We start from the raw sequence: 119188 nt of genomic DNA, 5'->3' as shown, positions 1-119188 counted from the left end.
CTCGCCTGGATATACTAGGCCCACTGATCAAAACGTACATATATTTATATGTACATATTCATATTCGTTGGGAGTCCAGTCGAGATTTCCTCTTAAGGTTATCTGGGGTAATTTTTACTCAGTAAAATACACTAATTAGGCAGGCCTGGGGCTGTGGGTAAGAATAGGCCCGGGTCGACTACAAACAGTAGGGATCTTTCTGGTGTGATTTTAATGCTCCAAAACTGGATGTGCTGATGGCACATCATCGTGCGCTTAAAACAGGTGAATTTTGCAGTATGTAACTTATCTCAATAAAGCTGTTTAAAAATATTAGGCAAAGCCTCTCTGTCTTCCTTTTTCAACCGAAGTTTAACGCTGAGGTGTGGCCCTAACTACCTTTCTCCATTTAAGGCTGCCCAAACAACAGACCAAAATTAAGCCTTTGTCCAATGGCAGAACTGTAGTTCTCAATGATTTTACGCCCTCTGTGGAGCCCAGCATAGCATACTGTAACTTATGCCATAGTTCCTTTCAAATACATACCCATCTATTTTAAGTAGTTCACACTTGCCGGAGGCCAACTCTACAAATATTTCCCCCTCACAGGATTGTAAGTTATATGGAATCTTGGGTGTAATATATTGAAAAAACTAACAGATGTCAGGTTCCTCATCTATTAAAAATTAAAACTAAGATTTTAAAAGTTCCTTCAAGTGGTTCTCTCTCTATTCAGCAGGTAGAGTCAATGGTTTCCCATTGTTCCTAGGATGAAGACCAAAATCTTAGTCCTATCGTGGCCTGAAAGGACTGCTATGAGTTACCCTGGCTTCTTTTTTCTTTTTTAACATCTTTATTGGAGTATAACTGCTTTACAATGGTGTGTTAGTTTCTGCTTTATAACAAAGTGAATCAGTTATACATATGTTCCCATATCCCCTCCCTCTTGCGTCTCCCTCCCGCCCTCCCTATCCCACCCCTCTACGTGGTCACAAAACACCGAGCTGATCTCCCTGTGCTATGTGGCTGCTTCCCACTAGCTATCTTACTTTTGGTAGTGTATATATGTCCATGCCACTCTCTCACTTTGTCCCAGCTTACCCTTCCCCCTCCCCGTGTCCTCAAGTCCATTCTCTAGTAGGTCTGCATCTTTATTGCCGTCCTGCCCCTAGGTTCTGGCCCTCTTCTTTAACGTCATCAACTTGACCCTTTCATTCTGTCAGAATTGCCAAGCTCTCTTCTACTCCAGGCCCTTTACATATAATCCCATCTGTCTGGTATGTGCCCTCTAGCCTTTGCAGGACCAGCTCCAACTCGTTCAGCACTCCATAAACTTGTGGTGATTGTTATCAGGGTTCAAGCCCCAGGTTTCATGACTCCTAGGTATTGTATGACCTTAGGCAAGTGCGTAACCTCTCTCTGCATCTCCGTTTAATCTATAATAGTAAAGTAGCAATGATAGGATTGCTGTAAAATAATGCATGTAAGTGCTATAGATTAATATCTGGCTGTTATGGGATGAGTTGTGCCCTCAAATTCATATTGTTGACAGAAATAAGCAATAAAAAGTCTGTAATGGGACTAGAAAAGAATTTTATTCGAGCCAAACTGAGGACTATAGCCAAGGAGACAGTCTCTCAGATAGCTCTGAGGCACTGTTCCAAAGAAGCATGGTTTTTAGCACAGCTTTGTATCTTGTCAGAGCAAAGAACATCAAACATTACAGGGTACATTCCTTCAAAATTTCAAAGAAGATAGATGAGCACGTACACAGCAAATCAGCCTGGTCTTGGCGCCTGCAAAGAGAGTCTTATCATCAAAGAAGTGTAGCGTTGATGTTCCAGGAAGGGAGGTATTTATCTCTATCTTCAAAAGAGACATTCTTTACTTCTGGACAATGTACCCTTTTCTTTAATGGTTAGAGCAGATGTACAGTGTATGCTTAATATGCCACAAAACAGGCTATTCTAGTTAGCATAAAGTTTAAAGTTAAATCATGTATAAGCCAGGATGACTTCCCCACACCTCAATATGAAAAAATTTCTTCCATCCAAATACCCAGGATCCCAGAGAATGACCATATTTGTAGATAGGGTCTTTTTTTTTTTTTAATCTTTTTTTCTTTAGCCGCACCACACGGCTTGCGGGATCTTAGTTCCATAACCAGGGATGGAACCTGTGACCCCTGCAATGGAAGCGAGAGTCCTAACCACTGGACCACCAGGGAATTCCCTGTAGATAGGGTCTTTAAAGAGATAACTAAGTTAAAATGAGGTCATTAGAGTGGGCCCTAGTCCAATATGATGGTTGTCTTTATAAGAAGAGGAAATATGGACAGAGGTACAGAGAGAAGACACAGGGAGAAGATGGCCATCTATAAGCCAAGGAGGAAGGTCTCAGAACAAATCAGCCCTGCTGACACCATGATCTCAGACTTCTAGCTTCAAAAATTGTGAGAAAATTGGGGTCTTCCCTGGTGGCGCAGTGGTTGAGAGTCCGCCTGCAGATGCAGGGGACACGGGTTTGTGCCCCGGACCGGGAAGATCCCACATGCCATGGAGCAGCTGGGCCCGTGAGCCATGGCCGCTGAGCCTGCGCGTCCGGAGCCTGTGCTCCACAACCGGAGAGGCCACAACAGTGAGAGGCCCGCATACCGCAAAAAAAAAACAAGAAAAAGAAAAAAAATTGTGAGAAAATAAATTTCTGTTGTTCATGCCACCCAGTTGTGGTACTTTGTTATGGCAGCCCTAGCAAGCTAATACACTGGCATATGGTGACTATTCAATAAATGTCAGGTATTATTTCTCAAGGAAGGTCTCTCTGAACTAGCTCAGGACCCGTTTCATAAATTCTTACAGCCCCCAGCATTTTGCTTCATAGAACCTATCACAATTTGTAATTATGTATTTGTGCTTTTTTCTTTCTAATTACTGGCTCTCTCTAGTGTTAGATTGTAAGGTCCCTGAGAACAGGGACCAAACCTATTTTATCCATTACTATTCCTGTCACCAGCTCAGTTCCCTGCTCATGCACATAAAAGCTGCAATAAAGACTTTGGGATACATAGTTGAAAGTTGCTAAAAGAGTAGATTTTAAAAGTCCTCACCACAAGAAAAAAAATTTTGTAACTAAGTATGGTGATGGATGTCAATTAGACTTACAGTAGTGATCACTTCACAATACATACAAATATTGAATCATTATGTTGTACACCTGAAACTTATATAATATTTTATGTCAATTTACCTCAATTTGAAAAAGGAAAAGGTCTACCATTTAAAAAAAACAAGAAAGCATTTTTTGGGGAATTCCCTGGCGGCCCAGTGGTTAGGAGCCGGGCCCTGGGTTCAATCCCTGGTTGGGGAACTAAGATTCCGCAAGCTGCATGGCATGGCCAAAAAACCCCCACATATTTGGCCAAATGAAAGCCCTCAATATTCAATATCATAATAGCTGATTTAATCATAAGTGCCTGTAGTAAGGCACTTGTTCCTATTTTATAGATGGAAAAACTGAGGTTTGAAGAGATGAAATAACTGGGCTAATATTGTACAACTGGTTAATAAGAGAACCAAGACTTAAATCTGGGAGAGACTGGCCACCATGCTAGACTGCCTCTTTATATTTCAATTAATCCATGAACAGGTATAAACATATACACGTGAAATTATAGATAATCTAAGAGAGCTTGGATTAGATAACTAATATATGGTTACTCAGAATCACCAAGAACAATTGCTGAATGTGGGAGTGAGGTAAGGAATAAGAGGAAAGGAGCAATTTTCCTGCACCCAAAGAAAATTTGTATCACTGAATTCGGCAAATATTTCCTGAGAAACTGCTGTGTGCCCAGCGCTATGTACAATACAAAGACCCAGCTCTTGCCTGGCCAGGGCTTTAGTTCTTGTATGAACACTAGTAACAATGATGTCAGACAAAGTGTTAACTGCATTAGGGGTACAAAGTACTGGGGGTTGGGTGGCCAGATTTAGCAAATAAGATATTTATCTGAATTTCAGATAAACACTAAAAACAATTTGTTGTTTATCTGAAATTCAAATTTAACTGAGTGTCCTGTATTTTATCTGGCAACCCTAACAGTGATGGAGTTCCACTTAGAACATGAGCAAAGACAGAGAAGCAAGAAAGCATATATGTGTTCAGAAAACAAGTAGATGTGTTTAGAAGAGAATAAGGTCAGAGAAGTAGGTGAACCCATGTTGAGAAGGTCATGAGAGCCACGGCAGGAGAGAAGGAGGAAGAGGAACCAGTAACAAAGAATAGTCAGGGGCTTCCCTGGTGGCGCAGTGGTTAAGAATCCACCTGCCTATGCAGGGGACACGGGTTTGAGCCCTGGTCCGGGAAGATCCCACATGCCGCGGAGCAACGAAGCCCGTGCGCCACAACTACTGAAGCCCGCATGCCTAAAGCCCATGCTCCGCAACAAGAGAAGCCACCGCAATAAGAAACCCTCACACCGCAACGAAGAGTAGCCCCCACTCACCGCAACTAGAGAAAGCCCGCACGCAGCAACGAAGACCCAATGCAGCCAAAAATAAATAAATAAATAAGACCAGTCAGAGAGGCAGGAGAAGAACCCCAGGAGTAGAGTGCAGTGTTCCAGCAGGCCCTGGAGAAGACTTGTTCAGGAGAGGACAATCTAATAGGTCTAGGCTTCAAATGTCATATGCTACCAAGAGGTCAGTAGGAATAAGACTCAGAAGGTCACTGAATTCAGCAATTGAGTTTTTATATGAAAATTAAAATCATATGGTATCAGTTATATGGGGAATCTAAAAAAAGATGTTAATGAACTTATTTACAAAACAAAAATAGACTCACAGACATAGAAAACAAAGGGGCCAGCAGGGGTGGGGGAGATAAATTAAGAGTTTGGGATTAACATATACACACTACTACGTATAAAATAGATAAACATCAAGGACCTACTGTATAGCACAAGGAAGTATATTCAATGTCTTGTAATAATTTATAATGGAAAAAAATCTGTAATATATATATCTGAATTATTTTGCTGTACATTTGAAACTAACACAACATTGTAAATTAACTATACTTCAATTTTTTTAAATACCCAAAAAATAAATTTAAAAATAGAAAAGGAGGGGCTTCCCTGGTGGCGCAGTGGATGCAGGGGACACGAGTTCGTGCCCCAGTCCTGGAGGATCCCACATGCCGCGGAGTGGCTGGGCCCGTGAGCCATGGCTGCTGAGCCTGTGCGTCCTGAGCCTGTGCTCCGCAACGGGAGAGGCCACAACAGTGAGAGGCCCGTGTACCGCAAAAAAAAAAAAAAAGGAAATTAAAATAATAATGAGATATGCTTTTCACCCATCAGATTGACCAAGTTCAAAAGTTTGAAAATGAGCAATGTTGGTGAGGGTCAGGGAAATAAGACACTATGGTGGGAATATGTTACTTTAACCTCTTGAAGGCAATGTGACAAAGTAAGAAAATAATATCATATAATAAAGGCTAATGCTATGTGTTTATTGCATACCAGGCGCTATTCTAAGCAGTTTCCTTTGTATATTAACTCATTGAATTTTCACAGCAACCCTGTGGGGGAGGTCCTATTAGAGATGGGGAAACTCTGGCATTAGAGATGAGGAGGTTAAGGGACTTGTCCAAGTTCATCCAACTGGTAAGAGGACGAGACAGCACGTGGCTCCAGTCTGTGCTCTACTACAATATCCTGGCCCTATCAGTCAAAAATCTAAAAGGCAACTACTCTGACACAGAAATATCCCTTCTAGGAAAATGGTCTACCAGAATATTCACACATGTGTGCAAAGACAATTGAACGACATTATTTATTGCAGCATGGTTTGAAAAACAATCTCAATGTCCATTAGCAGGAGACTAATTAAACACATTTTGGTACAGGCTTAGAGTGGAAAACTATGCAGCCCTTAGAAAGAATGAGGCAGATCTATAAGTATGCATATGGAATGATCTCTGAGCCATAGTGTTGGGTGAAAAGAGCAAGACATAGAAGTGTGCCCCTACTGGGGTAAAAAAAAAAAAAAAGCGAATATAGATGTGATACACACATACACTTGTATATACAAAGATTATCTCTGAAGGGATGGTTGCCAAGAAAATGAGCTAGAAAATGATTGCTTCTGTGGAGGAGAGAACTCAGTCACAGGTGGGAGGGAGGAAGGTTTACTCTCCATCTCATTCTCTTTGGTGCTGTTTGAATGTTTTTCCTTGTGCATGTACTGCTTTTTCAAAATACACCATTTTTTTTCAGGCTTTAAAAAAGAGATTATAATAGCCAATGGTTTTGTAGCGCTCTCCATTTTATAATGTGCACTCATACGCATGAGTTTCTTTGATGCTCAAGTGATCTTAGAGGAAAGCCTTATTGACCCCTTTCTGGAGAGCCATGTTATAGACATGAGATACTCTATCAGAGACCGCCATTTGGAATGGATTCTCTAGAGTGCTGAGCTACAGCAGTGGTGCTTTTATTGTCATTCGTGAGAGGCAGAGGCCTGAGCAGTGCAGGCCTGTGTGTTTAGCTGTCTCAGCACACAGAGTTCCTCCAGTAATTATACAAATCCAACCTGACAGCAGGGCTTTGATAAGCAGTTTCATCTATATGACCTGAGGGGAACAGAGTGACCAGGGCTTAATGAGTGGGAGGAAGAATGGGTGAATTTGGGAGGTGAAGACATTTGGTGATGAAGAAAAGGTGAGATACATGCAGGAATGAGGCGGGGAGGGTGGGGGCTACTGGGAGAAAGGAAAGTCAGAAAGGTTGTGTGAGCAGGGAATAATGGAACGAGCTGTCTTTGCCAATCGCAGGTCTAGGCTGTCATCTTAGCTCTGCCTTGGAAGGGCTATGTGTCCTTAGGACAGTTATTTTTTAAATGTGTGTATTGCACAGTATTTTTTTTAACATCTTTATTGGAGTATAATTGCTTTATAATGTTGTGTTAGTTTCTGCTGTACAACAAAGTGAATCAGCTATACATATACACATATCCCCATATCTCCTCCCTCTTGCGTCTCCCTCCCACCCTCCCTATCCCACCCCTCTAGGTGGTCACAAAGCACCCAGCTGATCTCCCTGTGCTATGCGGCTGCTTCCCACTAGCTATCTGTTTTACATTTGGCAGTGTATGTATGTCCATGCCACTCTCTCACTTCGTCCCAGCTTACCCTTCCCCCTCTCCGTGTCCTCAAGTCCATTCTCTACGTCTTCATCTTTATTCCTGTCCTGCCACTAGGTTCATCAGTACCGTTTTTTTTAGATTCCATATATATGCGTTACCACACGGTATTTGTTTTTGCCTTTCTGACTTACTTCACTCTGTATGACAGACTCTAGGTCCATCTACCTCATTACAAATAACTCAATTTCATTCCTTTTTATGGCTGAGAAATATTCCATTGTATATATGTGTTGCACAGTATTTGAACACAGTGCTTGATGTAAAAACATTTCGAACCATATAAATAACATAAAAGCCCCCATCTGCCCCACTTAATTTCACCCCCCTTACCAGAGGAAAGTACCATATCATGCTACTGGGGTTTTTCTGAGGTGTTTTGATATGCACCATTATGCGTAAGGTACAATATATAGGTTATATACATATATAGGATACAATATAGATTTCTATTGATACATAGAATATATAATATTTTATATTAATACAAATAGAGAATAGGTATATTTGGAAACATAATTTGGTTTGTTTACAGAAATGAGATCATTCTATGTGTGAATATATGTATATGTAAATTTTTTTTCAGTTTAAAATACATTGTGGAGCTCTTTTCATGTCAGTACTGTTAAAAACCAATATTCATCCGAATAAGTTTGAAGATCTAATTAGCTTTAATCAATGATTCACGCATCAGGCAGCAACCCATCTTGTAAATAGACGGGAGCTCTAAGGGGGCGTTGTATAAACTGGAAGATTTTTATAGGAAGAAATGTGGGGCAAGGGAGCTATTAGCAAATGAAAATAAAAGGTTTTTTAAGGCCAAGATGTCTTCTTTTGGGGTGGGAAACGGGCAAGGTCTTTATCATGCAAACTATCTCTACTTCGGGGAGGAGGATGGGAAGGAAGAGGGCACAGATGACAGATCACCTCTGTGTGCTGACCAGAAAATTCCAGAGACGGTTAAGATTTCATTTCTGGTGAAGGTTGAAACTACAATTAGGTTAGGTATTAAATCTAGATTTAGTATCACAGGAACGAATGGCGCCATTTTGGGTTTTTCTCCTTAACAGGACATATTGATCTACTTTATTTTTTATGGATGCTACATCATATTCCATAGTATGTATTTAGCAGAGTTTATTTAACCACACTACTATTGATGAATTGTAAGGCTTTTTATAAATTTTTACTATCACAAACAATGCTGCAATGAATATCCTTTTACGTGCTTTACTTTTTGTTTTTGGCCCTGCCGCACGGCTTGCGGGACCATAGTTCCCCGACCAGGGATCGAACCTGTGCCCCCTGCAGTGGAAATTCGGAGTCCTAACCCCTGGACTGCCAGGGAATTTCCTCCTTGTACATATTTTAATGTGCAAATATTCCTCATGTTTTCCTGTGTTTGATTTTTTGTTGTTGTTAAATTTTATTTATTTATTTTTGGCTGCATTGGGTCTTCGTTGCTACCCACAGGCTTTCTCTAGTTGCAGTGCGTGGGCTTCTCGATGCAGTGGCTTCTTTTGTTGCGGAGCACGGGCTCTAGGTGCGTGGGCTTTGGTAGTCGCGGCACGCGGGCTCAGTAGTTGTGGCTCCCGGGCTTAGTTGCTCCTCAGCATGTGGGATCTTCCTGGACCACGGCTCGAACCCATGTCCTCTGCATTGGCAGGTGGATCCTTAACCACTGTGCCACCAGGGAAGCCCCCTGTGTTAGATATTTAGGTACCTAGAAACTGGATTGCTGGGGTGAAGTGTATGCACAATTAAAATTTTGATAGCTACTATTTAATTGTTTTCCCTACTATTTAATTGTACGTACCAATTTAGATTCCCATCAATAATATACTGAAGCACACTTTTCTCTATACATCAGCTCTGGATATTGTCAAACCTAAATTTTTGCCAATTTAGTGGTTTAAAAATATTTCATTGTTGTCTTATTTTTCCTATGCTCAATTACTAGCCGGCATCTTTCATATGCTAATTGATCATTTGTTTTTCTTCTTCTGTAAATTGTTCACATTTGCAGTGGATATTTTGATTATTTTGCTGGCATCCAGTCCACTCCCTCTCCCAGAGTATAAGAGAAATTCCATCTGGGTGTGACCCTACTCTCAGCTCTACTGAGTGCCACAATCAGCATAATCTCACCCTTGTTTTCCAAGTGATTAAATTAAAAGGCCTAAATCAATCAGGCAGGAATGCGTATTCCTCCGGTATAGTAGGTACAGTGCCTAGGGCCCACAGTCTTTTCATGAGCACATGAAAACATCTTAATTTCTTCTAAAATCAAAAGAAAAGAAATGAACTTTTAGGTTAAAGAAGATGACTTTATAAATGTTATGGACTGAATTGTGTCCCCCCAGAATTCATCCCCAATCTCTAATGTGATTGTATTTGGTGATAGAGCCTTTAAGGAGGTAATTGTAATTAAGGTTAAGTGAAGTTGTAAGAGTGGGGCCCTAATCCCATAGGACTGGTGCCCTTATAAGGAGAGGTTGAGACACCAAACTGTTCTGTCGCTCCATGTCTACATAGAAGAAAGGCCATGTATTTTGTCATGGCCCCTGAACAGAAGAATATAATACGTAATATTTGTGTATCCATCTTTACTATCAGTGCAGTCATAAAATGTAATAAAAAAACCCTGTTTTAATGGGGGAAGGGAACCATGAAGGCAAAAGTGTCTGAGGCCCATAAAAGCCATAATGTGGCCCTGCAATCAGGCCCTAACATTCTCTTGGTGCAAGCCTTTAGAATAATGGTAAGGAAAGAAGACTGCTTTGGATGGTTAGGTGTGCTGATATGAGGCCTGGAACGGCTGCAGCTACTTTGCTATTACAAGGGAAGCTAATACCCTAAAGAAAACAGAGAAAAACAGACTAAAAAATTACAGAAATATGCAATCAGAGCTATGAGCCCTTATGCCTCTCTGCTTAAAAAAACAACAAAAATAATTTTTTTAACCAAGTAATGCATGCATGCATTTGTTTTGTTTGTGGTATACGGGCCTCTCACTGTTGTGGCCTCTCCCGTTGCGGAGCACAGCCTCCAGACGCGCAGGCCCAGCGGCCATGGCTCACAGGCCTAGCCGCTCCACGGCATGTGGGATCTTCCTGGACGGGGGCACGAACCCGTGTCCCCTGCATCGGCAAGCAGACTCTCAACCACTGCGCCACCAGGGAAGCCCTGGGTTTTCTTTCTTTTTTTTTTTTTAATGAATTTATTTATTTATTTTTGGCTGCGTTGGTTCTTCGTTGTTGCACGTGGGGTGGGCTTTCTCTAGTTGTGGCGAGCTGGAGGCCACTCTTCGTTGCCTTGCATGGTCTTCTCATTGTGGTGGCTTCTCTTGTTGCAGAACACAGGCTCTAGGCGCGCAGGCTCAGTAGTTGTGGCACACAGGCTTAGTTGCTCCACAGCATGTGGGATCTTCCCAGACCAGGGCTCGAACCTGTGCCCCCTGCAATTGCAGGCAGATTCCTAACCACTGTGCCGCCAGGGAAGCCCCATACATTTGGTTTTAAAAGTTAAATAGTAAAATTATTATTTTTTTAAAAATTAATTAATTAATTAATTTTGGCTGCATTGGGTCTTTGTTGCTTTGCACGGGCTTTCTCTAATTGTGGTGAGTGGGGGCTGCTCTTCGTTGTGGTGCGTGGGCTTCTCATTGCAGTGGCTTCTCTTGTTGTGGAGCATGGGCTCTAGGCATGCAGGTTTCAGTCGTTGTGGCACGTGGGCTCAGTAGTTGTGGCGCATGGGCTTAGTTGCTCTGCGGCATGTGGGATCTTCCCATACCAGGGCTCAAACCCATGTCCTCTGCATTGGCAGGTGGATTCTTAACCACTGTGCCACCAGGGAAGTCCCAGTAAAATTATTTTTAATAAGACTAGTATTTTATACCACTCCTCTCCATAGTCCCCAGGATGCCCCCCCGCAATGGCCACCACCCTCAATTCTTCTGGATGCCTCCCTAGTATTTAACTTTTGTATGTCTAAAAAGTTTCTTTTTATTTTATTTTTTATGTATTTGGCTGCACCGGGTCTTAGTTGCGGCACATGGGATCTTTTTAGTTGCAGCATGGGGGCTCTTAGTTGCGGTATGTGGGACCTAGTCCCCTGACCAGGGATCAAATCTGGGCCCCCTGCATTGGGAGTGCAAAGTCTTAACCGCTGGACCACCAGGGAAGTCCCATAAACAATATCTTTATAATTTCTTTTTTACTCTAATAATGATAACAGGAATGGACACACGTAAAGTGTTTAGTGCTCAACAAATGGTAGCTTTAATGCTATAAATCATCAAAGTAACGCAATGAGTAAAATATTATTTTTACCCTTCTGATGAAGAAACAGAGGCGCCAGAGAGGATGTTACTCTCATGAGCTTTCACACCTTGTAAGGGGCTGGAACTAGGATTCTAAATCCAGAGCCACAGTAATTCACATATCACCTGAAACCACCATCTTGAAAACCGCTGGGGTGGAACGTGATACAACAGAACTTGCTGAGAATAAAGAGGGTAAGGCATGGTGGGGCTGCGGACCTGGATTTAGTGAAGCCCTGGAATAGGGTTGCCGGATAAATTACACAACACCTAAATTTGGATTTCAGATAAACCCTGAGTAATTTTTTAGTACAAGTATGTACCAGCTAAAAAGTTATTTGTTGTTTATCTGATATTCATATTAACTGGAGGCCTTGCATTTTAATTTGCTTAAAGAGGTACCTAGGAAGCAAGGGCATCATTTCAGCGCAGGGAGTTAGCCCCAGCCAGGAGCCCGCACTTAGAGCGTCCGTGAGGGCCAGTGATAAATCCAACCCCTGCCACTAGGCGGCAGTAGAGGACTGAGCAGGACAGGGGGAGGGGCTGATGGTGGCTGCAGAGCAGGCCGAGGAATGGGCTTTGGGACTGCTGTCCATCATGGCTAGAATTTCAAATCAAATCACAAAGGAAAGAACAGGCAGCTCACAGAAAAAGAACAGCTTATTCATGACTAATAAACATGAAAAGAAGCTCAGCTCCATTCATAATTAAATGAATAAACCTGAATTAAAATGAGATATTTTCCAACTCTCAAATTGGCAAAAATAAAAATATCAAAAGGATTAATAATACTCAATGTTCTGAAAGTGTGAGGAAATACTGTGTGGGTGGAGACTAGCAGATCACCTTTGGATTAATATAAAAATTTAAATTGCATGTAGCCTTTAACCAGTGATTTAACTTTTAGGGATCTATCAAACAAATTTGCTTTCACATATATGTGGAAACATGAAGAAGTTCATTGTTGTACTAGCCATATACACACTAACAAACGTAAGGTAGATAGATAGCTAGTGGGAAGCAGTCGCATGGCACAGGGATATCGGCTCGGTGCTATGTGACCGCCTGGAGGGGTGGGATAGGGAGGGTGGGAGGGAGGGAGATGCAAGAGGGAAGAGATATGGGAACATATGTATATGTATAACTGATTCACTTTGTTATAAAGCAGAAACTAACACACCATTGTAAAGCAATTATACTCCAATAAAGAGGTTTAAAAAAATAAAAATAAAACAAACAGCCTAAACGTCCACGCAAAGGGACGTAATTAATAAATGGTAACATATCCAGATAATGGAATACTATGCAGCCATTTAAAGAATGCTGTAGATCTATATGTTGATCAGTAAAAAATTCCAGGGTATTTTGCCAAGTGAACAAATCAATGTGCAGACAAGTCTCGCAATGTGCAGACCTTCCCTCTCTGTTACACACGAATTTGTTAATTTGTGTGTAACAGAGAGGGAATGAGATGTATTTATGAATTCATAAACCAGTTCTAAGGGGTACCCAAGAAACCGTCCACACTAGTTCCATGATGGAGGGAGGCAGGGGTCCGGGATGGGAAGGAAGTTTACTACCCATTGCATGGGTTTTACCTGTTAATTTTTTTTTTAATAAATTTATTTATTTATTATTTATTTTTGGCTGCGCTGGGTCTTCGTTGCTGCGCCTGGGCTTTCTCTAGTTGTGTCGAGCGGAGGCCACTCTTTGTTGTGGTGCGTGGGCTTCTCATTGCAGTGGCTTCTCTTGTTGCAGAGCATGGGCTCTAGGCATGCGGGCTTCAGTAGTTGTGGCATACGGGCTCAGTAGTTGTGGCTCGCGGGCTCTAGAGCACAGGCTCAGTAGCTGTGGTGTATGGGCTTAGTTGCTCCGCGGCATGTGGGATCTTCCCGGACCAGGGCTCGAACCCGTGTCCCCTGCATCGGCAGGCGGATTCTTAACCACTGCGCCACCAGGGAAGCCCACCTGTTAATTTTTTTAAACCACGTGTCGATATTACCTTTACCAATTTAAAATAAAGTAGAAGTTAGAAGAAACAAAGAATGTCGAAGTCAGACTAAGAGGTAGAAGGTAATGTGTCCAAAAATGAGATGGGAAAAGGGAAATGGGTCCAGTCCCTGGGCAACTGAGAGTGTCATGAGGCAGCAGCAAGCTGGGCAGTTCTGTCCAGAACACATGGAAAAACCTATGGTTCCTAGAATGCCTGGCCTCCCTTGGTGTGAGCTAGAAAAGTGCCCACAACCTCTGTACTCAAGGAGCTGCTGTGGAGGGACCCTGACCACTGGCCGCTTCTCAGGCAGCCGGAGCATAAGATGACATTCATACAAACTGTGGATGAGAAAGACCAGCACAGGGCAGGGCCTGAAGCCTCTCCTCACCTGGGTACTTTACTTCAAGTAAGACAGTCTGAGACATCACTTTTTTGGTTTGAAAGAGCCTGTGGTCATGTTAGTCATTGCGGTTTTTGATGCTACTGATAGGAGAGGCCTAGAATATTAACAGTAGCAAGAAGAGAAAGTCAAAGAGGCCAGAAGTAGGGGCAGATGCTAAACGGGAAAAACAAGAAGTTTAGTCCAGGAGAGAGAATTTAGAATGAGAACAGTGGCTCTCAAAGTGTGTACTCCAGACAAGGCCCTAAACATTGAAAAACACTGACTCCACCTCCTAACACATATGTAATTAAAAAATAAAAAAGGTATGGATGTCTCTAAGCTCTGAATTTTCCCACTGTGACTGTTTTGATCTTTTAAATACCAAACATAAAATCCTTTCCTCATCTTTCTGCTTCCCTTATTTGCTAATACATGGAACTTGTGATTTAGATGGCTGGAGTTTTTTGGTTTTTGGTTTTTTTTTTGTGGTACGCGGGCCCCTCACTGCTGTGGCCTTTCCCGTTGCGGAGCACAGGCTCCGGACGCGCAGGCTCAGCGGCCATGGCTCACGGGCCTAACGGCTCCGCGGCATGTGGGATCTTCGCGGACCGGGGCACGAACCCATGTCCCCTGCATCGGCAGGCGGACTCTCAACCACTGCGCCACCAGGGAAGCCCCCAGTTGCCCGGCTTTTTGATGGCTACTTCAGTGCTACTACATGGGAAGCTCTAGAGGTGGGGAAATTGAATTTTAACCAGATGAATAATAATAAATACTATAGTAGCCAGCCTCCAAGATGGCCCCATTGCTTCCCGCCTTGTGATAGTCACACCCGTGGTAGTTTCTTCCCACATGGTACTTGGGTTAGCATCTGGCAGAAGTGAAGCGATTTCACTTCCGAGATTAGGTTACAAATGTTTTCGGCATCCACCTTGGGGGCCCGCTTTCCCTGTCTTTCTTCAATCTGTCACCCTGGAGAAGCAAGCTTCTACGTTGTGAACAGCTCTTTGGAGAGACCTGTGAGGCAAGGAATAGCCTCTGTGCAGCTGAGAACTGAAGCTTGTCAACAACCTTGTGAGTGAGGTTGGAAGAGGATTCTTCAGCCCCATTTGAGCCCCGAGATAATTGCAGCCCTAGGCCAGCAGCTGACAACTTGAATGCAACCTCTTGAGAGGCTGAGTCAGACCATCTCTGCTAAGCTACTTCTGCATTCCTGGCCGTTGGAAACCATGAGATAAGAAATGCCTGTTGTGTGAAGTTTAGGGTTAATGTGTTGAAAAAGAAAACTAACAGAAGGACCATTTGTTGAAAGCTTACTATGTATCACACTCTCTTCCAAGTGTTCAACACACATTATTCCATGTGAATTTCTTAACATATTTGTGAGGTAGGGATTATTGTCCCCTTTTTACAAGGGAAGAGACTAAAATTCAAGGAAAGTGCTGAAATACCACCATTTTGCATATAAAGGTTATAAGAGAAGATCTAAAATGTTAAGTGAAAATATTACAAAGCCAGTTACTTTAACAAAGAATAAAAATTTTTACTAAAACTGAGCCTTGGTGTAATTATCAGAAAAAATCATTTTATATCTCTTCCCAAAAATGTACTCTCAAAGGTACCCAGAGTAGCAAATTAGTTGGCCATTCAGCATATATTTTTGACTTAAATTTTGGAGAATTCCTGCCAAATACAGCATTTTAAAATTTAGGCATAATTAATGCTAAGGCAGCCTTTCTGACAATTAATTGGTACTAAAGTACGTTCCCTTTCTGGTGAATTTGTTTATTAATTTGTGTCAATAAAATCATGTCATCAGCACAAATGAAAAAAAGGAAGAGGAAAGGTTAAGAGAGTTTAAGCGGAGTGTTCTCAGGAATTCCCTGGTGGTCCAGTGGTTAGGGCTCTGCGCTTTCACTGCAGAGGGCTTGGGTTTGATTCCTGGTTGGGGAACTAAGACCCCTCAAGCTGCATGGTATGGCCAAAAAATTTATAATAATAATTATTAATTAATTAAATAAAAAGAGAAAGTGATAGAAATTCTATGGTAGAATATCTCAATAAATCTCATTTTCAGGGATAGCTGACTACAGGGATAATAAATCTGTCATTGATAAACAAGACAAGTAACAGTCACTCATCTTAGCCGAGAGAGGCATGTGTAGCTTTTAAAGATTCTGCAAGCCTCACGGCGCAGGCCAAAAAAAAACTGGCATGTTACTTCAATGGGTAGTTGACTTGCTAAACTGGGATTGTAGCCTTGGCCTCTGGACTCCTGAACTGGGGCCATTCCTATACTTGAGGCTTTCTCTCTGTGAAATCCCAGACATTCCTCTCATAGATGCAAGGTGGAGCTGGGTCATAAGTCCTGAAGGCACCCTGGATGTCAACATGGACTTTACTAGCTGTGAAGTGTGACTTGACCAGTGGGAGGAGACAGGGGAAGCTCTGACTTAGGGAGCTGAATGTTATCTAACTCTCTCCCCCTGACTTCTTCCTCCAGCTGCGCTCATCTCTGCTGCTCTGGGGAGCAACAGAGACAGTATGGATTTTTAGAACCATCTAGACCTGATGTCAAATCCTGGCTCTGCCACTTACTTGCTATGTGACCGTGGCCTAGCAACTTTGCCTCTCTGTGCCTGAGCTCCTTACTTTCATTCATTCATTCACTCAATCATACATTTATTCAAAAATATTTATTGAGAACTTACTAGGTACTAGAATTTCATGGTGAACAAGATAAAGTCCCTTATCTCCAAGAGCTTTCATTTTAGCAGGTGTGAAGGGGTGCTGGGGAGACAGACAACAGGCAAGAAAACTAATAGATAATGTCGTGTGGGAATGGTAGTAGATGCTATAAAAACAATAAAATAGGGTAGAGGGATAGAGTGGGCAGGGGTGCTGCTTACGTGAAGAAGGAGATGGTAATCCCTACTTCACAGGATTGATATAAAGATTACGTAAGATACAACATGTGAAGCACTTAGCACTGTGCCTGGGACAGAGTAGTAATAATGGTAACAATTACTGAGTCTTTCCTATGTGCTAGATAACATTCCAAGTACTAAAGATTTATTAACTCATGTAATCACCTCATTTTATAGATGAGCTAACTGAGGCACAGGTAGGTTGGATTACCTGCCTAAGGTCAGGAAGTTAACATGGCAGAATTTGGACTTGAACCCTAACATTCTGGCCTCAGAGCCTATGTTTTTAATTGATTTGCTAAATGTTAGTGGCTCTCTCTGCCTTCCATATTTTGATTAATAGAGGAGGGAGAACCCAGAAGAGGGCATATTCAATTTTGTTGGAGTTGGCAGGGACAGAGGCCAGGTGGGACCTAGGGTAGCTTGTGGAGCAAATGCAAAGGCATCTGGAAGGTGAGTAATCATGTAACTTGGTGATACAACTAGATGGCAAAGAAGGAGAGAGTTGAGGATAATGGAGTCATGAGATAATGCGGTAAACAGGGTGTCTTAATCAGCTTAGGCTACTGTAACAAAATGCCATAGACTGTGGGGCTTAAACAGTAGACACTTATTTTCTCATAGCTCTAGAGGCTAAAAGTCTGAGATCAGGGTGCCAGCATGGTCAGGTTCTGGTGAGAAGTCTCTTCCTGGATTGCAGACTGCTGTCTTCTAGCTGTGATATCAATGGTGGGGAGAAAGAGAGAGACAGGGAGAAGGTGAGGCCGAAGGCACACTCTCTGGTGTCTCTTCTTATAGGGGCACTAATCCCATCAAGAGAGCCTCACCCACAGTGACCTCCTCTAACCCTAATTACCTCCCCAAAGCCCTATCTCCAAATACCATCATATTGGGGGTTAGGGCTTTTATATTTGAGAAGGGGCACAATTCAGTCCACAGCAGAGAGGATGGACAGGACCTATGGAGCTTACTGCCAGAATCTGGATCCACAAAGCTGCCACGGACAAGAATCAACAGAGATAAAACATAATAGGAAAAATACCAAGTCCTAAACTTAGATGCAAAAAATTACAAAGTCAAAGGATGGAAGAAAATATTTTGGATTTAATTAACTAGAAGCTTAGCCCAGGCTGGTGGGACAAGATGGTCACCAAAAGAGCTGGCTTTTCTCCTCTGGTCAGGTGCAGACATTACCGGGACAACATTATATCTGGGCAACCTCCCCAACTAAGGTGCCTTGAAGCTTTAGTGTGGGGTCTCCCAGACCCTGCTACCTCAAAACAAATCCTGCCATCTGCAACCCTTTTCTCCAGGTATTTTCAAATAGGCTGTCATCTTATTTGTGGACTTTATGAAGCATTTTATATTAAATTTTTGCTGACTATATGTTATATAACATGCCACAATACACTAGGTCTTCATATAGATAAGGGACAGCAGGTATCAAAAAATTAAGAAAAATACATGAAGTTAAAACTGAAGGTTGAGAAAATTAAAATTGAGAACAAGCCTAGGATTATTTTTTTTAAGTGGTACAAAGCCATGTTCAGGGCAGCTCCCAGAACATTAAGGAACCACTGAAGTTCTGCAGGAATACGGTTTGAGAGCCATTGCTTTACTGTATAATCATCTCCATTCTTGTTAGCCCTTTAACTGCCTCATTACCAGTGGACTTTTTTTTCCTGTGGCCACAATATCCGGTCCTTCTTGTTCTCCCTCTTCATCATTTCTAGCTCTCCTCCCTACAGGCTATATGGCATGTTTAATCAGACATTCATTCATTTGCCAAATATGTATTGAGCATCTACTATGTGTCAGGCTCTGTGTTAAACACTGGTGATACAATAATGGCCAGAAACAGGCATGGTCTCATCTCTTATGGAACTTCTAATCTGGTAGGGGAAAAAAAAATCAAATAGTCTCATTAATTGTGCTCATAATTGTAAATCGAGGTGACATCTCTAAAAGAACAAATATCAAAGGCGGTGGTCACGGTGTTGTCCAACAAAGTTCAGTCACCTTTGCTAGTAAATTTACTTAAGTCAAGGAAGTCATAGGGAGTTAATTATCACAAGTTGACAAACGAGGACAGTGTCTTATGATAAGCCCGGTATACAATCTTGAGTAAACAATCCAATTTCATACAAAAACCATTTAAACAGAAGTAATTTCCTATAAAAAATATTTATGGTCTCAAGGTTGTTAGCCAGCAATCCCTGGAAACCGTGAAAACCAATGTGTCATATCACAAGGAAGTTCTTTGCCTCTTAGTAAACAAACTTAGAAGCTCAACTTTATAATGACAGGCTATAAGTAAATATAGATTTAACGTAAATTTTATAACTGATATGTAAATATTCTCTATTCTTTTTATTATCTATCCAAGATGTAAGGCCAGCTAAAAACTTTGTCTCCAAGCACCTGTGTCAACAGTCAACTTATGCTTTTCAAGATTCCTCATTAAATGGGGAACTAAGGCTTGTGGCTTCTGGCTTCAGATATAATTCCTGGCCAATGCTGATTAAAGAATTTTGGGGGGTTTATCATTTCTGTTTCCTCATATGTGACCTAGGTCAAGTCCCTTAGCCTCTCTGAGCCTCAAGTTCCTCATGGAGACAATAATAGTGCCTGTATCATAAAGATATTGTAAGAATTAAAAAATATATAGGGAGGAAATTCCCTGGCGGTCCAGTGGTTAGGACTCCACGCTTCCACTGCAACGGGCATGGGTTCCAACTCTCGTTGGGGAACTAAGACCCCACAAGCCATGCGGGGCAGCCAAAAAAAAAAACCAACAACAAATAAATAAATAATCTGAATTATTTAAAAAAAAAATATATATATATATTTATATATACACACAGCACCCAGTACAGCGTCTGGTATATAGCAAACACAAGAAAACAGTTGTTATTATTAATACAGGAAGTAGAGCTTCTAGGAAGTTAATAGAAACAGATCTTTATATCATGCTTAAGTAAAGAATTTACAAGTTTATTTCCCAGATGAACTAATGTGGTTCATAGCTATCACAAAAGCAAAAGCTGTTTTGGAGAGTAATTTGGCAATTAATCTGGAATGATGTTTGTGAATCATAAATATAATAATTTCCTTTGGTTTAATCATCCTACTTCTAAAATTCTTTCCTAAGAAAATAATCAAAGATGTGGGCAAAGATTTATGTGGAGCATGTTCATTATAGCATTATTTATAGTAGGGAAAAAATGTACATATTCAACAATACGGGAAAATTAAATTATGGTGAATTTATATTTTAAAACTTGAAATATGCATGTAAAACAATTGGAAGGAAATATACCAAAACACTCAGCTGTGATTATCTCTGGACTGTGGCATTATAGGTGATTCCTATTATTTATGCTTTTCTATATTTTCCAAATTTTTTGTAATGAATATGTGTTACTCTCACAATCAAAGAAGGTTCTTTTTAATAGCCTCATAGACAGATTTTCTCCCTAACCTTTGTAAAAGACCACAATGGGATGACAGAATTCCAATATGGGAAAGGACTACATAAAAAGCCTCTACACTCTAATGTCACCTCTACAGTTTGGATCTTTTCCGGATTTCTCACGGACTACTGCAACAGCTTCCTAACCACTCTCCTTGCCTCCAGTATTGACTGTGCCATCCTGTACTCCATACTGATGACTGCTAATATGAGCTTCCTACAGTGAAAACCTGTTTGTTCACCCCCATCACCTGCATGACTCCCCAGCGTCCTAAAGCTGAAACTCCCTAGTAGGGCAGATCCATCACAGTCTAGTCTCCAAATACACATCTCTTCCTGCTTCATTTCCCAGCACTCCCCCTGGTACTTATGCTCCAGACATACCTAGTCATGCTCTTTGCACACAGCCACTAATCTGGCTGGTAAACCCAGATTATTCTTCAAGCTGTCAGATGCCCTTCCCCTAGGAAGCCTTTTCAGACACCTCCCTCTGCAGACAGCATTAGTTACTCTTTGGCTACCCTTTCTTTGGTGCCCGCTTTCCTTACAAGTTCTTGTGGCTACTAACTGATTTATTTGCTCATATCCCCAATAGGATGCACCTCCTTGAAGACTTTCATTTGATAACTATTTAATAAGTGCTCATCAGTGCCAGGTCTGTGCTAGGCACTAGCCTTTCAAAAAATACATTGTTTTCTTCTTCGTTTCTGCCTGGCATCTAGCTCATACTTATTGAATGAAGGGTTATCTAGTACAGAAGTTCTCAAACTTCAATGTGCATATGAATCACTTGGTGAGCTTGTTAAAATAAATGCCAGGGCCACACTCTAAAGCTACTGAGACAGAATGACCTGGGCTAACACCTGTATGCTTAGCAAGCTTCCCAAATGATTTCGATGCGCTCCAAAATCCCACTTATCTTCAGAAAAGACTCTGCCTAAGTCATACCAGGCAGATAAATGCCCACTCTGAATTTAAGTTTCCTCAAAGGAAAGCACTATTTACTGAGTACTTTATAAGTATCAGCTGCCTTATATGTTGAATCCCCACAAAAACTCTCTACGAAGACTACTGGTTTCCTCCCTTCAAAGGAAATTGAAGTTCAGAAAGATCCAATTGATTCAGGAGGGAAGCAGGCAGGGCACAACCATTAAAAGAGTGACACAGCCATTGAGGATACAACATAAACTGGTTAGAACCAAGTAGGCCCAAGATGGCAGAAGATTTGACTTCCAGTAGACCTTGAACCTCATTATAAGCTCATTGTAATGCATTAGCATGCTAAATAACTCACCCACAGGTGCCCGTGAGAGTTCCGAGACTGACCATAAAAGGCCAAAAAGTGGGCAGTGGCCCAGTTCCTGGAAATCCCTGCCCCTTCCCCCAAATAGCTGGAATAATCCTCCCACTTGTTAGCCTATGACATTATCCAGCCCATAAAAACTTACCACCCCATGTTACGGGGCGGCTCTCACCTTCTGAGATGGACCACGTTCTGCCTATGGAATGTGTATCTATGCTTTCATTTTACTATGGCTTAATTCTTTCCTATGCAAAGCCAAGTACCCTTGAAACAGGAGGGAAGGGGACAGTGTACAACTTTTAAAAGAATGACACAGCGGGACTTCCCTGGTGGTCCAGTGGTAAAGAATCCACCTTACAATTCAGGGGACGCGGGTTTGATCCCTGGTCAGGGAAATAAGATCCCACACGCCGCAGGGCAACTAAGCCCGAGCGCCACAAGTACTGAGCTTGCACGCCTCAACTAGGGAGCCTGCGTGCCACACACTACAGAGCCCACGTGCCCTGGAGCCAGAGCGCCACAACTAGAGAAGAGAAAACCCACACACCACAACTAGAGAGAAGCCTGCGCGCCACAACGAAGAGCCCGCATGCCGCAATGAAAAATCCCACATGCCTCAACGAAGATCCCGTGTGCCACAGCTAAGACCCGACGCAGCCAAAAATAAATTAATTAAATAAATAAATAAATAATAAATCTTAAAAAAAAAAAAGAATGACATAGCCATGGGACATGACAAAAACTGGTTAGAACCAACTGGGTCCAAGATGGCAGAAGATTAGACTTCCAGTAGACCTTGAGCCTCATTATACACTCCCTGTAATACATCAGCATGCTAAATGACACAGCCATAGACCATGACAGTTCTGAGGCTAACCACAAAAGGCCAGAAAGTGGGCAGTGGCCCAATTCCAGGAAATCCCCACCCCTTCCCGGAAATAATTGGAATAATCTTCCCACTCATTAGCCTTTGAAATTACCCAGCCCATAAAAACTAACCACACCATATTTTATGGCTCTCTTGCCTTCTGAGATGGCCCACACTCTGTCTGTGGAGTGTGTTCCTCTCTAAATAAATCCACTTCTTACCTATCACTTTGTCTCTCACTGAATTCTTTCTGTGCCGAGACATCAAGAACCTCAGATTCACCGGGAACACCCTTACTTGGTGGTCTGTCCCAGGAACTCGCCCGAGACCTGGCACGTGACCATCCTCTCATGCCCCATTTTCCTGCAGCCTCTTTACAAAGGATATTAATAAATCTACTTCTTACCTTTCACTTTGCTTCTCGCTGAATTCCTTCTGCACCGAGACATGAAGAACCTGAGCTTCATTAAGTCCTGAGACCAGGTGTGTGGTTTTAGCTGGGAGATTGTGGGTTTGAGTCCCCTCCTAAGCCAGAGATTGTGGGTTCAAGTCCCATATGAGGTGTGCAGTTTCACAATCACTTGCCCAAGAGAAGTTGGTGGTTCTGGGACTCTAACCAGGAACTGCTGGCTTCCAAAGCTGTTTCTGAAACCAGGCCGGACCACATGAGGTCCTCCTGGGCACAAAAGCCTTTCCGGGTCCACCTCCTAGACCTTCCCTGGGTTCCAAAGTGCAGATTCAAACAGCTACTAATCAGGGAAACAGGGAATGCAGGAACAAAGGAGGAACAATCAAGAAACTATAGCACAGGATCCTGGTTCCTCCTCAAGGGATGTACATAACAATATCTATTCCGGGAGCTGAGGCCCCCACCCAGGTGGAGGATGGCAACTTCAGGCTGAGCACAAGACTCCTGGAGCATCACCCTGTTACTCCACCAACAACCAATCAGAAGAAAGTCACACACCCTACAGCCCTCACTCTAAATTTTGCCTATAAAAACTTCTCCCTGAGGGACTTCCCTGGTGGCCCAGTGGTTGGGACTCCACGCTTCCAATGCAGCAGGCGCTGGTACGATCCCTGGTTGGGGAACTAAGATCCCACATGCCACGTGGCACAGACAAAAACAAAAAACAAACAAAAAGCTTCTGCCTGAAAACCACTGGGAAGTTCAGGGTTTTTGAGCACAAGTCACCCGTTCTCCTTGCTTGGTCCTGCAATAAACATTTCTCTGCTCCAAACTCTGATGTTTTGGTTTGCTTGGCCTCACTGTGTGTCAGGCACACAAACTTATATTCAATAACATTTACTTCACACGATAAAAAATAGGCAACTCGGGAGGGAGGGAGACGCAAGAGGGAAGAGATATGGGGACATATGTATATGTATAACTGATTCACTTTGTTATAAAGCAGAAACTAACACACCATTGTAAAGCAATTATACTCCAGTGAAGATGTTAAAAAAAATAGGCAACTCTAGCTTGATGTCTAATATATATATTTTTTTAAGTAGACTAGTTCTGGAAATCCACAAATGTGGTTACTGCTGATTTAAATGCAATCCCCCTTCTATCTCCTGAGCCTGTTTCCTTGGCTCTCACTGCAGCAAGTGGAGATGGCTTGTAACACTTCCCTGTACCACAGTGATTTAGGACACTTGTTGCAGAGTGGTGTGTGTGTGTGTGTGTGTGTGTGTAGGAATGGGGGAACTGCTCAGCATCTCCACTTGACTGCTGCCTTCCCCTCCTCTGACCCCCACCTCTGAGCCTGGCCAGGGCAGGAGCCGGGAGAGGAGTATGGTCACAATTCCAACTGTTTTAATTTGCAGCTTAAATCTCATTGTAATACAAAGCAGAAATAGAAACACAGACATGGATACCAAGGGGGAAGCGGGGGTGGGATGAATTGGGAGATTGGGATTGACATATATACACAATTGATATTATGTATAAAATAGATAACTAATGAGAATCTACTGTATAGCACAGGGAACCCTACTCAATGCTTTGTGGTGACCTAAATGGGAAGGAAATCCAAAAAAGAGGAGATATATGTATACATATAGCTGATTCACCTTGCTGTACAGTAGGAACTAACACAACATTGTAAAGCAACTATACTCCAATAAAAATTTTTTTAAAAATCCTATTGTAATACATGCATATAACGCATTACCAAAGCCCACTCTTCTCTGGATGGGAGCCAGGAAGCGGAGCTGGAATAGGAAAGCGTTTGGAGAGGGCTGAGGTAACACAAATAACTCTCCCGACCCCTGCACAGGGTGCTGCAGCCTCACTGGCTTTGCTCCACTTCCCTTCCAGTTAGGAGGAAGCTTTTGGAAGGTCCAGCCAGGACCGGGCAGGCCCAGCCAGCCCTCGATGTCCCTGCCTAATTTTCTGGTCTTGGAGATCTGAGGACAGAGGGGTGGGGTGGAGGTGGGAAGCTGAGGCTGTGGTCATTGTATCAGCCTCTCCTGCTGGACCATGAGCTCCACAAGGACAGGGAAGGTCTGTTTTGTTCATGTCTGTGGTCCAGATCCAGCCTGGCCTACTGTAAGTGGTTAATAAATACCAGTTACATGAATGAATGCTTATATCTGAGTGAGGTAACTAGAGGAAGAGTCTGGTCAGGGGAGTTCATCTGTCAAGATGGGGTCTTTGAGAGGAAGAAATAGGAGGATCTGGTCTGGCCTGTTATCCTAAGACTGGTCCTTAAGGAGCTGATATTGAGGAGAGAATTACTCATTCAGGGTCCTGGGGCTTGATGAGTGGGATCTTCTAGGTGTTTTTATATTTGTTTGTTTCTCAAAAACCATCCTCCTGCTTAACCCCCAGACTCTTCTCTTTTATTGTTTCTACTTCCTCATACTAACTTCCCAACGCTGAGGAAGGAACCACCCAAATGCACAACACAGAGAGCTCAGGGTCTGGGTGGAGGTGGGGAGGGGGGAGACTGAGGTTGTTGCTGAGACAGCTGAACTTGGATGACCCCAATACAAGGACTAACTAAAACACTTGGACTTCACAGAGTTTGGAAGTCTAGAATCTTGGGTGTTGGAGGTCATCTAATCCCATACACCCCACCAAAATTATGAATCCCTCCTGAGGCATCCCTGTTATTGAACTCCATTAGGAGACCCTTGATTTGGCAGTATTACAGTTAGAGAAATCCACTCGTGTCTAAGGTCTAATGATGCCCCTGTCAGTAAACAAAGGAAACAAAGGAAAGGAAAGAGGAGTAAGAACCCATGTGTGTCGGCCCCAAGCCCAGAAGCCAAACAAAGAGCCCAGAATGTCCTTAGGGACACTGACCCACAAATTATCTCAAGACAGCATTAAAATTTAGCCCTTGGGGCTTCCCTGGTGGCGCAGTGGTTGAGAATCTGCCTGCCAATGCAGGGGACACGGGTTCGAGCCCTGGTCTGGGAAGATCCCACATGCCACGGAGCAACTAGGCCTGTGCGCCACAACTACTGAGCCTGCGCGTCTGGAGCCTGTGCTCCGCAACAACAGAGGCCGCGACAGTGAGAGGCCCGCGCACCGCGATGAAAAGTGGCCCCCGCTCGCCGCAACTAGAGAAAGCCCTCGCACAGAAACGAAGACCCAACACAGCCAAAAATAAATTAATTAATTTAAAAAATTAGCCCGAATGGAGGGTCTGGAGAGTTTTGTTAAAATCTTTGTCGTTTTCCTAAAGGCTCCAGGAGCAGACCCTGCATCCCAGGCTACATCAGCTACTCTAGGGCTCACCTGCCTGGCCCAGGAGGGGTCCAGCAGGACAGAGGCATTCTGGAACCAATGTCTTCAGAAGATGGATTACACTGGGATTTGGTACCCCTAAGTGGACTCCTGTAAGCAGAGAGAGCAGGAGAGACCTGCAGGAATGCCCTGGGCTGGGGTTGGGAGAATGGACCCTCAAAGCAGACCATAAACTGTTGGAGCACACAGTCAGGAGTGAAGGTGTGTCATTGTCCTGTGCCCTCAAAGCTTCTGACCTACTGCAATAAGGAAGCAGAACCACCATCTGTCACCTGTTCTGGAAGGAGGGAGCCAAATCACAAATACCATAGATCATTTGTGTAAACATATGCTTCTCTGGGTGTGTCTGTCGCCTCCCCTGTGAGTGGACTGGAGGTGTCAGAAATATCCTTGACATATCTGTTTACCTGTTTACCTGTTTCCCAGTTCTCCTTCTTTACCCTTAAATGTCATGACCCCCAGGGCTTGGTCTGGTCCCTCTTCTCTACTCCCTCAAGACCTCCCTGGTTAACTGCATCCATATAGCCTTCAGAATGGCAATGGCTTCCAAATCTATACCCTCTCTTCACCTTGGTCCTGAGCTCCAGATGTGTATCCAGCTCCTCCCAAACGCCTCCACTTGGCACACACATTCAGCTCACTTCTAACAACTCACCAACTCACTCCCCCTGCATTGCTATCAGAACATCTAAACTTGTCACACCCTCCTTAGTATTTATTCACCATTGTCTGATTTTCCTCCCCAGATCTCCAAGTGGGGCAGGGGTGGGATGGGGTGGGGTGGCCCTGAGGGCTGGTTAGAAGTGTTCTGGGGATCTGGAACAGACATGTAGAAATTAGCTGAGATTCAGCAGCAGGTCAGGAATCAGGTAAACAATGGATTACGATGCCAAGTGGGGCAAACCAAGTGAGCAGAATATATCCCAGGGCAAAATCACAGCGGTCAGAGGGAGCAGGCTACTGGTGAGAAAAAGCCCCACAAGAGGAAGCAAGGCAAGCCCAGAATGATGGTTGGTCACCATTTCTGTGTATCCTCCATGTGTCTGGTGTGTAAGAACTGAAAACAATCAGAGAAACTGATTTCTTTTTTTTTTTTTAAGGAACAGAAGGCAACTGGCTTCCAGTCATCTACTATGTTAAGTCCAAACTCCCTAGCAGAACATTCAGATCCTTTCTGACCTGGCACATTCTTACGTCTCCAGGTTCACCTTTTTCACCCCCCAGCTCACTCCAGTACTACAGGCATTTCCCTGTATTCAGTGTGTCTCTTGTGCTTCTATGTACGTACGCAATTCCCTCCGTCCTATGCTGACTGAAAAAAAATGCACAACGTGAGAGTTGTGAGTTGAGTTATATGTGGGGAAAATGAGGAATATAGCCTGGGAGACAGCGTCTCAGATAGCTCTGAGGAACTGCTCCGAAGATATTGGGGGGGGGGTCAGTATTATATACGATTTTAGTGAAGGGACATACGTGTAATCAAGCACACATTTGGGCAGAGGGTTTCTGCGAGTCACGAGAAAGTTGTTGCTAGTCACAAGGAGCAGATGTCTCTGTTAATGATTTTAGTGCTTTTCTAGATATGAGGGATGCAAGAAATTGGGCTCATAAAATCTTCTGAAAATATCTAACTATCTGAAGGCCTGTTCTGCCAGTTTTTCCCAGAGCACAGAGGGCCTCATTCCTGATCTCCACCCTGAACTCCTTTCACGGTGTGTGGAAGGTCAGTGACTGCAGTGGCTAGTGACTTTGTAGAGGCAGAAGGCAAGTGACAATTTTGAGTTGGCACCTAGAACATCATTTTCATTAGTGTCTACTCAGTGAAGACGAACTCATCTTTGTAGATTTAGCCCCAGCTTTCTCAGCTCTTCCAGGCATGCTGAATGATTCTGACATCTTTTTGATGTCACAGGAGACATATCTTCATGCCTCAATTATTTCAGTTGCCACACTCCATAATTACTGTTTACTTGCCTGCCTGAACTGAACCCTGTGAGGACAGAACCTACGTATATTTTTTTCTTTTGGCTGCACCACGCGGCCTGTGGGATCTTAGTTCCCTGAACTAAGCCTGAACTTGGCCACTGTCTGAGAAGTATCTCTTAGGTGACAGTAAAGGGTTTGGCTAGAAAACTGACACATTTGCACATATCTTCTTGCCCAATTCCTCCATTTTACTGATGAAAAAACTGAGGCTCCGAAAATGGAGTGATGTGCGCAGTTATATATAGCTAGTAAGTCACAGAGGAGGAAGGACTAGTACTAAGTACAGTATTTTAACTTTTAATCCAGTGTTCTTTCCAGGCAGCACACTTTGTAGGAGTGTATGTGTGTGTGTGTGTGTGTGTGTGTGTGTGAGACAAAGCACTTGGGGCAGCAATTCTAGTCTCCCATTCTGGTAAGGTGAATCTCCCCACAGTAGAACACGCATAGTTCAACCTTGGCCACTGGGACTCTGTGTAGGAAGAGCCTGGAGGGGATGAGGGAAGGCTGGGGGTGAGCCTCAGTCCCAAGCCTTGGCTCTCACCCTTATTGCTCCTGGCTCTGAATCTCTGTTTTTCAATTCTGTCACTAGAAGAGGGCTGCTCCCTCCTCTGAGAGGGTGTCAGGTGGACAACACAGGCTTTAGGGAAAGTAGGCAGAGCCCAAAAGAAAAAAGAAGAGGCCCATTGTGGGAGGGGATCTCAGTCTGTGGGCTTCTCCCCAGCCAGCACAAGGAGGGGTCCAGCACTAGGGTCTCAGTGTCATCATGATGCTAAAATTCCTTTATGGCTGCTAATTAGAACTAAGTAGGGCTGGTTACTCCACCCCAATTCCCAAAGCCTGACACACAGCTACTTCCCTTCTATGGCAGATCAAAGACCACCGGGCCATCCTTTAAGATGTATCTGAAATCTCCATCTCCAGGAAGACCCCTCTAGACTTAAATTTCCTGAAAGCAGCAGCCCTTGCCCTTCCCAATCCTACACATGTTGGGCTTGGGAGGAACCTTGGAGAACATCCACTCATCTTATATATGAAGAAATCAAGGCCAGAGAGGGGAAGCATGGAAGTGGCAAACCTGGGACGAAGTCCCAGTCTATTTGACTGCCTACCATTTCTCTCATGTAATTCCCATGATTCTGAACATGCTTGGTTCCAAATGTGCCTGTGTACTTTAAGTCTGTGTGACATCAACATTAATCTGCTTAAGTTGCATTTTTGGTGGAGTTAGTTCACACTCCTTTGGGTCCTTAAGTATGCTCAGGTCTGCCTGCCTATCATTCCTGGTGTGTTCTTGTGTGTGTTACAGCTGTCTCTGAGTTGTGAGAAGTGTGTGCCTAAGGGCAATTGAGTAACTGGGTTTATCATGGGTCTATAGGATGCTGCATGCCTACATATGTGTCTCTTTTTACCTTGAAGGATGTGTGTCCATCTGTGGTTGTTCGTTTTGTGTCCATGTACTTGTTTGATGCCTAAGAGTAATTGTGATCCTGTGTGTGTTTGTGCATATATGTTTGTGCATATGTGTTTGTGCATACATATGTATGGGTCTATGGGCTGCTACATGTCTCTTTTCATGTAGAAAGTTGTACGTCTGCTGACCATCGTGGGTCCATTTGGATGTGGGTTTGTACACAGTGAAGGCTGTGGGTCTAATTGTAACTGTCCGTGCGGACTGCATGTTTAAAGGCTGAAGGGAATCTGTCTTTGCCTTTTATCCCCGGGTTATGAGAAAAATGTGTGTAGCCGTGTGACCAGAGCAAGAATGTGTTTGTCTCTCGGCCAATCTCCGTCCTCACCCAGGGCCTGCGGTCACGGTTACTTTCCAGGATGCCTTGGCACTGATTCCCAGATGGGCGGGACCTGCAGGGCCCCGCCTCCAGCCACCAGGGATAGGCAAGCCTCTCTACCCTGGGCAGTAGCGGCCGGGTGTGTGGGTGTGAGGGTGTGGGAGTGTGGGTGGGTGGTGGGCGGGGTCTAGCCCGCAGCACCAGCCATCCTCACTCCTCCCGCCCCCCACCCCCGCAGCCGACTCCAGCCTGCTCATTGGCCGTGTCTGCAGTGACGTCGTGGGGATCGCAGACAGAACCCTCAGCGCCCGGCGCGCGGGAGGTGTTGTCCATCACTGGGGCTTTGTTACGTCGTCGCCTCCTCACCTGGCTGCGGGCGCGTCCTGGCAGCTGCAGCCTGGAGCCGGGTGCCAGCTGCTGCGGCCGCCGCCTCCGCCATGGTGTCCCCGGTCACTGTGGTGAGTGTGTGAGCGAGCGAGCCAGTGTCCGGCGCGGCCACAGCCCACCGGCCTGGGGACTGGGCTGCGGGAGGCCAAGCAGCCGGGGACTGAGGAAGGGCAGGGATCCCGCGGCGGCCCGCGTCCCCAGGCGGGAGTCGGCGCTGTCACGGTCCGCCGCATCCCAAACCTCTGCACCCTTCCTCCGCGCGCCCCCCGCCGGTCGGAGGGAGGGAGGAAAACAGTGGGCACGTGACTCGGAAGCGTGACTTTGTTGATCGCTGTGTGTCTGGCGCGGGTCGGCTGGATCGCTGCCTGGGAGAGGAAGGGGACGGTAGCGGACCGCAGGCTTCTGCGTGGGCAGACCAGAGCGAGGCGTGGGAGAGGGCGGGGGAGAGCAGGAGGGTGACTGGGACCTCCTGGGAATCCTGTTCCAAATTTGTTTCCTCCCTTTCCTCATCTTATAGAGAAGTCTGGGGCGGTGCAGGGCACGCCTGTGAGTCTAAACAGCCTTGATAACGCGCTGGAGGAGAAGAGGTCGTTCTCTATTGACACCCCTTGTTCAGACTTTCTCACCTGAACCTTTGTCTCTCCCCCGCCCCCCTCCTCCTTCTAGTGCTGGGTTCTCTGTGACTATCAACACCTCCCCAGCTGCTACTGCTGTTTCTCCTTCTAGGAAACATGGGGCTGGGGGAGGGGTGTGGAGTAGATGCTTCCAAGGGCTGGCAGGTGGAGGCTGGGGAGATCTGGGGACTGTGAGGATAAGCCGTCCCCTCCTCTGCCCGTGTCCCTGCCCTGACCAGCCTGCATGGGGGAATCTCCATAGGAAGGAACTTAGTCATCTCTTCTCACTGTTCTCACCCCTGGCAGAGCCAGGGCAGGCTTAGACCCTGGACCCACCATCTGCCTCTTCCCAGCCTCCTTCATCACAGCCTGTTCAGTCCCAGGTAACCAGGGACTGAAGGTCTGAGAGTCTGAGTGTGTACCCAGAGCCCTGGGCTAGGCGGTTCACCCAGCCAGAGGCCTGTCACTTGGGGCAGAGCATGAGTATACCGGAAACCTCAGCTGCTCTGAATCACTCTCAGAGCCCCAGTACCAGAGGCCCAAGAAAAAGAGCTTCAGGGGATCACAGATTCAGAATATCTGCAGCAGCCCCCTGGTGCCTGCATGGCCTTGGACACAACCTTTCTTTAGCTGCCCTCCCCCCTAATCCGGCTGAGACCAAGTCAGCTGCTCTAACTTCCCCATCTCAGTTCCTCATCTCCTCCCAGCCTGACTGCTGGCTTCTGATCAAAAGCTGGGAAGAGAACCTCTCCCTCCCCTTCCTGCCTCTCTTTCTGATGGGCCTCGAGTTGCTGTTATTCTCTGGGAAATGAGGCTGACTGACACCCTCTCCAACCCCCCAATTCCTGAGATTGCTGGTATTTCAGGGACAGTTTTCTTGCTCCTAACTCATGGGTCCATATATCTAGGCAGCATCCCTGTCTCCTCTCCTTGCCCTTGATGGTACCTTGAGGCTGGGGCAGCTGGAGTGGAGGCTGAGTTTGCAGACTGGCCAGGGAGAGAGCCTGTGGGGGCTGAGATGGTTGACGGTGCCCACACATTCCTGGCGCTCACCTGGTGTCGCTGGGCCTGTGTCCTGGCCCTACTGCTGAGGATCACGAGTTGGCCAGTTGTGGCGTCTCTGTGATTTCCTGCTGTCTCCACTCTATTCCAGACAGCTGGGGGCTGATGCTGGCAGAGAGAGGCCAAAGGGGCTTTGGGGAAGGAGAGGGAGGGGGCAGGAAGGGAGAAGCATTGGGCTGCAGGATGGGACACTATTGCAAAGTCTGTTTTCTGTGCAGTGAGTGACTATTCTGGTCCTGCCCCGGGGCCAAGAATGGATGCAACTAGCAGGGACAGGGGAGCCCTTTCTCTTCCTAATCAATTAAGCCTCAGGGTAATGATGGGCTTGTTCACACTCTGCTGGCTGCTTGGGGCAGGCCAAACTGGGTTTCTGTGTGTCAATCCTCTCTGCTTGGGCGGTGGGCCTGTCTTTGGGGTGGATGCCTGGGCTGAGGGTGCTGGCTCTGAGCCCCGCTTTGGGCTTCTGAGCTCCCACGCTCTGAGTGCTGCCCTTGTCCTATGTCCTCCAGGTGAAGAGTGAGGGACCCAAGCTAGTGCCCTTCTTCAAAGCCACTTGTGTGTATTTTGTGCTCTGGCTGCCCTCGTCCAGCCCGTCGTGGGTCAGCGCCCTCGTCAAGTGCCTGCCCATCTTCTGCCTCTGGCTCTTCCTTCTGGCCCACGGCCTGGGATTCCTGCTGGCCCACCCCAGTGCCACCCGCATCTTTGTGGGGCTCATCTTCTCTGCTCTAGGTGACGCCTTCCTCATCTGGCAGGACCAGGGCTACTTTGTGCACGGTCAGTCATCACAGTAGCTACCTGGGAGGAATCCTGGGGTTGGGGGCTAGAGGACCCTGGGGGGCCAAGGATTTGGGAAAGGGAGGTTTTTTTTAAAAACAAGAATATGGGGAATTTGAGGGGTTCTGTGGCCAAAGACTGTTGGGGCCCCTGTCGGAGGATGACCCTGCCGGTGATACAGTGATCAGTTCTGGAGTGCCACAGGAGAGTCGGGGAGGGTATCTTTGCCTTCATGGATTTCTTCCCACCCCTGTTACTCTCAGAAGAAAGCTCCTGGGTTATCCCGAGCACTCTACTCCTACCCCCGCCTCCTGTCACTCGTTATTCGCCTGAGCTTGCCTTCAACATCCCATCATCCCCTCTCACTTTTAGGTCTGCTGATGTTTGCTGTGACCCACATGTTCTATGCCTCGGCCTTTGGCATGCGGCCACTGGCTCTTCGGACAGGTCTGGTGATGGCAGTACTGTCGGGCCTGTGCTATGCCCTCCTCTACCCATGCCTCACGGGTGCCTTCACCTACCTGGTGGGGGTCTATATGGCCCTTATCAGCTTCATGGGCTGGCGGGCTGTGGCAGGGCTACAGCTGGTTGGGACTGCCTGGCGCTGGACTGAGCTGGCGGCGGGCAGCGGTGCACTGCTCTTTATTGTCTCAGACCTGACCATCGCCCTCAACAAGTTCTGCTTTCCTGTGCCCTACTCACGGGCCCTCATCATGTCCACCTACTACGCCGCCCAGATGCTCATCGCCCTGTCAGCTGTCGAGAGCCGGGAGCCAGTGGAAAACTACAGACTGAGCAAGGCCAAATGAGGGGCCAGGTGCTCGTCACCCCTCTCTGCTCCTGGCGCTGGGGTCCAGAACCTGGGAACCTGCAAGAGCTGGATCAGGATGGCTGAAGTACCAGCCTGGGGCAGCAGGTACCACCTGTGAAATGTACAAGTTTGAGGGGATAAGCAGCAAAAAGGATCTTTCTAGCAAAGCTAGTGGTCCAGGACAATGCTGAGAACTAAAAAGAGCCAGCTTGATGCTCCTTGCTGGAGCCAGAAGAAGATATCTCCCCACCTGTACCACCCCATCCAGACTGTCAGAGCCCCTCTGGAGGGCCATGGTGCTCATCCTCTCAACCTCCCCTACTTCTACTAGGTGGAAGAGTCTAACTTGCCCACTTCCAGTCTTTCTGATTTGCACAGAGTTGAGGGAGGAGGGGAGGAGTCTGTGCTGAGATGACCCACGTCCAGGGCTTGAAGCCCCTTTCACAGGCCGCTAGTTGGGAAGATTGGATGGGGTGGAGTCTCCCTTTCCCACATCTATCCTTGTTACTTGAACAATCTTAATCTCTAAGTGTTGGGTGGGAAGGTGAAGGGGTGTCTATCCAGGTAGGCAAGACTGGGGACTACTTTGGCCTGGGAGTTTGGGGTACCAAGGGTTCAAGTTGGTCCCATCTCTCAAAGGCCGTCCCAGAACTCAGGCCCCACACCACCACCCTCAGACCCTATCCCCAGGGCTAGGGTGAACCACGCCAAAGGAAGGGGCCAGCCTGTGTGTGCATCTGTATGTGAGTGTTTTGTGTGTAGTCTGTCTCCCAGCCTATCTATATCTTACTCTGCCAGCTGTCTCTGACCTGCTGTGTGTCAAAGTCTTTTAGGGAGAGGGCCTCAGGGAGCTGCTGAGGGGTTGCTGAGCCTGGCTCAGAGAGCTGGGACGCCCCCCACATACACACCCACTCTCAGGTCTTTCCTCCTTGCCCCTTCTGCACTGGGAGTGAGAGGAGGGGGCTCCAGTGACACTCTAGGGTCATAAGACCCGAGGCACATTCAATGCAAGGGGAGCAAGGATGGGACAACTCCATCCTATTGCTTGTGTGAAAAAAAATAAAAAATACCCAAGGGCCATTGGCTGCTCTGCTTGTCTGCCTGTGTGGCACGTGCCTGTCTTGCAGAGGTGGGGGTGTGGGGCATGGCACCAGGGGCCCTGGATGTCCTCACAGCCTGGGTCACAGTCCTGGCCGGTGCATCTTGGCGCCAGGCTGGCTCCCTGGCTCTGTTGACACTGCTGGTTGGAGCTTGTCTCACTTGCTGGTCACGTGTGTGGGTGAGGATGTAGATCAAGAGGATGGGGGTTGGGTAGTATTTGCCACCGTCCAAACTTGACCTTGATGCACTCCCCTGTGCACAGGTGCCCAGCACCTTTGGTGACTCCTAGTTACCCAGTGTCCTCTACTGCTACCCAACTCCTCCCCTCCCCACCCCAGACCTGCCAGCTGCTCCAAGATTCCCTTCAAGCATCTCCTTTCTTCCTGGACTCTGGGCTCAGTTGAACAGCTGGGAGGAATGAGATTAGATTGTCTGGTTCATACTTTAGATGTGAAGCCCTGGCAGAATAATGTGTCAGCCCACTCCAGGGGCATTTGCATCTTAATGGGCAGTGCCCTCACCCAGAAGTAAAAAGGGAAGCCTTGGGTGGTGGTGAATACGCCATCAGTAGAGGGGTTGTACAGTTGTGGGGATGTGATAAAGACACTCAAGCCCCATATGGGTGTTGAATGAATCAGTGATTTTCAAACTGGGGTTTTTACAGAGATCCCTGCTAGTGGGAGCTAGCAAAAGAATAAAGTAGAGGAGGGAGGCTCAAAGACCCCCTATCCTTGTTTCAAGTCCAGTAGGTTCTTAAGAATTTTTTTTTTTCAAGGAAGGATTTTCTGCTGCAAAACATAAGTTTGAAAGCCGGCAAGCAGGATGACCAATCCGTTCTAGCTTTCAGATGCTCTAATTCTCAAATAGTGGGAACCCCAGACACTGAAGAGGCAAGGTCCTGATCCCTTCCAACCCCTGAACTCTGAAGACATACCTACCTGGAGTGAAGAAATGGGAAGGGCAGGATGGGGAGAAAGATGCAGACTGCCCTCTATGCCCGGAGGGAGAGCAGGGTGCAGTGTGGCTGTGGAGGAGGGGAAGGCAAGGCGAGGCCCAGTCAGAAGGGGGCTGGTCGTTCCCCATGTGGGTGGGTTTGGACCGAGCAGGGGTCGTGGTTCTGTGTATCCCCATCCTACGCCCACGTCTATCTCCTTGGTCCCTGCTGCACACCATGGTTAGGAACAGGCACAGGCGCACTCACTCAGTTTATTGTCCCATGCCTTCACTGAATGTTTACATTGACAAGCACCACAGAGGGAACCAGGTCTCTCTCGCTGGGACCACACAGAGGATGGGCCAAGAAGCCCCACGCACATCACAGCATCCTCCTGATGCCTGGTCTGGGCTGGAGCTCACATAAGGTACTTTGATTTCTTCTGCAGACTCTCAGTGACGGAGGCTAGAATTGCCTTGTCATCTTTGTCTGAAAGAGCAAAGCAAGTATTTGTTAGTATGAATGATGCTGGGGTAAGGGAAACTCCAAATTGCCGGACTTGCAGTCGCTATGCAGGAACCAGGGGCTGGACCCTGCCCGGAATCCTCAGTCCTTGCCAGCCCCAGTCTCCCAAGGTCAGCTGGGTGTGTGGGGCCAAGAGCTGCCAGTTATTCGGCATTTCGTATTTGCCACGCATTGTGCCAGGAACTTCTGTGCACTATCTCATTTAATCCTCATGACAGCCCTAAGCAGTACATGGGGAAACAAGCTCAGAGTGGCTTGCCAAGGTCACATGGCTGGTGAGTGTTGGAGCCAGGGCCCTGTGCCCATGTGCTTACAACCAGAATTAAGTTGTCAGGGATCTCTCTAGCTGTGGAATGAGAGCTGGATGACTCCCACAGGGCCTTCCCTGGCCTAGTTCTGTTACACAGTTCAGCAGCCACTGTGGAGGCATCATCTCAATGCCAGACACTTAGCTGAGTACTTGAGAGACAGAGCAACAGGACCAGGTCCTTTCCCCAGAGAAAGGCATCTATAACAGGATGAAAAAAAAGGCATCTGTAACATGGAAACCATGGACACCAATAGTGTGCCATGGAGACTTCAGAGAGTGGCAGAGGATAAGGCTGGAGAGGTAGATGGTGGGGGGGGGGCTTGTTGATTGTGATTTTTATCTAAAGGATCATGGGAAAGCTAGGAGGGAGTTTAAACAAAGAGGAGCAAAACAGGTCATCTTTGCATTTAGACAGTTCATGCAACTGGCTGTTTAGCTGTGAAGACAGTAGAGTGTGTAGGAAGAAACAGAATACTTCCCCTATATGTGCACCCATGAGCAGAAACATAGCACACGTATGTGCAGAGGGAGGGCCTCCCTCCACTAGGTTCCCTTCAGTGCCTCCCATCTATCCTTATCTCAGACCAGTAGTCTTCAATTTTGGTTGCGCATCAGAACCACTTGCAAAATTTGTAAACATAAAGATTCCTTCCAGAACCCTGCCAGGGAGATTGCGATTGGTAAGTCTGGTTTAGGCCTGATCACTGGCGTCTTTTTCAAATGCAAGTCTAGGCCCACCAAGGGTTGCAAACTACAGACTACTGAGGGATTGCCAACTCCCAAGTGTGCAGGGGCCAGGCACATAACAAATGACATCGAGAAGATGGGACAGTGGTACGAACTATGGCCGGTTGGAGAATGTTTACACCACCCCATGTCAGATTAAATAAAACCCTGCGCCAGCCATAGGAAAAGAGCTGATCAACGGCTCAGGAGGCCGCCATTTTGCGCCTCCGCCCCACGCGGGACACAGCCAGGCACCCTCACCGTCCCGGGCCGGCCGGCGCTGCACCCTCACCGTAGACGGTGAGCGTGCAGCTGCTGCGGTCCTTGCCCAGCTCGTTCTCCACCACTACGCTGTACTCTCCGCTGTCCTTGAGTGTGCAGGTGGGGATGACGATGGTGCACACGCCGCTGGTGGAGTTGTACCAGAACTTGGAGTTGGCCGTGATGTTGACGTCGCCCTTGTAGAGGGTCACGGTGGGCCGTGGGTTCCCAAGGAAGGCGCAGGTCATGGTGCAGTCCTGGCCGCGCAGCACGGTGTGCGGCTTGAGCGGGGTCAGGAAGCGCGGCGCGTGGCGCCAGTCTTTCTGCTGATACGGCTTCAGCTTGGCGCTCTGGTCCTCGGCTGCGCCCGGATGGGACACGAAGGGCGGTGAGCGCACACCAAGGCCCCCATCCATCGCGCGCCGGCTTAGTGCTCCTAAGACGCCCCGGAGACCCAGCTCACGGAACCCCGAGGACCTGGGTTAGATTCCCACGCGCTATCAACTCTGGGGCCCCGACTTTATACTGGTTCCTAAGGTTCCCCTTCCGCCACCCCCCCACCCCCATGGGTTCCAAGACCTAAACCAGGTCCGCGGGGTTTTACGCTTTTCCAGACCCGGGCGTCCTAGACTTCTTTCCAGCCGCCAGCCTCCGGACCCGAGCTGTTATCTGGCCTTTAACTCCCCATCCAAGCTTTCCCCAACGCCTTCGCAGCCTCCACGGTCTCTGCTTTCTCCAATTTAGGCCCTCATTTCAAGATTCCCGCAGCTATCCTTACCCTTAATGCCCTCCCTCCAGGGTTTCTGGATGTCATCCCTGCTCCCTGGACTCTCCCTGAGTCCTCAGTCAGGACCTCAGTCAGCCTCTCAGCTCCATAACCCCTCCTCACCCTCCGGCACCCCACTGTCATCCCCGCCCCCAAGGGGACCTCCCCACCCCACCTCCGCGTTAGTCCCACCCCTCAGTGTACCCCCAAGGAATCTCCTCCCCTAGGCTTCCAGACCTCTGCTTTTCTCCCCAGGGTCCCCGATGTTAATTAACCCTCTCACCTCAGTGCTCCTCAGATTTTACCTCAAATCTTGGGTACCCCTTGCAACCCTTATTTCATTCCCGCCATCAGGGATCCCAGACGTTACCTGAACCCCCAAGTCCCCAGACTCACTCTTGTCCTTGTTGACGAGCCAGGTATCCCTGGAGTCCAGCGGGTCGCTGTCACCGATTTCGTTCCGGGCCAGCACCCGGAAGTAGTACTTCCTGCCGGGGAGCAGCCCGGTCACCGTGTACTTGTTGCTGAAGACGTGCTCGGCCACAGTGAACCAGGTGGCGGTGCTGGCATCCCGCTTCATGATGACGTAGTGGGCCTCGCTGTCCTCCTGCACGTCGGGGCTGTGGTTCCAGGTCAGAGTCACCGTGTTGGGGACCTCCTCGAACAGCTGCAGGTTTGTGGGTGGCTGCGGAAAATCTGGAAGGGTCCGAAGGTCCATCAGCCACCCTGGGGGCTGAAGTATCGTGCCCCCACCCCCGCTACCTGCCAAGCCCTAAGGAGGATGGGATGGGGCACCTTACCTTCTTCTCTCAGGCAGCTGGGGGTCTTGGAGTCAGAAAGAACTATTTATGAAGTGTAGCTCTGCCATTTACTAGCCCTGTGAACTTTGGCAAGTTACTTATCTTTTCTGAGACCCATTTCCTCATTTGCAAAATGAGGCTAACAATAACTATCATGGAAATGTTGCGTAAAGTGCCTGGCATGTAGGATCTGTTCAATAAAAGTTCACCCGTTCTTCTCTTGGGGGTTTAGGGCTTTATTGTAAAGCTTCCAGCCGTCTCTAAGAGGCCACCCAATTTGGGGGGGCTGTTATGATTTTAATGGAGAGGGGTACAAAATGCATCAATGCAGAAGAATGTGTCACATACTCTTTGGCATAGTGACTAATGTAAATTTAATAATACACAATGTGTTAAACCTCAAAACCTACAAAGTTTCCTGCAACCTAAGATAATGAAAAGGCTCTTTCCAAAGTGTTTACTCACCACCTTTATTATTAAAATTCTAAATATCTGGGGGGACGGAAAAATAACAGAAGGCTCATTTCAGCTGTGGTTCAAGAATTCTAATGAAGCTGGATGGCAATGACAATGTGGGACTGTGAAGCTCCCCCCAAAAGGCTTTCTCGGTGACCACATCACAAACTTTAAAAGTATTTCCAATAACATATAGGCAAATTACCCCAAGTTTTAATGGATTCCTCTCCATCTGTCCCTCCTGCCTCTTACCCATTTTCTGCTCTCTCTATGCTCACAGACCCTACTCTGCGTATGCCCCGAAGCTCTCCACATATGACTGAGACTGAAACAAGGGCTGGGTCCTAGTTCAATGCCTCTGGGGCTTCAAGACACTGAGAACAAGTGAAAACAACCCTCCGCATTAAGGCAAAGGCTGATAAAGTCTTGCTTTGTGGTGCCAAAGAAGCCTTGACTACCTTAAGGCATGACCTTACAGTGGTAGGGACTCAAGCAGCCCTAGGGAGCGTGTGCAGCGATGCCTCCCCAGGCCTCTACCTGTTGTCATACCTGCCACACGCACGTGGATGTCATGGTATGCCTCTCCGAACTCATTCTGGAGCAAGATGCGGTACACCCCTGAGTCGGAGCGCTTGGTGCTGCTGATGAGGAACTGGGAGTGGTTTTTGCTCTTGGTGATGGCTTCCCTGCCCTTGGTGGGCACGCCATCCTTCAGCCAGATCACGTTGGGTGGTGGTGAGCCCTGGGTGGTGACAGGAGATGGCACCAGGGGTCACCTGGGTGGTATTTGGGGGCAGGCCCTATCCCACTGTCCAGGAGTCTCCTGCCAGGCTCTGAGGCCAGGGGTCTGGCGAGGGGCAGAGGCAGAGACTATGAGAGCTGTAGCAGCCAACTTGGTTAAGTGGTGGGCGTCTGGGGGCCAGGGTAGGACTCACAGAGAAGGCGGCATGGATGCAGAGGGCTATCCCAGCGCGAACCACCATGTGACTTTTCAGCCGGGCACTGAGGTCAAACTTGGGAGCAGCTGAGATGGAGGAGACAGAGATGGGAGCATGGAACACTCTTTCCAGAAGACTTAGCTTTAAGCCTCCCCTCCAAAGCTTTTCCCAACCCCTTCTCCTTCATGCTCTCACTACAGGCCATACAGACATCTAGCAACCCTGCGATGCTGTGAAGCATTTATTTATTTTTTCTCATCTGTCTCCCTCTATTATTACATAAGACTCTTTAGGGCAGGTCCTGTGTTTTATTTTTTTCTAAATCCCTAACACCTCCCTTGGCACACAGTAGATACTATTCGGCACACAATGAGTGGGGTTTTGGTTTTTGTTTTGTTTGTTTGTTTGTTTGTTTTTGGCAGGGAAGGCCCTGGGGTTATCCCTAGCTCTGTCCAGGCACAAGCATGGACGACTCTTTCTTGATCACAGCATTGCCCAGTTTTCTCCTGTGGGATGAGGTCCCAGAGAGGAAGGTGTGGAGCTAGGATGTTGGGGCCTACACTCCAGCCCTGTCTGCATCCCTCACCTGGTGGTGGCATGGCACGGACCCCCTCGTCCAGCTCCACAGGCTCCCCACACCCAGCCTCGTTCACAGCCCGGATTCGGAAGAAGTATTTCTGCCTCTCGGTGAGGCCTCCTACTGTGTAGCAGGTGCCCGAGACGGGGATCTTTGTGCACTTGGACCACTCCTTGGTGTCTTCGGCCCGCATCTCAAGGATGTAGCCGGAGGGTGGGTCTCCCTCGGCAGGCTCCAGCCAGGCCAGGGAGATGCTGGAGTTGGAGGAATCCGACACATGCAGGCCCTGCACCAGGCCCGGGGGTTCTGCGTGACACAGACAACTAGTCAGCCCCCAGATTCTTCTCCACTCAACGCCATGCCCAATTCCTGCACTCAATACCCCTGAAACTTAACTTTCAACACCTCTACCTTCAACACTCACAGTTAAAACGCTCAATACCCAGGCTTTCACCTTCAACAACCTCTAAATTTAATTCTCTCAGTCTCAATACTTTCACCCTTGAAGTCAAAACCCTCCAAATTCAATATACACTATACACTCAACCCCTCTGTATTCAAAACTCTAGCCTTTAGCTCAGCCCTCTGCACCACACCCATTCATGCGTGATATCCCCATCTCACCACCTAAGCTCAGCACCCACCCAACCACGTACCCAACACCCCTGCTCAATCCTCAAACATGCTTCTACTACCTCACCTAACCAGACATACTCAACATTTGATAAAAACTTTTTTCCACCCAGCTCCTCGCTGTCCCTGACTCTCAATCCTTATTTGCTGGCTTTCTCTTGTGCGTGAATCTTGTCCCTCTATCAGGCTGGCGGCTCCCAGAGAGTGGAGACTGTGTGATCCACTCCTGTTAGACTTTCCCGGGAAGAAATCCTCTTTCTACCTCCAATGGCTAATTCCACTATGTGTTGGGGCCTGGCAGCACCATACTCACTGACAGGGTCCTTGGCTACCACTGAGCTGGATGGCATACTAGGCTGTCCAGGGCCTGCCTTATTCACAGCTACAACTCGGAATTCATATTCTGTGTCCTCCAGGAGACCATCCACAGTGTACTTGGTGCCTGAAATGGGAATTTGAGGGGTAATGAGGCCAGGGGTGGTCCACGTGGTAGGAGACCATAGAGTGAGTAGATGTGGAAGAGGGGGTCATGAGATGCTATGAAAACCCACAAAGGAGTTGGAGGAGGGAGTATGTTCAGAGCAGCACGGGTACATGGGTCCACCCAACAAAGTCTCCCTTGGTCCCTCCTGGGCCTTTGTCCCTCGACCTCACCCTGGATGGGGTCCTTGTTGACTGGCACCCACAGGTTACTGCCTTTCTTCCTCCACTCCACAATGTAGCCGAGCACTGGGGCTCCCCCATCTTGGGTGGGGGCGTTCCATGTGATGGTCACAGCCTCTTTGGTCACGTCAGTCACTTGGGGCTGGGAGGCAAGACCAGGGGGCTCTGTGGGAGAGAGAGAGAGGGCAGAGGTTAGGTGGGGGAGCATGTAGACAGTTGCCCACCCCATGCTGAGCTCTGGTTCCTTCCTTAAAAAAACTTAAGCCAATGATTAACTCTGGTTGCACATTAATGTCATGTGGGAAGTAAAAAAAAAACCCCAAAATACCACCAAAAACTAGTGTCTGGGTCCTGTGTCCTGATATTCTAATTCAGCTGGCCTAGGGTGGAGACCAGGAATCAGCATTTTTTAAGAGACCTCAAGTGATTCTAATGTGTAGCCAAGATAGAGAGCCGCCAACTTGAATTTTCCAACCTGTGGCATCCCCAGTGGCACAGTTTTTAATGTACTGTCTTGACACACAGAAACATGGAGATCAGTTGGGAGGAGTGTAGCAAGTAATTAACTAGTGATCATAATTAAAATGCCAATGTTGTCAAGGGTTTTCTTTGGAAAAAAAATTAGAGTGGATTCAAGGCTATCCCTAAAGTAACATTACTCTCCCTTGGATATGGGATGATTTCTGGAATGGAGAAACAAGTGGAGTTATCTCCCTGGAACTGTGCACAGTTCTGGAGGTACCCACGGGAGTGTGTTGTGCATGTGATCTGACTGGAAAAAGTTGACAATTCCCGTCCAAAACGATCTTCTGCTCTTACTCTAGAAGCCATCTGTCTCGTGGGGCAGCTAGAGATGACCCTGCGGAATCTCCCACAGACCAGCACTCCTCACCGGCTGAAGGTCCCCACGGTGGCCCCTGAGGTCCCCATTGAGCACGGGGCTATCTCACTGACCAATAGGATTTCCTGCAAACACTTCCTCTGTCTCCAGCGGGTCGCTCACTCCTTCCGAATTGACGGCCAGGATACGAAACTGGTAGGCCTTCCCCTCTTCCACCTTGTTGGTGGAGAATTTGGTGACTTTGCTGTCCACCTCACCAATCTTAATCCAGGACTTCTTGCCGACTGCCTTCCGTTCCACTATGAACTGTGTTATAGGCCGCCCGCCGTTGTCCTTCGGGGCCTTCCACTTCATGTGCACACAATTACCCGAGAGCTCCAGGAACTCCACCCGGCCTTGGGGAGGCTTGGGACGGTCTAAGGACAGAAGAGAGCATCAGAATGTCTTCGGAGCAAAGGGCCAGAAGGGCTTCATCCCAATGGTTGGAGGTCCACCAGACTGAGACATAGCTAGATTCTGAGCTTTGCGGATCCCTTGCCCTTCCCTCTGTCACTGTTTTCCTAAGACTTGCCCAAATGTCTTGATCCCTGCCCCCCCGAGATTCCTGTCCGCCTAGGAATGAGTGAACTGGACCTGAGGGACCCCCGTCTCAGCTAATTCCCACTTACCTCTTCCAGACAAGGTCTCCCCTCCTCTCAGCTTCCAGAACTCCAGTACTTTCTTTTATTACAGTTTATTTTATAATTACATGTCTGCCGGTTTTTATCCCTTTTGGGTTGAGGGACTGCTGGGGATAACTCATCCCTGTGTCCTCAGTACTGAGAACACAGAGGAGGTGCTCAGTCATACTGCCAAACTGAATTGGAACCCAACCCATCCAAACCCACAGCTTGATGGAGATGCAGGTGGAGGAGGTGATGCTGGTGTGTGTGTGTGTGTGTGTGTGTGTGTTGCATGTGGAATATGAGTTCACTAAGGCCAGCTCCTCATGTCTTTCCTTAACTTTATGTTCAGACCCATCCCAAATACCATTTCCACCCTCATTCCATCTTTCTCTCCAATTTCATTCTATCCTCAACCCTATCTCACCTCCCCTCACTCCATTTCACTTCCAACTCCAATATTCTTCGCAATGAACCTCACTTTCATCCTAAATGCCACCTCTCTTTTACCTCATTTCCACCTTACTTCCAACCACATCCTCATCTCCAACTCAGTTACAATACTTCAGCAACATCTGAAGGTCAAGTACGTGCTGTGCACTCTGCAATAGTCTTTAAATTCACTTGAAATAGGCACTTTAAAAAAACCACCCTGAGAAGCTGAGGCTCAGGAAAGATGAGAAGCTGAGGCTCAGGAAAGTTAATGGACTTGCCCAAGGCCACCTAGTTAGGAAGTTAGGAAATGGGCTTCTTCTGGCTGCAAAGCCAGCACTTCATTCCCATTCTCAACCCGAACTCCAGCTCTCTCCTCAGCCTGCGTGGCGCCCCCAGCCCAGCCGAGCCAGGGTCTTGGCCTCACCCAGCGCGCTGAGGTGCAGCGTGGCTGTGGCGGAGCCATGGTCATTCTTGAGCTTGAGCATAATGATGCCACTGTCCTCCCGCGCGCAGTTCGAAATGGTGAGCAGCGCCTGGTCTTCCCCACGCTCCATCGACACGCGTTCCTCCTCCGTCACCTCCATGCCGTCCTTGTACCACGTCACTTTGGGCAGCGGCTTTGCCCGGAAGGGCACTTTGATGTTCGCGGTGTGGCCCACCTTCACGGTCACCGGGTGCGCGGCCAGTGCCTCCAGTACCGATGGGTCGATGGTTGGAGGATCTGCAGGGAGGGGCGGCAGGGAAGGCTCGAAGAGCAGGGACGCGGGAGGAGCCGAGGGGTGGAGGAGGAGCCCATGGGGGATGGGGGAGGAGCTAGGAGTAGGTGGGCGGGCCAGGCGTGGTCTAGCTTTGTCCATAGTGGGCGGCGACCTTACCTGCAATAAATACCGAGGCTTCGCTCTCTGCACCCTTGGCCCTGAATGTGTACTTGCCCTCGTGCTCTGGCCCCATATTGGGGAAGATGAGCTTGTGTACCGCACCCTGCTTCACGATCTGCGCGCCGGTCAAGTCCGTGATCTGCGGGGCGAGGGGCGGTCATGACTGCGAGTGTATGCCCGGTCGACCCCTTCATCCTTCATTCCCTTCCCTGGCCCCTGCCTCGGACCTCCTCGGCATCCTTCAGCCACACGCCATCCACCTTTTCGTCGTTCAGCACTACGCACAGCTCAGCCGGGCTCCCGGTGGCCGCGTGCACGTCGGACGTCCCGCTCTTCACGGTGGCCAGCCGCTCTCGAGAGAAAGGGGGCAGGGGTTGGGTTAGGGTATCGGGGTGGAAGGGACTTACGGAAAAAGGGCTGGTGGCATCTATCAAAATCATTTATGATGAGCAAGATGTTTGGAAATGGGCAAGTGGGTGATGGTCGGTGGGGGCATTAGAGCAGGTAGGTGGGGGGCGGTTGGGGAAAAGTCAATGGCATTGGGAAATGGCAACTGGGAATTCTGGGAGATGGCTAATGGGGGGCTGATCATCGGAGGATGGTCAGTGGGGACATAGGATGCTCAGGTGAAGAAGGGGACTAGATGGTGGGATGCAGGTGGTTAATGGAGTTGGGATATTTAGCTGGTTATGCTGTTCTGTGGGATGCCCAGCGTTTATTGGGAGTTGAGGGTGGTCAGAGTCAGTGAGGAGTGGTCAGGGATAGTGAGTAGGGGCTGGTCAGGGTCTAGGGGTGTGGGGTGACCAGGTTTGCTGGGGATGGTCAGAGTCTGGAAGTAAAGGATGGATGAAGTCAAGGGACTGGGGATAGAGTTCAAAAGATGAGGGATGGTCAGTGTCTAGGAGGTAGAGATGGTCAGAATTTGGGAGATGGGGGTGGTCAGAGTGGGGAGGTAGAATTAGATCATGGTCTGGAGGAGCATTGAAGTCAGTCAGGGGACTGATGGGTGTCCACAGTAGGAAACTGTTAGGGCTGGGGGCTTGGTCAGTGGGGACTGACAGGGTGGGCGTATACCTTCCACAGTGACTACAGCAGTACTGCAGTATTCCATGGGGTCCCCATCCTGCATGGCCACCACAGTGTACTCGCCACTGTCACTGAGCTGTGCATCCTCGATGACCAGCTCCGCTCGCTTGCCCTCATGGTTCATGCTGTATTTGGAGCTACGCTCCAGCAGCTGTCCGTCCTTCTTCCAGCGTAGGGTCACATTCTTGGATGTCAGCTCACATTCAAGGCACGCACAACTCCTCTCTTTCACACGCACGTTCTTGAGGGTGCTCACAAACTTTATAGGGATGCCTATGGACAGACAAACAAACACTTGGTCCTGCTCCCAACCTCCTTCTCTGCATCTAGATGCTGCCCTGATCCTCTTTTTGACCCTAGAAACCACAGGGCCTTGTGACATGAAGTGTGTACCCGACTCACAGAGGTACCCGGCAGGGAGGGTCCCAGCTCTGCCTCTTGCTTGCCAGTGACTGTATGCAGTGCATTCACTCCCTAAGTCTCACTTTCCTCATATGTAAAATGGGACAACAGCTTTTACCTCCTCACAGCACTGCAGGCAGTATCTCTAATGTCCCCTTGGAGCTCCAGCCATAATTGCATTGTCTCTCTGGTGTCTGGGCCTTTACACATGCTATTCCCTCTCCTGAGAATGTCCTCTTCTCTTGCCCCTTCCCTGAAAACTGAATTCCTTTTTGTTTTACTTGGTAAAGCTTTGCCGTCATCTCATCATATCCTTTTTGACATTGCCACGTGGTACCTCTTCTCTGGGTTCTCACAGCCTCCATGTCTCCCTCAATCACAGCAATGATTGTTCCATGTCACTTGTGTCAAGAGTGGTTCACATGTATGACCCACCATCATGTGCAACTCTCCAAACTAGGTATAATATAAGAATGTAAGTAGTCAAGAGTGATGTGCTATAATATATGATATTAGAGCCATAAAGGCTAATAATTTCTTGACCTGTGATCTCCCAGCCGATAGTAAGATCCTAGAGTGTCTTGACTCCTTGCTTAAGAACTTTTGTTCTAATTCCATTTCCACACCTGCTTCTCCCACTAGACTAGGAATTAGCAGAGAGAACTCTCTATCTTTCTAGTAGCCATCAAAGGGCCTTGCAAGGAGGAGATGGACAGATACATGGATGGATGGATAGATGCTTACATGGAGGTTGCTGTGGCATGAAGCCCACCCCTCAAGCTCTGGCCCAAACACTCACGGTCAATAGTGAGCTGGGCCTTCTGAACCAGGTCCCCCACCTCGGCAGAGAACTCGCCACTGTCACTGAGTCTGGCATCCTTAATCTTAAGCGTGTGGGTCAAACCATCCTCAGACACAGTGATTTCATACTTTTCATCCCTCTTCAGCTCCTTTCCATTGAACTTCCACACAAAGTTGGGCACTTTCTTGGAGAGGTGGATCTCAAATACAGCTGTCTGGCGCTCCATCACCTTCATTGGCTTCATCTCTCCCAAGAACTTCAGAGGCTCATCTGCAGCAAAGAGTAGGAGGGGCATTCATTGGGCTGTATCCCTGATCCCTCCTGAGGGGCAGGATGGTGAAGGGGGGGCATAAAGACTCAGGTGTCATCGGCGTTCTGTAGCCCACAGTTGGGGAAAGCATCCTTCTTTCCTTCTGCTTGTGAATCCTAGAGTCTCCTCCCATAATGTTCATATGGTCTCCTCCCCAGTAATGTTAACAGCAATTTTAGAAAGAATATTTCTCTATGTGATTTTAGATATGCACCAGGCACTATTCTAGCCATTTTGCACATATTAAAGCATTCAGGTAGACTCTACCATTATTTCCCATTTTACAGATGGGAAAACTGAGGCAAGGAGAAGTTAAATCACTTGCCCCAAATACACAGCTCATAAGTGACAGAAGCTGGGCTTTGAACTCCAGTAGTTCAACTCCAGAAGCTGTACTCTTAACCACTATGCTACACTGCCCCACAGCACTTTATCTCATAGTCCTCTCCCTTATACCCCATGTCTCTCTCCGCCATTAACTCCCATTCTCATGCAATCTGTGCACAGCCCCATGGTCCTTCCTCCCATGTCCCCATGGACCCCATCCTTGGATATTCCTCTGCCCTGACCCTGACTGTGTCCTCCTTGTGCTGCCTGGTGCCCACACTCTTACCCAGCACTGTGAGCTTTGCACTTATCCTCTTGTTGTCCACGGACAGGCTGTAGGTGCCTGCATCGTTCATGTTCACGTTGGTAATGACCAGCATGTACTTGGTGCCCACCTGCTTCACGTCATACTTGCCCAGGGAGTACTGGATCCTCAGTGGCTCATTATCCTGCCTCATGGAATAGGTAGAAAAGCTGATGAAGGGGTTTAGGAGGAGATTTCTAGAGGTCTCCATTCCCCAAAGCCAGCCTGAGCTGGAAGGTGCCGTATCTACCTCTCTAAGATCCTCAAACACACTCAGAGGCCCCTAAGATCTCTCTAGCCTCATCATCTGGCTCGGTGGGATCCAGGGTCTCTGCCTCTCCCGAGGCCCGAACTCTTAATATGCGTGAGTTCACTAGATACTTTCTCTTAGAGGCCCATCTTCAGTGACCTGCAGGACTAATCCAGCCTTTTCAGATGGGTAGACTGAGGTATAGAGAAAGGGAAGTAACTGTCTCAAATCAAACAGCAAACTGGTGGAACATCTAAGAATAAAGCCCAGCTCTCATCCAGTTTCAACCATACCACATGGCATCCTTTTGATGGGATGGAGGAGAGGAAAGGGCTTATGGGTAATGAGAGGGTCTTGGAAGGAAAGGGGTGCAGAGAAAAAATGATATTCCAGGGTGGGCCCTTCCTAGGTGCTCTCCCCACCTTGATCCATGTCATTTTGACATTGGGGTCCTTCAGCTCCATTATGCAGTCAAAGACCACCGTGGTATCCACCTTGGTCTCTCTGTCTTCCAGGGGCTTCAGAATCTGGATGGTCTGAGAGATTGTGGTAACAAAAAGGCAGGTGTCAGAGGCATCTGGAATCTGGAATCTGCCCAGACTGTGTCTCCAGTGCTGGAGGAGCCCCCTGAAGGTCTGGGGAGAAATGACTAGGCTGATTAGATAACTGTGCTCCCCGCCACCCCCCTCCCCCTACAACGAACAACTTGAAGATTTAGGGGGAAACGGGTACGATAAGGGAAGAGAAAGGAACCACCATTTGCGGAATAGTCACTATGTACCTGGGCCCATTACATAGGCCTTCTAATTCCAGTGTAGATGCTTAACAGTTATGAGTTGTTGAGTGACTAAATGAGAACACCACCACAAAAACAAATGAAAAAGGAAAGTATAATTTTCATTTTGCAGATGAAGAAACAGGATCAGAGAGACCCCCAAGTTCACTCAGTTAATAAGGCAGTAGAACCAGACTTTGAACCCAGGTCTGTCTGACTCCAAAGTCCATGCAAATACATTAGGGAGCAGTGAAGAGAAAAGAGGTAGAAGGAGGGTGACCTGAGTTCCTTGCCTGCCCTTGCAGTAGAGAATGCCCTTGAGTACGCACGTGCGTGGTGGGGAGACCTTGCCACCGGGAGTCACACAGGCACTAGCACTTTCGGTAAGGCCCAGCCCCTGGCCTGCAGCTCCCTGCTCCCTGATGGGCACTGACCTCTACTTCCACTTTCTTCATCCCTTTGAGTTTCTTGAGCAGTCCCCGGAAGTCTGTGAAACCATACTCCATGCAGGTCTTCTCAAAGTCCTTCTTGGGCACCTGGGACAAAATCTCCAGCATCTCTTTCTCATCCGTCACCTTCTTCTGCTGCTTCTTGGGGGGAGGGGGTCCCCTGGAAGGAAGTGGGTGCCAAACTTGGACTTAGTGCCTTTCTCTGAAGACAGAGGGGGCCTCTCCCAACCATGAGATGCTCCTCCCTACTCCATGGATTCTTGGAGGCTGGGCCATTAACTCAGGGGGCTGTTGAAAGGCCTTCCAGAAGCTCTAGCCTGGAGGGTGGGGGGACCACACCCTAGGCAGAGGAGCCTCCCAGCCTCACCTCTTCCTCAACATCTTTCTGAAATCCAATTTTTCTTCACCTGAGGACAGAGAGAGGGACAGGGTCAGACAGAGGGAGTTTGGTCTCTAAGAGGAAAGGCCAGGAGAACGGGGCTGGCTCACCCTCGGTCACAAGCAAGGACACGGTGTAGATGGCGTCTGCATGGTCATTGCTTGCAATGCACTTGTAGTTGTCAGAGTCATCCGAGGTCAGTGGCTCCAGCTGGATCAGAGTCAGGCCATTAGCAGGGGAGGTGGGGAGGGAACCACAGGGGGACTGTCTGTGAGATGGGAAAGGAGGGTGTTTCTTTCGGGCTGGGGGAGGAGCTGAGTGCTGGATGTGTGTGTGGAGGATTGAGCAGCCTCTGTGATTAGGAGGTGCCAGGTAGCAGTCAGTGTGCGTGTGTCTGTTTGGAGCCTGATTCTGCATTGGATTCTCCCCCTTGGCTGTGAGCTCCTGGATGACAGGGACTTCCTCTGATAGGCAGCTTTATCTGCAGTTTCTGACACTGGGCTGAGTACGCTTTTATTCAACATGGATTTACTCCTCTGTACCAGGTATTGGCCTGAGCCCCTGAGGAAATGGGGGTGAACAAGGCTGCTCTGGCACCTGTAGAAAGGCACTTAGGTACCAGTGGGTTCCTGGAAAGTGCTTGCCGAATGAATGACATTGTGTAAGGAGTGGCCAGTGGCGGGGGCGGGGGGGGGGGCGCTCTGGGGCAGCTTGTGTGTGCTGTAGGGGCTAAGGGTCCTAGAATGCGCCTTCGGGAGGAGAAGGAAGCAACCAGCGTCTGTGGGGAGAAGGGAGGCTCTTCGCCTTTCACAGTGGGAAGTCCGGGCAGGATGAGGAACAGGAGTAATTATAGGTCTAGGTCTCCCAGGGACCCATCCCTCCCTCTCCTCAAAGGGTCTGGAGCCAGAGGCTGCATGCAGAAGATAGCTAGACCCTAGGATGATCGGCCCTTGGCATTGCTCTTCTGGAAGGTTCCCCTGAAGAGCCCAGGAACCCTCACCCTCACCTACACTCTAGGACCAGCCCCTCCCTCCGTGCCGGTCCGCTCCAGCTCAGCCTGGCTCCGCCCACCGTGGTCTTAGCCCCTTCTAGCCACGCCCATAGCTTTGGTTTCACGTTCCTTTTGGGCTCACTCACCTTCTGGAACCTCTCTTTCTCTTCCATTTGGTCTTGCCCCCTCCTTGTTCTGGCATTGTCCTAGCTCTGCCTTACCCCGCCCCTAATTTTGGTCCCCTGCTCACTCTGGCAACCCCCCAGCTCCTGACATGGTTTCTCTTATCCTGCCCCTCCTCTAGGGCAATGACAGCCCCTTTTCCCATCTCCCAGTTCTTGGGTCTCCATTGTGGATCTCTTGTTTGTGACAGGACCTGCAGCCCATGCCAGGGGTCCCCGCCTCCGACCTTATGGGTAACTGGACCTCGCACCTTCAGCACGTGCTCCTTGTTAACGCTGTCGTAGAATATCTTGGCGGACTCCTTGATGGGGGTGCCGCTCTCTCTCTTCCAGGAGATGTTGGGTTTGGGGTTCCCCTGCACCCGGACTCGGAACATGGCTTTATCCCCTGCAGTGGGCACAGGACCTATTTTTTCCCTCTTAGCCTCCAAGCTGCACCTTCTACCTGCTCCCAGCCCTGGGCAGGGCAGGGACCCTCGGCCCGACCCAGCCAGTGATTGTGTATTGAGAGGACAATGGTGGTGGTGGTGGAGGCTGGGGCACTGGGGAGGAAAGGGAAGCACCCAGGGGCCTGGGGAGACGCGGGGAGGGACGCACCCTCGGGCGCGGTGACCGGCTGAGGCTTATCCACGAACTCCGGGATGCTCTCGCCAGCAGGGATGTTGGAACTCCGGGTCACCAAGCTGAAGAACTCTGTGGTGCTGGAGGACTTCCTCGTCACGATTTCCTCTGTGGCGGCGGGCGAGAGGTCAGAATGGGCCACAGGCGGAGCCTAGCCTGGGATTGGAGGGCTGACCTTTTCTTGAGGGGACGGTGGAGCATTTTAGGTTAGCGGGGGGGCAGGACCAGCACTGGCCGAGAAACAAGGACCTTAAAGAGTCGGTGGGTCATTGTGTTATGGCAAATTTCAACCACTAGGGGAGCCAACGCCTCATCCACTCCCTGGTCAATCTTTATTGGGTCAAAGCCTTGAGTTCTACTTTTTTCTCTCTTAGACGGAAACTTGTCTTTGGGATTTTATGGGTGTCTTGGGCTTCTCTTCTGGAAGTTCTGGTCCCCCAGTAGCATTAAATAGTGACCAGAGTTCTAAAGGCTGCACCTGGTCTACACATGTTTTTTTATTTGACCTTTACAATGTTTAAACAAAAAATAGCCCTACATCTAAAAACAGATTTCACATAAAAATGCAGATTTCTGGATCCTCAGCACTGGACTCACATTCCCATATGGTAACAGAACAGTCAGTGGGAGGGAGGTGAAGAGTGACTGTCCCTTTAGATGGACTACATCCTGTCCAGTTCACCTCAGTCTTTTTTTCTGCATTTATGTTCCCTGCCTGGACACTATCGGCCAGTGGTTTTCAATGCTGGCTGAACGTCAGAATCCCCGGAGATCTTAAAAAAACAAAAAACAAAAAACCACCAGATTTAACCCTCTGACTCACATATCGCTGTTTTTTTTCACTCCCCTCTCCCCCCACTCCTACACTAAGATGACTCTGATGCGCAGTCAGGGCTGAGAATCGCTACTATAGTCAGTTGAGTTTGCAACTTCTGGTCTTGAGTCCCGGCTATTCCACTAGCTCTGCCTCACTGGCCAGGAGGAATTGGTGTACAGTGTTTATCTGGTCTTCACCTCTGTGCACAGAGGACTCTGAAGGAGGGGGCAATGACTGGGAGGACAGGAATTCAATATCCTGGTCCCTGGCCATCTTTTAATCACTTTCCTCTAGAGACATGACTAAAACAGTCTGTTCTGCTCTGAGACCATTTCTCAGCTTTCCCTTGGATCTGCCCTCCCCCAAGTCTGGTCCCCAAGGGCTGAGTGCCTGGAAGCTCAAGTCAGTTGTTTATGTGTTCATCTTCTCCCCACTGGCAGCTCCAGGTCTTCTCTTTCTTAAGTGAGGCAGGGCCAGCATTATTATTCATAGGTAGATAAGGTTGCTACCTCCCTAACTTCCTCCATGCCTGAAATTCTACCATCAGAGATGGTATTTGCCTATGGCTCTGATCTTAAGCAATTGAGAGTTCATCAATCACTCACACACATCCATGTGACTGATTTTTCCTAAGCTTTTTTTCTGGAGGTTGGATCTGTGGGTGAGCATCTGGCTGGCTAAGCTTTATCAAAGCACAGATTAGAAACACAGGTTGGGAAGGGTTGCTGGTGGTATCTTGGGCTCTCGAGGGGCCCAGCAGTCGCAAATACTGGAGGAAGAAAGGCTGCCCCTACCTGATTACTGACCCCCTCCTCCAGCCATCCCACTCTACTTGCCTCCCACGATCTTGGTTGTCTGGGAGAAGGTCTGCATGTCGGTGGTGGAACTGGAGAACTCCATGGACACGTGCTCCTGAAGCATCTCCTTGTGGTGAATGGTCGTCATGGTGACAGAAGGCATGGGCACTCACCTGGGAGGACCAGGGAGAGGATGAGGCCATGAAGGACAAGGAAGGGAGCAAGAGGGAGACTCAGAGATGTTCTTATGTGTGTGTGTGGTGGGGGGAAGGGATGGGACAGGTGGACACAGAGGGAAATGGCTGTGCACAGGAGAGGGTGAGGAGAGGTTGGGCAGCAAGCCTCTTCTCTCTGGCCTCTCTTCTCTTCCCTTAGTGTCTCCCTTTCCCTGGTTGGCTACAAGGACCAATGGGCCTGTCCCCCACTGACTAGTGCCAAACTATTCCAAGTACTTGGAGGGAGAGGAGGTAGGATTTAGACTTACCCAGCATACCCAGTAAGGCCCAGAGGGAGTTGAGGATAACTGCTGATAGCTACATGGCACTAGGGGGGCACTGCTGGAGGTTTTATCAGGAGAGGATGAAGTCAGACCTGAGAAGGAACTTCCTGACTAAGCCACACTGGAGCAGGCCTTGAAAGGAAACTGCGGATCTTCTTGCTGGGCCCTGGGGAACCCTGGCATTGGGGGAATGCTAAGACAGGTGACAAAGCACTGCTACAGCTCTGCTTTCGTTTGCGACATGGTAAAGATAGAGATTGAGTTTTTATTTCTTATACTCTTTTTTTGAATTGGTAATTCAATCATATAGTTAAAAAGTAAAACAATATAAACATCTATGTGAAGAGGCTCCCTCCGGCTCCCAAGCCCCTCCGTCTCCCAGCCCTCCCCAGCAGGTAACCACTTGTGGTCTCTGGGCTCCTTCTGGAGCTCCTTCATGCAAATATGAATATGTTTTTGTCTCTACTCTTTTTTAACACATAAGGTAGCCTATTATACACGCTATTCAGCCCTCTTTTCACTTTCTTCATCTTTCAGATCTTTCCATCCCAGTTTGTAAAGTTTCCCCATCCTTGTTAATAGCTACACAGTATTCCAACGAATGGGTATACATACCATCTTTTATTTAACCAGAGTGGAGGTTTTTAAACCTCTATTTTGTTTATGAGAAACTGATGTCAGAGAAATAACCTGTCCAAGGTCACCCGGACTAGAATCCTGGCCTCTTGACTCCCAGTCCAGTGTCCTTCCAGGGGACCCCAAAGCCTTCTTCCAAATTAGAAGGTTTGGGGCTAAAGTTAACCCCCTCATCCCATGATATCTCTCTGCCTGGCCTGCTTCTCCCTCCGGGTTCTGAGACCACTCCCCTGTCCCAGCTCCTGCTGTCCCACTCTGGGCTCAGAAGTTAGCAGATTCTGCCCCTTTCCTGAGGGAAGATGCAAGCCTTACCTTCGTGTCACCAATCCCTTGTAACCCTCGAAGGCTGTGTCCACCGCAGCTTTGGAGGTGCAGCTGGTGCCTGGGCTGTAGACTGACCAGTTTCCTTCCTCCTTTGCCCCAGCAATGGGGCCACCAGGAGTCACTGGTTCCTTAAGTATCTGGCCCCCTGGGGGCGATCCCTTACTCAGGCTCTGCAGCTGTCCCAGCGAGCTGGCACACTGCGTTGGGGGGTGGGGGGACTGAGGCCAGGGCTGGAGGAAACGTGGGGCAGGCAGGTGGCTGAGGGTGGTGGTCCTGGGGTACTTCTTCTGTTCCCTTGTGCAGAGCTTTTTGTTCTCACTGCTGCCGGGTGGGACCTTCTGAGCTGAATGGCAGTGTGTGTGTGTGTGTGTGCGCGCGCGCGTGTGCGTGTGCGTGTGTGTGTGTGTGTGTGTGTGTGTGGGGCCAACAGGGCTTGGGGAACAAAGCGACAGGTCTGTGTTTTCCAGGGACCAGGAGGGGGTGAGTTAGGGAGAGTCTGGCACGTCTGTCATTTTGCACAAATCCAGGGGGCACCGTTCATGTTGTGCTCTACACGTGGTGCCTGCAGAGGCTGAGTGGCCTCATAGGGCCACCCCAGGAAAAGACGGGGAGTTGTTAGCTCTTTTCCCCGCTCCCGTTTCTACCGCCCAACCCCCCTATTCTGGGCAGAAGGGTAGAAGAGCCCACCCTCTTGTTGCAGGGTGGCTGGAGAGCAGGCCCCCCTACTCTGGGCCCTCCGTCCCAGCTGCCCAAGAACTCCCTGTTCTTTCCTCATTGTCTGTAGTATACCCTCGACCAGCCCACTCAAGCCTACCTTGTAAGGACCTGCTGGTTAGCAGCCCTGCCCTGGACTCCCTCCTGCCCTGGGCTGACCCACACCTGTCATCAAGGGCATGACAACTACTTTCGCTGCATCCCTGGGGGCTGGGATAAGAATAGAGCAGGAACGTCTAGGAGGCACAGCGTCTTTGCCTAGGGGCAGATTCCCCAGGCTCCTTGGGTGGGGCTTCCTCTCAGCCCAGGCCTTACAGGGGAAATTGCTGGCTTGCAGCTGCTCTTGGGACCCGCAGGGCTAACAAGGGATAAGTGGTCTGGCCAACAGGGAGGGGCCTGAGTGAGCTGAAGGTCTCCCTGCTCCAGCCTTGGCCTCTCTGGCCCATCTGTCGAAGCTGGTGGCCTGCCAGACACTTTTCCTTCTCTGGAAACCTCCAACACCTGTCCCTGTGGCTCCCCATGGCCCCTGGCTCCTGGCTGGGTGAGACGGTGGGGGTGTGTGAGGATCCTGCTGGATGGACTTTGGCTTTTCAAATCTGGATTCAAGCCACACTCCCAGCATCCACAAGGGGGTCCCACGGATCTTGAGGGCCAGGTGTGTGTGTGTGTGTGTGTGTGTGTGTGTGTGTGTGTGTGTGTGTGTGTGTGTGTGTGTGTGTGTGTGTGTGTGTATACAAAGACGGGGATACAGGGAGTGGAGGGGAGAGGCAATCACACAGACCCAGTTTTGCTCAAAATGCTCCATTTATTGCTCTATTCAATGACCATGAGCAAATTATAAAAAGACACCAAATGTCTCTGTCTGCCGTGGAATAAGTACTTAAAGGCAGCAATAAAAACACGTGGCTCCAAGATAACACATGTTGCCAAAGAGTCATGCATGCCCTGCTGACGGGCTCTCAACACACGCATGGACATGGGACACACGCAGAGCTACACGCGGTGAGACTTCTGGGAGGGATTTCCCACAGTGACACCGAAAAATGTTTCACACATATCTGGGGCCGAGTCCCCACCCCACCCTCGGAGCTCCCCCTCTCCCATCGTGGCCCAGGTTCTCTAGGTTCACTGTCCCCATCTGTCCCCTTCCTCCCTGATGCCTCGCGGGTTGCTCACTGCCTCCTGCGGGCATCTGACACCCAGAGGCCACCCTGGCTGCGATACTCCTCCCACCACCACCACCCAGAGACCTCTCCCCCAGCTGAGATCTTTCTGCCACCCCCTCAGGAGCTCCCTGTGCCTGACCTCCAGGTCCTCAGGCCCCCCGTCCTTATCCTGGTCCCAGTAACTAGGAGCAAAGTGCAATCTGCCTGTTGGGAGAAGTGGGGCTGGGGGCCGGGGGCAGGCACCTCTGCCGGGGCCACTTGGGGGCTGGAGCTCGTTACCCTTCTCCTGGGCTGAGGAGACACAGTGTCCGGTACAGACAGCAGAGATGGATGGACAGACAGAACACGCTGCAGCAGGACACGTGGAGTGCGGCACGGAAATGTTTTGGATCAAGTAGCAATGAAACCATCATTAAAAACCGAGGCCCCAGGTCGCACAGCGTGGGTCAGGCCCTGGGGCCCCAGGCCTGGCCTGGCACACCCCTCCCCCACCCTCCCCCACTCCCCAATATGTACAGTAGGAAGAGCTACGTTGTGGGGGGAGGCAGGGGCCAGGCCCAGGCTGGGGAGCAGACTGAGGAGAAGGAAGCGGGAGGGACAGGGGGCAGGCTGGACCCGAGGCAGGGCCCTGGGTGTGGCCGGGATGAGGGCCCAGACTCAGGCTGGGTGGTACCCAGAGGACCTCGGGGAGGAGTGTGGTCACTCGGGGGACTGGCGGGACAGCTGCTTCTCGTAGAGGCTCATGACGTGGTGCACGAACTGGTACTGCTCACACGTCTGGATCATGCCGCCCCTGCCCGGCAGACGCACAGTGGGGACGGGGTCATGGAGGGACCTGCCCCCAGATCCACAGAGTGCCAGTCATCTGAGGCACATCAGGGACTCTGTGCAGCTTAGAGAAGCCAACCCTGGCCAGCCACTCCCCCTGCCCCTTCCTGTCCCTCCCAGCTCTGGCACAGACAGCAGGGACACAGGTGACATGTCCCCCCCCACTCAGCCCCTGCCCCTCTGTCCACCAGCTCTGTTTCTCTCCCCTCTTCATCCAGACACCAACTGCCTGGATCCGGTTCCTTTACCCATCTGTCCTCCCTACTTCCTGTCTGCTGGTCAGTCCCCACGGAGTGTGTCCCCCTAACCCTCACCCTGTGCACACGTCAGTCTCTCTCTGCTGCCCCCAGGGTTCTAGCTCCCCACGTGCTCAGACCCTGCCCATGGGCTGACCTGTCCTGACGGAGCTGGCACGTGGTCTTCAGGATGTCCACCACGCCCTGGTGCCGCAGCTGCTGGCAGCAGATGCTAGTGGCGATGAAGCAGCCCGTCCTCCCAATCCCTGCACTGAGGGCCGAGGGCGTGGGTGGGTGAGGGGCAGGGCAGCCTAGGGCTGGGGGAAGTTGCCCTGCCCTCGTGGGTGTCTGGGAGGACCCACCTGCAGTGGACGACGATGGGGGCGCAGCGGGGCCCCTCCTGCTGGGCTGCCTCCTCCACCTCCTGCACCAGGTGCAGGAGTGGGGGGGCCCGGTCTGGGGTCTTCTGGTCAGGCCAGGATGTGAACCAGTAATGCTTCAGGCCTCGCTCTTCTGTGCCACTCTGTCCAGGACACAGAGGCCCACCCCAGATACACGTGAACTCTTTGAGCCCACAGATCAGCCCAGAGATGGAGATGGAGGGAAGGAGGAAACACACAGGAGGGAGGCCACAGGGAGTGGGGCCTCGGGCCTCTGCCAGCTATACCACATCACCCAGCGGCACCAGACAGAGACCCGAAGCCAGGTGGGCAGCAGGGGCTGGTCAGCAGCGTCAGCACTGGTCTTCACGTGGGTTCTGCCCCAGCAACTCCAAGATCATCCAAGAGAGGCGAAAAGTCCCTTCTCCAATTCACTCCTGTCTCCTGGTCACCCCTTAACAGCCCAGTCACCCCCCAAGAGCCCTGGGACCCTTCCTCTTGCCTCAGTATACTTCCCTGCCCACCTCCAACCCCAGCAAGTGTTCCCCCCTCCGTGCTATCCTCTCCACCACCACCGCCTCCACTTTGGTCTTTATCATCTCTCGACTGTGTGAGACCCTCCCATCTCCTCCCTGACAGCCTCAGCTCCACAGTGGTCAAAACGGTCTGTCTACAGCACAGGCTGCTCTGCTGCTCAGAACCCTTTGATGGCTGTCATTGCTCTTAGAATCAAACCCACCGTCCCCGGTCTTCAGCCAGGCAAATAAGACACATGGTTCAGTATCTAGCCTCCAGGCCCAACTCCTGCTCCTGTGAACTTGCACTTGATTCTCTTGCACTCCAAATGGTTTGCAGATCAAACCTCTGCTTTCCCCACCTCCTCCACGTATACACACATAGAGCTATTCTATCTTCCACGCCCTTACTTTTACTTTCTCTCTGCCTGGAATGCTCTCTCGACTTCTTTGCTCCCTAGCCAACTCTTACTCAACCTTCAGAACCCCATTCAGCACCACCATTTCCAGGAAGCCCTCCCTAAGCACCCTAGCTGACAAAGGGTCCTTCTTCTGTGCTCTTACCTATTTCTATGTCAGTACTTACCATTTTATAGGTGCTCCTTGAGGAGAGAGTCCAGGCTTTGGACAGCTCTGTGTTCCCAGTACCCAACCCAGAACCAGGCTCAGAGCAGGTGCTTGTAAAGGTTTATGGACAGAAGTAAATACCCCCAAGCCCCAAGTTGTCCCAATTCTTCCCTAACCAGTCTGGCAGCACTGAGAAGATGAGACAGCCCCAGCATATCTTTCGGGGGGGAAAAGGAAGCTGGTTCCTTGCACCCCTGTGTTACCTGGCTGTGGCAGCTACCACGGCCTCTGCCCTCTACCTCCTGGCCCTTTCCGCCCGCAAGCAAGCCTGTATCTTGGAGATGCTTAGTTGGCACCAGTCCTCCAGGGGCTGAGCTCTCCTTGACACCCCCTCTTTCACCTTCTCCAGTGGGAGGGGGCAGCTCAGAGGAACAAGTCTCAGGCCCTTGATATCCTATCCAGACCCTGTGGCTGCCAGCATCAGTGGACCTCCTAGGCTGTTTCTGGATAGGATGTCAGCTTACTGGCGTCTAAGCTCATCTTCCAGACTTTGGGTTATTACAGTGGCACCACTTTCCCCAAACATGGGTCATAAGATTTCTCAAAAACAGAACGCACTGATTCTCCTGACTCCAAAGGAACAATCTCCTCTAATGCTGAGCCTGGAAGAGGCTCAACCTCAGGGTGGGAGGATGCCTCCCCCCACTCTTTTGGGCTGTTCTGTAATTGTTCGTATTTCGTATGTCTTCTTCTCTTTTTTTTTTTTTTTCCTTTTTCTGTGCAACCACAACCTCCCTGTGCAGCCCAAATGCAGCAAGGAGTGCCTGCCCTCTGGTGGACGGTGTCATACTACAGGCTGGAAGCTCAGGTAAAGGAATGTTTCTAGGCAGGATCTCAAAGCTCAGTTATAAGGACAGTGCTGGAAACTGCTGAAGCCCCCTTTTCCAGACAGTCCTGGCCTTGGGTACATTTGAAGCAGAGCTGGAAGACATTATGAATGACAGTGTGGATGGAGAGAACCTAACGATATGAAATGCACTGAGGGTTTGGTCCTTCTTCTGGCCTCCAAGTCTATTCACCACACTCTCCCTTGTCCCTGCTTATCAGTAAATCCTGGGAGTGACACACGCCTTAATTTCAGCTATCATGGCCTCTGGGACCCTGTTGGCTGTGGAGTCCCCCATCTGCCCAGCCCAGTCCAACCCCAGGCCTCACCCTGAGAGCAATGAGTCGGAGCCGGTAATCCTCAGTGTGGATGACTTTCCGCACAGTGATCTCCACGCCGTCGTACACCACCTGCTCCTCCGGCCAATACTCGGTGCACTTCTGCAGGGGCCCAGATCAGGCTGTGATACCCCCAGCACCCCAGCCATACTCTCCCCAATACCCCTCCCAGGCCAGCGGGAAGAGAGGTAACAGGGCAGTAGGTTTGCAGTTAGAGAGTTCAAATCTCAGCTTCCTAACCTGTAAGTTACTTCCCTTTTCTGAGCCTGAGTTTCCTCATCTGGAACATGGAAATAATACCCATTTTGAAGGACTTTTATGGGAGTTCGATTAAATGGGCCGTGATGCGTACAGAAGTAGCCAGCATCAGCCCTGGCAGGCTGAGCAGCAGCAGAGCATCGTGTTTAAGATCCTGAGCCCTGGAGGTGGAGAGGCCACAGCTCCAGGCTCTGCCTCTGACTCTCTGTGTGGCTCTGAGCAACTGACTTAACTTCGCTGAGCCTCACATTTCCTCCCCCTGGCAGGCAGTGAGGTGAACATACCAACCTCACAAAACTGCTGTGAGGATTAATACGGAAACAAGATGCTTAGCTCAGGGCACAAAGCAGCAGACACCTGGTAAGGTACAGGGGTGCCTACCTCGTTCATCTCCTCGATGTTGGTGATCATGACAATGATGGGCGTGTGCTCCTGCCACACCATGCGCCAGAAGTCGCCAACTGTGCTGACGATGGGTCCCTGAGTGGCGATATACACCTTCTCTTCCCCACCGTAGCCCTGCGGCCAGCCAAGGCCAGGCCATCAGGGTCAGAGGCCGTGCTCCTGGGGCCCAGTCCCCACACTCAGGCTCTTCCGGGGGGCTGGCAGGAGCCACATGGGCTTAGGGACAAGCCTAGAGGACGGATCCCATTGTCTCGGGCCTCCCTTTCAGGGAGAGGCCATTGGGATGGGGCTACATACCCGGATGTAGTTGGCGTTGATGTAGGAACTCAGAGGGTCGTCAGGGTCTGGTGAGGTCAGACACACTCTGCTGTGAGGGTCTGGGGTGAGGGAGACAGGTGAGGCTGGGATTTAACATATGCAGTCCCCCTGGTGCAGAGCCCACTTTGCCCCATTTCAGGGCACCCACATTTCTTCTGGAACTTGAAGTTCCTTCTTCCCTTGCCCAGAAGCAAAACACTGACCCATCCCTGTGGCCCACTCAGGCAGGTGAGGCCCAGGCTGAAGAGGACAGTACAGAGAGAGGCCTTAGGTCTCTCCCTCTGTAGGATCCATGCCGCCCCTTGCCATGTGTCCCTTAAGCTTCCCTGTCCTCACTGTGCCTCATGTTCTGGGGAGGAGAAAGCTAAATCAGTAAGAAATTCCCTAGAGGATGAATCCTGGACAGCAGGGCTGAGTTCGAGTATACACTGTCCCCAACGTGCCGTGTAAGCTTGTAAAGCACATGGCCTTTCTAAGCCTCAGTTTTCTGATCTGTAATATGGGGGCAAAGATGCCTACTTCCTAGGACTGTTGGGAAGATAAATAAGAAAACAGATGGGAAAGTGCAATGTTAAACTGTAAAGCACTTTATAGCTAAGATTTGGGTAGGACGCTGAGGGAGAATATTACCATGAAAGGAGTAAAGTCTTCCACGTCTGCGATGAGATGGCACACACGTGCACAGGGTTCCCCCCTACCCCCATCTATTCACATGTCAAATCCCACAGCAGCAGATTCTCACAACGTCCTGCCCTTCTTCCTGGGTTTGTTTTGTTCCAGCTACAGCCTCCCTGTATTGACTAGTCTGCTCTGTGAGCCTGCAGAAGCTGGGCTTGAGCCGGCAGATTGTGGGGTGGGCAGGAAGCTGGGGCCTGGGGCCCAGGGCCCGGGGCTCCGGTCTGGCTTTGTCACCAATTGGCTGTCTTCTCCCTTCTCTGGGCCCCAGGGTCTCTTCTGTGGAGGGAGGGCTGGACTAAAGGCCCTGCCAGTGTGCCGCATATGGGGCTCTCAAAGGCCGTGTGAGGAGTGGTCAAGAGCCTACACCACTGACCAGTAAGGCTGGGTTCAAGTCCTGGCAGTGTCAGTGTAGGCCATTTACTTAGTCCCCCTGTGCCTTCTCTGTAAACTAGGGACATTCCTTCCATCACAACCTCACTCATCTTGTAAACGTTCAAGAGTAGATGTTAGTGAGTCCTCAGACCCGTAACTCGGCCCAGCATATGGTGAACACTATAGGGCACGTGTCTGCTGTTATTACTACCATCATTACCAGTTCCACTATAAGCTAACAGGTTAAAAGAAGGATCCCACGAAGTGAGGGAGCGGCATGGACATATATACACTACCAAATGTAAAATAGCTAGCTAGTGGGAAGCAGCCGCATAGCACAGGGAGATCAGCTCGGTGCTTTGTGACCACCTAGAGGGGTGGGGTAGGGAGGGTGGGAGGGAAGGAGACGCAAGAGGAAAGAGATATGGGAACATATGCATATGTATAACTGATTCACTTTGTTATTAAACAGAAACTAACACACCATGGTAAAGCAATTATACTCCAATAAAGACGTAAAAAAAAAAAAAAAAAAAAGAAGGATCCCAAACCCGGTAGATGGAATGGGACATGACACCCAGGAAGCCTCCCCTCTCTGGCCCTTTCATGCCCTGGCCCCAGTGCTTGAGGTTTGGGCAGGTGATGGTGGGGGAGGTGGGGACAGGGCAGCTCCTGTGGAGGAGGGAGTGGAGGGGCGTCAGGTATGGGGAAGAGCGAGGGTAAATGGAAGGAGGCTTGGGGCGACCAGCGGGAGAGAGGAGGGGCAGCACTGTGTGGGCCACCTCCCTTCTCCTCGTGGTGTCTGCCCAGATTAGGACTCAGAAGTGGGCACTAGACCCCCTGGCCAGACACCAGGGCCTTTGATATTAAAGAACCACCGTGAGAATGGTGATGGTTCTATTGACCCTACCGAGCGTGGACTCTGAGCCTGACACTGTGCCTGAGCACGGGGGCTCCTAGATCAGCCAGGCCCGGTCCCTGTCCCCTACTGCTGGGCAGGCGGTCGAGCAATGTATGGCCTGTGAGCACTGGGGACGAGGGAACAGAGGGGACTTGACTTGGCTCAGATGGAAGAGGGGGCACCTGGGTTGGGTTTGAAGGACCAGTAGAAAGCGGAGTAGGGAGCACCACTCTGTCCAATTCAAGTGTACAGGGCCAGGTGGGAGTTGGGGAGAGATGAGGCTGGAGAGGAACCAGCTGACAAAAGGTCCAATAAACCATGCTCATAAGGCTGGACCTCAACCCAAGGATTACGGGGTAACAGTGACAGTGTTTAAAGAGGAGAATGACATGATTAGTTTTCTGTTTTGCGTCATTTTGGTGACAATGGTAGAAGGTGGACAGAAGGAGAGAATGTGGGACTCCGGAGACTAGTTAGATTACTGTAATGGTCCACATAGGAAGTGTCAGGGTCAGAGGGCTGCCCTAGCCCTGCACAACTCCAGGGGGCACTATGTCAACGCAGTCCATGTAAATCGCACCCCTGGAATTGTGCGACATGCAAGTCCGACCCCCCAAAATCACTGGGCAACATGGAAGCCCTCACCCCATAAAAGTAATTTGGCAGTGAAGTTGGAGAGGGGGAGCTAGATTTGAGGGATATTCATTCATTCATTCATATAGGTGCAGCTCCCCTGTATCTTGTCCTCAATGCTGCCTGCTGGGTCACTCTGTACTGGAACTGTCCATGGGTCTCTCTCTCACTAGACTGCGAGCTCCCTGTGCACAGAGTCTGTGTCTCTTTCATGTCTGAATTCTCAGGCCCTGGGCATGGTGTAGAATGAATGAGAAAGCAAACCTTTGGGTGTCCCGGATCTGAGAGGGGGGCTTTGCCATACACCCTAGCCTGGTCTCTGAAGGCACAGGGTCAATTCTTGTTGGCCACAGAGAAGGTCTCTGTTGGGCTCGGGGACCTGGAGGCTCAGGGCATGGCTGGAGGCTGGGGTCTTCTCAGGAATCCAGTGGGGACCAAATGGAGTGATGGCCCGGCTCCCATATTCCCCCAGTGGCTATTCTGAGTGGCCAGCAAAGCCCTAGATTGTGGCGTACCCGAACCCCTCCCTCCAGGTTGGGCTGGGTGGGTGGAGGGCGGCAAGAGGAGGGAAGAGGTGAGCAGCCCTGAATATTGCATCCTGGCCTTAAATGGTGCTTTGTTTAACCGGAACTACCTAGACACTGTGTAACCATAGCAACCACAAGTCGATATTTTAAAAGTTAAAAATAAGTCATGACATCTTACATGTTGTTGGAGTTGCTAATGGCAAAACTGCTTTTTTAAAGCCTCGTTACTCCATAAACTGAGTGGAGTAGGTTTGTGGATTTGCTTTCAATATATCACCCTCTATGCTAGCCCTGGGGCCTGGGGCCAGAACTTGGCAGGGGTGACAGGCAGATAGGGGCTTGATGAAAGTTACCTGAAAATGACACTCCAGGGCTAAAAGAGGAATATCAGGTCGCCTGGTCTAACTGCCTTCAAAGGGGGAAAATCCCTATCAGACCTTCCAGGGGACTGCTCATGCAGTCTAGCTTGAATACCCTGACTGATGGGGAGCTTACTACTGGACAGGCAGCTCATTCCCTTATGGGGTGGCTCTGCCTGTTAGAGGACTCACAGTCTGGCCAAACTGAACTCAAGGTAGACAAAAGAGCCCAATTCTGGGGTCACAGGCCCAGTTTGAAACTCAGTTCTGAATGTCTTAGCTGTGTGACACTGGATGAGCCACTTATCCTCTCTGAGCCTAATGTCCTCTCTTTAAAATCTGCCCATTCTGAAGAGACCAAGGATGTGATAAGACTTTTCAGCCACCACGAACTGTCTAGGAGCTGCTGTTATTGTTCCTCTTTCTCTCTGGGCTTCCACAGGGCAAGGGTCTGGAAAGTGCTGTGTGAAGGAACAAGGAGCCCTCTACCCTCTAAAGGGGGTGTTTCCCTTCACTGGGTACCTGCACCCTCCGTCCCCTCTCCTTGTGACTGTGGAGGCCCACTCTGGGGTTAAGGCCTTCCTCAGGGTGAAGTGGCACCCAGGTGTGGGGGAGCCTTCCCCCACCCCCTGGGGCAGTGAGTACTCACTGGGAAGGATGGTTTTGTACCGGTTCTTCCGCACCAGCCCAGGGATGTTATACTCTTTTGGATCCACAAAGTTCATGGGAATTTCCTGCAGGAGGAGGACATGGGGGTGTGAGGAGAGGTGGGTTGACTTAAGTGCATGCATTCATTCAACAAACACTGACTATTAAATGAGTTAGTGCACATAAAAAGTATCTAGAACAGACCTGGCACACGCTGAGTGCATAATAAATGTTATTATCACCATTGTTTATTGGGGGCCAGCCTGGCACATAGTAGACACTCAAAGAAGAACAGAAGAAAAAGTGACCTGGCAAATCACTGCCTTCTTCTGCACCCTGTGCTGCAGCCACACTGAGTGGTTTTACTGACCCGTGTTCCTACCCTGGGTGTCTCTACCTCAGGACCCTGGATAGTGCGGCTGACTCTGTAGTAACATCCACCCCATCCTCATCTTCTCATGTCCTCCTGTCCATCATAAAGCCACCTCCTCCAAGAAGCCTTCCCTGATTCTCCAGCAGGAAAGGAGCCTCCTTCTGGGCCTCCCAGAGTTGTATTTGCACCTCCCAATCACTCTCTATGTCAAGAGTTCCAAGTTGGAACTTCTCTGCCTGGAATGTGAGGTCTTTTCTGATCTGGCCTTTCTTCACCACCAGCTGCTCTGAAGAGACCCACCCTCCAGTTGTGCCCATCTCTTCCTGTGGCTAATTTGTCAGTATCCAGCTAGCCTCCAGGTCTGAGCTCACGGCACCCACCTTGTGGGGAGCACCGGTCCCACCCCTCTTCATCACCCCAAATCCTTCCCAGCCTTTAAGGTTCACCTCTTCCCCCCGACCTACGTTCTCTGGGATGACTCCTCAGTGTCTGTCTTCTCTTCACGCCCCTTCCCTCTGTCCACACGCTTTAGCACCTGACTTCACATGGTTTACAGTGTTCACTGTTTGTGGACACACTACGTATGTGCTTTGTACGATGAGGATCATAATACTTACCTTCTAGGGTGGTTGTGAGAATCAAAATAAAAGGCATGTGCAGAAGCGCCCATGGAGTGGACGTGTGGGCACCCCCTCTTTCTTACTCTCTGAGCAAAACTGACAATGATCTACTGAACCGGAGATGACAAGGGGATGCAAGCCCTTTCGTCAAGGGGAGGTGTGGCTGTGGGAATGGCAGCTGAGGCTGAGTGGTCGAGGAAGGCTTCCTAGGGGACTCCAGGGTGGGGGATGATGACAGGGAAGGCACCGGGGCGGGGGCGTGGTGCAGGGCCCAGTTTGAAGTGGACAGTCCCTGCAGGGATGGGGATATAAGTCCGGAAAAGGAGTCTGGGGCTCGTTGAACTCAGGTAAGGCAGGCTGTGCCACATTCTAGAGAATCTGGAGCAACGGGTCAGAGGGTGATGGAGGGCTTCTCAGAGGGGAAAGCCATCGGGTCCAGGTAGGGAGCAGGGAGGCCTGGGGCGAGGGGAGCTGTGAGGGAGGCACACGGGTTCTCCATCCCTCTGGCTTCTCCCAAGAGGGACTCTCCCCAAATGCTCATGGCCTCTTGCCCGTTCCTACCTACAGAGGTGGGCGAGTTACCCAATGAGTGTGTTTGATTGAGGAACCGGGCTTTTGGGCCCCAGCCCCTTCCTTCCTCCTTCTTTCCCGGCCCTCCTGCCAAGAAAGAATTATAGGGCTCCCCTGTGAGGTGAGGCCGGCGATGTACCAGCACTGCCCCGGGGTGGGTGGAAAGTTTGTTCACTCTGGTGGTTGGTATTAGGTATAAGTTCCCTACTGCTACATACCTAATCCTCATGCTAAACCTAGCCTTTATCAGCAAAAATAAAGGTGTTTTTGTGATTTTCCATGTCTTGGCTCCTAACTGGTTGAGTGCTCAGGCAGGTAAAACAGCGGTGTCATTTATGGGCCCCTCGAAGTCCAACAGGAGGCAGCTGGAGGCTGCTGCCTAAGTCTAAAGGGGAGGCTGTCAGGACCCCCCTAAGCCTGAATCACAGAACTGGACAGATTTCAAAGGAGGACGAACAACGTTAGGTGATGTCGGGCAGGGGGAGGGTAGGAAAACGGGAGAGTCAGAAGAGAAGGCTTTCAGGAATTCCCTGGCAGTCCAGTGGTTAGGAGTCAGTGCTTTCACTGCTGGGGCCCAGGTTCAATACCTGGTGCCTCGCGGCGTGGCCAAAGAAGAAAAAAAGAGAAAGCGTTCTAAGTCTTTCTCAGGCTTTCAGAGCACAGTCCTGGATGATAAAGACTTGGGAACGCCACAAACACCAATCACCCCATGGGCGCTTTGCACACGTTCTGCATCTCTTGAATCCTTGCAATACCCCTGTTATTTTTACTCCCATTTTCCGGATGAGAAACTGAGGCCCAGAGAGAAAACAAGACAGTAGGAGAGGTGAGAATGAAATGATGTTCATCTATCAGATGCTGAGTTTGGGGTACCCCGCTCCAAAGCCTTGCTGGGGGGATGAACATGTGCAGAACGGGCTGCCCGCTGCAGGGGAGCCGGCTCAAGGGGACTCACAAAGAATTCTGCCTGAAGCAGGAAGGGGTCCAGGGCCTTCTCGTGAAGCTCTTCAGCCTGGAGGACACGGGAGGCGCTGAGCAGGTACTCGCGGGCCGACTCCTCGCGTGGGGACATGAGATAGCCGAACCCCTCCTCATTGCAGCCCGGGGTGCACATGTCCAGGGTCAGGGAGACGTTGGAGCCCCTCCTGGAAGGACCGGGTAAGGAGGGGTGAGTATCAGGGTCAGGGACGGCCATCAGCTGGGGGCCTTGGAGCAGGAGGATGAGGGAGGGAGAGATGGGGGTGGGAACCAGGTGGGCTCCAGAGACAGGAGTGGGTGTGACACCTCCCCTGACACAGGGAGCGTGCGGCTCAGCCCCAAGGCTTAGGCTGCCTGTGGTGGAGTAGCCGAGTGTGGCCTCAGCCCGGTTCCCAAGGTTCAATGCAAGGGCCCTGAGCACTCTCCTCTGCCACTGCTGGAGGTAGTTCCCAGCCCTGTGGCCCCAGGAAGCTCACAGAGAGGGTGCCTGCCTGGAGCAGAGAAGCAGGGCTCGACCTTCTATATACCAGCCCCGGACCGGCAGTCTGCAAGGACGCAGAATCCAGGAGAGGCCTGGGAAAGATGGGGTCTCAGGGGCAGCACAGCGGCAGCGAGGATGAGCAGACGCAACAAACCCTACTGTGTTCAGGGCACAGAACGGGAAAGCCCTCGTTACACGGAAAGGGGATCTGAGTGCTACAGCGGGGACGAGAATGGCCCAAGCACACAGTGAGGGGGTGGCAGAGGTGAAACAAAAAGCTAGGTTTTCCGAGTCCTCGTCCAGTGCTCTTTCCATGACATCATGTGGGCATCTCAACCTTGGTGTGATCTGGCTTACCCAGCCAGGCCCCCAAAAGAGAGTGCTGACACCTCCCAACGTGTGCTCTGTGGAACACTATGAGACACTATAAAAGAGAGCTAGTGGGAACCTGTATAGCACAGGGAGCTCAGCTCAGTGCTCTGTGAGGACCAGGATGGGTGGGATGGGGGTGGGGGTGGGAGGGAGGTCCAAGAGGGAGGGGATAGATGTACACATATAGCTGATTCACTTCACTGTACAGCAGAAACTAACACAACATTGTAAAGCAACTATACTTCAATAAAAAATTTTAAAAAATTGAGTTCAAACCAAAAAAAAAAAAAAAAAGTAGAGTTCTGTGGTCAGATGGCTTTGAGGAATGCCACACACTCCCCTTAGTCAGTCTACAATGACTACAAGCACGTTAAAGGTCCTGACAAGTCCTGCAGTAAAGAAACCTATCCAAACCACAAGTGTATGTGCGAGCATGCACGTATGTACACTTGTGTATGCCCATGTGTTTGTGTGTAGTAACAGCATTTCTTAGCATTCACCTTGGGGCATCCTGATCTATGTGAATCAGACCTGAAGAGGATGTGTCTCCACCGGTGGGCTTATGAGCTCAGCTCTTCCCTGGGCACTGGGAGGCAGAGTCAGGCATCTGCCCTTCCGATCGGGAGCTGAGAGCTCCAGGGCCCACAGAGCCCACCTCTCCACTGAACCCACCTCTCCTGCAGACCCATGGCCTTGACAGTCAGTGAGGCAGGGTCGGCCTCAAGCTTGATGTCCATCATGCAGTCAAACACAGGTGTCTCAGGGACAGGGTCCAGGTCCAGGAAGTCATCCTCGACCTTCTCCTCCATCCACTCAGAGTAGGTGAAAGAGGGCTGACGGCTCACCGACTGGCGCCTGTCCTCGGGGGGCAGCGGGCTGGGTGGCTCTGCGGGAGTTCTCAGGAGGTGCCACACCTAGTTCGGGGCATATGGCATCATGGCAGCCCCCCTGGGTGAGGGGGTGCCCATGGAGTTGAGCCCCCTGCTCCTCCACGTGTCTGGAGCAGCCCTACTCTCCTGGGAGCTGTCTGCATTGCACCACCCCTCACCTAGATGAGAGGCTCCACCCCTGTCATGTCCTCCCAGCCCCCTCCACCTCCAACCCTCAGGTTCTTGTGGATTGAAGCCTTCTTCGTGGGGTGGGGGTAGGGTTCCTTCTCCAGTCTTCTCCCTGCCTCAGCCCCTTTCCCCAGCCAAGAACGCTGCAAACCAATTTTGAGAAAGACGGCACCTCTCCCCCCAGGCTGGGCGCATTGGTGGAAGGAGACGGGTACCCCATCCTCAGCCCTACCCAGAAGGTGTAGTCTGTAGGTCAAATGGGAGAAGGTGGGGATCGGGCCTCAGGGTCACGGAAGAGGAGCACGGAGGCTGGTTCAGGAGGAGTCTTACCAAGGTGGTGATGAGGACCACGGACAGAGAGACCAGCAGCAGATTAGGGACGTCCCAGGTCCCAACAGCCAGCCAGGCCTGGAGAACATCAGACAAACAGGTCAGGGTGATGCGGGGGTGGGCAGAGTTCTCATGTTTCAACAGGGATAAAATCAAGGCTCTGAAAACTTTGGACCCGGTCTGGGTGGGGGACAGGGAGAAACACTTCAGGGGCCAGTAAATATCTCCTGAACTCAAAGAAGCCCTAGGCAGGGGTTGGTGGGACTGGAGGCCCCCGAGCATTCCCTCCTACCCTGGGGCTCCCTGGAGCGTACTCACCGAGGGTCCCATCTGCTCCAGGAGCGTGAGCACGGAGGAGATGAGGTCTGTGGCATTTTGCGACCAGATGGGGCCGTAGCCGCTGAGCCAGAGCATCCCGCAGGCGAGCTGGGGCGGCCGGGGGCAGCACGCTGAGCCCGGAGCCTGGGCTCCTTGCTCCCATATACCCCCATCTCCCCACCCTCGAGAGCTCCCCTTCAGCCTCAACCTGGCCCCCCAAGGCCCAGACTGCGCAGCTGGGGCAAGGGCCTGGGACCTCTCCCTAGAGAAGAGCTGACTCAAGGGAGCCAAGAGAAAGCCCTTCCCAGAGGGGACCCTCCCACCCCACCAGGTACACATAACAAGGAGAGTCTCCCAGAGATGCCTCCAGAGACAGGAAGTCCTCAGAAGAACCCCTGCGGGGCCAGGGGGTTGGGAGTGGGCCTGTGTTCCTACTTCTGAGGTCAGGGTGTGAGGGGTTTATGGCTCAGAACTCCAGCCTTCTCCTCACACCAGCCCGAGGGCTGGAGTCACGAGGGACCCCACGGAGGCCCCTCATCCTTCTGTGTCCCCAGGCGGCCATCTCGGGGAGGAAGTGGAGGCCGTCCCTCAACCCGCCCTCCCTCCAGGCCCCGCAAGGCCTGTGATGTCCTTACCAGGAACTGGGAGGCAGCCAGCAGGCACAGGCTGCTCCTGACAGCGAGGGAGGGGCTCCTGGCGTCTCGAGGTGGTGGCTTCTGAGCTGTCTCTGAAGGCGGTGAAGGAGACGGGGGCAGTGGCACCTCTCTCTGCAAGGCCGTGGGCCCCTCGGCCTGGTCCAGCGCCTGCATCCCTACCGGCTGGGGGACACCTGCGGAAGGCGGACACCCGGCCGGTGATCCGGGCCCTGCCGACCCCGGCGGACCGCTCCTTCTGGGGCTGCCGTGGCTTCCTCTCAATCCGGGATCAGTCAGCCTGGCTCCGCTTCCAGCAGTCACCCTCGATTAGCAAAGCAATACTCACCTACCTTCGTCAGAAAGAGCTAAGTGTGGGTGGACAAATTATTTCTCTTTGATTTCTCCAGTAACAGAGTTAAAATGGCAGGAGGTTTTTCAGGGAGTTAACATCGTGGTGTTTACACAGCTTCATTCTTTTCCCATTCCTTAAGGAAACGAAAAACCACCACCTCAAACTCAATTACAAGAGAGAGGGAAAAAAAGGTACGGCATGACCAGGCCGTGACCCTGAGCAGCCCACCCATGCCTGCCCTCTGGGTTTTCGTCTCTCATGCTCTGCGCCCTGACTCAGTATGTGTGCCGGGGGGGGGGAGACGCTGGACACTTGACAAGGTCACAGCCCCGTGCCCCTTCCCCACCTCAAGACCCCACACTGAGGGGGGATGGGGGTGGTCAGGATGGTGTGGAGGAAAATCTCGGTGCAGCAGAATTGATGTCAAACGTCTAAGATCCAGTTCTGGGTCTATCCCTGGTTGTGTGACCTTGGGAAAGTCACCCCCTCCTTTCTGGACCTCAATTTCCACACCTCGAAAATGGGGCTTGGGGGTCCTCCCTTGGTTTTCTTTTTTAAAGTTGTTGCTGTTTTTGATGTGGACCACTTTAAAAATCTTTATTGAATTTTTTACAATATTGCTTCTGTTTTACGTTTTGGTTTTTTGGGCACAAGGCATGTGGGATCTTGCTCCCCGACTAGGGATCGAACCCGCGGCCCCTGCATTGGAAGGCGAAGTCTTAACCACTGGACCGCCAGGGAAGTCCTCTGGTTTCCTAACTGTGCTTTAAGGAGCCCTGGTGTTTTCTCAGGTGCACCAGCTATGACCAAGTGCTCTGGGTCCCTGTGCCTGGGCCTCGGCCGTGGGAGCTGTTCAATACCGTTCCATATACTGGGTTTCCTCTAAGATGATTTCAACACAAGGTTCCACGACTAAACAAGTCTGAACAGCACTGGCTTGGATCCGATGCCCTGGTGGAGTGTGGAGATTCCAGCAGCACCACCGCAGTGAGCCCCAGAGGTTGGAGTTCCCCGTTTAAACCCACACTGTCCAATCTATTGCCAAGAAGAGAGGCACCAGCAAGACGGACGTGTACGGCCTGATGGTGGGGATGGGACGGTCCACATATCGCTGTGTATATATATGGGACAATGGACTCCTTTTCTGGTTGGGAGACAACGGAACACCCACAGCCAAGACCACGTGAGGTCAACATAGTTGTCTACATGCTCGCTTGGTTACGTGACAAGTATTTGCTGAGCATCTCGCATGGCCTGGATCAACAATGCGGTGATCCTGGGGATACCTGTATTTCTCTCCCAGGCTCCTCCTTCCCAGACCTGACCCTGTATAGCTCCCTACCTGCTGTGGTCCAGCCACACTCTTTGGCAGTTCCTCGGGTAAGCCCACACCCCATGTTTTGCATATCCTGTCCCCTCTGCCAGGAACATTCCCCCAACATCCTGCTCCCCTCAACTGTCCCCAAAACACTTTGCCAAGTTGACTCCTAATCATCTTGCAGAACTCAATCAGCTGCCTCCTAAAGTAGGGGCTCCCCTACCACACACACTCAGCAACCCACGTCTCTCCTTCATACGACCAGCAGCAACAATACACCTGGCGAACACACAGCCCTGCTTTGAGTGCTCTGCACGTTAATCTATTCACTCTTCATGGTACCCTATGAAGTCGGCACTACTATTATCCTCATTTTACAGAAGAGAAAGATGAGGTGCAGAGAGGCTAATAAGTGGTTGAGGTGGGTTTGAAGTGAGGCACTTGGACAGGCTCTGAACTATACAGTACACTCACTCCAGTCTGTCAAAATTATTTGTTGAATATAATCTCCCCCAGTCTCTGTAAGTTCCACGAGGGCAAGAGCAGTATTGGTTTTGCTCATCCTGACTGTCCACAACATGTAGCGCTAGTCCTGGCATGTAAGTCTACAATCAATATTTCCTAAATGAGTGAATGATGATGGGTAAGTGATAAACAAGGATAATAATACATTCTTTGAAAAGCTGCGATGAAGACGGTAGATCCTATAGATGAAACATCCAACTTGGCACCTGGCATCTAGCAGTTGCTCAAGAAACATCAGATTATAATAATGACAACACGTAACTCCTGCCTTCAAAAGGCTCAAGTCAGCTGGGTAAAACAGACCAGTGGATGAGTGTTTACAATACAGTGCATTACGTGAAAAATCTAAGTGCTCGTAGAGCCTAAGGGCCTCTACCTTTGCCCAGGGAGGCTATAGTTACTAACCACAAGAGCAGATATCTCAGATCCAGCCACTGCTAAGAGATGGATCACGTAGGAAGCCAAGAGTTTCCACTGTTGATAAGCAGAGGGTTGATTACCCGAGTGGCAAGTTCTCCACCCACACCTTCAGAAAAAGCAGTCGATGTGTGATGGCAAATACGGACAGGTAGGAGGGGTACAGCTCAGGGGCCACCTGGCTTGGCTCGTAACACACACTGTGGACTTTGGGCAATCCTTTCTCCCCCCTGGGTCTCAGTTTCCTTATCTGTAAGAAGAGGGAGAACACAGTGCTTCTTAGATGCTTCTCCCATCTTTAGAGCAGAGGGGACATGGGTCTTTGGGGAAAAACAGCAAGTCACATGATCCTGGACTTTGCTGCTTTGTTTGAAAATTCATGGGTGTTCTTTATTCTATTCTATGGCATATCTGTGCTTGTTTTGATCTTAAAATAATGTTTTCTTTTTTCCTCCCAAAGCTTGGAATCAAATTTATGCTTCAGGAAAATGTTCTACATTTATCCTGTGGCTTTGCCCTCAGGGGTACATGCACCCCAGTCTGAGAAGCCTGGAACCTGCCTGCAATAAAACGTCATCATGCTGCCGTTAGTAATGACTCTGTAGATAAATATTTAATAATGGGGAAAGAAATTTCGATGGTGTGGAGTGAGAAAGGCAAGGTTACAAAACAGTCTGCTCTCCTTGGCCTTAAAAATTAAGAAAGTATATAAAAAGGTGGAGAATCCCCGATGAAAGACGAGAGGCTAACTCAAATGGTGCTTGGAAAGTGTGCAGCACACCGGACGCCGGGCACAGGAAGTGTTTAATGAACATCATACACGGTAAATGGGAAGAACAGAAGACAGGTAGTAGTAACAATAGTTCTTTGGAGGAGGGTGAGAGTAGAGTGATTTTTTTCATTGCTTACATATTCTTTATTTTTATTTTTGGCTGTGTTAGGTCTTCATTGCTGTGCACAGGCTTTCTCTAGTTGAGGCGAGCGGGGCTACTCTTTGTTGCCATGCACGGGCTTCTCATTGCAGTGGCTTCTCTTGTTGAGAAGCACGGGCTCTAGGCACGTGGGCTTCAGTAGTTGTGGTGCACAGGCTCAGTAGTTGTGGCTCGCAGGCTCTAGAGCGCAGGTGCAGTAGTTGTGGCGCACAGGCTTAGTTGCTCCACGCCATGTGGGATCTTCCCGGACCAGGGATCGAACCTATGTCCCCTGCATTGGCAGGCGGATTCTTAACCACCGCACCACCAGAGAAGTCCCTGTTTATATATTCTAAATTTCCTCCAGTAAGTAAATAGGCACATATGTATAGAAATAAATATATATGTATATACATATACATATATTTATTTGTAGTGAGGAAAAATATTTTTAAAAAGAGGGCACTGTTCTGAGTTCAGATATTATGAGGCCTGCTTAATATTCCCAGGTTCAGGACCCCAACTTTCACCTGTCACACCTAAATGGCATGTGGGGGGACTGGGAGAGATTGAGAGTGAGTGCAAGTCTCTGTGAGACCCACCCAGCCAGAGAGCAGCCACTCAGAAGACAGGCCCCCTGACATCACTTCTGCATATGAAAGATGGCAGGTTAACAGCTTGGCACCTTAAGGGGGCAGAAGAAAACCTGCAGGCTGGCGGGGCCCTGTATGCACCTCTCAGAGACAAGGGTGGAAGCTGTTTTTTTGTTTTTAAACCCACAGGGTATCTGGCAGCCCTGGAGGCTGGATGAGTCCAACTGAGTGCCTGGTAGATGCCTACCTTTCAGAGCAGGGTTTATTTAAAAGCTTTTCTGGGCAGAAATCTAACATTTCTTTACTCAGGAAGATACTTCTTCTCACACACACTATATTCTGCCTGTAATTCTGGAGGGGATCCACGGACCTCAGGTTAAGAACCCGTGATCTCAGGGGTGGGGAGCAGAGGTCTGTGATCAGGTGGTAGAAGTGGGGAGGTAGAGAACTGGGCTGATTTTAGTCTCTGCTCATTCATGTGTGAGTCCGACACATTTATTGAGCACCGATTATATATCAATACTTTGCCAAGCACCAGGCTAGGCTCTGTGGATACAGCAGGGAACAACACAGTGCCCGCCCTCATGGACCACAGAGGTCCTGGGCTCCTTTGTCCTTTGTCCTCCAGGTCCTGCTCCTAGAGATCACGCCAGCCCTTCTCCTCACCCTGCCCACCCTTCCACTCACTGTCTTGCTCCGGAATGAGAATGCCAGATCTCTTGGGTAGGCTCTGTGCAGCTCCCAAAGCGCTTGTGCGCACGCAGTTCCTTTTGCTTCTCTGTGAGGTAGACATTGGCATCATCAGCCCTGTTTTGCTGGTGAGAGGCGGCTGCTTGTGTCAAGGACTGGCTTTTCAATAGTTCACAGCAAGGTAGCTGCTTTGCCATGCACGAAGCCCTGACTCAGAGCCACCTTGCTGACAGTGACAGAACACTGGGCTCCTCTCGGGCCTGCTTCCTGCATGGGGTGAAAGGGATTTTCCAGGCATGGAAATCGGGCTGAGCGAGGTTCAGTGGCTTGCCCAAGTACGTGCAGACCCGAGATGCAAACCCAGGCCTTCCTGACGCCAAGTGGTCTTTCCGCTTTGCCAAACTGCTTCTCAGGAGAGGTCACTGCAGCAAAGGCAGGGAGATGATGAGAACCTGGGAGGGAGGGAGTCCCTGTGTCTGGGGATCCTTGAACCCTAAGCAGCTGCATGGGGGTGGCGGTGCAGCTTTTGTGCCAGATCCCGGCTCCTCAAAGGCTGTATCTTATGAAAGGAAGGAACACTGGAAGGCAGGCGCTCTGCATCCTGGGCCAGAGCTCTAGGGGCCCTGGGTAAGGCGCGCAGGCAAGTGGCCTTGAGGGTTTACCTTGGGCATGTGGAAACACCACGATCCCTCTCCCGTCACCTGGCACCCAAATCCCACCATTAAACTCTGCAGCCATGGTGTGCCCCGGGGCCGGCCCCGCCCGAGCCGAAGAACATGGCTGTTCCTGTTGGTGACTCATCCTTGGAGCTGCCAGCCGCGGAACTGCAGCCGGAAGGCTGGCCCGCTTCTGTTTACATGAGGAGGGAGCTCTTGTCCCATTCAGCTTTTCTTCTCTTCCCAAACGTGGCCAGGAGGGACCTCCCCACCATGCCCACGTAGCCATGGGGGCGCTGACCAACAGAACATCACACTCAGCCCTGCCTGGGCTTCTAGAACCACTGATGGGCAGAGCCAGACCAGCCTTGAGGGGCATCTGGTCTAGTCTGCTGGTTTCTCAGATGGGGAAACTGAGGCCGAGAGGGAAAGTGGCTTGCTGAAGGTCAACAGTCAGCCAAACGTAGAGCCAGGACCACTGAGGGCTAACACGTACTGAGCGCTCACTAAGTGCTTCACGTATATTAACCCATTTAATCCTCACAACAATGCTAGAAGGTACTGCTCTTACTCCCATCTTACAGATGAAGTAACTGAGGCACACGGGCGTTAAGTCGCTTGGCCAAGTCAGCTAACAATAGGGAGAAGCTAAGACTAGAACCCGGGCAGCCTGCGGCCAGAGCCCATACCGTTAACCAACCCACCAGATGAGACTAGCTCAGGTGATCAGCTCTCCACACCACAGCATCTTGAAGAAATCTCCAACACTCCTGACCCTCCATGTGTTCACAAGTACAGCGTCATCTCTGTGGGAGATGGTGCTGGGCTCCACAGCCCATCACTGTGTCTGAAACCCCACCCTTAGACACAGACACTTGTTTATAGGATTACTGCTCTTACCTCACTGTGGGGATGGAGGGGAGTGGAGGCGGCGGGGGGCCTGTCTGCAGACACCTGAGGGGGCTGTGCTAGGGAAGGGGGCACGTCAAGAGCTGTGAATGGGACCAGTGTGTGGAGGCTCTTGGGAGGCAGATTTCCAAGTACCTCAGAGACACTATTGGTTTGGTTCCAGGCCGCTGCAATAAAGCAAACACCGCAATAAAGCAAGTCACACGAATTTTTCGGTTTCCCAGTCCATACAAAAGTTACGCCTGTACTCTACTGTAGTCTATTAAGTAGGCAGTAGCATTATGTCTAAAAGAACAATGTACACACCTGCATTTAAAAAAACACTATTGGAAAAATGGTGCCGACAGACTTGCTCAGCGCAGGGTTGCCACAAACCTTCAGTTTGTGAAAACCGCAGTATCTGTGAAGCGCACTCAAGCGAAGCGCAATAAAAGGAGGTACATCTGTAACAAGAATGATCTCTAGGACCCGGCCCTATCCAGCCGGCACTGCAGCTCTTGCTGTCCCTACAAGTGCCTTGTTTCTGGGGAGGAAGCTCCTTGGGGGGACTCCTAGCCAAAGCTCTGGAGTCACCCAGACTTAGCTTTGAAGCCCGACTGTGCCACTTACCACCTGTGTGACCTTGGGGAAGTGACTCAATCTCTCCTCTGGACAACAGATCCACTAAGCCTTGCTGGCTGGGGTCTGAGGATGCCATAAGGTAAAAAATGCCCAGTGCTTAGCCTGGTGCCTGGCGCACGGTGAACGCTCAGTAAACAGCAGCAGAATTGAGAGAGGAGGGGGAAGAGGGGAGGGGAGGGGAGCATGAGGGACAGGCAACAGGACCGGGTCCCTTTCATCTGCCAGGTGAGCCCCTCAGGAGGACAGTGGGCGCCCTGCCCCCACGTGGGCGAGGGCTTTGAGGCTGCCGACTGGCACCTGGGGTCGGTGGATGGAGTGGGCATGGGCCGGGGGTTGAGGAAGTGGGGCAGCTTTGCTCTCTCAGTTAATTAAATCTGAAATGCTAACAAGCTTTCAAAACAAAAGGCAACTCAAGTACTCTTTGGATGGGATATAATAAAATGGTTCTATCTGAAATTGCAAACAGCTTTGTTGCTGCAAACAAAGGCTCAGTTCTTTGTGCTTCTCTGGAGCGGAGGCCCAGAAGTACAAGGGTGAAAAGGTTCAATGAAACTCTGAGGGTGCAGCTACCCCCTCCCCCCAGCCCACGGTGAGAACTAAAATAACCAACGGAGAGGCCCTGGGCAGTGGGTACCAGAGGTCCCTAGTGCCTGAGACTTAAGCCCAAACATGTGGGGAGGGAGGGACAGAATTGGGAGAGCCTTTTGCTCCACCCTCCCATTTTACAGATGAGGAAACTGAGGTCCAGAGAGTAAGAGGCAGAATCAGGATTGGCACACATGTCTTTAACCCTCTGGTTCAGTTTTCACTCGTTAAGCCAGCATGGGATGTTTCACAGGGGCTGCCTGTGGGTATCTGAAGGTCTGAGGCCTCCCTCCCTGACAGCAGAAGGCTGGGTCCTGGTTTGGGGTTGCTTGGTGGGTCCTGGTAAATGCTCTCAGAGGTCTAGGAAAGTCCAGGGGATAGGAGGTGAGCAAGAGCCAACCAAGACCCCCCAGGACAGATGTGCTGACAAATTCCAACCCTCCAGGGGCTGTTGCCCTCAGTAACTGGGGAGGCTCACAACACTGGCAGTGTCAAGAGGCCTGGGTAGCAGTTCTAGCTCTGTGAGGAGTGGGCTGTGTGACCCTGGGCGTCTCACTGCCTTTATGGGCCTCAGAGGCCTTCTGTAAATTCAGAGTGTGCCTGGGGGTCTTTAAGGGCCCTTCTAAGGCTAAAGATCCACTGTTGCCTTTTTTAAAAAAACAAATCTGAGCCCCTGCTTTAGTTTCGTTCGATGGCTTCCCCTTGTTCTTAGAATAAAGGCCCAAATCCCTGCCACGGCCATCAATAAAGGCCCAGCATGCTCTGTCCCCTGCGTATCTCCCCAGCTACCACCCACACCGTTTCCTCCTGGTTCTCTGTGTTCCAGATCCTCTGCTGGAACCAATCCGGGAAGTAGAAAACTCTGGAAATGCGTGCTTCTGCTCCACAAAATTCTTACCTAGTCCTAGGAAACACATAAGCTGTAAGCCAAAGCGCCCTCCTGTGCTATCTGCGGTGGGGTGGGAGGAGCGGGGCACCTACATTCCCATCACTTGGGGAAGCTGGTAGGCCGCGTCCAGGGACACACTGGGGAATACTCTGCAGCCCTTAGAAGCAAAGGATCAGAGGACATACGGCACCATGGAAGGACCTCAGAAACACGGCTGAGCGAAAAGAATGAGACCGAACACAGCACAACAGACACAAATTTTAAAAATATATACACACGACATACTGCCACTCATTCTGCAAGAGCACACAGAAACGCACAAAATACGCCTTAAACACGTTAGAACACACTAACTGTGGGGAGAAGGGACCTGGCGGTGGGAGACAAAAGAGAAAAAATCAGTGAATGAAACCAGAGAGGGGCACTGCGGGGACCCGTGAAGAAAGCGGGGCCACAGAGGAGTATGACTGACAGCTCTGAACCTACCACCAGTCACTACCCCCTCCTCCCCAGGTAAAAACAAAACCAGCTGAGTTGGAGGGGGGGCCAAGGTCCAATGGGGAAAGAATGAACGAAAGCAGAGGACCCTCCATCCCGTCTGTGTCCTGGAACTGGGAGAATTACAGAGCGAGAACTTGTTCCTCCTGCCCTGGGAACGGACACCCACTGAAGGACTCATGGACTTAGTGAAACAGAGCTGCCTGTCAAGGATCCCTGAGTCTCCCCTTCTCTGAACTGGTTCACCAACATGACATGACGTGAGTCATTTCGTTGGCTTTCTATGGGGTGGGGGGAGGGATTCCATGCCTTGGTGACTGTCTCCACCGATGCCCCCAAAGGATTAACCAGCCCCCATTAAGATCCCTGGGGTTGGGTCAGCCCCCGACTCTGTGCCTGCCCTGCTGAGCAACCCAACCTGGAGGGAGGTGACTCACCCCAGGGGGCCCCCATGATCCCCAGCTACCACTCTTGCCTGGCGAGGATTAATAAATATTTTCCGGTGGCCAATCTTTTTTTTTTTTTTTGGCCACGCCGCGCAGCATGCAGGATCTTAGTTCCCCGACCAGGGATCGAACCCACACCCCTGCAGTGGAAGTGCGGGGTCTTAACCACCAGATCGCCAGGGAAGTCCCAGATGGCCAATCTTTTAAAAATGATTTTGGAAAATATGAGGGGAAAAAAACCCATAAAAGCATAAATGAACCCCAAGTCATCCATGATCCTACCACACTGAGAAAGGCAGTGGTTTCCTTTAGATATATTTTCTAGTATTTTTTTCTCTCTCTGTGGGTGGATTTTTTCCCCCACCATCCTGTATACAGTTGGCTCTCTGTATCTGCGGGTTCCACAGCTGTGGATATGGAGGGCCAACTGCACTATGCCATTTCACATATGCAACTTGAGCATGGGTGGATTTTAGTATCCGTGGGGAATCCTGCAGTTAATCCCCTGCAGATACGGAGGGACAACTGTACAGGCATATCCTGAGAATATGCCTTTTTGAATTTCAAGGATTCAACTCTTAAGCAGTATGATAGACAGCCTCCAGGGGGCCCTAGTGATCCCCCTTTCCTGGTATTCACACCAAGGTGCCAGACGTAAGAAAAGCTTTCTTGGACCTTCTATTCCAGCCCAGCACCAGGTGAATACAGCTGAGTGAATGACCTCAGTTGAAGCCATAGGGAACAGAAGAACCCCCCAGCTGAACCCCTCATGACCCTCTGAATCATAAACAAATAAAATGGTGGTTGTTTTAAGTAAGTTTTGAGACAGTTAGGCAGCAATAGATAAACAAAGCACATCCTGAGACTTGAAAAGAAGAAATGAGCTTAAATGGAAGGAAAGAGGTTGTTGTTTTTGTTTGTTTGTTTTTAAGGTATAAAGAAGTTCCTGGGAGTTGGGGTATTTAGTCCCCGGGCCAAGTCAAGGAGAAAGGTGACAGCATCTGTCACTGCATATCTTAGTTATACAGTGATGCCCATTTGTCTGAAAGGGCTTGAGCATCAACCTGGGTGGAGGCACGGGACTGAAGCAGATGGCCTCTTTCTTCCAGTTGCAAAGACTCTTTGTAGTTTCATCATACATCCAGGCCACTCCCAGGAACGTCAGCACTGTTTCTATACAGGAAAATGGATGACTGGCCTCTCCAGCAAGTCTGGCTCCTCTTCCCACCTGACTTTGCAAGTAAACAACACTCCCCTATGTGTCTGTGGTGGCATGTGGTGGGGAGTCATGAAAGAGCCACAGACCCGTATCACCCACTCCACATCTGAAGGTCTGGCCTGGGACTTGATGCCTGGGCCCTTGATGCCTGGGAACGTGCACAGGTGTTTTTGGTTGTTGTTTATACTCCACATCCTGGCAAAATCATCACCATCATTATTAGCTACCATTTATGGAGCACTGCGTAATAAGCATTTCACACACATCAGCTTATTTAAACCTCCCAAAATGTTTGTGAAGATCTTATTATCACCCTCATTTTGCAGTGAAGAATTTGGAGCTCAAAGTGGTCAGACTATTTACCTGAGATCAAGCTGCTGGTCAGCAGCAGAGCTGAGATTGGAACCCAGGTCTCACTGCCCCTCCAGGACCCCAAGACCCAGCTAGATGGGCTCCTGCCTCCATATCTGTCCTGGTGTCTGAGGACAGTTAACCGCTACCATCGCTGATCAGTGAGTACCTGGGTTGGTACATTTCTTCTCAATACAGTGGTATCGTTACGGACTACTCTCTAAATTAGGGTTCTCAGCACATCTGGATGGTGTTGTTTGCCTTTCTTTAATTTCTATCCTAAAGTCTCAAAGACAATTCATAGTACCATTGGCCACATAAACACACCTAAATGCATTAAAAGTCCCGAATGAAAACAGAGCCATCGATTAAAGAACTAAAAGTCAACAGCACCTAAGCTGCTGAGCGTTGATGGGCACAAGTGACATCTCAGTAATGATACTGTTTCCAAGTCTGTCTTCTCTACGTTTGTCCATCTGGGCTCCTGCACCTGGTCCCAGACCATTTGAACCAGTACCAGGCACCAGATCAGGGGGCTCTGTGAGAACAAGCATTAGCAGGTGGGGGATAAGGCCCATTCTGAGGTTAACCTGTTCCTTAAGATGCTTTGATAGCTGGTTCCTCAAGACACGAGCCAGGACCCTACTCATCCTTTAGGTCACAGTTTAAAGGCCACTTCTTCCAGGAAGCCTTCCCTGACTGCCCCCCCCCAGCCGAACCCGCCCAAGATAACGTAATGTTATTGTTGCACACTTCCATGGTACCCTGTCCTCCTGACAGCAGGGACCAGGTCTCTCCTGCTCTTCACTGTATCATCAGTACCTGGTACAGCGCTGGGCACAAAGTGGATGTTCAATAAACGCTTGCTAAATCAATAACAGGGTCAGGCTGCCTTTTCAATCAGCCCTTGTTGGCTTCTGGCGAAGACCTCATCCATGTCATGGTGGGATGGCCGTGAAAGCTACGGCCTGACTCTCCCTGATGACTGCGGTAGTCACTGCATGATTAGGATAACAAAGATTTCCTCAATACAGGCCTTCCCTTTACTTTATAAAAGACCACCCAGGATGGACAGTGGTCTCTTGCTGAGACCTAGACTTTGACCTCCTCAGAGGAGGGTCCATCTGATATCCATGATGGTACAGAGCCTAGGGCTGGGCTGGGCTGGGGGTAGCCTTCAAAGCACCAGGACTTAAGGTGTGGAGAAGTCAGCTGTTCCTACCAAAGGGGCAATGACCTACTCAGGCCTTCAGTGGCTACTCACAGCCTTGCATAGACCCAGCTGATCATAACACACTTAAATCTCAGGGTGGCGGGGACTGCCATGGCTCCAACCAGCTGCCGGCTGTAGGAGGCCTTTGGGAGCACCTTATTCCCCAAAGCAGTGTGGTCCTTAGATCTGGCCCCTGGGCTTCTTCTCCTCTGGCCATGCCACTCTTCATGGAGCAAAAGGCCCCCAGGGCCCAGGAGGTGTGCCCACACCCCGCTTTCCAGGCCATGCTCTGGTTACGAGGACTCCAGAACTCTCTGCCCGAATGGCCTGAAGGCTTCATGAATGCACGTACACGCTTCTGAGCAGGGACGTGGCCTTCCCTGGGGGTATATTTAGGTCTGAGGGGTGGCCAAGTGTCAGCTAGCAGGGTGGAGTGTGAACCATACTTGCACGCACAGACTGACGTGCCCCCATGCATTCAGACGAAGGCCCTCCCAGTGCAGGACTGAGCAGGGGGTGGTGCCCCATGAGGGGCCCCAACGGCAGTCTGACCTCGGTCCCTGCAAACATTAGGAGCCGGCCTGCTCATGAACCTGCCCGCTGGAGACGCTGTGAGCAACGTGGTGACGTCATGCCATCACCAGCACCTACTGTCGCCTTATTCACCTCCTTCCCCTGCCCTGTATCCCTGAGGAAGCTGCTGGTCCCAGGCTAGGCCTGCACTGGTGCTGTTCGGGCAGGAGCAGAGGTCCCAGCATCAGCAGGGTTGCCTGCATTCTCGCAAATGTGAACACCTACACACAGAAGGGGAGAGAGTGTGAGTTTGAATGTTTAAATGTGTTTGGGTGACTGTGAGCAAGAAAATGAGGGAGGAAGTGAGCAAGTGAGGGGGAGTGCAAGAGCAAAGGAGGGTGAGCACGTGAAAAAGCGCGTGCGCACGCGAGAGGAGAAACCTGTGTATGCCCGTGCACGGACCTGGAGATACACCGGTGCCCACCACAGTACCCAGGAACTGTGTGCAGTGAGGGAGGGCAGGAATGTGCCTGCTTATCTGCATGTGCAGGAGAAGGGGGCGTCGTTGCAGGAAAGAATGAGACCTAAAGAGGAAACAGAGAACAAGCGTGTCCATCTCTAAGAAGCATCTCTAGCGGAAAGGGGTGGATGACAGGGTGATGGAGTTAAGAGGTCCTGGGTGTGCAAGAGGAAGAAGACTCATAGGTGCGGGAGCTGCACGTGCCCAGGGGACTGCGTGTGGGTATGTGCACATGCATACGTGAGCACGAGGCTGTGACAAGTGACAGCAGACATGAGTGTGTGTGCGCCTGTGTGGAACGCCTCCGGGGGTGCGAGTGAGCGTGCCTGCCCCGGGGGCAGCTGTGGGCTGCCTGCAGGTGTCGGCGATGCCTGAGGATGTTTTCACCCAGAAATCTCAGTCTGGGAGGACTGGATGACGCTGGCTAGGGTCTGGGTGACCGCGGCCCCGGGAGTGTTGGCCATGTCGCCCCCCGCCTGGCAGCTCCTGTGGGAATGAGTGAGTCACCCAGGCATGGCTGGTCCTCACTCTGCCTTGCCTCTTAGTCTCGCCCAGTGGGGAAGACAGCTGGGAGGGGGAGAGATTACTCGAGGGCTGTATTTTTACATCATCATTATGCAACTGCTTGCAGTGTCCATGGGCTCATTCTAAAGGCCCAACGCCCCAGGTCTCTGGGCCTGTATGCCTCCATCTCCTTTTATGTCCAAGGTGCAGCTTAGGTTGGTGGTTTTGGCTGACGAACACTGTGGAAGTCTACTCCTTACCAGGTTCCAGGACCACCCTATTTACAATGCCAACCATCCCCCCGCCCCCGGCCACCCAGTCCCGGTCCTTTCCCACCTCCCCCTTTTTGGCTTTAATTTTCTCCACAGCACTTATCACCATCTGCTATACTATATATTTTACTTATTTATTGCCTATCTTCCCCTTAATAGCAAATGCCTATGTCATTTGCCACATTCCAGGCATTGTTCTGAGCTCCATGTAATCCTCCAACAACCGTACATGGTAGTGAATGTTATTCTTGCCATTTTGTAAATGGAAGGCAGAGAGGTTAAGTAGCTTGCCCAGGATCACCCCAACGGTGAATGGTGGAGCTACGCCTGGGTCCAGGATGCCTGCTCTTAACTAGGGCACAATACTGTCCTGTAAGGGTGGGAAATTTTCTCAGGTTGCTTCATTGTTGAAACTCCAATGCTTACAGAGTGCCCAACACATGGAAGTGGTCAGTGAATAATGAGTAAATGGATGAAGAAATGAGTGAATGAACGTTGCCATGGAGGATGGAATAGAGAGGTAGTTGCCTTCAAAGAGCTCACGGTCCCATGGAGGAAACAGACAAAAAGTTATTTCAGTATCATATGAAGACGGCATCATGGGTGCCTAGAAGGGCATATAACTTGCCTGGCCCCTGGCAGGCGGGCTTTCCAGAGGAAGGACACAGATAGGGACAGGCACAGTGACATCGCCCAACTCCTCCAAACTCCTCCCTGGGGACAGACATACCTTAGTTCTTCCTGCCTCAGTCCACAGGGTGCCAGAAGATCATAATGGCTCAATGGCGACAAGGAAGGCAGAATGGGGTAGCGGCCAGGAGCCTGGGCTCTGGAAGGAAACTGCCTGGAGGGACTCCTCACTCTACTGAACACTGGATGAACCCGGACAGACCCTCCAACCTCCCTGGACCTTGGTCCTTTCTTCTATGAGATGGTGATAGCAAATAATACCAACTTCCTAGGGTAGCAGAGAGGATTGCATGAGATATAGGTTGTGATATTATGATTTATCAGAAATATATAATTCGTCATTCAGATGACCAAAATATATATCTCTCATATATATTTGGTCTTCAGCCACAGCTCCTAACTCACAGCTCCCAACGTCTTTGGAATTTCCTGAGCTACTAGAGCAGTGGGATCATATTTGGTCTCGTCCTTAGTTCCTGAAAATGCTTCAGGGAAGGTGACTTTTGGATCCCACCCAAGGGTGGGGGCTGGTTGCCAGGAGAACCAACCATGTGATTAGAGCACTGGAACTCTCCAGTCCCAGACCCGACCTCCAGGGAGAGGGGCTGGGGGTTGAATCATTCGCCAATGGCCAATGATTTAATCCACGATGTTTATGTAATAAAGCCTCCAGAAACATCCCAAAGGACGGGACCTGGAGAGCTTCCGGGTGAGCGCATGGAGAGGTGGGGAGAGTGGTGCTGGGAGAGGGTACGGGGGCTCCGCGCCCCTTGCCTTGCCCTACGCATCTCTTCCAACTGGATGGTCATCTATATCCTTTAATAGCCTTTTAAAATAAACTGGTAATCTAGTGACTAAAATGTTTCTCTGAGTTTTGTGAGCCTTTCTAGCACATTAACTGAACCTGAGGAGAGGGTTGTGGGAACCTCTGACATATAGCCAGTCGGTCAGAACTGCAGGTAACAACCTGGGCTTGCAACTGGCGTCTGAAGTAGAGGGCAGACTTGTGGGATTGAGCCCTTTACCTGTGGAATCTGATGCTATCTCCTGGGAGACAGTGTCAGAAATGAGCTGAATTCTCAGATAACCTGCTGGTGCTACTGCACCTTTGCATACATGTGAAAGCATCTAGCACAGTGCCTGGCACAAGGTAGGCAATGTGCCAGGTCCAGCGGAGATGACCAATAATCCTCTTTGATTCTATTCTGGTTGTTGGCTTTTGGGGAGGAATGGGAGAGAAGGTTGGAATTAAACAAATCACGCTTATTACTGTAGCCTCTCTGCGGTGGCTTCATCCCATTTTCCAGAAGCAGCTCAAAGCAGGGCAGGGACCTTGTCTGTCATACTCACCACTATATCCCTAGCACCTAGTACAGCACCTGACACATAGTACATGCTCAATAAGCATTTGTTGAATGAATGCTTGTGTGATTACATTTATTTTCCTTGTGAGGATAAATGTTCATACTGTTGCTGTTTCCATTTGCAAATAAAGGACTGCAGGACCAGCGGGTTACATGACTTGTCCATAAACACACAGCCTGTGTGCAGAACAGCCAGACTCCAAGACCAGACCCCATGCTCTTTCCTCCACACCATGCTACTCTCTGGATTCCTATACACGGTGTCCTATTTTCTGTGGATTTTTTCTAGCCACTGGGGCCATCCCTGGTTGTAGAATCATCTCTGAATTCTATGACTCATATCTGAATCACAGAACTGTTTAATAGCTGAAAGGGACTTGCGCTGTCACCTCGACCTCCCACCCACTGTGGAAATTTCCTCTCCAGTGTCTATCCAGACAATACTTGAATACCTCCAGTGATGGAACACTCATTTTCTCCTGCATTATCAAGTTCAATGACTGGACTATTTTTAGAGTCAGAAAGAAAGTTCTGCATCGCGTGGGCCAACAGGCCTCTTTTAAATTTCTATGTATTGGATTTATGCCCTCTTCATAAGACACACACAGAATGAATATGCCGTCCCCTTCACAAGACAGCCTTTCAGATGTTTGCAGACAGCTCTTACATCCCTTTGGAGAAGTCTAGTCCTCAAGCTAGCTGTTTTGGGTCCCACAGCGACACTGGTGCAATGGCATCCATCCTAGCCCATCTCAACAGGCCGTCCTAAGTGTTTTGAGCAATGGCACCCCCTACTGGATAAGGTGAGAATTATACTGAAGGGCTCAATGCTCAGTGGGAGGTTGGAGGAACTTCATCCATAGCTGGGGCAACTGCTCATGGGGTGAAAAAACAACCACTTATTTTAAAGAGTCATGGCTTTAGAGTCACACCGAGTTGTTTTCCATGTCTGTCTTAAAGAGGGTCACTGAAGACTCGACACTCTAAGGTTCCTTGCCAATCATGAGGTTTCTGACAAGCTACAGGTTTGAGAGTTCAAAATTAGAATTCAGAATTGGTTATTTCTTAACAAAAAGGTTTGGAAAGGGAGATGTGAAAATGTGTGTAGTGTTACAGGATTATCGTGATTTTTCTTTTTCTCTTGTCTTTATTTTCTAATATTTCTACAACGGATATTTGTTATAAGGAGGAAAAAAAAACAATAAAAACTTTTATAAAAGGAAAAAACACAAAAAAGTTTCCCCCACCTTCCTTCCTTCATTCCTTCCAAGGCTGTTAATCATGACTTGGGTATTTGGTCTACAACTGGACGTGCTGCTTCTCCATGGGCAGGAGTGCCTTGGTAATGTTTCTGTGGCGAGAGCAATGGCCCGTGGTTCAAGTGTGGTCAACCAGACTCAAGCAGCACAATCTGACATTCACAGCCAGGCTTCTCCTCAGGGCTGTCAGGGATTTTCTCCACTTCGTCCACCCCACCCTTGGCTCATGCCACGGTCAGGCTGTGTTTCCTAATCTTACCTTTCGAAATCTGCCCAGCACACCACCGGCCAGTGGTCATGTCCTGATCAAGCCTGGACTCCCCAGCTCTTCACCCTTCTCTCCACCCTCCCCGCACACCCTCAGCTGCCTCTTCTTCCCTCCAGATGAGTCTACAGCAGCTCCAAATGATAACAGGTCAGAAAGACATCAGGGATTAGAAAAACAAATCCTCATTGAAACGAAGACCTACAGACCAGCTGAGTCACTCCTCTAAAGCAAATTCACAGCCACCCAGGCTTTCCTCCAGCCCCAGTGCCATCCGGAGCTCTCTTCCTCCATTTGCAGCTCTGGGGGACCTGGTGCTGGGAAGACTCACCCGGCAGCCTCTCGCTGCAGCACATGTCCAGGGCCCCTCCCTCGGAGTCATCAGCAGTGTGGTTCTCTCTCTCTCTCACTCCTGCAGCAGAATGCAAAATGTGAGATGAGGCTGTTGAGCTGGGATCAAGACAAAACCCTGAGCAAAGAGAAAAAGCCTTTCTTTCTTGCACTGTGTCCCTTGGAATAACCCTGCCCCATTGGGGGACCGGAGGAAAAGACCAACCTACAGAGGGGTCAAGCTGCAGAGGCAGAAGCAGAATTTTACAGGTGTCTTCCAGGTGGAATAACCACCAGCAACATCTAAAACCACCATCAGCACCATCATCTCTGCCACAGAAGGAAGGAGGGCTTACTACATTCAAAGCACTTTACAAACTTTATCACACTGAATCTTCATCAGGGCCCCATGAATTAGGGATCATTCCACTGGCTCAGAGAAGTCAAGTAACCTGCCTCAGGTCACACAGCTCATTAGGGTAGAGCTGGGTACGAAATTACAGTCTAGGACTCCAGGCTCACACTTTCACTGCTGTGCCATTCTGCCTCCTAGTTCCTGTGGGTTTGAACCATGGGTGAGCAAGAGGGATCTGGGTAACATACAGTGTGTGTCCAGCTCCCCACATCTGCACATTCCCTGTGCTTCAGGCAGTAAAAAGTGGTATGCAAAACTCTGCTCTGGAAATAGCTAGAAAAAGTAGCTGTATATGTATATGCATTTTCTAAATGTTCTATTTCTTTTTGAACTCAGAAAACCCTCTTTCTAGCTCATCAGGGCACCTTCCAGGACTATGCTGGGGACTAGTTTTTCTCCTTTACCCAGTAAGCTGGGAAAAAGGTTGCTGGAGATTAGTCAGACCCCAGACAGTGTCTGCACTTTGACATATCCTGAGGGTAACTGCGTTGCTCTCAGGGCTTCCCCTGCTTTGGGAATAGCCTGCCGTGCAGGTGTGGGCTCCAGTGGCTCTGCCTGCCCTTCGTGTCTGACCCCTGGCAGTAGCTGACTGATCCAGGGCTGGACAAACCCACTAGGCTGGGCCAATCAGATCCTCTCCTCTGCACTTTTAAAATGCATTCTGGGGGCTGAATCACGGTAGCCACAGGGTCCTGGAGAGAAGGTCCAAACACATCTGCTGCCGTGGGTCTTGGAGCTACTTCATTCTGGCCCATCTTGAGTCTTGATTGGGCAAAATTTCTGTTAAGGCCATAAGATGCCCCAGTGTCCTTCCAATAAATTCCAACATTTTAGCTCAAACCAACAGCATCTGATTTCTGAAATTGGCAACCAGAAGAAACTTTAATACAGCCTTGCTAGCATAATACTTCCAAGAAGTTCAGGAGGTCAGCTGCCTCTCCACCCACTAGTCCTGCAATCCTGCCTCTCGGACTGGTCCTGAGGCTGATTCCAGGCCCAGCTGCAGATCGGAATCAATGAAGGGCAGACAGGCCGGGTTAAGGATGGTGACCATTTTCATTCTGACATCTTCTACTCTCAATTGGCAATTGTTTTATTTTTTCCTCACTCCAATTGGCAGGGTCTCTGAGAATCCCAAATCCCAGGGCCCAGCTCTCCTATGGAGAGAGGGCTGCTATCTTCAAGGCCCTTTAAATGTCTCCTGAGTCTTTCCACTTTTCTCCCTCTTCACTACCTACATCTTGGCCCAGGGCAGCATCTCTTGCCCAGATTACTGTGGCAGCCTTTTAACTGGCCTCTGGCATCCACTCAGCCTGGCCTCCAAAACATTCTCCATATGGCTCCAATACATACGGCTTCAGAGGTTGTGCACTTTACAACCTGTACATCTGGATGGGGCAGGCCTGAGCTAGAACTTTTTCACAACTCAACGTTTATCATATAACTTTCCTTAAAAAATACTTGAATGGCATCCTATTACACTTGGAACAAAGGCAATGGCAACCTTTGACATGGTTTATCAGATCTTGAATGGTCTAACCCTTGTTCATCCCTCCAACTTTATTTCATGCCCCTTTCCCCTTTAACCTCTGCACTCTAGCTACACTGGGACAGGCTCTTTCCTTCATGATGCCTTTGCACGTGTTTTTCTCCCTGCCTGGAGAGCCCCCCACCGCTCCAGGAGCTCTGCTTCCCAGTACTTCTGTTTTTTTTAAACCTCTTTATTGAAGTATAATTGCTTTACAATGGTGTGTTAGTTTCTGCTTTATAACAAAGTGAATCAGCTATACATATACATCTATCCCCATATCTCCTCCCTCTTGCGTCTCCCTCCCACCCTCCCTATCCCACCCCTCTAGGTGGTCACAAAACACCCAGCTGATCTCCCTGTGCTATGCGGCTGCTTCCCACTAGCTATTTTCTTCCCAGTACTTTTTACTCACAGCACTTGACAGAGTTTGAAATTTCATTTTAACTCAGGCCATTATTTGACTAACATTAGATTATAAGCGTCACGAGGGCAGGGACCACCATTTGTTTCATTTACCATTGTATCTTGAAAGCCTCGAATAGTGCCTGGTTCACAGCAGGTGTTCAATAAATAAACAAACACTTGTTGAATAACTGAATGTTGCCATGACCTTCTTGGAAAAACATCAGGAACCTCAAACATGGCCATCATCTGAGCTGCCTTTGTGAAGGCAGTTTTTTTTGTTTTTTTGTGGTACGCGGGCCTCTCACTGCTGTGGCCTCTCCCGTCGCGGAGCACAGGCTCTGGACGCACAGGCTCAGCGGCCATGGCTCACGGGCCCAGCTGCTCCGCGGCATGTGGGATCTTCCCGGACCGGGGCACGAACCCGTGTCCCCTGCATCGGCAGGCGGACTCTCGACCACTGCGCCACCAGGGAAGCCCTGAAGGCAGTCTTTGTGAAGTCACCTGGAACCTTCCTCCACAGCTACTGTCCATAGCAGGCCCAGAATCACACATCGGGAAGGCCTCTCATTTAGCAGAGGAGGAAACGGAGGCACAGAACAGAGGTCTGACTTGTCCCAGGTGATATATCGAGTGGGTGGCCATGTGGATTGGGATGGAGAACACCTACCCCCTACCTCCCGATCTGAAGCTTTTTCTTTATTTATCTTGAAGAGCGCCCCAGCTGGAGGGCAGCCCCAAAGGCCTGGCCCCTAGCTCAGTGCAAAAAGGTAACTGAGGTATCCAGATACCTCTGGAGGGGGACCCATGTGTGACTCACAGCTGCTTTCACACCTTAAGCCTCCCAGGCCCCAAGCCGTGTTCAGAATAGCTCAGCGCTGCATGTGTGCAGCGGACTCTATAAATAAGCTTCCTAGAAAATGACTAATTTCATAATCAGGAAAGCAGAAAGAGTAGCACCTCTCGTCTGTAGAGGAAAATGGAGCTAGAGCCTGCTCTCGGCCCTGCAGTTGAAGGACTCCAGGCGACCTCGCCAAAACCTGCATGTCTCGGCTGTTCAGGGGAGGGTTTTAATTAGATTTCCAAAGAGAAGAGCTCGTCCATTCAGGCTGAATGGAGAAGCCCAGTCTCTGGGAACTGCCCTCCTTCCTCCCTGCCAAGAGCAGAAATAGCTGCTTGCAGTAGATTACTGCAGGCTCCTTCTCTCCTCTTCTCCACTTCTACCAGCCAGGCAACAGGAGCAGAAAACTGGCCTGTGACAACAGGCAGCAACTTGCTGCGCTGGCCCCTCACTGCTGCTCTTAGAACCAGAGAACCCCAGACATAAAGGGACTTGGAGGTCACCCTGCCTGTCCTTCCCTCACCGATGGAGAATATCTGGGAGGGAGGAGAACTTTTCCAAAGCCATTGCCCCATTCAACAAGCATTTACTGAGCACCTCCTGTGAGTAAGGCACCAGGGCCATCCTAGGAACACAGTGGTGAACAAGCCAGGCCCTTCCCCCCCGAAGCTCCCAGTCTTCCAAGGGAGACACACAGGCAAACATGATCGTTCCCACACCTGCTTTAATAGGCTGCATGCACGTGATACCTTGGGGAGCTCAGCTTGGCTCGTGGTGAGGGGGCGGAGGGTGGATGTCTTCTGCAAGGGAAGATAGGACCTGGTTCTTAAAGGATGTTTCTAGGTGGATGAGAGGGTCACAAAGGAAAGAACTTCCTTCATAGTGCAAACAGCAAGAGCAAGAGCTGAGCATCTCGGAGGCCTGAGATGTACGGAATATTTGGCATTAACTGGAAGCAGGTTGGTCAGTGGGATGGGGAAGTGATGGAGGCCGGGCACCAGCAGAGGCACCTGAGCAGGAATCCTGTCCTCTTCCAGTTGACCATGGGGCTTCCTCTGAACCAAGATGTGCCACAGGCTCCCCCACCCCTGGGCTGAGGAGGTCTGTCATAGAAGGGCGATCAGTGGCATGTGTTCGAGGAATAAACATTAGGCCCAGCTGGTGGCATCTGATCTGGTCCCAATCTACTCCTTTTTTGAAACTGGGGTGAAATTCACATAACCTAAAATTCACCATTTTAACCATTTTAAAACATACAATACATTCACAACGCCGTGCAACCACCACCATTATCATCACCCCGAAAGGAAGAAGAAGTAAGAAGTCACTCCCATCCTCCCCTCCCTCAGCCTCTGGCAACCACTAATCTGCTTCCTGTCTCTCATAGATTTGCCTATTCTGCATATTTCATACAAATGGAATCATACAAAAGGAGCCTTTTGGGTCTGGCTCCGTTCACTTAGCATAACATTTTCTAGGTTCATCCCAGTTGTAGCACGTATCAGTACTTATTTCTTTTTAATGGCTGGAAAATATTCTACTCCATGGATGAACTATATTTCATCCATTCATCAGCTGATGGACACCTGGGTTGTTCCCACCTTTTGGCTACTGTGAGTAGTACTGCTATGAACCAAACTTCTCTTTTAAACTCTTCTCCCAACATGCTTACGACTTTGGGCAGTCCTCTCTCACCCTGGGCCCCTGAGGCCTCATCTATAAAGTCAGGTGGTAAGATCCTCCTTGAAGCTTGAACGTCGTCACCGTCATTTGTCCATTCGTGTGTGAAGGTAATGTGTACTTGGCTGGGTACTGGAGACCTGGCCTGGACCAGCCCACCTACCTTCCTGGAGCTCATGGCTGGTGGGGGAGACAGGACAGCTAACGCTGTGGCCTGGGAGAAGCGTGCTAACAGAGGCCTGTCGGGGACGGGCTGGGAGCACCTCACCTCTGCCTGGGCGGTGGAACGGTGGATGGGTGGGTGCTGTCAGGAGGCACCCTGGAGTGGATGCCAGCTTTGCCCAGGTCGTATGCAGAGAAATAGCTGACAGGTTTGGGGAGGGGGGCAGAGGAGCTTGCGCTCTCTTCCCAGGTGGGTGAGGGGCGAGGAGGAACTGGGATGCTGAAGCCAGATTCCTGGGTGGGAGGCTGAGCCCCCAGGAACCTCCTGACCCAACCCCAGGCAGACATGCCCTCTACCTTGGGCTCCTGGGGCTCCCGGGGCCCTTTAGACACCCCGAACTGTCAACTCAGAGCCTCTGCCACCCTCCTGAAGCTCCGATCCCACCAGACATCCCTATTCTCTGAATTCAAACCTGTCCACTCCCACTTCCAGGCCTTTGTTTGTGCTGTTACCTCAGCCTGATGTTTCCTTTCCTCCTCCTGCCAAATCTTACTCATTTGCAGCGTTACCTCTTCCATGAAGCACCCCCTGATCTCCCGGGAAGAATCACGCTCTCCCATCCCTGGGCCACGCCCCCGCACCCCTGGCTCACACTCCTCTCTGCCTCTTTGTTCTGCTGCTTAGTTAGCTGTCTGTGCACCTGTCTCCCGCACCAGGCAGCCAGTGACGTAGGAGCATCCCCACCCCCTCAGCCACCCCCTGCATCCCAGGTGTTCAGGGCCCGAGCCTGTTGATGTACATGTTAAAGGTCAAATGGAGGGCAGTGGCAGGGTCTCAGGGTTAATGGTTTTGGGGTTCTGGGAGGGCAGAATCTAGCCAGGAGCTTCCCAACCTCGAGAAGATGGCCAGACCATGGCCAGAAAGAGACCCATAATGCCCTCCAGATTTTCATCAGCACGTTCCGTGTAGAGGGGCAGAGGACATTCTGGCTTCATGGAGAACCAGTTAACCACCTCACGCAAATGGATCACGTGTCCCAAAGCAGGCAGGTGGAGAGGCCTCGCACCTCCTCCCTGGGGCGGCGGCAGGGAAGCACACACACGCTTGCTCACTGCGCTCACTCATCATCATCCCTACGGGGTCTGGATGGGGAAAGGCACCATCTGGGGCCAGGGCAGGAAGCCTTCTCAGCACAAAGCACATGGGAGATGTGAATGGAGGAGAGAGGCCGGCTTTAGAACATCCAAATAGGGAAACTGAGGCAAGAGAGGTTAAGCGACTTGCCTCAGGTCACACAAGGTGTGAACAATTGTTTTCAGGTAGTTAAACCAGATTCCCTTTTGGGAGTTACCTCTCTCTTCCCCAGGTGCTCTGCTTGTCCCTTGCTACAGGGAGGGTCCAAGCCCAGAGGTCACTCTGTGTCACAGCCCAAAGCCTTCTAACACGCAGCCTTCCTGCCTAAGTTACTCAGTCAGTTTCTGTTGCTGGCAACCACAGAGCTCAGACTGATGCATGCCGCAAACTAGCGGAACAAACAGGCTCCGAGCCCAGGACTCCCAATGCTTAGTTCACTGCTATTTCCATCCTGCCAAGCTGCCTACCCTCCCTGCCCAGCTGTCCACTGTCCAGCCATCTGTCCCCACGTCTGAGCAGACTGCAAACTCGGAGTGTTCTGGATCCCAAACACAGGGTCTGAGTGTTCTCCGCTTGGGATGTGCCCAGATGAATGATGACTTCTCCAACTTGCTCTGTTGGTGGGAGACTGGGGCGTGGGCCTGGCAGGCACCCCAGGGAAGGGAAGATGGAAGGGTGCTGGAGAGGCCCAGCTTGCAAAGGGGTGGGGGTGGTTCGGCAACAGAGTTTTCCATCTTTCTTGTGAGTCCGATTCAGGGACTGGAACATTCATGTGTTCAGCTAGTGTTTACCAAACACCTACTACGTGCAGGCCACGGGGTGAGGCCCTGGGGATACAATGAAGTACACGCTCTCACGGCACAGTGGGGCAGTGCAGGTAAGCAAAAGGCAATGGAACACACGTGGCCCGTTTGATGGGAGAAATGCAGGGTGCTGTGGGGATGCTGGTGAGGCCCCCAGTGAGGCAGAGGAGTCAGGGAAGATTCCCAGGAAGGGATCTCTGATGAGACATGAAGGAGGAGTGGCGGTCAGAAGCTGTGGAGTGAGAGAGGAGCAGCTGGGGTGCGCCGGGCAGAAGGAGGGCCCATGAATGGGCCTGGAGTTGAGACGAAGCAGGGCACACTCAAGGAATGGAAAGAAATTCAGTCTGACAAGGGCATGTGGGAAGGGAGTACGGACAGGGAGATTTACCGAGGTGCTCATTTGTGATGTTATTTCTTCGTGTCTTCCTCCTCCCTCCCCTTTTTCCCAGAGACATAAGGCAGACCTTAATTCTCACAACAGCCCTAGAAGGAACATACTATCATTACCTGTAGTTTCTAGATGAGAAAATAGAGATCCAGAGAAGTGCAGTGACCTGCCCAAGGCCACAACGCTAGTAATGACAGATCTGCTTCTCGCCGCCCATATTCCTCAGCTCTCTTCTCTTCTGGCTTTCAGCCTTCGTTGTTAACAACACTCTGAAAATAGGAAGAGAGTGAACACGAACGTAACAGCAGACTACAGCAGTTGCGTTATAGATGTTCTTTGAAAAATCCTCACCATAGGTCTTTGGGGCATCACCCATTTTACAGATGAAGAAACTGAGGCTCAGGGGGTGAAGTGACTGTGCTAGACTCTCACAGTGGGTGAATCAGTGAAGGAGCCTGAGGGAGACTCCAGTCCCCAGGGCTCTGAAGGAGCTCACTGCTGCGGGGCCATTACCTTGTGTGTCCTCTCCAGGAACAGAACTACAGGAAGTGCTGCCCTGGACCCCGACCTCAGGTTTCTCCACCTGAAGCAGCGGCCCCGGAAGCCCTCCTTGGGAGACTGGCTGGAGTGCAGAGTGTGCATGATGGTGGCAGCTGTGCTCCATTCCTGGAGGAACAAATGTGCTCCATGGCCAAGGACCCAGCAGCCCTGGGCTCTAGTCCTAGGCCACTGTAGGACCTTGATCCAGTCATTTCCTCTAATCTGAGTGTCAGTAGCCACAAATGAAAATCAAAGGAATTCAATTTAATGACTTTTAAGGGCCTTTCCTTAAGGTCAAGTTTCAATTCTGGGGCTATCAAGGTTTGATGAGGCGGAGGTGGTGGAGTGGCAGGGAAGCAGCAGAGGGTGCTCCCAGCACCAGGGAAACAAGCCCTTGGTCCATGCAGCCTGGGGCAGAGGCTGCCCAACCTTCAAGTGGGGAAGGTGTTCCCACCCCAGCCAGTTACTCGTGGAGGCCCAGCTCAGCTGTGTGGATCAGTATGTACTGAGGACAGTCCTATCCGTGTGGTGGACAGGAGCCCAGAGATGATCAATCAAACAGCGGGATTTCAGAGTTCAAAGGTCATCTGGTTTAACCATCTGCTCTGCAAGATTCTGAAAACATCCCCCTTCTGCTCCCTCTTTCTACACTCCCCATACTCCAGGTATACAGTTTAATTTACAAGGAGGAAACAATTACAAATGTGAAGGTGTGATCTCACCTCTCAGGAGGGGGCTGGTAAGGTATTTCCATTCTGTTAGATGCTTGCTCCTACTTATGATACCTTGGAATGCACTTTTCCCTTCAGGGAAAAGCCCCCTTTTCCCTTCTCTGCTTGGAAAACTCTTTAAGACCCTTTCAAGACCCTGTTCAAATGTGACCCCTTCAGCAGAACCCTCCCTTAGGAAGAACTGGGTACCTGCCTTCTGTTCTCACACTCTATTCGGTGATCATCTATTGTTTTAAAAACTTTCATTTTATTTTTGGCCATGCCACGTGGCATGCGGGATCTTAGTTCCCCGACCCGGGATCGAACCCGTGCCCCCTGCCATGGAAGTGCAGAGTCTTAACCACTGGACTGCCAGGGAAGTCCCTCGGTGATTATCTTTGATGCCTGTATCCCCACCTCACATGGAGCTACCGGAACACAAACCTGTGGATTATAATCACGGCAGCCTCCTTTTACTGAGTGCTTACTGAGTGCTGGATACCTTGCCAAGTGCTGTACATGTATTACATCACTCATCCTTCACCAAAACCCTATGAACTAAAACACCGTTAGCCCCCTCCTACACATGTGGAGATAAGGACTTGGAGAGACTGAGTCACTTGCTCAAGGTCACCCAGTTGGTAGGCTGCAGAGGCAGGCTTCAAACTCCGTTTGCCTCAACCCCAGGCCCAGGCTTTACTGAAACCACTAGGTGTGTGGCCTCTGATGTGGACGTTCCTGTTTCCTGTATTTAATACCCTAGCTGGCAGCAGACAGATATTCAAGACCTATTCTTGAAAAAATAAATGAAAAGTAAGCTAGGGTTTGAGCATTTATAAATGGCTCATTGAAAACGCCACAAAGTGCAGGCTTTGGGATTGGGCTGCCCGAGTCTGAGTCAAGGCTCCCTCACTGGCTGCCTGATCTTGGACAAGATACTTGACTTCCCCGTGCCTCAGGTTCCTCATCTGTGAAATGAGGAAAGCAGTGTCTACACTTCAGAGGGTTCTTACGGAGATTAAATGAATTTTGATCCTCACATGAAGTTTTTATATGAGATGCATGCAAAATGCTTAGACAGGGCCCAGTAAACTAAAAATGCTGTCGTCCAGTGTGTCAGGCGTTGCCTGCTTCTCAGTTAATACAGGACTTCTCTCCCATAGGTGAGGTCCACGGAGGCTCTGGGATGAGTCTGGTGGTGTGCTAGTAAACTGGTTCTCAGACAAAAGAATCTTTTAAAATAAATAAAAAATTAAAAAGCCGTGATTTGTGGCATTTGCTGATTTCCCGGGTGTAAATGCTCCCACCATGGCTGATTTCAAGCTATGAATGTGAAGGGTCATGCTGCCAGTCTTGGAGGAGATGAGGAGTTTTGCTCAAACTCTCTGTGCCTCAGTTTTCTCATCTGTAAAATGGACCTAACTCAAAATATTATAGGTACACAGTAGTAGTACCTAACTCAAAATATTATTGAGATGAGAAAACATAAAACTCTTATAGTAAGAGTTCCTAGCACAGAGCGTACCATGTAAGTGGTAACTAATATTACTGTTAAGAGTTTTCACAACACTCAGTCTCACTGCTGCTTGTCTGGCTCAGACACTGGCCCCATCCCAGCCCCTGGCTTTCCGCCTGATGCCCTGGCAGGCAGAGTCTCTCTCTTGGTCATCTGCCTTCTAGGACTGAGGTCTTGTCCACTCTTACAGCTCTGCCCCCTCCACTTGGGAGGGGGCACTGCTGGTTATACACCCACCCTGATCGCAAATGATCTTGTGCTTCTGGTCTCTACCTGTCTCTGGTTTTAGCCCTAGACGTCCCTGATGCCAACCCTGGGCCTCGATGCCAGGGCTGCCTGTGCCTTGGTCTGGATCGTCCATGAAGATCCTGTCTGGCATCTGCTCTGCTCTTCGTCGCTTACAAAACCACTTCTCATAGGGCTCGTATGCACTTACAGAGGGGAGAGCTGGGGTGCAGAGCTAGGTCTGTTCCCACCTGCAGCTAGGGAAACCTCTAGCTCCTGCCATACCTCCCCGGGGGGTCTAGTCCTCTATCAGGCCTCACACTCAGCCTCTGATTTAACCCTTCTGTGCTCAGGTTGGGAAGATCCTGGCACTTCAGGGTTTGGTAAAAGAATCAGGCAAACAGTCAGAGGCAGGGCCTGGGAGGCAGAGGCTGTTTGGAAACTTTAGCTAGGTCTGAGGCATCTTTGCCAGGAGAGAGAATAGAGTGTGAGCCAGGAAGCTGAACGGAATGGGAAAGAGGAAAAAAAAAAAAAGAAGAGGGGACCAGGAATCAAGGTTGAAAAGGGTCTGGAAACCTGGGGCCTGGGGTGGGCTGTCAACAGACTCTTCCGTCACTGGTGGAATGCCTCGATACACAACAGACTGGCCATTCTGAGGCTGCATACCTTAAGGCAGCCACGGTCCTCTGCAAAAAAGCATGGATTTGGAGGCCAAGAGACATGGGTGAAACGCTGTGCTCTGCCACCCTCTCCCCACGGGGCCCTGGACCAGTGTCCTAACTTCTCTGAGCCTCGGTTTCTTCCTCTGGGCCATGGAAGCAATAGGAGCTGCTGGCCGCAGGGTTGTGGTAATGACCAAGAAGTGACTGAAGCGCACAAAGTATGAGGCGACCCAGGGCTGACTTCCTCCTCGTCACCACAGCTGACCTGGCTTGAAGCTGCATCTCCTGGTGCCCTCTAAGTGAACCCGGCACGGGAGCCAGGCAGTGCCATCGGCTACAAAGCTCTGTCTCCTTCTTCCTCAGGCTCTGCCAGGTGTTCTGGAGCTAATGAGAATGACGCAGGAGAGACCAGCTTGAGGATGAGCAGGGACTCTCCGGGAGAACCATCCCCTCCCCTCTGGAGAGCCCCGGGCTGTTTCCAGGTCCCCAGGGTCAGAGCCCTCAGGAAGGTGGGGCGCCAAGAACTGAACCCCGATGGTAGGATTCCCCAAATCCTCCTCTGCCATGTGTATTGCCCCGCCTCCCAGCCAAGCCCACTCTTGCTTCTCAGCTCGTTTCCCCCATTCCTCTTTCCTTGTCAGGGCTCCCTGCTCTTCTCCTCCGAGATGTGGCCCCTGCTCCTCCAGGGCCTGCCTCAGCTCATGCCGCCTCCAGGAAGCCTCCCCTGGGAGTCTAGGGCACATTGATCTCTCTTCTGGCTGAATTCTTCCCCCATCGTTTTGATTTGTAACTCGGCACCTCAAAATGGACCACACTCCACCCTGGGCTGCACCCTCCCTCTCCTGTCCATAAACTTGGCTTCTGTGTGCTGCCCAGGCTGGGAGGGGGCAAGGGATGAGCCTCCTTCTATAACCCCCAAGACAGGGAGTCCAGTGCAGAGAAGGAGGGATGGAAGGCCAGGCAATGTACATCCAGCTCTTTCTGCACATTCAAGTTTGGAAGGAAGATGGGAAGGAGCGACTAAACAGAAGAAAAGAAGGAAGGAAGAAGTGAGTTAAAAGGAGTGAAAGGGGAGGGAAGGGCCGCTACGTGAGACTCAGGACCACAGTCACAAGAGGACAGATCACACCATGATCCAGGCTGCCTCGGATCATGCTTTAAGGCTCTCTATAGATTTCCCGATTATGTAACTCTCTGGCTCAACAGACTCCTCTTTGAAAAACCCTTGGAACTCACCTCCTCCAGGTGGCCTCCCATGACTAACTCTACTCTTTTGCCCATCCCCTTGGCTCCCTGAGCTGTACTGCTTTGCACTCATCAATGCCCATCCATTTCCCATGATGCCAGGTCCTCTGGGGGAAGGGCTGGAGGTCTCTGCCTCACTGGCAGTGAGTTTAACGCTACGTTTTTCATCTGTAGTCAAAGATTACACTGTCTTTTTTCATCACCTTTCTTTGAACAATTTCAGACAGTATTTGGGGGATATATTTTGCACAGTTATTTTAGACCCAATCTGCCTCTAAGTAACCTTGAGACAAGACCTGCTGTAATCTTAGATCCGTGTCTTTACTATCAGGCTCGGTATGTTGGGCCTGCGAGGATCCCCAGATGACTAAGTCGTAGTCCCTGCCCTCAACCAGCTTGCAGTCTTGTGAGCAGAGTCAAATTTGTGCTAACTGTCAACAGAGGCTGTGTAACGCGAGTGCCTGGGAGGGCAAAAGGGAGAGTCTGGGAAGCTGGACAGGGAGGTGATGTCTGAGCATCTCAAGGACAAGCAGAGTTCACCAGACAGTGGGGAGGATGTTCCAGGCAGAGAACACTGCAGGGGCAAAGGCCAGGAGAAGTGAGAGGGCAAGGTGAGATGGGAGAAGGCGGGCACCTCAGTGTGACTGGACAGCGGGCAGGTGAGGGGCCTCACATCACTCGGCAGAGGGCTTCGCGCATCTGGCGAACACACACTGACTTTAACTCACAGCCCACTTTTCCTTAGTTAGATTAAGGCAGGGACCGTCATTCTAGTTGGCATCTAGAGATCTGTGTGTGTGTCAGGGAGGGTGAGGGTGCAACAACACAGATGAACCTCAAAAACTACTTTATGACACAAAAGACCGCATGCCACGAGTCAGACAGAAACGGCAACAATGGTTACCTCTGAGGGCAGGTACTGACTGGGAAGGAGAAAGAAGGGACTTTGCGGGATGATGGAAATGTTCCACATCTCAAGCCCGGTGATGGTTATTCAACTTCATACAATCGTTGAAACTCACTGAATGGAACGCTGAAGGTCTGTACATCTTCTCATTCGTAAAACAGACCTTAAAAATGCGTGTGAGCGTTCTTGCTTGTCACAATGATGCTGTCATAACAAAGAACTCCCCCACCCAAAGGCCAGCAGGGTCCCTGTTGAGAAACACTACTGTAGGCCACGGGGAGCTACAAGGGGTTCAAAGAGCAGAAAGAACTGGCTACACCTGGGTTCTGGGAAGACGGGGCTTTTGAGGTGATGGGAGCCCACAAGGTCCAGGTATCTTGGGTGTGAAGTGACACAGAGGTGGACATATGACCTCCACTGCCACTCCTGGGCCTTACATTTGGCCAACTCCAGCCCACTGGTCCGAAGCTGCCCAGGCCCAGGAGGTGCCCTGGGATGTCCCTCTAAGGCATCCCAGAAGAAGGCCAGCTAAGGAAGTCAGAGGCGGCAAATGTAAGAGGGAAAAGGACACATCCCACCTCTGGCCTCCCTGCCTCGTGATAAGCACCAGGGATGCTGACTGTGATCACCTTCCTCTGAAATGCAGTCTCAAGGAGGCGGGGCGCCCTGGGAGACCGGAGTCACGGGAAGCAGGGCTGGATATTGCTGCTGCTGCTACCAAAAGCCATGCTCTGAAATCATGGGCAAAAGAAGAACACAGCCAACTTAGACTAAAACGCTTGCCTGACACCTTCCTTCAGGAAGCCTTCCCTGACCACCACGCTGGGCAGGTGCCTCTGCTGTGTCCCCACAGCCCTCAGCTCATCACCAAAGCACAATTATTACCTAGGTGTGAACTCTGGCTCTGCCACTTACTTGCTGTGTGCTCCTGGCAAGTTACTTAAGCTCTCTGAGTCTATTTCCTTATCGATAAGCTGAGGATAATAAAAACCTTGTGCAATGAACTGTGATAAAGATTAGGTGAGATAACGTAGTAAGCACTCAGAAAAGTTAGTATTTCAGATTACTGTAGCGAGCATCAGTACAGTCCACTGTTGCCCGGTTACTCTCTGGTGCCCCCAACGGACACACACAAGCTCCTTGTGGGCAAGGTCCTCATGACGTGTGGATTTCCTGGAACAGTGAATACCTGCATGCATGAATGAATTCCATCCCTAAGATCTCTCCTGAGAGCTTTCTTTTCCCACTCACAATGCGTCTAAATCACAATAATTCTTCAGAAATGGAGGGTGGATTCATTTGTATTCTGTTCCCTTGTCTGTCTCCTCCCTCATGCCATGCAGAAACCTACACAAAATTTACTTAAAAAAATGAATGGGTTCTTCCTGGACCCTCCAGTCCTAAGACTTCACTTAGTGGTCTTTTTTGATGAGTACACAAAAATCCTTAATAAAAAGCACCCCGTGGTTCCTCAAAAAATTAAATACACATTTATCATTTGATCCAGCAATTCCACTTCTAGGTATATACCCCAAATAACTGGAAGCAGGGGCTCAAGCAGATACCTGTATATCAACGTTCATAACAGCATTATTCCATCATTCACAATAGTCAAAAGGTGGAAGCAACCCAAGTGTCCATCAACAGATGAACGGATAAGCAAATGTGTTATATACGTACAACAGACTATTATTCAGCCTTAAAAAGGAAGGAAATTCCGACACACACTACAACACGGATGAAGCCTGAAAACATTATGCTAACTGAAATAAGCTAGACACAAAAGGACAAATGGTATATGATTCCACTTACATGAGGTACCTAGAACATGTGAATTCATAGAAAGTAGAAGAGAGGTTACCAGAGGCTGCGGGGAGGGGAGAACGAAGGAGTTATTGTTTAATGGGTACAGAGTTTCAGTTCCGCAAGATGAAAAGAGCTCTATGGGTAGATGGTGATGACGGTTGCACAACAACGTGAATGTATTTAGTGCTACAGAACTATATACTTAAAACGGTTAAAATAGTAAATTTTATGTATTGCACCGTAATTTTTAAAAGGCACACCAAAACAAATCAATAAAATGTTGGAGGGACTCCATCTGAAATCTGACACTCCTCCATCACACCCTCAGCGCACTGTGACTTGGGCCTCCCGGCCCATAATGTCCCTCTCCATCCTCTCCATGGCTCCAGCTCTGGTGTCCATTGTTTTCTTTCTACCCCAGGACCCAGGACCACGTCATCTGTATCCATGAAATCAACCTGCATCTGTCCACAGACGACATGTACTTTAACCTTGTGCTCTTTTTTCCCCCTCCCCCGGGTCCTGTCATACCCTATTGGGGATGCTTAAATCAGATGCCTTGAGAATCTGAGATGGAAAAGCTGTGTGCTTGAAGATGTTCACTGCTATGTCCACCGATTAAGAAATGATTAAGTAAAGTATGGAAGCCATTGAGGATAGAAGAAGGTCATGTATGAGTACAGAAGTTACAGGGAAAATGTTAAGTGAAAAATGTTGGGTACAAAACTAGATGTGGACTCATTTCAACTATAAAAGATACAGATCTATAGAAGAAACAGAATGGGACATATAAAATCGTGGTTCATTTTACAGTTGTTCTATAGTAGGTTGTGTTATTTTTACAGTGTAATTTATTTTTCAAAGGCTGGCACACTCTTAGGCAGATAATGAAATATACAATCTTTGGAGTCCACTTCAGACAGCCACATGCCACCCACCACTGAAGTCCACTGAATCCCTCCTGAGTGGCTTCCAGAGAGTTGGGGGAGAAAGGGAACATTTCCACTCTTAAGAAAGACATATCAAAGCTTGGTATGTCTCTCTAATGACGTCAACCAACCACCTCACCATGCAAAGGAAGGGCAATTTAGGGTCTGTATTCTGCAATCACAGTAACAGGAACCAGACTTGGCCAAGAACAGTTTATCCCCTACATTAGCTCAAAGTTAGGAATTCTCACCAAGATGCTTGCTCGCTTACAAATTGTGGATCCCCTGCATCTAGCTCGAGGAGATCCCTTCCCAACTCAGCATGCCGCACCCCAGGTATGGAAACTTGCGTCAAGGCTGCTTCAAGGGGGACACAGGAAGGAGGGTGGCTTTTATTCTATGTGCCGCCGCTGAGTGGGAAAAGCTTTCTGCTGTCTAAGAGTCTGGGGAATTCTGGAGCTTTCCCAGATATTGGTGGCCAAGGTGCTTGTCTCACGTCTCACCAGATGCAAAAAAGATGGGGATGATATTGAAGAATGGGGGAAGACCTTATTTTCTGTAATGCCATGGTGTAAGGTAAGGAAGAGCTTTTTGGTGATGGTACTGTTCAAAACCTCAAAGGGTTTTTAGTTTTTTTCTTCAGCTGACCTGAGTTTCCAGTTCCTAGAGGTGAAAAAACATGCAGAATCAGATGGAATTTGGACCAGGGCACCTAAAGAGTCTAGGATCCTAAGAAGACTTAGACTACCTGTCAACTTGCCCTCTCAGAAGGTCCAGCCTAGTATCTGGCTCTGTCTGCTTGATGGAAGCATTCCCGTCTCCTCTGTGACAGGACTGCCTGTCTACCTCCCATCCACCAAATCGTCTGAGTGCCACAAGGAGCCACAGGCCCACACTGTGACAGTGGTCACTGTCCTCCAGGAAGACAACAGTGTGGGCCTACAGATATCACAGACCGTAGTGCTTAGTGCCATAGGGGCCCTAGAAGCCCAAGCCCTACCTCCTAGACATGGGGAAACAGTTTGGGAGAGGGGAAGGACCTTGCCCCAGGTCACTTAATCAGTAGTAAACTTCGGATTGAACACAGGTACTTACACACAGATAGCTGCGCTGACCCACACTGGTAAGAACATATTTCCTGGTGTGTGAGTTCAATTTTTGGTAAAGAGTGCCATACGTTTTGAAATGTTCACACACACCCTGTGTCCAACTGAATGCAGACAGAAAGCTTTAAACGATTAACCATCTTCCGGAGTTTTTCCATTCGCACTTATAGATCCATTTAAACAATTAATTGGGTGCTTAAAGAATTTATACTTCTGTAAATAGTTTCTCTTTCCCCACTGCCCTCTCTGCCATTTTTGGGAATCTGTCAAGTTATTGAAGATGATAATTCCTTGTCCTGCAAATATGGGCCTTTGCGCTAGAGATGAGTTTCTTTAAAATCTCTACAAGGGAAATGACTGAGGGCATAAGAGTTGCACAAGGGAAAATTTGAAATGAAGCCAGAAGGTTGTATATTTGCACTGGAAAGGGGATGAGGGAAGACCAAAAAATGTTACCATTTTAATTGTTTAATTGTCATTTCGGGTATGTTTTACTATTTCGCCTTAGTCAACAGCCATACTGAACATACAGACGTGACTCAAATTTTCATCCTTGAATGACATCACAGATATTCAAATCATCTGAGCTTTATCATTTTGATCATACATAGCTTACTTATGCCCTTACTATGCTACAACAACTTTATTTAGTCCAAGATAGGAGGCTTCGTGCGTAAATGGTGGTTTCCAACATTCATTCATTAGACAATTATTTAGTGAGCCACTGCTGAGTGTCGGGCTTGGTTTTCTAGGCATGACGAACACAAGGAGAACAGGACTCCAGTTCTCTTGTACTCATTAACATCATACGACCTCTTATTCCTCAGGCCTGTAAGCACCTATGTGATCTGGGCCTGCCCCTCTCTCCTACCGTTTTCCTTTCCACCCTCCCTCTTGACCTATGTTTTCCGGCCACACTTGCTGTTCCCTGAAAACACCAAGCTATTCCTACCCCCAGGGCCTTTGCACTTGCGGTCTCCTTTTCCCAGAATGCTCTTCCCCAAGGTCACTTCCTCACTTCATTCAGGTCTTTGTTCAAATGCCACTTCCTTGAAGACAATTCTTTTTAAAGGTAAATCTCTTCCCCCACAGTCAACCCTCATCCTGCTTTATTTATCTCCAGAGCATTGCTCACCTCTTGAAATGTTATAGTTTGCTTACGTTTTCTTTTCTGTCTCCCTTGGTAGAGCTCGGACAAGAAGTTCATCTTTTTCAGCAATGTATCCCTAGAGCCTGTGAACAGCCTCACATGTAACAGATGTTTCTATGTATTTGGATAATAAGTGAATGAATGAAGGAGGAAGGAAGCAACTGGCTCTGGACACTTTGGGGTGCTCAGTGAGCCAGCTTTGCAGGAGTCATTCTGGTACCCTGTCAGATCATGGCCCTCACTCCTGAGCCTCCCCTTCCCCCTCCCGCTGGGCTCTGTCTGAGAATGGATGCCCAGCCACTCAGGCTCCAAACCTTGCCGTCACTTCTCATTCCTCCCTCCCTCCACTCCCACATCCAATCCGCTGCCAGCTCTGGTGACACTGTAGCCTCCTGCTTCAACTCCTCTTTCTCTTCATTCTTACAACCCCTCGCCCCCCATCTCCCCTATCCAAACCCTCCTTAACTCTTACCTATACCGCTGTCATTGTTTCCTACCTGGGCTCCCTGCCAGCAGGCTCTCCCCCTCCAATCTGTTCTCCATGGGGCAGCCAGAGTGAGTTTCCTAATGGCCATGTTTGATCATGTCTCTCCCCCACTCAAAAACTAAAGGCCGATGATCACGTGGCTTGGCACTCAAGGCTCCCAGCAACTGCCTCCACCTTCCTACCCAGGCTTCCTTCTCATGGCTCCTCTTTTAGCCTTTTTGCCCAGTTGGAATGAATTGCTTTCCAGTTTCTACACACGTCCTAGAAGCCCCCACCGCCGGCTCTCTGCTCATGCTGTTTCCACTACTTATAATATTTTCCTCCTTCCTTCCGTTGTACAAATCGTTTAGACCCAGCTCAAATGCTACCTCGCTTCTCCAAGAAGCCATTCCTCGTCTTCCAGAAGAATAAACCCCTCCTTCTCGCTTCTATCCAAGGGGTCATCTGTCTCTCTTTTCGGACAGGTTTCAGGAAAGGACAGGCAACGTGACATAGAAGAAAGAGTTCAGAATCTGGGGTCAAAAGCTCTGAGCTGGAGACACAGCTCTCTGGCTCTGAGACTTTTACAGTACAAATCCTTAGATAAGTTAAACTCTAAGTCTTAACTTTCGCATCTATAAAATGGGAATAATAATGCTACTGATATCATGGGTGTGTTATGAGGATTAAATATAAGTGACAGTGTGTAAGAAAAGCTTTGACTGTATATAAACTATCAAATTCAATCATCCTTAGGTGAGAAATAACTGATAAACAAAAGTGACTTCTCCCAGGGAACTTCATGGATGTCCTATGCTGGCTGAGCCCTAAGTCCAGGAATAGATCAGTGGAGGAGGGATTTTTTGAGGGAGAGGGACTTTCAGGATTCAAAATCTCATGTCCTTTGGCAATCTGAAGAAGGGAAGAAGTGGAGGGTGGACTTCCCTGGTGGCACAGTGGTTAAGAACCCGCCTGCCAATACAGGGAACACGGGTTCCAGCCCTGGTCCGGGAAGATCCCACATGCCACGGAGCAACTAAGCCCGTGCGCCACAACTACTGGGCCTGCGCTCCAGAGCCTGCAAGCCACAACTACTGAGCCCGTGTGCCACAACTACTAAGCCCGTGTGCCACAACTACTGAGCCTGTGCTCTAGAGCCTGTGCTCTGCAACAAGAGAAGCCACCGCAATGAGAAGCCCATGCACCATAACGAAGAGTTGCCCCCGCTCACCGCGACTAGAGAAAGCCCGCGCAGCAACGAAGACCCAACACAGCCAAAATAATATGTAAATAAATAAATATAAATTAAAAAAAAAAAAAGAAGTGGAAGGTATATCCATAAGGCTGGGGCCTTAATGATATTAACAGCTACCTCTTCGGAGCTTTTTCTATGCCCCAGGCCCTGTGCTAAGTACCCTACATAAATGATTTCATCACAGAGTAATAGAAGAGGAAAACTATAAGTGCTCCCCCCCTTCCCCAGCCCCCCCCCAACAGTTCAGACCTAAAAGATATCCTGACACCAATCCAATGATCTTATTTTTTGGAGAAATTGAGACCCAGAAAGATTGTAAGCATTCACTGCAACTGTCCAGCCAGATCTCTTCACTCTGAGGGTGAGACCCATGGCACTGCAATAACCCACGGGCCACTGCTCATTATGAAGTCTATGTAAATGGTGCTTCTGGAGCACAACGCCATTTACAGGCACAACCATGTGAGTGGTGGCCCCTGGAGTTATGCCAGCTGGTCACCCTGTCTCTGCTCCATGCCAGGCTGCTCACCCAAGAAGGAAGCTCTTGAGAAAAGAACCTCAGGCCCCTAGAGACTGAACACTGTCCTCCTTGCCAACTCCCCCATCCAACAGAGTCTTCTCAAAGATGACTGACTTTATCCATTCCCCATCCAGCTTGCACTCCATCAACATACCTCTCGGGGCACCCTCTCTGCACCAGGCATCGGGTTCAGCTCTGGGGATACCCAGCTGCCTTTGAGGGAGCCTTGCCTGAGCCATCACCAGAGCCTGGTGAGGCTGTAACTCAAGCTTCCCCAGCAGCTCTGTCAGCAACACCAAGAGGCCGCACTCAACAAACATCAAGGAGGGAGAGGTGGCCGGACAGGAAAGACTCAGAGACCTCTACAAAGGGACGATGAAGGGAGCCTGGTTGGATTAGAAGACCTAGGCCCTTAAGGAGGGGGGTAGAGTGAGGGGGAAGGCACACAGTCAGGTCGAGGTGGGGGAAAGGGGGATGACTCCTTGACCATGACATTACCTGGTCCAACTAAGGACACTGGTTCAGTGATTCCTGGGAGAACCAGGACTAACACCCTGGAATCTGATCTCCTGTCCAGGACTGCTTCATTCTCCCAAACTAAATCTCAAGATCTCCTTTGAGGCTGAAAGAGGCAAATTAAAGGCCAACCTTTTTTTTTTTTTTTTTTAAACAGTAAGTATGGTAGGAAATGAATGGCACCTGATGCTCCAAAAGGGGGCAGGGCTGGAATTACAGAGACTTTCCTGACACACTCCGGTAAATTTTTGGGATCTGGGGTTTCAACAAGGATAAGGATGGAATTGTATAGGAGAGGACATGAGTATGAAAGCCAGGGATGCTAGATTCTAATGCAGGCTTTGCCAGTAACTCTCCCGTGACCTTGGTCAAGCCACCTCACTGGGTCTCAGTTTCTCCGTCTGTAGAATGAGGGCGTTGAATGAGTTCCCAAGATTCACCTGGTCTTGACCCTCTAAGGTACATGATCCTTGGTAAGGTAAACCCCTCAGAAGTCTGACCCGAGCAATCTCCACGTTTTGCAGGAGCCTGGGCCTCATCCAGGAAAAAGGGGCATGCTGGGGGAGGGGAACACGCTGGGCTTTTATTTTGGGGGCGGGTGGGGAACTGGTGGTTTAAGCTACACGGTCCGGGGGAGGCGAGGCGAAGCGAAGCTAAGGCTGGGAGCCCCGGTTTACAGGCCAGCAGGCTAGCGGCGATCTCCAACCTTCCTCCGGAGCTTCAGACCCTGGAGAGGTAGGTAATGCAGCCAAGAGCCGCGCACCAGCCACGGCAGCAGAGAGGCTCGCACCCCGGACCACCATCCCGATCCCTCCCCTCCCTCTCCGGAACCGCGCACGAGCTTCGTGGGGAGTGGCCGCTGCTCTCTCCCCTCTACCCAGCGCCGGGTCCCCTCCCAGGCGTGGGGGACCCCTCCCCCAGTCCCGGGGCGTCGGGAGCCCCATGGGGGCGTGGCGGGGGCGGGCGCTGGCTTCTGCGCCTGGGGGTCTGGAGGAGGTCTCAGTTGCCGGGGCTCCCTGGGAGGGACCCCGCGCCCTCCACCTTCCACCTCCCCACACAAAGGCGCCGACGGAGGCGCCGCACTTACCGGCCAGAGCGGACTCCGGGCGCCGACGAGCAGGCGGGTAGGCTGGCGGGAGGATGTGCGCGCGCGAGTGTGCGTGTGTCCCTGTGTGTGTCTGCGCGAGTGTGTGTGTGTGTATGTGTGTGTGACGGGGACCTCGCCGAGCTCCGTGCGTCTGCGTGTGCGGGGGCGTCCGTCCGTCGGTCCGTCTGCCCGGCGCTCAGTCCCGCGCTCCGTGCGCGCTCCCTCTTCAGATCGCCTCACCAAATGCGCTTCGGCTGCGGACTCTCGGGCGCAGCCGCCAGGTCGGCTCCTCGCCCTTAGTCCCGGCTCCGCCCCGCCCCCGGGCGGGCTTGCGCCGCTTCCCGGGAATTGCGCAGGGCCTGAGGGGCTAGCTAGCGCGGGGGCGGGGAGCTCCTGCGGCGCCCAGGGCCCAGGTGGGGCCGGGTCGCGGACCCTTATTCCCCGACCCGGATCTCGGGCGCCCCCACCCCGCAGCTCCGCTCGGAGTCCCCTCAGGCGCCGCCCCCACGCCGAGGTTGCCTGGACCTGGAGGGCGGGGGAGCGGGAGCACCGCATCTATTTCATTCATGATTTTCTCCTCTCGGGAGCCCCAGGCCCAGGTTGCGCTGCTACGGCGGCCGCCAGAGGGACACCGGCGGGGCCGTGCGCGCCGAACCCGGTGCAGGACCGCCAGGCAGACAGCTGGGGGTAGGGAAAAGTGAGACAAAGGGGTCATAGCCGGGGGGTGGGGGGGAATTGCATGGAGGGGGTGCTGTGGCGCTCCCCGCATGATGCCCGCACGATGCCGTTGCCGCACCTGCACAAGCAGAGTGGTTGCATACAGCGGCACGCACAGTGCCGGATACCCAGGACCCGCTCCAGGACTCGGGAGAGGCACTCGCCTTCCCACCATTCCCTGTTCAGTCTCTGAGGAGCAAGACCTTCCTCCGCCAGGTCTCACCCTCCTGACGCGCATCACGGGGCGTGTACCTGTCTAGGCTTTATCGTGGGCACCGGCGGCCTGGACGCGCAAGGAGCTGCCCACGCGCCCCACAGTCCCACTTTTTCCAGGCTGGCACCCCGCTGGCCGGAGGTTCCTGGCATTCCATCCCGATGGGGGCTTTTTGAGACGTTGGGAGGCATACAGGGCCGGCATCCTAAGCTTCGTTTTCACATGGGGAAACCGAGGCGCACCATCACAGGGCTACCACCCTGGTTCCAGCCGCCGTCCTCTTTCGCCTGGATCTCTGCAATAGCCTCCTTACTGGTCTCCCCGTTGCCACCCTTGGCCCCCTGCAGTTGATTCTCTACGAAGCAGTCAGAGCTATCCTTTTAAAACGTAAGTCAGATCGCGTTGCTTCTTTACTGGAAATCCTACAATGGCTCTCCATTCGTTCAAGTGAAAGCTAAAGCCCCTGTAATGGCTTGCAAGGCCTCTCATGAGCTGGCTCCCTTTTATTTAACTCTGTAACCTCACTTCCTACCACTCCAGTCACACGGGCCTTTTTCAATGCGTCACCAACATGGCAGCCACCCTGTGGCCTCAGGACCTTTGCACTGCTATTTTCTCTGCCTGGAAACTTCCCCCAGATAGTCAAATGGCTTGCTCCTTTACTTCTTAAGTGTGTCACCTCAAAGAGGCCTTCTGTGACCACCCTATTTTAAATGCAGACCCACTCCCCCCATTTTCTCCATGGTAGTCATGACCTTTATTTCGTGTTCCTTGTCTGTAGGGTTCACTGGCCCTTCACTTCCAGCTCTCACCTTAGTCCTTTGGCATCCTAGTTCTCCAGCCTTACCACACTACTCTGTTCTCTAAACAAACTGCATTTTCCCATTTCTAGCCTTTGTTCATGCTGTGCTTTCAGCCTGGGATACCATCCCCTGCCATGTCTTACCTAATTTTTAAGTTCCAGTTCAAATACCTCTTTCTCTATGGAGGCTTCTCTCATATTCCCAAAGACACTCAGCCCTCATTCCTTTCTGTTTGCTATAGTAACGGTTCCTTGTCTTTTACCCCAAGTGCCCTATGAAGTCCTGAGTCTCCTCTCTCTCCAGTTCCCAGCACTGAAGGGACCATCAGTCCATGTTGGTGGATCAAGGGCAGTGAATGGGAGGCCCTGGGCTGGGCCTTGATTCATCTTTTTTTTTTTTTTTTTTTTTCTAGGCGGGGCACAGAGCCCAGCTGGGTCTTGTTATCCTCAAGTTGTTTCTTGTGGAACAAGGGGAAGGGTCAAATGTCAGATAATGGGGAAACTGTGGGTAGATGTGTCAGCCAGTGCTCAAGGGCCCACTCTCCCTCCCTGAAAGTATCATCTCCGTCATTCAGCATAAGGCTGATTTTCCCCAGACAGTGTCAGTGTAACAACAGCAGCTACCGTAAATGAGCGTTTGGTATGTGCCAGGCCCTGTTTTGTATGTTTTCAATGCTCTGTTTAATCTTCATGGCAATTTTGCGAGGCAGGCATTTTGATGTCACCATTTTCAGAAGAGGAACCAGAAAGAAGTGACTTATTTACGGCCCTACAGTTGATATGTGAGGGGTATGTGTTTCAAATTAAGATCTAGCTAATTCCAAAGCCCAAGCTCATAGGGCAGAGACCCTGGTGACTGATGAAGTGAGGGAGCCTCAGCAAGGTCACCCTGGCCCAGATTTCTTTTTTTTAATTTATTTATTTTTGGCCATGTTGGGTCCTCGTTGTTGCATGTGGGCTCTTCCTAGTTGTGGCGAGCGGGGGCTACTCTTCGTTGCGGTGTGCAGGCTTCTCATTGCGGTGGCTTCTCTTGTTGCGGAGCACGGACTCTAGGTGCACGGGCTTCAGTAGTTGTGGCTTGCGGGCTCTAGAGCGCAGGCTCAATAGTTGTGGCGCACGGGCTTAGTTGCTCCGCGGCACGTGACGTCTTTCCAGCCCAGGGCTCAAACCTGTGTCGCCTGCGTTGGCAGTCGGATTCTTAACCACCTCGCCACCAGGGAAGCCCTGGCCCAGATTTTTGCTGAAGCCAGCTTGGGAGTCACAAGGGCGTGGCTCTCCAGGGAGGGTGGGAGTTGGCAGATTTCTGTCAGTGGTGCCTGTGATGTCCTATGGTGGAGGCTAGTTGCTGTCCTTCATAAAGTCAACTTTGGAAGGCCAGCACTGCCTCCTAAGCATTCCTACCTGTGTGCTCTGGGTTCAAAGCTGAGCCCCAGCTGTCAGGTGTGGATAACAATGCCCATCTCAAAGGGTTATGGTGAGGAAGGAGAATGATAATATACCTAGAAAATAGTAGGGGATCAAAAATGATCTTTCTCCTTTGCTTCTTGTAGGGAGTTTCTATCACATAGAGATATACCCAAACTTGTCTTCTCATCCCGTGTCTGCCCTGTACACCCTCTTATTTAAATGTTCCAGATTCCTATAGTCCATTGAGCGTTGCCCTCGGGTACAGATAAGGAAAGAAAGTCTGACATTTATTGAGGGCTTTACAAATAAGCTATTCACGTTGCTTCCATGGACTCTCTTCTTTCTTCTTCACAAGCCCCTTAAAAGGGAGGTTCTGTTATTACTGATGAGAAAACTGAGGCACAGAGAGGGCAAGGGACTTCCCTACGGCCACAGCGCTCACTAATTAATAGCAGTAATGAGATTCTAACCTACGTCTGACTCTGCACTCAGCAAGCACCCCTCTTCCTTAACTCCATCACCATGGAAAGCAGCCCCATCGATTTCCTTTCTCTTCTCTTATGGGGAAGAAGGAGTGTTCTGTGAGGTCCACGGCAGTGAAGTAATTGTGAGGTTGGGAGGATTTAGGCTTCTTGAGTCATTTTGTATGACTCATTTACCCGCTCTTGATGAGGGGAGGAGGAGGGCTTTGGGAGAGAGAAAGATGGTCTGAGTAACCAGAGAGTGGCTTGCTGGTGGTTTCTGATGCGCTGCTGGAGTCAATATTTCTAGCTTATGACCTCACTTGCAATTCACTCTATCAGTAATGAAATGTTTTGCTTCAGTGAAAATGTCCCCCATCCAGATTTTTATTTATTTACTTACTTATTTATAACCCACCCCAATCAACAAAGGATTTGAGGTTGCTTACCACAGGAGTAGAAACCATAAAACAATGTTAAAATATCAATAAAGATAGAGAATCAGGACCAAGGAAAATGTAAATAAACTTTGAGAGACAAGGCTTAATCATTACAGCCGGTGTTTATTGAGTTCTTCTGGCATGCAAAGGAATTTGTGTACATTATTTCATTTAATCCTTAAAAGAGTCCTACGAGGTGGGTGCTATTATTATCTTTATTTCGGGATATAGGGAACCAAGGCTCAGAGAGATTAAATATGATGCCCAAAGTCATGTAACTAGTCAGTGGTAGAGCCAGTATTTAAATCTAGTTTGATTTTGGAACTCATGCCCTTAACCACTGTCCCGTCCTGCCTCTCCAGGGGACAAAAGACCACACATTTGCAGACCACAGGGGCCTCTAGAGTACTGGGTTTGAGTCTCAAATTCGGTTCTAATTTTCTTGGATATCAAAAAGGAAGGCCACAGCAAGTTACATAGAACTAATGCCCTCACATCCTTCAGGTCTTTGCTCAATGTCACTTTCTCAATGAGACCTACCCTGACCACTCTTAACTGATGCTGGAGCCTGCCTGCCTCTTCAGCAGTTCCAATCTCCCTTTGTCTTTGCTCTTATAATGGCACATTTTACCTTCCGAAGTACCGGACGATTTATAAGCCATGTTATATATTTCAAATATGTTATATGCTTTATATAGCGCATAAGAGGTTCTATTATATATTTTATAGTAATAAATATACTTATGAATTACAAATTAGATTACTTTATCTGTTTAATGTGTTCACTATTTTGTTGTCTGTCTTCTTCCACTAGAATACCAGGCCACTTGGGGGAGCATCATCGTCTCTTTGGATTGCTGTTGGATCCCAAGTGTCACGGACAATGCCTGATATATAGCAGGTATTCAATACATTTTTGCTGAATAGCTGAATGATAATTTCAGAGAGGAAGGACAGAACAATATACGTAAAGTGGCAAAGTAGGTCATGTTGTTTTGCTAGCTCATGTTTTCCTTTGCTTCCCACTTTCTTTTCTCCTTTTCTTTTTCTCATTTCCTTGATGAATTTAGGCAGCTCTAGCACTTAGCTCTCAGAGCAAGTCTTCTGAGGGTTTTCTGATGGTAGACCCTGAGGGTCCCTATGGCCAGTGACCTTTGTGTCATTGTTACAGCAAATGCGTAAATGGGATTCATGGTGCTGATTTTGGTGGAGTCTCTCAGTGAAAGCTGGACATTATCCCCACACTTAAATTGGCAAAGGTAATCCTTTTAGTGGTCTAAGAATAGTGTCCAAGTACCATTCCCAACGATTTGAGTTTTATAGCAGATGCTATGGGGAGGGAGACGGGAAAACAAAAAAGCAGAGCTTTTGTGTGAAACAATTGATTTAAAGGGAGGACATCCTTGTGTTCCGAAGAGCTCACCTCCCCAGTTGTGTTTCCTGGCTGCAAGCCTGAAGATTGAAAAGCCAAGGTCGTTAGCGAGGTTTATCAGAGGAGAACCTGAGCTGAGACCAATTGCTGGGGTGGGTGTGGGTGTGGGTGTGATGTGAGCTTGCTTGGGAGCTGCCCACAGATCCTGGCCGAGCCTCCGGGAGCCGCAGACACCAGCCTGTCAGCTCAAGGTGAAGGCCAAGGGCACGAGGCTGCCAATCCCAGGAAGAAACATCAGAAACACTTGTGTCAGGAGGAGTGGGAGTCAGAACTTTGTCTCTCCCGTGGTCACTGCTCTGGGCTCCTGCAAAGCAGATTTATTCAACGAATATTTTGTGGAGCACCTACTCTGAGTTAGCCATTGTTCCAGAGGCTGAGAACATGTTAGAGAACAGGATAGTCAGCTTCTCTGCTCTCACGGAACTTACAGTCTAGCGGGAACACACTGCCAATGAACTGGGTGAAAACAATGAATAAAAGGATCATTTCAGACAGTGGTAAGTGCAATGAAGAAAAAGAAAAGAGAGTGTGGGTGATGGGGAGTGTAGGTGGAGAGGAGACACTTTGGATTGAGGGTTCAGGGAAGGCCTCTCAGAGGAGATAACATTTGAACAGGACTTGAGTTACAAGAAGGAGCTGATCTCAGGCGGCCTCAGCCTGCAGTGGCTTGAAGCAGGATTTTGGTTCCCGTGGCCAGAGATTGAAGTCAGGCTGCGGCAGTGAGTGTGCTGAATCCTAGCCACTAGACCATCAGGGCCAGTGGCCAGTGACAAGGCGCTGGCCCATCAGCTTTGTAGAAGTGAATTTCCACAAAGAGACAGAAAGTAGTGAAACAAGTAAAGTGTTTATTAGGAGGAAAAAGGGTACATGTGGCTAGACACACGGGCGGACTCCGAGAGAGAGTCGTGCCCTCGTGGTAGTTTGAATCACTTATATGGGGCATTTCTTCCAGGTTTCTCTTGGCCAATCATCTTGCTTTGCCTGGTTCTGAGTCCAGATTTGGTTTATCTCAGGGTCCTTCCCTGTGTGCACGTGCATCTCTTAGCAAGATGGATTCTGGCGAAGAGGCCTATGGGTAGGTTGACATCACTTACTATGGAGTGACGCCCCCTCCCTTTTGACCTCCAAGGAGCCTTTCTGCGCATGTGTAGTCGGGAAGGTCTCCTTGACTTTGAGAATGAGAAATATGTGGTCTCTTATCTGGGCGGGGCTCAGCGCCTCTCTCGCTCCTGCTATTTTGGAGTTTCTGTCCACAGGGGACAAACTCCAGCTGCTCAGCCTGGGGCCCATCTATCTCCTGCCTCAGAGCCAGCTGAGCAGAGTAGGGGAAGAGCTTCCCAAGCAGAACTTTCTCTTCTGGGCACAGCAGGAAGGCCAGAGAGCGAGATGAGGTGGGAGAGGAGGGCAGGAGCCAGGCCGCAGGGGGTCTTGAAGGCTGTGGGAGGAGTTTGGGTTTTATTCTGATGTGCCAGGAAGCTACGGGAGGTTTCTCAGTGGGGAGATTGATGAGACCTGGATCTGAACGGTGAGTGTCTGAGACATCACAGAAGCACCAGGAATCGCAGCCCTTCTGCTCTCAGAGGGCCCTCAGAGGCTGTGTGGCCCCGTGCTTCCCAAGCTGGCTGTGTCTCAGAATCATTTGGGTGAACTGCTTAAAAAATATGGATTCTCAGGCCTCCCCCTGGAAAATCGGGTTCAGTAGGATGGAGGTGAGGCTCAGTCTTAAGGAAGTTCCCCCAAATGATTCTGCTAATTGGCCAGGGTTGGGAGCAACCAGCCTGGTCAAGGCCCCCATGTTAGGAGGGGTGTACTGAGGTCCAGGGAGGAGAAATGCCTTGCCTGAGGGAACACAGTGAGTTAATGGCCAACTAGTGTCCTGACCCCAGAGCAGTGCGTGGCCAGGGGTCTCTGGAAACAAGTCACAGAAGTGACCGTTGTCTAACCAAACAAAGGGGAATTGATTGGAAGGCCATGGGGAAGCTCATTGGTGGAAGGGAAGACTGAAGGACCATGCTTAGAAAGGGGGGGTTCAGGAAGCTCCAGAAGTTTTCAGGGTTGGGAACATCTCCACAGTCACACCCAGGTGTCACCACAAGGATACATGAGCACCTTTCCTGCCACTCGAAGTCCTGGGAGAGTGAGAGTCCGATTGGCTGAGTTCTGGTTGTGGGCTCACCCCACTGGCTAGGGGAGGGCACACCTTGATTGACAGTCCCATCATACCTCGCCCAAGATTTCATCCAAAAGGAAATCAGAAGGCTG

The 119188-nt window shown here is 50.0% G+C and overlaps 3 protein-coding genes across 3 annotated transcripts; 1 reads left to right on the top strand and 2 right to left on the bottom strand.

Annotated features, from left to right (window-relative positions):
- The first annotated feature begins 30194 nt into the window (after positions 1-30194).
- On the top strand, positions 30195-35500 carry TMEM86A (transmembrane protein 86A). Its single transcript, XM_004263907.3, has 3 exons — positions 30195-30435; positions 32550-32814; positions 33187-35500. The coding sequence occupies exons 1-3, from the start codon at positions 30415-30417 to the stop codon at positions 33621-33623; spliced, it is 723 nt and encodes a 240-aa protein (XP_004263955.1). The 5' UTR covers positions 30195-30414; the 3' UTR covers positions 33624-35500.
- A 146-nt stretch (positions 35501-35646) lies between these two features.
- On the bottom strand, positions 35647-53771 carry IGSF22 (immunoglobulin superfamily member 22). Its single transcript, XM_004263908.3, has 22 exons — positions 53663-53771; positions 51986-52117; positions 51640-51776; positions 50326-50425; positions 50204-50243; positions 49822-49996; positions 49035-49148; positions 48345-48507; positions 47419-47691; positions 46206-46490; positions 45359-45483; positions 45129-45270; positions 44678-44974; positions 43270-43572; positions 42307-42480; positions 41966-42094; positions 41029-41325; positions 40440-40528; positions 40054-40246; positions 38645-38944; positions 37514-37843; positions 35647-36149 (listed from the first exon to the last, which is right to left on the bottom strand). Exons 1-22 carry the CDS (start codon positions 53769-53771, stop codon positions 36079-36081), a joined length of 3978 nt encoding a protein of 1325 aa, XP_004263956.1. The 3' UTR covers positions 35647-36078.
- A 2810-nt stretch (positions 53772-56581) lies between these two features.
- PTPN5 (protein tyrosine phosphatase non-receptor type 5) lies at positions 56582-111922 on the bottom strand. Its single transcript, XM_033409180.2, has 15 exons — positions 111454-111922; positions 96933-97082; positions 89458-89538; positions 71547-71740; positions 70912-71019; positions 70594-70671; positions 69878-70119; positions 68330-68519; positions 65813-65897; positions 61673-61752; positions 61352-61489; positions 60704-60814; positions 58389-58549; positions 58184-58297; positions 56582-57755 (listed from the first exon to the last, which is right to left on the bottom strand). The coding sequence occupies exons 3-15, from the start codon at positions 89480-89482 to the stop codon at positions 57662-57664; spliced, it is 1620 nt and encodes a 539-aa protein (XP_033265071.1). The 5' UTR covers positions 89483-89538; positions 96933-97082; positions 111454-111922; the 3' UTR covers positions 56582-57661.
- Between the last annotated feature and the right edge of the window lie 7266 nt (positions 111923-119188).

This window comes from Orcinus orca, chromosome 8 (genome assembly GCF_937001465.1).
Source record: "Orcinus orca chromosome 8, mOrcOrc1.1, whole genome shotgun sequence".
In the NCBI taxonomy this organism is placed as follows: Eukaryota; Metazoa; Chordata; class Mammalia; order Artiodactyla; family Delphinidae; genus Orcinus; species Orcinus orca.
This window is presented reverse-complemented; position numbering and strand designations above follow the sequence as displayed.

Coding starts and splice junctions, on each gene's coding strand:
- PTPN5 (XM_033409180.2), bottom strand. CDS start 89,482: ATGTGCTGCAGCGAGAGGCTGCCGG. Junction 70,120..70,593: donor TGGTCCTCATCACCACCTTG/GTAAGACTCCTC, acceptor GCCCCGAACTAG/GTGTGGCACCTCCTGAGAAC. Junction 61,753..65,812: donor GTACAAAACCATCCTTCCCA/GTGAGTACTCAC, acceptor CCCTCACCCCAG/ACCCTCACAGCAGAGTGTGT.
- IGSF22 (XM_004263908.3), bottom strand. CDS start 53,771: ATGACGACCATTCACCACAAGGAGATGCTTCAGGAGCACGTGTCCATG. Junction 42,481..43,269: donor GTTTGCAGGAAATCCTATTG/GTCAGTGAGATA, acceptor TCTCTCCCACAG/AGCCCCCTGGTCTTGCCTCC. Junction 37,844..38,644: donor GCTCGTCAACAAGGACAAGA/GTGAGTCTGGGG, acceptor ATCCGGGCGCAG/CCGAGGACCAGAGCGCCAAG.
- TMEM86A (XM_004263907.3), top strand. CDS start 30,415: ATGGTGTCCCCGGTCACTGTG. Junction 30,436..32,549: donor TGGTGTCCCCGGTCACTGTG/GTGAGTGTGTGA, acceptor TATGTCCTCCAG/GTGAAGAGTGAGGGACCCAA. Junction 32,815..33,186: donor CCAGGGCTACTTTGTGCACG/GTCAGTCATCAC, acceptor TCTCACTTTTAG/GTCTGCTGATGTTTGCTGTG.